The sequence below is a fragment of the Juglans microcarpa x Juglans regia genome, chromosome 3S (genome assembly GCF_004785595.1).
Source record: "Juglans microcarpa x Juglans regia isolate MS1-56 chromosome 3S, Jm3101_v1.0, whole genome shotgun sequence".
Classification (NCBI taxonomy): domain Eukaryota; kingdom Viridiplantae; phylum Streptophyta; class Magnoliopsida; order Fagales; family Juglandaceae; genus Juglans; species Juglans microcarpa x Juglans regia.
In genome coordinates this window covers 23,206,479-23,339,681 of record NC_054599.1, presented here as the reverse complement: position 1 = coordinate 23,339,681, position 133,203 = coordinate 23,206,479, and the positions used below count along the sequence as shown (strand labels likewise).

The window sequence follows — 133,203 nt, the reverse complement described above, 5'->3', positions numbered from 1 at the left end:
GGTATTGACCTCTTGATGCGCCCTTGAACCTTTTGTTTATATAACTTCAACATCAATTAGTTCTACGTTGGGATTATCAAAAGATCAAGCTTTATCTGTACGCATCAAAAGCAAGAATTAACCCTATTTTTATTTTATTTATATATATATATATATATTGTTTGAGGGCTAGTTTAGATATTTTATTAAAATATTTTATTATTTTATTATTACTTTTTATTATTATTTAATATATTATTATTATTATTATTTACAGAATACTTAAAAATACCTCTTTATCCAAACGGATCCTAAGAGGTGTCACGTACACGGACAGCTTGCTTCTAACCAAATCAAGGATACTGAGGGAGGCCCTGAGGTTGAGGTTCAAAAATTAACCTTAGCAAGTTGAAACTGCATAATGTCATGTTGCTTAGATGATAAAACATGCAGATCTGGACAAGTTGTTTGGTCACAGTTGTTAGTCATGAGAGCGACTTTATAAATTTATATATAAATTGATATTATTGATCATCGGCTTAACCCATGCTTAATTGGGAACATACGTATATACGTCGTAGTCACTACGTCTGCATCTGCATCATGTGCTGTCATCCATGCAGTAGTACTAGTTAACCCTCGTGTATGAATTAAGTACCTGCAAGTCTCCTATGTTGTCGTGACATTTTCCATTAATCGTTTGATTTTTTTAAAAAAGAAAAAACACACAAGTTTTTAAAAAATTAATCTAATTAAGCCAATATATATATATATAATAATAGATGGGGGGGGGTTCACGAAAATAAATATGCATCGAATCATGGAGCTTAGGTGAGTGGATACGGACAAGATAGTAACAACTCTGAACAACCATGCACACTCTTTTTCATAAAAGGATTAATTTAGGTAGTACTGGTTCTGTTATTTGAGTGTGATGGCTCCAGAAAACTCTCCACGTACGACATGAAATTATGGGCCATGCATGCATACCAACCGAATGATCAACGTACGTACTGCTCGATCCTTCTTCTATGATCTGCATGCACTTGGCTTATTTTCCTTGTGCATGGCGGCTACCTCCCGATCTGGTAATTTGCTTGCTCTACATGATTATTAATTGGCTTTTCCAATATGAAACCAATTAAGGATGTTTATATATATATATATATACAACACACATATGTATGTATATTTGCTTCCTCAAGAAGGCAAGCCCAACCAATAGTGCTCAAGTTTGCATTCTAGAGTCACTTTGACATCGACAGCCATTCATGTTAAGTCAGTTTATATTATATATATATATATATATATATATATATATATATATTTCATAATTCCAAAAATAACAAATATTTTTCCAGTGAGATTGCATGCAGCTGCCTGCCCATGTGTTGTGTGCTAATTGATGTTCTATAAGCACAAGTTGTTTAGGGAGTTAGGTCAGTGATCGATGTCATTCAATCAATTGATATCTCACCCACTAATTAATTACTCCATGTTCGATCATCTAGTACATTTTTTTTTTCTAAGCAGATTTTCATTAATATGTAATAAAATAAATATCTCGATCGTTTGAAGAAATAAAATTATCATGTTCATGATCTAGTACATAATGAGATTATAAAACATGAAGAGATGATTAGAAAATAAATATTGAATATATAGTTCGAGAGCAATAGTACTACGTACGTACGCACGTTTAGTTTGGGGACTAATTACATATATATATATATATATTAATTATTTGTAAGGATAATTTGATATTATTTAATATATATTATTCAGGATGTATCCAAGAATTTATCTTTATGGGGACGAAGAAGTATTATAACAATTAACTATCTTTTTATTTAATTTTTCCCATAATATGATCGAACTCATGATATGTTAATTTGTTATTAATCGGATAAAAGAGTAGACTAATGTTATGAACTCAAATTAATAGTACTTAAGGAGGCATTTGATTTGTATCTAAATTTCTTTTATAAGCCTTCATATATAAGACATTCAACGTGCATGAATAATATTGAAAGGCAGCCAAGGAATTGATCTCAACCATATTTAGTTTTCACTAATTAAAAGGCTTTAGTTCCCTCGAAGAAACCATATTTGCTACATTTATTAACGTACGAAGGAATGTCATAAAAACTCTCTATGGAGGGAAATTTTCCTCGTGAATTTTATGTATAAGATAACGCTCTATTTATTATTATATAAGATGAGACATACTTGATATAAAAAGAGATCTAAAGAGAGAAAAAACTTACAAACCTGATCATATGGTACCTGGATATAATACATGAATACGTGAGATTGTATATATATATATATATATATATATATATATATATATATATATTGTTAAGTAGATGTGTTATGCCAAGTTATTTTTTATTTTTTTTTCCTTAAGATCTCTTTATAGATCAAGCTAGCATTTCTCTTCTTACTTAATAATGAATTGCAATACAGAAAATTCACAGGTGAATTTTCCCAATTAAGAGCTGCTAATACCACCTCCCTAAAGTTAATTGTTCACAGTAAAAAAAAAAAAAATACACATGATGCTAATTAGATAGATCATTTCGTGACTATTGAGAACAAGTCAAACAGATGATTCTATTTCTCAATCTTTTTGGCTTGCTCCTTTGTCCTAGTTTTCAATATATATGTATGTGTATATATATATATATATATTGTGCTCCTTTCTTAATTACCAATACCTTTTGCATTTTTATGATTAGGACCAAAATACATGAAATATCAACATGCATCTTGTACTTAGGAAAACATGATTTTCCTTTTCCTTTTTATAATGAAGTTATGCTCTAGTTTCCCAATATTAGGTTATTTGCATTTTAAAAGATTCACCTAGTATATATTATTCTTAATTATAGACAATTAATTATATCAGGTAAATTTCTCAAAACTTAACTAATATATAGCAATAGTGCAAGATAACTCCAAGATTAACCCGAAAGGCTAATCTTAAAATACATAAAGTAAAGCTCTTATATAGACCACTTGCCATAAACTAATCCCTTATCTTTGCTTACATGTGAGCACAAAATGATTTTCAAAACCCATAAAATCCAGTACTACTAATTTAAATAACTGAAAGAACCCAAAAGGCTAATCTTTAAATACACGAAAGTAAAGCTTTATAGACCACTTGCCATAACTAATCCTTTGTATTTATTAAAAAATAAAAATAAAATAAAAATCCTTTGTACATGGTTATACATGTGAGCAGAAAATGAACTTCAAAATCCTACAAAATCGATGGATTTTTCACTTTGTTTCTGATCTATCCAAAACAATTTTATTTATTTATTTTTTCCAGTAGAGAGGTGCTTTTATTTTATTTTATTTTTTATTTTTTTTTATCCAAAAAATGGAATGGAAATGGTGACACATGTTGGTGGGGCATGAGTCAGCAAGGTTGAGATTTGGGGCCTGGGATTGGTAATTGAGGTAAAATAAAACATATATGATATAGCTGGCAAGCGTTGGCTCCTTAGTCCTTAGGCCAAGCTTCTTCTGTACTCCTCCTCGTCTCTCTCTCGTCTCTCTCTCTCTCTCTCTCTCTCTCCCCGAGAGTGTGTGTGCCTTGGGTTTGGGGCAACGTAATGTCAATCTGAAACCTGGGTGTTATAGCTGCTGAAGAATAAGAATCAAGAGCAAGAAAAGAAGGGAAAAAAATGAGTGCTTCAAGGTTCATAAAGTGTGTCACAGTTGGTGACGGTGCCGTTGGGAAGACTTGTATGCTCATCTCCTACACAAGCAACACTTTCCCTACGGTCAGTGTCTTTTCTACTTGGTCCCCGCGAAAATATTGATGGGAAAACTTGAAAACATAATGTTTACTTCTTTTCTCTGTTTTGCTCCTTTGAGTTGGTTTTTTCTTGGGTTTTGGTGGGTCAATGTGATTTGGCACTACATTCTTGTCTTAAAATGCTTGCTTCACTTGAGTTTTCATCTTTTTAAACGAGAAAGATTTCAACTTCGATGGTAATTTCTTGCTTTGAATGATGATGGAGGGCTTTGCTGGGTCTGTCAATTTCTTTCTCGTTTATAATTTGGTTTTCTGTAAAGGGCCTTTAACGTTCTTTCTGAACTGAATGGAATGGAAGGCATTTTGTTTTATGGGGTCTAGTTTCTTGATTCTCTATATGATCGCTGAGAGTTGAGAGAAGATAAGTGGAAGAAAGGAATGCGAAACTCTGACGCCTGTGTATTTCATTGAATTGGATTCTCTGATGTTATCTTTTTGTTTTTGTCTTGCAATTAAAGGCTTTCATGGTACACCGTTTTTTAAGTGAGACGCTTCAGTATACGAAAGTCTGAACTTAATACCGAACAAACAGAGTTTAGGACTAGAGCTTTGGTAATCCCTTAATCCCCTTCTTTTGTTCTCTAGAAATTCGAGGACTCATATTTTCGGACAACTTGGAATGATTGATCCCTTTTCTTAATCTTTTCTATTACTGTTCTGATTGCCTAGAACAGGGCTTCATCTCTTATCATATGGCAATTGGGTCATTCTTTCTTGAAGAAAGAGGCTCCGCTTTCATTGGGTGGGTTTTACTTTTACGGAGAATATTTTCTTATGGATCTGTTCTTTTAATCCCTTGATTGGTTTCTCAATCTAGACTAAATGAAAAGGCTCACCTTAACTAAGCCAGGTAGTTGCAGGATTGGTTCTTTTTTCTTTTTTTTTTTTTTTTTTTTTTTTTTTTTTTTTTTTTTTAAGAATTTCTAGATTCATCGCTTGTAGCTTTCCTTAGGAACTTTCTCATTGAATTGACACTTAACGCTCAGCTTTGATCTTGGTGGTATGCTCCTTCCAGATCTAAAGTTTAAATCATCTTGGATGCAAACAATTCCTATGGGCCATCGGATTGTGAAATTTTTTTCTTGAATTACCTGAGGTACACTTGCGGGAAACTTCTTTCTGAGAGCTGGATTAGTCTGGACGCTGTTCTCGGACACCCAGTGTCAATAATTAAAATAAAAAATAAAAAAGTGAATTGACACGCTTATTCAAAATGTGATTAGTACTTAATTTTTATTTTTAAAAAAAGGAAGTTTGAAACGATTTGGTCGTTGTATGATGAATCTCCGGTTATACCCTTTTTATAACCTTATTCTCTTGATAAATGGGAATGCCTCTGGGTGGGACTGATAGTAACTTTCTGTGTTTATATACGATATGTTGGAGAACAGGATTATGTGCCGACTGTCTTTGACAATTTCAGCGCAAATGTAGTTGTGGATGGGAGCACTATAAATTTAGGTCTGTGGGATACTGCCGGTAAGTTCAAGACCTGTAGCTTTTTCGTCTGTAAACTTTGAGGGTTTCTTGTCATGAGTCTGACGTTTTAGGTTTATGGAACAGGCCAGGAGGATTATAATAGGCTGAGGCCTTTGAGCTATCGTGGGGCAGATGCCTTCCTACTTGCATTCTCTCTCATAAGCAAGGCTAGTTATGAAAATGTTGCAAAGAAAGTAAGGGGTTGTTTGGAAATAATTTTCATCTCATTTTCTTTCCAAACATCACTCAAACACAAACAATTTCAAACTAATTATTACATCTTTTCCAAACTTTCAAACAAAACACAAAAAATAATTAAACTTTTTCAAATTCCAAAACAAAAATAATATTAAAATATTATATTCTAACAATATTTTAATTTTATAATTTTTTTTGTTCAACTTTTTCTCTCTAATTTTTTGAAACCCAATAAATACTTAACTCAAAATATCTCACTACTATTCATGAACCATCTTACTTCTATTCACAAAATTCTTATCGTATCTCGTTCACAAGCATCCCCCAAGTGTTGTTTACTGTGTGAATACTTTTTCCCCCTCTATTTCTAAAGACGTCTGATAAATTCTTTGTTCTTTTCTTACTGTTCAGTGGATTCCTGAATTGAGGCATTATGCACCTGGTGTTCCAATTGTACTTGTTGGAACAAAACTTGGTTAGGTTCTTACTCTCACGTTTTTTGTTTGTTTTATTATGATGTGCTTGTTTCTAAATGTTGCTTATAATGTATGAAGATGGTGTCTCTTCTCAATTACCCCTCTCTTTTTGCTATATATGAAAGACTGTTGCTCCAAATGCTTATTTATTTACATCTTTATGTTGGGGATTCAATCCTGTTGCTTCTATCCAAGATTGAGATTCCCTTCTCACATAATATACCAAATTTTAGTTTTAGTCCCAGTTTTTTAGTATCTAACGATTTAAGGAATTTCCAAGTACTGATTATATAAAAACAACCTCTACCTCCCCTCCCTCCTTTTGTATTCATGTTTTTAGTATCTGATGATTTAAGGAATTTCCAACTATTGCTCATGTAAAAATTACTTCTACATCCCCTCCCCTGTAATGCCTCAATGAAAAATCCAAATCACATGGCCTATACTCCAAAAGGACTAATCAATGATACAATTGGAGCTCTATTGAAACCTTATAAAGAACAAAAACTTTTCAGTCTCAATCAATGTGGGATCCCATACACCACCTTCCCTCACTTATCATTTGGGGTATCACAATCTCCCCTCTTAAATTCCCGATATTCGCGTCGGGCCCATCTGTCGTGGGTGGCACAGCTCAAGTTCCACATTTTTGTCTGGGATAGTTTTTTATACCATTTGTAACGTCCCAATGGAAGGCCTAAAACCACATGACCTATATTCCAAAAGGATTAGTCAATGATACAATTGAAGCTTCATTGGAACCTTATATTGAATAAGAACTTCTCATTTTCAAACAATGTAGGATTACATACACCACCTTCACTTATCATATGGGGTATCACACCCCCCTAGTTTTTTTTGTATTCATGTGTTACAGTTGATCTGCATTTTTTGCATGCCATGTATGTCTCTATGCCACCATATTGGTGATTGCTAGTTGTGCTTTAGAATGTATTTACCAAAGTTCAAATATCTGCTGCCTCATTCTTCATATCTTGCTGCCATTAAGTAAGTTTAAATGAGCCTGATAAGTATGACTGGAGGAAAAACAAAACAACACAAAAAACTTGGAAAAAGTTGCGACAAAGAAACTTCAGCATATTTATCCAAGCTTAGCTCAACCAAAAATGCTTCTAGAACATTTATGTTTAAAGTTTTCCCCCATTGAACACCAATTCGATGCATATCTAAATTTCATCGTAAATTTTGATAAGAAACTCATGTCTATGTTATAATTACCTTGGAAACTATCATCATGCAATTAGAATACATGTTTTGTAAGTTTTTCTTAGTTCATCTTTTAGTATTTTGGTGAAGCTGTGGCATGACCAGTTGATTACATGATATGAACACTTTACTCTCTAGTCTCCAGAGAAGGAAAAAGAATACCAAAAGAATGTGAATTTGGGCACAAAATTTTTCGTAACTAAACTTGCTTTTTGTAGATCTTCGTGATAATAAGCAGTTCCTTATAGAACACCCTGGTGCAGTACCCATAACCACGGCCCAGGTATATGCTTCTATTTTCTGTTTGTTTCTCCTACTTTTGAGCAACCATTTACCATATATCTATCTCAGTTGTTGTTTGTATTTGGTGTTATGACCATAGCCAATGTGGTATAAAGGTCTCATTTTCTTTTCTTTTCTTTGCTTTTTAAACTTTTGAAGGGGGAGGAACTGCGAAAGCTGATTGGGGCTCCACTTTATGTTGAATGCAGTTCAAAAACACAGCAGGCAAGTAATTTTATTTTTGTCATTTCAAATATATTTGGGGAAGCATGGTGTGGCCTCATTTTTTACAGGATTTGTGTTATGGTAAAAATAGAATGTCAAAGCTGTTTTTGATGCGGCCATAAAGGTGGTTCTCCAGCCACCGAAGCAGAAGAAGAAAAAGAAGAGAAGTGGACATAAGGCATGCTCCATATTGTGATTGAGAAATTCGGTCAAAAAATATTGTGATTGGGAAATAAATCGTTCCCTTGGAAGATGTTATCACTAATCAGCCATGCATGCCTTCAGTCTCTCAAAGTCTCTGTGTCCCTAACAATTCGAAACCTGGAGGAAGAAACAATCTGCGCTGTAGTATCAACTGATAGAAGTAGGACCTTTTTTCGAAGCATCAAGTTGCCTTTGTCATTTTATTGGCTGTGTGCTGATTTGTATATTAATGATTCACACTGCTTGGTATATCGCACAGCTTTACTGTTTCAGGCTAGATTTAGCTTATGCATTAACTCTAAAACTCAGCTGTTTCCTCGTGTAGACATGCTAATGTTAATGTTTTGATTCAGTAAGCTCTACGTGTATTGATTTGCATCGAAATATATATTAAATAACCATCCTTGGATTTAAGTTCTTGGATCAAGTAATGTATTTTGGTTCTAAGTTTCTTGGTCCGAGTTTAGCATATTAAAAAAAATATATGAATAAGTTAGCAAGCACTGTTCAGTTTCTTCTTCCTCGGCCTTTCTCCTTCATTTGCTTAGAGATTTTGCTGAAGCATGACAGTACAAAACGCACTTGCTTGTCAAAAAGTTACCCCGGAAAGGAACAATACAAAATTTTCATTGTGGACAGAATATTGCTTCCGTTTTCCTTTTGAAATTATTTTTGGCGTACAGCCCCAGATTCTCAACATGCCAACTCTTTGAGCTAAGCACGAATATATTTACTTTTGGGACGCGGATTGCATCCACAGCCTACCAATAGTAGTAATTCTCGAGAAATCTGTTGGGATGCGAGTACCCAAGGACCTTTCACCAAAACCCTAGTCATCCAATAAAAAGTCTTGCCTTTACCATTAGAATCCACGATTTGCTTATTTGTGAAAAAAGGTTTTCTTCTTTCCAACACGATCACTTTCAGCGCTTGTTTTGGCATCAGTTTCTGACAACTGATTCCATCTCATGAACAGTTGGGGAGAAAGTAAGATCTCTTTATGCTTGACAGCAGCAGTTAAAAGAGAGAAGGATCTTTGATAGCCTCCTGGCTGATCTCTTATTACGTGAAAAAAATTCAAAGTATGATAGGAAAAGAAAAATCAACATAGCAAGTATCTCTCATAGTTCTTTCCTTGCAACTTTATTATGGAATTTATACCGTGCCCACTTTCAGCCGTCCAAAAGGAGTTCTGGACCTCTTCATTTCCAGCTCTCCTCCAATACCTCTATTAAATACACCACCACGTGGCACCTTCCCTTCAGCAGTGTGCCCATAGTTTGTTTTCATTCTTTTGCAGACCCAATTTCTTTCTTCAATTCCTCAATACCCAGCTTGAGAAATTAAAATTCTGAACTTTCTTAAATGGCATCAAAGAGAATATTGAAGGAGCTCAAGGATTTGCAGAGAGACCCACCAACTTCATGCAGTGCAGGTTAGAGGAAATAGAGAAAATGGAGACGAGCTTTTAAAAAGGACTAGTTTTATCCTGAATAAAATAAAATAAAAACTACATGATTGCTGATGGTGAATTTTCAGGTCCTGTGGCTGAGGATATGTTCCACTGGCAAGCAACCATAATTGGTCCAAATGACAGTCCCTATGCTGGCGGTGTTTTCCTTGTGACAATCCATTTCCCACCTGATTATCCTTTCAAACCCCCAAAGGTATAGTGTTTAGTTCATTGCTCTCTACCATTGCTTACAGTCCTTCAAATCTTAAACCTGACTTAAAAAAGAAAACGAACAAGGAAAAACGTTTGATGTTCTGCTGCATAAAATTGCTTGCAGGTCGCCTTCAGGACCAAGGTCTTCCATCCAAACATAAACAGTAATGGAAATATATGCTTGGACATACTCAAGGAACAATGGAGCCCTGCACTCACAATATCCAAGGTGATATATTTGAAGGCTCACATCATAGCAATTACTCTCTTTAATTGTCTATAGATGCTTGATCTAGTACTAATTAACACTGGCGCTTTCAATCACAACCTTGTCTCTTTTTTTTTCCAATTTTGATAGGATTGCTATCAATTTATTTCTTTTACTGTATCCAAATGCTCAATTTTTGATCCCTCACTCTTCCCTTTTTTATTGGAGTGATTCTTTCAGGTTTTGCTCTCCATATGTTCACTGCTTACCGACCCAAACCCAGATGATCCACTTGTTCCTGAGATTGCTCACATATGCAAGGCTGATAAAGTGAAATATGAGTCATCTGCTCGGAGCTGGACACAAAAGTATGCCATGGGATAGACCCTGATGTCTATTACAACTTATAAAACCTTCTATCCATTCTTGCAGCTCTTTAAACTTCCCTTCTATCTGTCATATTGCCTTGGTGAGGTATAGGAATGACCCAAGTCAGGATTTGATTTTGTAATTTGAGCATCTTTTTGCTTTGAATAAATGGGTAGGCAACCTACCCTTGAGCTTATCTCCCAATCTGCATGATGTTTGTAATTTTGCTTGAGAATGTAGAAAATAGACTTCAAATTTAGCATGGAAACTACAAAGTTGGACAACCCATTCATAAGTTGTGCACTGTTTCTATCAAATACAGAGGAAAAATTATTCTAAACAGAGTAGTTTTCAACAAGAGTAATACAAGTCCTAACACTATGCGCATAACATTCGCGTAACACCATTGACGTGACAAACAAGCTGTATTAATCAGAAAAATATTTAAAAGTCGAAAAATCCAATCACAACTTTGACATAATGATTGTCATATTAATGGTATTCATCCTCGTTTGGATATAATAAATATTTCATCTCATTATTATAAATTTTTTAAATTTTTACACAAAATATAATAAATAATTCAACTTTTTCAAATCTCAAAATAATAATAATATTGAAAAATAATATTCTAACAATATTTCATTCGAATTTCAACTTTCATCTCAACTCACTATCCAAACAGTACCGAAATGTATTCTAGCTCTTTGGCCCCTGATCTCTCTCTCTCTATATATATATATATAAGTTTCGTTATATACAATCATTTTTGTATACTTCTTGTGCATTTAATTGATGTGATTGGTTAAAATAATTATTTTATATTAAAAAAAGTGATGCAACCAATCATATTAATAAAATACACAAAGAGTATACAAAAATTATTGCACATAGTGCGTGCGTGCCTCACAGATCTACCAAATAGAAAAATAATATTTTCACTCATGTGATGTGAATTCCATTCCAAGTTAAGCCAAGCCACAGAGAATAGTTCATTGGTACTGCCAGTACCGTTTAATTTGTACACATAATTTTTGAACGTTTATACACGCAACAACGCACTCTGCCGCAATGAAGAACAAAACTAATTACTGCTGTTAATTATGATTAATACATGCAGCATTGAAAATTTGATATATTAAGTACGAAATTTAAAGATCCTTTCATTATTTTTTCTTTCAAAATAATTCCATTATATGTTTTTCTTTAATTCTAGACCTTGAAATTTATTTTAAAATATATATATTTAAACGTCATATTTCACATATTTTTAAGCTAAGTTATGAAAATTTAAGTCTTTGAAAACAGATCTGTAAAAGATCGAGAGAAAGATGACTTGAAGAGGGTGGTCTAGGAGCCGGATAATCTCCGATATCAAAATTAATAAATATTTTTAAAAGTTTATAAATAAGTAAAAAAATTTAAAAATAAGAGATATTTTCAACACCTGAAATCTGTTATTTATTTTGTATGTATGAGGAGCAAATCGTGCATGATGAAGATCGCGTTTTCCTAACTGTGTCAAAACCTCTAAATGTGACGTGATTCTGTGACCAAACCATTAATGTTACGTGTTTACCGGGTGGTGGAGTTATAAATGAAGCGTAGTTGGCCGACCTCCTTTCTTAGTTTGTCTCATGTCTGATCTGTTCCTGTCTCTGTGTCTCACTTCAGGCTTGGAATTTATACACGTTGAAGTTGTTCCTCAATCGGCAATCCTATGGTTTCCAATGCCGCACTCAGATGGGATTTATTTAAGTTTAAAAGGCAAGCAAAAGTTAATAAATTTGTTTCAACTCTCTCTTAATGCTAGGCTATATATGATTTATCTCTCTAGCCTTCATTTTTGTCGGTGGCATTAATGTTGGCGTGGAAACACTCGTTAAGAGAGACGTACCACCTACGCCAATGCCAATGGCTGAGGGACTTTCATTCCTCAATCTCGAGGTTTCACTTTTAGAAAAAAATAGAATTTATTATTAAAAAATGATTTTTTTTTTTATCTAAATTTTGTATTTATTCTTTTTTTTTATATATATAAAAAAATCGTAAAATTTACCCACTTTAAAACTATAAAAACGTCCACGGAAAGATGACTTGGAATAAAGCAAACAAATGCAGTTAAATCGGTGAGGATGAAGTGGGTGTTCCTATCTCTAACTACTGACGCGTGGTGGTCTAACAGGTTTTAGATAAGATTCATGCATGTTTGTGGCCGTCACGGGAAGAAGAAGGGAACTGAAATTCCTTAGCTATAGGTTTGGCATAGCTTTTTGTGAATATTGTCTTTGCGATCAACTCTTTTACAATCATACCATCTTCAAATTCAAAATATATAATCATCTCTTTTACCTTTTTTATTTTTTTACTGAAACCCCATACCTCAAACGTGCATATAAAATAATATATAATGGAGAAGCTAGCACAATATGCATGCATGCATCATGACTTATAATATCAACCCTAACGTATAGCTGATCATATATATGAAAGCATCACCTGATTTTCATTTTCTTTAAGCAAAGGCCATCTTTCATCATGTATACATACATACATGATGCATATCATTCATCTAGCTAGCTAGTGGTGGACACGTCTATACTGTTTTTACCTCAATTCCCCTATATATATATATATATAATCACAATAAAGACAAGACGAAGAAGAAAAAGAGATGTCTATGTCCTTTAATCTTTATGCATGGGACCAAATCCAGACAAAATGATTGAATAAATAAGACAGTCAATGAAGTTCTACAACTTTTTAGGTTGTGATCAAACATGTAGTACTGTAGTAGTAGTACACGTGTAGTACTGTGTTTCATGATCATGAATTTGCAATTATGATAACTTCATACAAAACATTAGACCATCGACTTTAGTCTTTAAAGTTAAATGCATATACAGTAATTGTTTTTATCCTATTTTAGCTTTCTTAGGTGAATTATATATACTTTCATTTACCATAACATCAAAATCTATCTATCATGACCTTGTAATTATTGTGTAGCTTTAAAACTCATCTTCGATGTTTTTAACTGGCACCGGGTTTGTCGATCCGCAACAGCCGGTCCACAGTTCTAATCCTGACTTATGGAACATCAAACATGGAATATGACCGGATATCCTGGGTTTCCCGCGAAAACTGCCGGTTTTTTTCCACGGGCAGAAATAAAAAAATTACCCCCTATTTTCACTCTTTCTGTGTACACCAAAAGACTTTTGCCCACTCTTCATGGGGATTCACTTGGTTGCCGACACTATCTTCTCCATGATTCCAAGCTTCGTCATCTTTTTTATTTTCTGATTTTTAAAAATCATCCCCATTTGCTTAAGACATTGTTTAAAAAAATCCAGAATCTTTCTTTTTTATTTTAATACAATTTCGGGGTCTGGAAATTTGTTGCAGTAGGTAGCTAGGGTGATGCTATTCGGGCGGTATTTTAATATTTAAAACATGGTTGGCTCCAACAACGTGTGGTTACAAGACATGCAACTTTTGGGTACAATTTAATTGTCGATCGGGTCTTGTTTATCTTTTGCTAAGAATATTCGGACTTTTGGGAAAGTTTCATTCTTTGTGATGCGAAGAAGGAAATGATCCGTTTCAGAAGTGGCAAGGTTAGAGACCAGAAGAGTTCAAGAAGCAACAGAATTTATACATGTTTTGAAAGCGCGAAAGAGATTGATTAGAGGGAAGGAAAAAGATGACAGTTGAAGTGGAAGTTAATACTAATGAGAAGAAGAATGTATTGGTTGGTATTCGAATGGACAGCCAAAGCAGAGAGCTACTCATCTGGGCTCTTGTGAAAGTAGCCAAGCCTGGAGATTGCGTGGTTGCGGTTCATGTTTGTCGAAGTCCTGGTAATAAATAGCCTTTGAAAAATTGTATCTTTATAGCGACATGATCTTGTTCTACACATGCTTTCTTAATTCAATCTCTCGTGCCTTCTTCGGTAAAACAACATGATTTATCAATGCAGATCAGGCTTCGGAAAACAAGAACTTGTTGGATGATTATCTTGAAGTATATGAAGGACTATGCACTGTAAAGAAGGTTAGTTTTTAGTAATGCTTCAAGGTTCACTTTTTTATCTCATTCATTGGAATGTTAATGGTTGCTTATCCTTTGACATACATGGTTTCAGGTAAGCCTCTCCGGTCAGATCTTCGTTGGAAGTTCAATGCGAAAGGTTCTAGTGAGAGAGGCAAAGAGCCATGCTGCTGGGGCCGTAGTTGTAGGGATAAGCAAGCAAATTGCTCTCGGGTAGGAGTGGAAGGGCCAGAACCTCTACTTTTGCATTTATTGTAGATTGTGCGATTCTTTTCTTATTAATCTGAAGAGATATCATTTTCAGGACTTGGGCTTCCATGGCCAAATATTGCACCAAGAGATTGCCTGCAACGACCGATGTTTTGGCCATCCACAATGGGAAAATTGTCTTCAGAAGGTTCGCCAATAATCAGTTATCAGGTTTGCCAATCCTATCCAGTGTCCTGGTTAAAGAGGTTGTAGATCATTCACAAATATCATTTGATAATGTTGCTTTCGATTATTTCAGGTCTCAAAGGGGTTCCTAAACCAAACTTCAATCTAAGAGAAGTTCCTGCTTCGAAAGAATGCCGATCTGAATTTGGTGACTCCGAGGCAGAGTCTGAGAGATCTGTTTCTGAAGTAATTCAAGACTCCAGAGACGGTTTAAGACATATTGGTGAAGGCTTAAAGAATGAAGTTTTCAACCTTGTTCGTGAAAGGAACAAACTTCCATTGATATCGACTTCCTTATACATAGGAGACCCTTCAGAGCAGAGGCTTGGTTGGCCATTACTCCCTAGAACTAGTTCATCGATTCCAAAAGCCCTACCTAGAAGAAAAATGTCAGTGGTGCAATGGGTAATGAGCTTACCAGATCGTTCCCCACAGCTAAGTCCTCATTGTTCAACCATTAAAGAATGCCCATCAGAAAGAGATCTTGGCGAGATTTTGGATGATAATACTCAAAATGGTGCATCTGCATTGCGTGAGCTACCAAGAGGCTTTGAGGATTTCCTCAAAACAGACTCATCAGGTTGCAAACGCTTCGGTCGTGAGGTTCTGAAGACTTCAACTTCTCAATTCTCCTCAGGTAAGTACCATTTTATCCTGAATTACTCATCAAATCTCTTTTCCCTTCAGGCTTATGCAATCCATGAATATCCGCTTCTGTGACAGAAAGAATGATTGGTAAAGGAGGTTGTAACCATGTATATAAGGGAGTTCTTCCAGACGGCAAGCCAGTGGCAGTAAAGATTCTGAAGTCAACCAAAGAAGCATGGAAGGATTTTTCCCTTGAAGTTGATATCATCTCCTCGTTGAAGCACAAAAACATCATGTCCTTGCTCGGGGTCTGCATTGAAGATAATGCTTTAATCTCGGTTTATGACTTCCTGTCTAAAGGAAGCTTAGAGGAAAACCTACATGGTAAAGTTTAAAAGGAGGTTTATGCAGTAATTTTCACCTGCTAAAAATAATCAGACAACATACTTATATGAGTTAAACATGCTGTGCAGGTAAAAACAAGGATAAATCTGTATTATCATGGGAAGTGAGATTTAATATATCTGTAGGGACAGCTGAAGCTCTAAATTATCTACATAATGAATGTTCTCGGCCTGTTATTCATAGAGATGTCAAGTCTTCAAACATTCTTCTCTCCGATGATTTTGAGCCGCAGGTACTCCACCAGACAAATAGGGATGAAAATTAAAAGAAACGAACTGTCCCAGATATGTGATATGACTAATTGTTGTTGTCGTGTGACAGTTATCTGATTTTGGGCTTGCAATATGGGGACCAACAAATTCATCATTTGTTACTCAAGGCGATGTGGTTGGAACATTTGGTTACCTTGCACCTGAATATTTCATGTATGGGAAAGTAAGTGACAAGATTGATGTGTATGCCTTTGGTGTAGTGCTTCTTGAGTTGTTATCAGGAAGAAAATCAATTGGTCCTGAGACTCCCAAAGGACAAGAGAGCTTGGTCATGTGGGTAAGAACCTCCTCCATAAATAGAATTTCGGCTTGCATTATTTATGTAAATGAATGAGTTTTAACACAATTAGTGCAGGCAAAGCCAATAATAGAGAGTGGAAATGTGAAAGGCATATTGGATCCAAATTTGGATGGAAAATATGATGAGGTTCAGTTGCAGAGAATGGTTCTAGCAGCAACCCTCTGTATCACACGGTCAGCTAGGCTTCGCCCTAAAATGAGTCAGGTATTAAATTTTCAATATTGTAGACGTTTAGATGTTATTAAGCAATATTCTAAATGAAGTTTTCTTCAATATTAGAATGAAAGCCGCTTGAATTTTTAAATTCCTTCCTTTTCCAGATTCTGAAGCTTCTGAAAGGGCATAAGTATGATGAAGATTTGGTTGACTCCCGAAATGGTAATATAAAGGATTCAGAAAACCAGGACAATAATGACGATGAGGTTTATCCAAAATCTAGCACAGAGTCACATTTGAGTCTCGCATTGCTTGATGTTGACGATGATACCATATCATATAGTAGTAGTGTGGATCAGAGCAACAGTCTTTCTTTAGAGGAATATTTTAAAGGAAGATGGAGCAGATCATCCAGCTCTGATTAGCTTTTGTTGTACTTGAACAGAAGAAGAAAAATTAACTCTAGTTTTACTTTTTGCAAAAATGTAAGGACTTTGTCAGATCGGTAGTTTGTACTTGTACAGTTGAGGGGAAAAATGTTGGCACCCGACAGTGAGGTGGTTTGCAGATGTAAAACGTATAAATCCCATGTAATGTAATACACGAAAAAGAATATGCTGGAGCTTGGGATGCTTAATAGCCTACTAGTTCTTGCTGAAAAAAGGTGTAAATACTTCTGTGCAAATTTGAATAGATGCATCTGCTTACATACTTCCAGAGTGTATGTTCTAGTGGGGTGGTACAGAGATGCACAGCATCCATATATGTAGGCATAGCCAGGAAGTTTTTGCTATATTATGTGGCAGTCACTAAACTCTCTTGAAAAAATATATAACAGCAAATAAACCTAACTAGTTCTAATGTTAATAAGTTCTACTAACATGAAACTGTAGGGAATTCTTTTCTGATTCTATGAACTCATGTTGAGGTATGAAATTAGACCTAATAAAGAATCTCCTGAAGAAACGGCAGCTAATCCCTGTTGGAACTCTTGGCGAGTGACCCGAGGTCTATATAAACAATGGAAGCATTTAGCCAGTCTGCCCAAGCATTTTCTTCTCTGATGGTATGATGAGAGCTCCACCATGTCAATGAGGTTGGAATCTGTTTCAGCATCTGTATCCACAATCAAGTTCCTTATCCCCTATTGCAAGCCATAAGCAACAAACCCAAATGTCGTTATCTGCCATTAAGCATTTGACCTACCAATGCTCCAAGCTACGAGCACACCTAAGGTTCATATAGTCACTTCAAGCAAATGCAACTATATAACATCACATCCAAGAGCAGAAATGCAGGTAAACCTGTTCTTAGTTTGATAACTGCCTAGTGAGACAAAAAGAATACAAACCTAACCACAGGAAAAAAATATCTTACACACTCATGGTCAGATACTTCCATTTACAGTTTCAGAAATGTGTTAAATGAGGCAAAGCTACACGCCATACGAGGGCAAACTATGAGATTAAGGGTATAGGACGTAGCTTCCATGACAGAAGTCATTGCTAGCTAGCATTATTTTCTCGAGTCATGTCACTTCTAGGCTGCGTTCTCTGAAAGAGCCACTCTTGATCATCAAACTTATGGTGGTCAGTCTGTAAGGGAGGGGGAACCCAATTCACAATCAATGCTCTATATTGTGATTCTACCTGCAGTGCACTTTCAGCCTTCTCATGATCAGTAACAACCTCCATTTGAGGAGGCGGTTGGCACCTCTTTCTGATAGAACTAGAAGCCATTTTCTGGGCAAATGTTGTGGACATACGAGAAGTAGAACAAAGTTGATCTTTTCTGGTTCTAAAATCCATTTCGAACTCCTCTTGTACAAGTATATCCATCCACGTAGGATCAGCACAAAATGGTTTGACGGATTGTGCTGCTCGATCTTTATGCTTTTGCCATTGAAAATCGAAATGAACGATGAATCCTGCAATTTTATTTTTTGATAAAAAATAAAAAGACAATATGCAAGTAACTGAGCAAAGATGGTAAACCAGAGTAGCGAATTAACTTCCAAGGAGGACAAATGCAAACACGCATACCATGGTTACGGTAGCCATTGGCAGACCATCTGTTCTTTTCCCTCTCACTGTTTTGGCTATTGTCAGAAGAGTCATATGAGCTGTAAGAAATCATGGGCTGCTCGAGCTCTTCCCTAAAACTGCCGTTCTCCAACGCTTCGGTTTCATGTTTCCTTTTCCTTTGATTGTCACTTTTCTCCCGACTTCTCTTGTTCCTGTCATCCTTGTGCCTACTTTTCTGACTCTGCATTTCTTCTATAATCTCATCATCTTCCCTTCTTTTCTTCCTCTCTTTCTCCCTCCTCCTCTTCTCCTTCTTCCTTTCCTTCTCCGCCTCTACCCTTTCTCTGTTGAGCTTCAGGTAAAAAAAAAAAAAAAGCCATCATTTTGAGATGAGCTACCCAAATAGACAAAAGAAAAAAGCAGTTATGAGAGATAAACAATTGGGAAGTCTCCAAATGAGACAATCTTAGAGATAAACAATTGGGAAGTCTCCAAATGAGACAATCTTGACCTCAGGTGTGAAACCTCTGCAGTCTGCATCATCTTAACCTAAATATTAAGCCTAAATGATTTAAACTAAACAAATCATTCATTTTTTACCACTCCAACACTCTTAACATGGTCTCATCCAAAGGTATACATGCGAAGAGTATGAACCCTATACCTCCCTTCATTGAAGATATTCCCACATAACTACTATTCAACAAATTTCACATACTTTCACGATATTAATGGCCATTAAGCTCATGAGTCTGAAATGAAAAATCAGTAGCGATAGAGCACAAACTTCCCAAACAAACCTTAATTAGTTCTATAAGGGCCTCGCCCTCCACACCGTTCCACAGGTACCCCGGTGGAGGGAATGGCATGCAACGGGACATTGTTCTTTGAAGGCGATCAACAAACACCCTCTATTAGAACTGCTCAAAGTACTTCAGGTTCCAAGTATAAAATACCAAACGCGAATCACTCCACATGTATCATGTATCCCAAAATTATGGTTTACAACAGAAATTTCAACATGACAAACGGAGTCTCTCTGCATCTCTGTGACGCCTCTTTGTTTAAACTTCGAGTCTTTTCTTTCACGTGCAGTTCCCCGCCCTTAGGATCATTGCTTCTTGGGCCCTACCGTTTCTATCTCGGTTTCCAAGCTCATCGTTATTCATTCGGAATCTAAAATAGACACGTCATGTATGTTACAGAGTCACTATATATGTAGATGTATATGACAATGGTTTAGGTCTTCGTATTCAGAAAGTGTAAAGGAACAGCTGGTTTATCTTATCTTATTAGAGTTTAGCAGGATTTTTTTCTACTTTTTTTTTTTTATTATTATTTGAAGAGTTTCGTCGGTTTGACGCTTTCAGATGATTTGGACTTGATAATTGTTCGGCCGTTCGAATTAGCACGGAAAATAATGCTTTGATCGCGGGCGACTTTTAGGTCGGTTTGGCTGTAAGATTTAGTTGAGATAATTTAGTTTAGTTTAATTTTAAATTGAATATAATATTTAAATATTTAATTTTTAAATTATTAAATTAATCTTAATTTAAAACTTTTTTATATATAGTATCCACAATATTTTTCAATTTAACATATCTTTATATGTAGGATCTACAAATTTTTTCAATTTCTCATAACTAGTATTAACCTCATATTAACATTTAAATTCATCTAAATTCATTTTAAATAGGTCCTATATAACTCACGCTACCTATTCAATTTATTACTATTCATAAAGAACTCAATTCAACTCAACTCAACATCCATATTCATTTGAGAATATACTGATTTGAAACGTCAAAACCCATATATAAGGCTTCTTATCCCTTTGGTGCTCGTTTGGTAAGACAGCCAGCATTTGAAAGGTAAATGAGAGCCACCAAGTATGGATGATGTGATATTTGTACAATAAATTATTTCATAGCACACTACCCAAACAGTGTGTGGTGTATTGATCTTAGAATAATAACACACTTATATTATTTTATATCATTATAAATTATCATATTATTATAGTTATTTAAATGAATACTCTTTTTTAATAATAATATATCTTATCAACATTAAATGTGTTAACGTCATGTTTCTTACACATTTGGATCAGATTCCAGCAACTTAAGTCTTTAAAGTTGGACCTGCGAAAACAAAAAAGAAAGCAGTTGGGAGAGGGTGGCCTTGAGGCCGGAGAGTCTCCGATACCAAAGTTAGTAGAGTATTTTAGAAGTTTGTAAATAATAAGAGAGTCTAGAGACCAGAGAGTTTTCTCAGACTTAAAAATTGTTATTTATACTGAGAATTTGGAAGGACAGATCGTACCTACCCTTATGGAGTCCAGTCCTTTTTGTCAGTCCTTTAATGTGGCGTGCTTCTGTGATGACGTCATTAATGTGACATGTAGTTTAGGTAGTGGTGACATTAATGCGGCATGGTTTCCCGATTTGCCTTACCTTGCTAATGTCATCGGTGGTTCTTCGATGTCACATTATCAGAGGATCGAGAGTCTCTCTTACTTTTCGCTTGTTCATGTGAACAGAAACTCAAGGACTAGATGATGTTCGAGGAATCTCCAAGATGGCGAGTCTCATCCCCCTGCAGTATGCTCCCACATGAGAGTTGCGTCTAGGGGAGTCTACCTGCGGCCAGGTTGAGGGGCCTATTTATTCTGGATTTAACTCTCTTTTCTATTATCTTAATTGCTCATTTCAAGCCCACTAAAGAGGGAGAGAAAACCCCTACATAATGGTAAGATGAAATACATATCTAAGTAAACAACCAAAGATTTTAAGTCGTTCTGGCTCTTTTACAACCTCTTTGATCTCCTCAAAGACCTCGATCTTAACCACGATCATCATCTGCGCAATTTCTTCCATACAGATGTTTTCTTCTTTTGTTCAAGAATTGACCAAGCTAGCAACCGAAACAAACATAAAATGTTAATATAATTTTTATATTGCTTTAGGATAGTAGTAGAAATCCATGCAATGATTGCATGCCAACTTAATATGAATCGTCTTGTATTTAGTAGGAAAATGAGAAATGCTATTGATCATTTCCACATCACATACTAACATGTAATTTTTTATTTTTATCATTCTATTTAAACACATATTTGCTAAGGGGGAAAAGATTAAAAGATAAAAAATCATACGTAGTGTATGACGTAAGGATAATGAGTATAATTATTCTCCAATCTTATCCTTTTTTTAAGAGAAATTATATATGGAAACCTTACACCACATACATCTACCTAATCAATATGTGATTTGTCATTTTTTTTTTTTATCATAATACTTAAATATATGTATGTTTAAATAAAAAACAAAAATGATAAATTAGGTTAGAGGAAAGTGTGTGATGTAACACTTCCTTATAACATTTCTTTTTTTTTATTTAATACAAAACCTCTAACTTCCATGTAACTTCTCCCTGTTGACTGTCTTCCTATGTATAAGAACTAATCTTTAAATAAATAAAAGGAAGTCGTCCTGTTTTATAGAAATGATTTGGTTGACAAATTCATGCTTGACACCAAAATGTCAATATCTTAATCCTTACACTGAAGATTAACATGGATTTCCAAGGAATAACCGTACGTGGATGGTTGAAAAGCATGTTGGTCCTTGCCGTTTGGAACACGTTTGACATCATTTTAAGAGCTCCAAAGTCCAAATCCCAAAACTTGGTCTCGTGACCCACTTTCCAACTCTACAACGTTAATGAATATATATTAAATTTACTAAAGTATTCCAAGAAACAAAGAAGTTGAAGGGTGGAAATAACCCAAGAATCATCACAAATAATGAGACCCATATTTTATTAGAAAAATTATATTCACCGTCCCTACATCATATAACATATACGATTTTTTAATTGAAGAGTGCTGCAACTATAAAGAAATTATATAAAAGTATTCTTATAAACTGACATAGTTTCATGTGATTCATCAGATTTGTTTTACAATAAAGTTAACTTTACAATATGATAAATTATATTAAGTCGCATCAATTTATAAGATTACTTTTATATAATTACTTTGTAGTTAGAATATTTCTCTTTTTAATTTTATTGTTTCTTTTGTCTTATCGTGGTTTATATCTTCATTACTTATATATAACAGTAGAAATAAGATAGAAATTACGTAAAGTTTTCTGCCCCAAACACATTCTACAATTCATAAGAAGAATGCTTCTCATACTAATAAACTTGGTATATGATATTATCTCCCATTGAATTAGACTGCATGCTTAGGTAAGAAAAATATAAGAAATCCTAGTATCTTTAAAAACAAGATTCATCTCAGATAATTGGACCCCTCTTTTATTATTCTTATTATTGTTATTTAATTTTTCTTCTCATATGCTATTTCCTTTTTTTTCTCTCTCTCTTGTACACGAGGGCATAACGCTGATTCATATTTTGGAGAACTCTCACGTGGCAATATAAGACCCCAAAAAAAAAACAAAAACAAAAACAAAAACTAGATAAGGCACATCTCTATAGAAGGACTTTTGTCCTAACATTCTAATTAACGGTCAAGATCAAAAGTTGACTGATATATCATACTTCTCCGGAACCACAATAATCACGTTATCGTAGTCCCTCACCCACTGCATAATTTCATTAATTTTTCAATCTTCTGCCCCCAAATACGTATAAATGGGAAAGCAAAGGGCTTAATGAATTTTTCCTTAGCACTGCGAGTCTGCGAAAGCGCCTCTGGGAACTCTGAACCAATCGCTCAAATCGATTCTCTCTCTCTGATATTGTCCATTCTTCGTTTTCTTTTGATGGAGCCAGGTAATGTTGTCGTTAGCAGCCCACCTAGGGTTTCGTATTGAGCCGCCGAGTAGGGTTTCATGTTCTTTTTGTAAAGCCTCGACCTTTCTTCGATTCTTTTCGTCACTTTTTAATTCCCAGAACCTTAATCTCATTTCCAGTCTATCGATTCAAACTGTGATTTGAATCTTCCGTAGTTGTGGTGGTAAGCCTTTTTCCTTACAGCTGGAATTCTGTTATTCTTGGCTTGATTAAGTAATTTTTAGTCTTCGATTTTGGGCCTTTTGAATCTGTTGGGAATGGCGATTTTCCACCTGATTATTGTTTAATTCCCGCCAAGAATGAATTTTGGGCTCAAAACTTCATCTGGGTCAAATCAAAACCATTAATTTGTTACCTGTCCACACAAGACTTAACATTTTGCTTGTTGAAGATTTTGATATTGTAATGGACGACGGGGAGCTCGATTTCTCGAACCAGGAAATGTTTTCAAGTACGAATATGGGGGAGCTTCCGAGTAGTTGCTCAATGGAAAGTTTCTTTGATGAACTTCTCAAGGACACTCATGCTTGCACTCACACCCACACTTGCAACCCACCCGGCCCTGATTCTTCGCATACCCACACCTGTGTTCATGTACACACTAAAATTGTTCCCGCATCAAGCGAGGAAAAGGTTGCGACGGATGATACTGCAGAGTCCACCGAAAAGAAAGGGAAGAAAGTGAAACGACCGTTGGGCAATCGGGAAGCGGTTCGCAAGTACCGTGAGAAGAAGAAGGCTCGAGCTGCATCATTGGAAGACGAGGTTGAGAGATTACGGGGTTTGAATCAGCAGTTGTTGAAGAGGTTGCAGGGTCAAGCTGCATTGGAAGCGGAGATTGCAAGGCTGAAGTGTTTGCTTGTGGACATTCGAGGAAGAATTGAAGGGGAGATTGGATCGTTTCCATATCAAAAACCGGTTAACCCCCCCAACTTTCCTAATCCGAACATGGCTGGCGCATATGTGATGAACCCATGTAACATGCAGAGTGGAGAGCAGGTCTATTGTCTTCATCCAGTGGCGGATGGCAAAAGTGGAGAAGACGTAACATTAAACGGCCAAGGCTTTAGTGGCTGTGAATTTGAGAATCTCCAGTGTTTGGCAAATCAAAATTCGGTATCCAAGGAGCGTGCTGTTGGGAATGAAGCATCCGATGTCAATTCATCCGGCACAAATAAGAGGAAAGGTGATACTTTCATTGTTTTTCCTTTTTGATTAATTATCTCTTAATGTCATATATTTACTTGTGTTCTTTGAATTAGTTTTGTAATGTGGAACTTTTTGCCTGTTTAACTAGCAGCACAAATTGATGACTCTGATAGTAGTATAGCATTTCTTCTCCCTGTGGGGAATACTTTAATAACTTGTTAAGAGCATGGGGCTTATTATTGTGGCAATCAGATGATGGTTATTGGGTCAAGCAATCTAGCTAGTTGTAACGGGTAAAATTTTAGTTTTGCTCTTGTTCTTTGCTTTTGTGAATAGGGACGTTATTTGGTTGTATAAATATATTGCGAAGATCTTAAAATAATGTCGATAATACCCTGATTTGTCGTAAAAAGAATCATTATTATCTCGTTTGCTGTCTAAGATATCGTAAGCTCTGCAGTTATTTGTCTTCTCTATCTCACACAGACGTACTTATCTGGAGAGAGAGAGAGAGAGAGAGAGAGAGAGGGGGGGGGGGGGGGGGGGGAGGGGGTCTACTATGTTTGAAGAAGTTTGTCACTAATCAGATTGAGCGTGTCCTTAGAGAGTGTGAGGATATTATGCTTGAAAGTGAGACTAGACAGCAAGAAGAGAAAGGCCTATTTGGTTATCTTCAACTGAAAATGAGGAAAGATGAGAAACTAGAAGGGAGGGCAGGGTGGTATGTGCGTAATGAACTTGTCTAGCTTGCCTTGTGCATGATCCTTTTTGTCTCTTTTGATTAAGAAATTAATGTACTTGAATATGTAGTTTATGATTTTTGCAACATATTGCTCGGTAGCTTTTTATGATCTGATCATTATGATGTATGTTTTATTAGGAGGAGCTCGGGCAGCAAAAGCAAGTTGAAGAGCTGACTATTTGTCAGTGTGTTTATCCTCAAGGGTACATATGGTCTACCAATAAGTAGTTTTGTTGGACTGCAGCGTCGTCATTTTTGTGATTTTATTTTTTCTGTTTTATGTTTGTATCCACTGTTGGGTTCTTGGGGTTGCCATGGGCTTTCTATATCAAGCATGAGATTTGCTGGGCTTGCTGCTGTTTTAGCTGGTGTTTTGGCAACTTTATGGCGTTTAGATTGCTTCGAAGGCTTTGTAAAGCGGAAAGTTTAGTAGATGTGTAATGTAGTTCGTGGAACTTGTGGTTAAGGCCAACTTTACAGAAATTATTTCAAGTCATCTAATCTCATTATTATAACTTTCTTTAATTCTCACACAAAATATAATAGATGATTCAATTTTTTCAAATTTTAAAATAATAATAATATTAAAAAATAATATTTTATTTAACTCATTTAAAATCATCTCATCTTATTTTACTATTTAAATGAGTCATCTCTGTCACAGCTTTTAGTATTCTTTACGGCCGCACATAAGTCGGTCAATTAAAATGGTATCATTTGATGTTGGGACTTTTCTTTTGATTATGATTTTGGTTTGTAATTAAGAATTTATGTTTTTTACTTGAAAAAAAGAACGTATTTTGTTCCTTTTTATCTTTTCAGTGGATGTATTTGCAATGTTCTTCATATTTAAGTTACTCAAATTCTCGACTGCTGAATTACAGCTTTCATTGTTATAGGCTGTGAGTCTGTGAACAGTAGAGAACAAATCCCACTTTGTGTGATCCGATCCAAACACTGATTTGTGTGAAGGATAAAATAAGCTTTGCTGCTTGCATTGTTTCTAATAATTGTTGTTTTGGTTCAACTCTGTTACCTAAGAAGGTTTACTTCTTCCCTTGGCATTCGTCCTGACAAAAGTATGTCTGATGGTCTTCACAGGAAGGAAGGACTGCCTTCTCAATGAAATTTACCTAAGAGATTGTAGGAATTGTGACAGAAAAATAAACAACTCGATCGGTATGTTGGCTTTAAATGAAGCAACTGGCCTCCCTGATTGCCACCCCATTAGGTAAAAGAGATGGTGGCGGCAAACAGAGAGAGAGATCTATTTTGATGGCTATACCTTTTTCGAAGAATGTGTTTTTGATTGATTGTATTTTTTTAACAGATCCTCTGAATTTTTGGGAAAAATTCCTATACTTGAAAGGAAGAGGGGATTCTGCTCAACGAGAAAACACATGTATATAGATGTTGGGGATCTTCAATGTTATTTTAGCGGGTAATTGATACCCTTACAATTATTTTACTATTACTTTACGAGCTCCATATGAAATGAGATTGAATGATTTTAGATATTTTAAATAAAATATTATTATATTATTATTTTTTTAATATTATTATTATTTTAAAATTTCAAAAAAATTAAATTATTTATTAATTTTATATAAAAATTATAATAATAAAATGAGATGAAATAATTTTTATATCCAAACAGGCTATCAATTTTTTTTTTTTTTCATTTTACTCTTAGGATACGAGTTTCTTGTATAATCTAAAAAAAAAAAAAATTCAACAAACTAATATAATCATATAATTTAATTAAAAATAAAATTATTTAGATAAAAATTGATATTCTTTTAATTTTTGAGTAATTTTTATAAAAATAAATTTATTTTTAATTAAATTACATGATTATATTAATTAATTGGTTGAATTTATTTATTATTTTTAAATTTTTAATACACGTTTAAAGGGCAAAAAAGAAAAAAAAAAATCGAATAATAAAAGAGGTGATATTATATCGACAGCCCGAGGCCGCGAAGGTCTGACTGACAAGCACAAAAGTTGTGGGCCGTACTTAGATTCGAGAATGAACTCGCTATTATATTTCTGGCAGCTACGGTAGATACCTACCACTTTCTTTCTTTTTTGACGTCAGCATGTTCTCTGTCTCTGCGCATCATCATAGCCTGAGAGATGTGGAGGAGGATAGATAGCAGTTGGAGCCATTATGACATTGTACCCTGTCGCATATTTAATCAACCAATAATGAGCAGACACATGCATCATTAATTACACACGGCACTACTGTACTAAGCACTTAATGCATCCCATACAGCTGTCTAGAGACAACGACCAGATTCAATACATGCGCCGTTTCTAACAAATCCCGAGACATCGAAATATCTCGTCCTATTAAAATATAATTTAATTAAAATACTTATAAATAAAAATTTATTAATAACATAATGCACTACGATTTTTGTTTTAGATTTTCTTTTTTTTTTTTTAAATCTTAAACAATTTTACAGGCAAATTCCTGAAATTTAACCAATATATCCGACAAAATAAACAAATCAAAAGTACATAAGGATCTGATCCTTAATACTAATAATAGTATTAATAAAGTTGACAATTTATAAGATCACATTATGGCACATGCGGTGGCGTTCTCGTCGCTGAAAGCGGTGGTGTAGCGAACCTCGGTGGAGCTGGCACGTGCCAGCTGCGAAATCTGCGGATCTTGCGAGTTTCGGACGTAACCCGATGGGGCCTTCCGGTCGTAAACCCCAGGAGCGTATGGGTGTTCGACGACGTCGTATGGGATGTAGGGCCAGAGCTCGGCCCTCTTGCCCGTCCGATGAGCGATTCGGGCCACTACCCTTCCCGGATCCACGTACCCGACGACTGTCACCTTGCTGGCCTTCCTCTCCACGTTCACCTGCTGCACTCCCTTCAATCCCTCCACCGCCTTCTTCACCTTCCGCTCGCATCCCTCGCAGTCCATTTTCACCTTGATCTCCACCGTCTGATTGAATCGATCACCCAAAAAACAACTATTTCAGATCCCAACAACAAGATAAAAGTCCATACGTGGCAAAACTCAAACGGCCTCGTTCAGAATACGAATTTTCTAGCAATCACACTGGAACCGTGCCAGCCAAGTCCGGCAATATTGGTTCGTATTCTAGTTTAGGCGGGACCTACTTTGTAAAAGACTATACTGGGTGTACTTGGAACGGCACACTTAAGTGGAGAAGCTACCGTCACATGAGATTCCATGCCAGTACGAAGATGAGCCGACAAGCAAGAAAACACTAATAATATACTCTTCTCTTGTGGCCCTTTATAAAAGACATGAAATTTGAAGGACATAGAAGGGTGGAATAAGAGAATTTACCTGCAATTGCTTGCGTTTCCTGTACTTGGAGCGACCAGAAGAGCAATCAAATAGGTAAGAAAAATGATCCAAAGCACCCATTTTTTTCACTACTTTTCTGTGCAACCAAACAGTGGTTTATGGGGGAAGGGAATGGAATCTTTTAAGAATGAACGAGAGAAATAAATATCTAGAGTGACGATGATAGTATGCTTGACTTCGGTTGTTTTGAAGGGGACGTCGTCTGCTTTTATAAGCAACCTCACGGAGTGTGATCTCATCCATGCGTTCCCACGTCAAATCTGGATCGTCCGCCATTTAAGAATTGTAATAAAAAAAAAACTGTGACGTGGGTCACTGGTATTTTGCCGCGTGTCATGATTAGCCGCCCACCACGGTAACAGTCGAGCTAAGAAATATCGGTAACTGAGCGGTGTAGGGAAATCCAAGCACCAGCCGACCGGGAGTGGCCCCCAAACGTTACAATTTACAACGTAAGTACTGTTTTGGCGCGAGATGAGACAGGTTTTACTTCCACGCGCTTTCGAAACTGAAATGACGGCTCCCTCGGTTGCTTTTCTTTCTTTAGAGTGGGTGGGACCGGAGCTTTAAAATGGGTCCCACGTGATGGGGTGCGTTACCGGAATGGTGGACCCACTTTTAAATTGATAGTCTTTAGATAAGGGCGTATGGGTTGGTGATGGTCGAGTCAAGTAATTCATCTGTTTATCTGAGTATATCTCTAAAAAGGAAAAGCGGAAAGATATTTATAATTATAAATTGTGATATTATCGTGCTAAGTGTTTTAAAAATAAATAAATAAAATATAAAATTTATATAAAAAATTAATTTTTTAATTATAAATTTTATTTTTTTAAAAAAAGATTACATAATATTTATACACTTTACGATTATATATAAAATTATTTTTAAATAAATATTATATATAATAATTAAAATAAAAATTAATACTAAATATAATCTTAAGGTGTGGAAACTCTAAGTACTACTTTTTAAAAAAAAATGGATCATCACTAAAAAAAATTATTTAACTTCTAGATTTATTATTTTTTTTTAAAAAAAAATGTGTGAGGTTTGAGCATCCTAAAACAATAAATATCATTTATAAATAAAATATGAATCCAATAGTATTAAATGTTATCAGTGACTTGTGATCTTAGCATTAAGTACCATAAGGTAAACAATATCTATATTAGGACCCGAATTTTAGAGAGTATTTGCAACAACAATTTATAGTGAATAATAACAACAATCTATGGATGAAGTTCATACTCTTGACATGCTTCTTTTTTTTTTTGTTTTTTTGAAATGGGACATGCTTCTTAATGATCATGATGTCAACTGCGTGATGAAATTCGGAGCTTAATTGATCAAGCTTTTTTGTGTACTAATATAATGCTGTTAATTAAATCTTGAAATCTCACAAGACAATCAGTGCAAATTAATATATATATATATATATAGATATTAGGGCTGCACAGAGATCCGATCCGACCAAATGTAAAACTGTAAAACTATTGATTTCTTGGTGGGTCTGATTAGCAGTGGGGAATCCATCGAAGATTGACGAGTTTTTGCGAGTAGCTCGTTCAAAATCTGCCGAAGATTGACGCAAGATCAAATCCATGGGTGATCAGTTTCAACCGACATGAGAATTATCAAACCCGTTAGATGATCTGGACCAGATGAACCTGACTATTGTCAGGTGAATCCAATCGGGTCATGCTGGTTGATCGGCCCATCGTGCTTTTTGCACAGGCCTAATAGATAACAAAAAATATCTTATTAATGCGGTGAGAAACACAAGTCACTATTGTTAATGGCTATTGGTGTTTTCTTTAATTATATTAATTATATTTTGAATTTGTTTAGATTTTTTTTTAAGAAGAGGACGGTACCCCAATTTTATTAATAACCCTCACTTTTAGCAGAGAAAAATCGTAGTTACAACCAGACATTTGAGGGTTATAAATAAACATAAAGACCAAAATCCAGGAATCAAAAATCAAAAGAACTTGCCACAAACTAAGAAAGTCAAAAAATTACAAACCATATAGAAAGAGCAACCCTAAGAAACCAACATGCAAGAAAAGGAACATATCACACATATAAGAAAATAATAAAGAAACAAGAAGCAAAAATCAAGTACCTCACTTTGATAATCTCAAATAAGGAAAACCAAATATGTCCATGCAAATAAGACCTCTTAACTGACTAGATAAAAATATCCCCTATCATCAATCTAGTCCGTATTTTGAATTTGTTTATATACTCAAGTGTAGGTTCAATTAGAAAACCTAGGATTACATACTCGAGTTCGGTTCTCACTTTCCCTTTCCCATATCGTACTTTTAAGTCCATGATATTGCATATTATTACTTGTAATCCATATGAAGGGTGTGCTCTCCGTACTGCTAATATGGTATAATTTGATCTGCGAGATGCTAGAGATATAGAAGATATAATCTCTACATAATCGACTTAAAAATATAATTTTTATAATTTAATTATGAGGTGGTATTAGATCATTGTGGATTTGATTTGGGAGGGATGGGCCGATGGGGGACAGTTCTTGTTTGAGAAGATCTAGGCATGCATGCACGTTCAGTTCTGAATTTAACCCAAGTTCTTGACATGGGCCTACTCTTTGTAGCCTTAGTGCTTCCCGTCCGATTCAAGAAGATGATGGGCTCAATAATTCCAGCCCACTCAATTCAACACTCTCCGAGTCATGCGGTAGTTAACGTGTCACAGAGCAGTCCGCTGTTCTATATTTATCCTAAATATTGCACTGTGGTGAGACAAATTAAAGAGAATTTTTTAATTACGTATTATATAGTCAAAACCAAGAATATGTAATTAGCATATTAATTTGGCTGTACAAAATTTGCATGCGCATGCACGTCACGTATTATATATAATATTTATATTGAATATATAAGCTGCTTGTAGTCGTTGGTCTGTAACCTCATGTTCATATATTTTAGTTTCTAGGTACGTACGTAGATCAGCGTTTTGTCCTAGGATCGATCCATATGCCTGTCTCCATGGTGTTTGATTCTATAAATAAAACTTAAATATTCAGTTGGCCGACACATACATATATATATATATATAATACATGACTACGTACAGATCATCACATGGATCGATATTACACACCAGATTTTGTTTTATGTTCCCCCTTTGATCATGGCAAAATGGCCAAGTTTCCTTTTGGAAGTTTCGAAAAATACGGTTTAATTTTGACTCTCTCTCTCTCTCTCTCTCTCTCTCTCTCTCTCTATATATATATATATATATATATATATATATATAAAAGGGTCTGTTAACTTATTGTTTGGTGATTATATATATTCACATGAACATGCATGGACCTTCTAGTTTATTTTATGACTACATTGATCATAGTACTAGCTAGAGATCACATAATGTTGCCTTGTCCTTGCCTGGTTTCATTTATTTTTTTCGCGCCAATGTTCAACAAATTAATTAAATACATGAATGTGTATGTGTATGTATATATATATATATATACAAAGGGCCAAATCATATACCAAAATGCATATAACTCTTCTTCTTGTCTTTTTCCCTTCAACGGCTATAAAACATCAATTAATATTGCCATATGGAAGTGCATGCATAACGCAACGTAGTACGTACTATTCATGATCTGGATGGTGTATTAAATTTTTTAGGTGTTTTTTTGTCTGAAGTTTGCAGTTTATATAAATAGGTTTGAGATGCCAATTTTTTGTCCCTATTTTTTATTTTTATTTTTTTATATAAATTTCTTTATCCTTAATTAATTGATGATCAGAATCAAGAAGCTGGCCTGGTGCATGCATCTGATGAGGCATCCGACGTGTTTAGGGCATCTTAAATATTCCGAATGCCCAGTATTGAGTAGTCATGTATCGATAAATCAATCTCAAATATAGGTCAGATTTCACTTATGAGATTTTTTATGATATCCATGCATGGTAATGTTATTTGAGCGACCAATCAAAAAGCGAGATCTAGCTAGCTAGCTAGCTAGGTAATTCTATCCATGCTGACGTACGAGTGCAAAATATTATAAATTTCACGATCAACATCATGTTAATTGGGAAATAATTAAATTAATATGTAAATTTGTCAATCACACCAAAGGAGATTTTCATTGATGCGTGCGACGTTTATATGAAAAGTGTTATATTTATATATCATCCCCGAAACTTATAATGAAATTATATATAACGTCAAATGATTGGTAAACATGTGAAACAAATCATTTTCAATAGCTTTTAATTAAATATATGAGATGGAGAGAGAATCGATCTGCATGTAGTAAAAAAAAATGATCGATGAATATATATATATATATATATATATATATATATAGTATATATTAACCTTCTGTAATACTCATGTTTAATTTGTTTTAGGATTTTTCTCTTATTTTAAAAGACGTCTATATATATATATATATATTACTTCATTTGATCATGGTCTTATTTAATTACAAGCTGCTTGTTGGTAGATTTTCTTTTTATTTCTCGGTATTTATTTATTTATTATGTCTAGTAATTTACATAGAACCATCATCACATGATGATATATATATATATGTTCTGATCCGTTCAGTCCATGAGAATTAGTAGCAGCTACAATATTTAAATGGGAAAAAAGAAAATAGAAGTGGCCTGTACAATTATCAGAAGATCCTCATGACCGGCATGCAACACGTACATGAGACGTTACACATTCAAAGACCAGAAACCTGCAGAGGCTACTCATGCATGAATGTTAAGTAAGAGGCTGTTTGAATTCAAATTCACCTCAATTCATTTCATTTTTATTATTATAATTTTTCTAAATTTTCACACAAATATAATAAATAATTTAACTTTTTCAAATCTCAAAATAATTTTTCTAAATTCACATACAAAATATATTAAATAATTCAACTTTTTCAAATTTCAAAATAACTTTTCTAAATTTCCACACAAAGTATAATAAACAATTCAACTTTTTCAAATCTCAAAACAATAATAATATTAAAAAATAATATTATAAAAATATTTTATTTTACTATTTACAAATCATCTCAACTCATCTTTGAATCCAAACCACTCCTAAATGTTTTACACCACCAACTATACGAATAACTTGCAACAAAGGAGATGGCGGCACGGTGTGCTCGGTAGGACTTTGATGCCTAAGTTAAAGTGAAGTGGTCTCAATATATATAAGTATATGATCAATGAATATCAAATACGTTACCTTTAGGTGTTATTTATAAAAATATGAAAGTGATGATAATGACTAACTTCAGAGTCTATCATGGATAACCCTCGAATAAATTAGTAGGATAACCTTCGAATAAATTGATAGGATAACCTTCCTGATGAAACAGAGGCGTTATCTATTCACTACATTATCCTCCACACGTTCATAGGTTGAATCTTTGGGCTTGCAGATTAATCCCGATTCTTGGAGCCTCAGATTGACTTATGCCTCCGAGACCCTGAATATCCCTTTCAATGAAGATCTTGATGTCTCTCCCCCTGTAAAATGAAGATAATATTGAAGATATGTATGTACAATTTGCCAGAAAGTAAATCACGGTGTTAGATCATGCGCGCATAGATGTCATGAGCTTCTTGGAAACAAGCTGAACAAGTCAAGATTTGAAATTAAAAGGCAGAATTATGAATAGTACGCTTTAGAAAAAGCGAATATGTACGACGTTAAATGATGCACATGCATGATACGAACGGTCGTATAGATCATAATTCAATACCCCACATGAGAGTCATCCACATCCCACCGCGTACTGACCCAGAATAACAAAATTAAACAATGAACAAGCAGTCAAAGTTGCACGAGAAGCACTCCAAAGCGTCCTTTTTCTTTAATTTGCTACCTTTCTTCTGAGGTTTCAATCCTAGAAAAAGAAAAACCAGATATCTGGGCCTCACCCCCAAAGACACAATTCACATGACTGCCGTGTCGATCGGTCTCCAATAATGTAGAAAAATATCGTGAAATCAACCTGCTGACCGATCGCATGCATTAACCACTAATTACTCTGATCTCTTCTTTAATTATGAGGGACCTATATATATATATATATATATATACATACATATATATAAACGAGCTCCAACGTGGAAGAAAATGGCCGGGGAGCCTTGTAGTTTATTTATATTTTACTAGTACTTGCATGCATGTGCTCGTGAGATCAGACGCATCTGCACTGCTCAAAAAGGTACGTAGTTAATAAAGATAGAGGATCGAGTAAAAAAGAAATGCAATAAAGTGATAGATGAAATCATGACAACTTCAAGAGGTTTTCATTTCCTTCTTAGAATCAAATAAGCTTTTGAGAAGTCTATGAAAAAAAATATTATATATAATATTAAAAAAATAGACGAACCTAATTATTAGCCTTAATTTTACCCGACACGATATATATAACTAAAGAATGCTGCTAGGGTGCCGCCCAACAGTGATCCCTAGGCAAAATTTATTTTTTTAATTTATTTTTATTTTTCTTATTCATATTTTTTTAACATTTTTTAAAAATATAAAAAATATACACTAATAATCACTTCATTAATCAGTAAGTAAAAAAAAATTAAATGTATGAGCGGCCAAAATAAAGAGCAAAATGAAGAGATATAGTAGCATTATTCATAACTAAAAGTACTTGCCCTTGCATGTACTCGGCCTAATGCGTGGGCGGGGGGGGGGGGGGGGGGGGGGGGGGGGGGGGGTTTAATCTATTCATCTAAAACCAACCTTTCAATTTTCATGAAGTCCCTCAAAACTAATAAATACAAATTAAGAATAAAAATATTTATGTCCCCCCCCCCCCCCCCTTGATTTTTCCTCTTTGTATATTGTTTTCTCAAACCATTAATATTCTATAACATATACAAGTACATTAGTACTAAATTAATTAGATGATAATACTTGAATATCATGGGCATCCAATATTACATTATTGATCTAGATTTATAGATCCAATCTCAGTACGTACCATGCATATATTGCGCGTTTGGCATATCTCCAAATTGACTAATTATATGAATATTTAATATTAAAACTAACCCGAAACAAATATTTATATTATACTCTTATATGTGCATGGCTAGCTGCTGCATTAACAGAGACAAACTGGGGAACAGAAAATAAAAGAAAAGCAGAAATTCCGATTAATGTTGTGAACTGAAGATCATTCAACCCTTAACAATTCATTAAAACCATTCAAGATACATGCACGCGCGCGCGCGCACACACAAAAGTCTCATTCTATCACAGGGTCATGAGGTGGTACGAGCTTTCCTTTTTATTTTGTTTATTTCTTGTGGTGGTCCTGGTGGATCACAACCGATCGAGTATATTTTTCCTACTTTATTTATATATATTACAAGACCACACGTAGCTTTGGTACCTCTGTAACCTCAGTACGACATCAACATACATTAAACGCAGTGAAAAAGGCTTAGGCTTAATGGATTAAGTACTATGTTATGAGAAGAAGGTATGGTTCTGAATAAAGTGTGATTATAATCAGCAATCTTTGGATTGTCATGTCCCCAAGATGGCAGTTTTTTTTTTTAAAGGCCTAATTAAGCTGGTAGTTGGTTGAGTTTGAACGGCAGGTGGTGCTGAAGTGAATGATCTTCATGATTTTTGCTTTTTCTTTTCCCTTTGGGGCTGTCAATATATAGGAGAATGGTTTCAACTTTCAATGAATGGGATTTTGAAAGAACTCGAAAGAAACTTCAACGAAAAAAGCATGAGTTTCCAAATTGCACAAGAGTTCTTTCCTTCAATGTTATGATCTCTCTCCAAAGACTTTCAGCATAAACCAGCAGCACCCTTTTGTCAGAGTACGTACGTCCTAATTCCCATACATGCAAGTTCACGGAAATTGTACCAAGGTGGGTAATTTAATTAATTAATGTCTGATGCATGTAATTAGCTTAAGCTAGCATGTGCTGATCTGTTCACATTTATATATACTCCATTAGCCCTAAATGGTGGCGCATAGTATGTCCAAATTACTGTTCCTTCAGGCAAAATAGTCCATAAGTACACCAGATTCAGGCAATTATTATGTCTTTAAAAAAACTGTAAATCTTCAATATTATTGAAATTTTCACCCCGAATCTTCGGAAGTTATCCTCCAAACCCGGTACAAATTCAAAACAGTTTGGTGGGGTTGGCCTGTTCAGGGAAGTGAGACTCACGGAGTGCATCATATCACTTTGCCAAAAGCAAGAAAGTAGTTGGGGAGTTACAGAAAAGACTTTTCATCAAATACGAGACATGGGTTTTGGCTTTTTTTCTCACCTCGGTAGGCATCTTTAACAATAGTAATAAAACCCTGGTCTTTCATTACAAAAAAACACCTATTCAAGGAAGTGGGAGAGAGAAAGGGACAGATAGAGAGAGAGAGAGAGAGAGAGAGGTGGGTTCACATGGATTGCACACTTGGTGGCAGAGAGCAGCGCAGTGAAAGGGGTTCGCTTGGTCAGGGTTGGTGGGCTGCACGTGGGTCCACCACCATCATATGCGCTCGCTCGATCTCTCTCTCGCATGCAAACGGAAGAAATGACCATGCATGCATATGCTTTCAAGAAACATTCATGATGGCCGTTTTCAAAAGACTTGGGGAAATGTAGCATGAGGGGAGTTTTCCCAATGACTTCTTTTCTGGTTTGTGGACCTTGAAATCCTAATGACATGCATGCATGGTTCCGTCCTACGTGGCCTGGGCCCTGGGTATATACCCAGGGGAGGCGTCGTGTGTTGCCCGTTGAGCAACGTCTACCATCTATAATTATAGAAAAATCTACTTGAACTGATTGATTGACTTCTTTATTTAATAATTAAGAAAATGAATATTAATAAATTAATTTTTTTAATTTTCTAAAAATACTTAATGATATATACAAATGATTAAAGAACAAGGAAAAAAAATTAAAAAAATACATTCATACTTATGGTCGAATTCTTCGATTGAATTCTCAATCCTTGTAGCACGGTCCTTAATTAAATGCCTAGCTCTTCAGTACCAAATGGAAAGAGTGATCATCAAAGAGCTCAAAATTTAAGAGATTAAAAAAAAGATATCAGGCTAGCGGACCGCTCAACATTTACCGCTGACGTACCGTTAGTTATAAATTTTATGTTCATTTTCTTTTATTTTTTTAAGCATTTTTTTAATATTATTAATTATTATGAAAAAAGACACAATTTCACTAATAATCACTTATTTAACCATTAAATAAAAAAATTAAAATTAAAATGTATGAGCGGTAAGTTTGAGAGGTTCCATGAGTACTAGCATTTTCCTAAAAAAAAAGGTGTTAGTACTTAGTACTTTCCCTGAAGAGAATGAGAGTATTGCCATTTACCAAAGGATTATATACCATTCAATTATATATTTATATTCAATTTTCTATTTTGATCTTCTCCCATATGGCTTTGTGGATTAATTTATAAGATGTCTATTTTATTTTAATATCTCATCACTCTTGAGCGAGGGATGTTCCTTTTCATTTTAAATTTGAATAATGATCCTTAATTGCACATGTTTTAAGTAATTATCATTTAGGTTATGTCTTCCATCAATAAATCTGATTGGGGATGATTTAATTTTGATTACTAACCATATATTTTTCAATTATTGACTAATACATATATCAGAAGATAATTAAAAGATTGTGGTTAAAAGAATTACAATGAATACCATTCCTCAATATATACGTATATATATATATATAAACACGATATTATAATTATTTTTTGAGAAGTGCTAGTACAGTCACAAAGGGATTCTACAAAAAAAAAAAAAAAAAAAATTCATAAATTTACACATAGTTTCATATTCATATGATATGTTAGATCTAATTTACAATAAAAATATATTTACAATCAAACGTAGAAATCATGTCAGTTTGTGAATTAATTTTTATGAAATCTCTTTGTGGTTAAAGCATTTCTCCTTATTAAGAGTTAATTAATTGGACCTCCAAGTGTACTTACAAGAAAATGAATAATTTTATTTGAAGGCCTTTACACCACATACTATCCATGTGACATATTTTGATTTGAACGATAAATTTTAAAATTTGAATCTTATAAACTAAATTATATAAAGTGGATAGTGTATAATGTAAAGACCTTCAAATAACAATACATATCCCCATTTGACCAAAATTTTACCGACTGAATTAGCTGACATGCACCCACACATTCTGAAATCATGAGTTAAGTATCACAAATTAAAAAATAATAATAATAATGCATATGACCAAATATATATATATATATATATATATATATATATATCTGTGTGCGCGTGTGTGTACGTAGTAGGCTGGAAATCAGAAATCTGGCTTCTATCCACAAGAAATAAGAAGTCTTGAGAGGATCGATCGATCTTCCGGCGGCCAGATTCTTAAGTCATAGGAAAAGAATATAGGCTCCCCGATGTTCTTGATGGGGTTTTCATGAAAACCCGATGGAGATCAATAAATAAATTAAAGCATGCATGCAGTAATTGGTTAGATTACTGGTAATTAATTAATTAATTAAGTTGACGGAAATTAAGCTGTTTACATATTGAGCGGTGGAAATCAATTTCTGTACGTGAAAAGTGAATGATTGAATATAACACGTAACACTCTTTTGTCAAAAGAATGATCATCAGCTGATATTATATCGATGATCATTGATTTCATGTTTCAACCACCTAAAGTAAATAGCAAATTAGTCACGCACGAATTAATCATGTACCTACCTACCTGCAAAAGTTTATATATATATATATATATATATATATATATATATATATATAAAGAGTAATCACAACTTCAAAACAAAGCCAATGATCATAATGTTAATAGATACTTCCTTTGACAGAAAGGATAACCAATTAAGTTTAATTCCTGCAGAGAGATCGTTTCCCATTTGTGGATAAAGACTCAAAATATATATAAGGTTCGATATATGGCGATATTCAAAGAAAAAAGATCAAGTTGATGCATGTGGCCGTGTGTATATATATGGCCATGATATACATACATACATATATATATATATGGCTCATAATTTTCCTAGAGGCATGCATATTGCATGCAGGCCGACAATGAACGTCCTTAATTATAATTAATATTTCGTGATTTTTCTTATCCTTCTAAGTTTATATATATAGTAATTTCGTGTGGAAAAAAAAAAAAAATCAAAGAATATCAATTAATGGAACCGACGAGAAGTTGTCCATATATTCATTCATGATAAGTACCGATCATGAAGATATCATGGATTGCAGTGGGCCTCATTAATTTGCTTGTGATCATGCATGTCGTAACCGATCGTGCCATGCATTATTAATGTTGATTTCTCATATGTTCACACTCTCCTTTTGAAAAACATAGCTAGCTAGGTCATTTAAATTTTCAAAAATAAAGATCTCAGCTATTGTGTTTTATGATCAGCTCACTTTTTTTATGGAGACGAATATAAATTATTATATTGGTTACAGGCCTCCATCGATTTCATCCAGTTTGGATCTCAACTCATCTTATCTAATTATTAAAATTTTTTAAAATTTCAATACAAAATATAATAAATAACTCAACTTTTTCAAATCTCAAAATAATAATATTCTTAAAAAATAATATTCTAACAATATTTTATTCAACTTTCAACTTTTATCTCAACTCAAATCAACTCAGTTTAACATCCAAACGCAACCAATGTAAAATCTTGTCACGTAAGCATTTTACGTGACAAGATTTTACTAAATGTGTAATCCAAAATTGCTTGTAAATATAATTTTTTTAGAAATATTTTAGTCATAAAAAATTATATAAAAATAAATTTATAAATTGACGTGGCTTAAAGTAGTACATCAGATTGTAAAGTTATTTTTATTGTATAATAAATTTAATAAATTATATAAAATTATGTCAATTTATGAATTTATTTTTATATAATTTTTTTGTGTTTATAATAATTTTCAAATTTTTTTTATTAAAATTATTAATGTGACATCAACTTATCACATCACATGCAAACAAGTGTCGCAAATGTACAGTCAGCTTAAAAAAATGTCCAATCAACTTTTTGCGTCAATAATAGATTAATATTAATAAAAAAAGGGTAAATTAAAAATAGAACGAAAATACAATAGAATGGCACCCAAAAGTGGTGACCCTTCTAAAGACTGATTCGTTACAATTAAGATTAGATGAGGTAAGATATTTTATTAAAAGTTGAATAAAATATTATTATAATATAAATTTTTAATATTATTTTTATTTTAAATTTTAAAAAAATTAAATTATATATTATATTTTATATAATAATTTGAGAAATTTGTAATGATTATATGAGATGATATAGTTTGATTTTATGTAACCAACCAGCCCTTAAGTGGCCACCACGTATGGTACTACTACGGGGTTGGTCATGACTTACCAAGTGAATGATCTGTCTTGCCACATCAGTAATATTTCACCAATAATTAAATTAACATAAGAAAAACTATACTCAGCAATCTTATAAATAGCATACGCATATTAAGAAAAAAAAAATTCTACTTAGTGCAAGAGTAGTACTAGTGCTGATCGAGTAGAATCACTCTAAACATAACTTAGATGAGAAATGATAGTTGTAGTTGTGAATGTGCAAGTGTCGTACAATCACTTAGTGAATAAATATGGGATCTATAGAAAAAAATTAATTTTTAATAATAGATCTCACTATTTTTCAAAATAACTGCAGGACGCTTATCCACTTCACGAGTGCATATATATATATATATATATATATATATATATATATATATATAACATTACTCAATTTAGATAGAGCAGACATCCATTTTAATACATAAGTATTACATTGCAGAACGTCATAGATTCTTTTTTCCATGCCTCAATGACCCGTTTGAAAAATTATTAAACCAACATTTAGCATTTAAATCAATGATCCGAAGATTAATACAGGCAATAAAGCCAATATTTAAATTTAAATATGACTATTATTTTCTCTTGGATTTTATACATGATATCTCAAATTCAAATAAAACTATTTAAATTTTAAAAGAAATTTCGTCACTCAACGTTTATCTATAGAGATTGAGTCATTTCTTTTTATGAAAAGTGGAGTTGAGTTTCTATTTAGGCAGATAGTGTTGTCTTTTAGACGTTTGTCTCTATAGAGTATTAGCAATAGTGAAGATCAGACCAGTCACAAAAGGAAATATTGTACTAGTGGAGTTTAAAATACATTATTTTGATTTATGATGTCATATTTGATATGAGGACATTCTATAATATATCCGATCGTAGATGTAAGTTTTTTTTATGAATAAATGATGATAGTTTTCCTTAAAAAATATATTAAAAGAAATTTTATCATAAATTTCATAATGAGAAATGACATGTACAAATCTTAAATAAATAAATTCTGCACAATTTCTTTATAAAAAAGTGAACATCACAATAAAAAAAACTATAAAAAAACTTCTTTTTTCTTTTTTAATAGAACAAAAGTATGCATATAATTTATATATTTGAGATTTATATATAATATTTCTCACTCGGATTTCCTTAGAAAAAGAAAGAAGGATAGGACCTGATCCATTGAGAAACAATTTCGAGAAGGTTTTGACAAGGGAAGTAGTGCATGGGGTTAGTCGTTATTGCAATCAAATACCGAAGCCGCTAGCAATTATTATAGTGATCAGAATAAATCCTTAATTAATACTGAATATCATCTTCTAATTCCTAAAAAATTCTTGCAATTCTAGGAGTGCACCTCATATTTAGCACTTGCATTATAATTATTAATGCGACAAATTGACACGTGTATTTCCCTGTCCTGACAAATAAATATTTGTTCTTTCTTCCCAAAATAGAGCAGAGAAACGTTCTCATCTTCGTTTTGCATGTTTTTAAAACGAACATGTTATGACCTAAAAATACCTTTTCATCTTGATAAAATAATTTCGTCAAAATCTTAAAAAAAAAAAAAAAGGAAATTTTAAACGAACCTTCCATTTTCGTAAACACAAAAGGCACAAATCTCAATCTTTTCTAACAAAATTTCGATATACTTGAATGCTCTCGTTTGAATATAAAAATAATTTTATCTTATTATTATAAATTTTATAAATTTATACATAAAATATCATAAATAATTTAATTTTTTAAATTTTAAAATAATATTAATATTAAAAAATAATATTTTATTCAACTTCTATATAAAATAATCTAAAAATTCTTAAATGTTAGATATGTGAACACTGAGATAGAAATTAATATATTAAAAAAACAGAAAAGAAAGAGATCAAATTAATCCTACCAGTTGGCCTAATTTCCAGAAGACCAAACCGACAAATTTATTGAATTTCTGGTTTTCTTTCTCTCACATATACAATTTTAATAAATGAAAAGCAATAATATTATTTATTCAAAGGGCTGATCTGGAGGGTCTATCAACCAAACGGCAACCTGGTATTTTGAATTGAATTTCTCTTTATTGAAAAGAAAAACAATCCCTCTGAAATCTCTGACCCGACTGTTTAGTCACAAAATCTGCATGTGTACGTCGTTGCTTACCGCGTCCCATACATCTCTCTCTTTAATGCTTAGAGTCTTGGTCGAACGAGAAAAAAGAGGAAGAAAAGTTAAAAGATAGAGTGAGAGAGAGAGAGAGAGAGAGAGAGAGAGAGAAGCATCCGAGGCCTTCTCTCTTTTCCTTTCAAAGCTTTCAGTTACTTGAGTAAGAATTATCTACTACTATAAATTAACCACATCTTCAATATCCACGCTCTCACCGTCACCACCTTTTGTTTTTTATATGTTTCGTGAAACCATTGCTTTATACCAAAGAATCACCACGCAGACACAGAGAAAGAGAGAGAGAGAGAGAACCCTTTTGAGCTCTTTTGATTTAAGAACAAGTCAAGCACAAGGCTTCAGGCAAACCCATTTGGTCCTTTGTTAGAGAGAAAGGCTTTAAGATCGGAGGAAAGAGGGTTTTGTTTTCATTTGGTTTTGGTTTGGTGTGGTTCGATAGTTGGTGCTTTCTTGTTCTTGTTCTGGAATTTGTGGGTCTTGGAGGGTTGGTTTTCTTTTCACAAATATGGCCATTCAAGCGCAGATGTATTCGGAGAATCTTGGGTTTCCATTGTGTGGCTCGCAGGATTGGATCATTGACAATGGTTGCGGTGGTGTCGGTGGGCCCAGTCACTTCGGTTATAATCCCCAACAGAAACAGCAATTACAGCAACAACACTTGCAGCAACTACAAAATCAGCAGGAGAGGAATCAAAATCTGTTTTTTGAGAACGGTTCTCTTGTTCCTGCTATGAAAAACAATACCAATGCCGTCACTTTCAATAGTCATCTACCAATTATGCAGCATTCTCAAAGCATAGCTTCTCAGTTTGAGAGTCAGAGGCAAGAGATCGATCAGTATATTAGAATACAGGTAAGATATCATACGAGCATTTTCACATATATAGGCTTTTTCCGAACATCAAAATTGGAATTCTATTGTTTTGCCCATGTGATTATCGAATTATATATGGGGAATTGAGTCATTGGGTTTCGTCTCATTTGATCAAATATTGAACAGTTCTTACTTACGTTCTGATTTATTTTTCTTCTTTTGGAAGCAGAATGAGAGATTGAGATTAGTATTGCAAGAGCAGAGAAAGCAACAGCTTACAGGACTGTTGAAGAAAATCGAATCAAAAACATCAGTTTTGCTGAGACAGAAGGATGAGGAAATTGCAAAAGGGGTTAACAGAACAATGGAGCTCGAAGTTTTCTTGAGAAGATTGGAGGCAGAGAACCAAGCATGGCAGAGAGTGGCTCAAGAAAATGAAGCCATGGTTGCATCTCTGAACAACACTTTAGAACAGATTTTAGAAAGGTCCCCTTGTGGCATCAACAATGGAGCCGAAGATGCAGAGTCTTGCTGTGATGTAGATAGAAACCTGGAACAACGTGAAGAAGAAGAAGAAGAAGAAGAAAAGCAAAAAAGAGAAGGGTTGTATATGTTGTGTAAAAGCTGTAACATTCGGGGTTCGTGTGTGCTGTTCCTTCCTTGTAGGCACCTTTGTTCATGCAAAGCTTGTGAGGCTCTTCTCGATTCTTGCCCCGTCTGTAGAATGGCAAAGAAGGCTAGCATAGAGGCTTTAATTTCCTAGGCAAACTTTTCGGGAAAAGTAAAGAAAGGCAAACTCGAAAAATATGGTTGGTTTTGATGATGATGAATGAACAGAACCAGTTTAGATACATGCACAGATGCACTGTTCTCAGTTCTTTAGATTTTTATTTTTACTTTTGAGGGTATCTGTTTTTAGAATTTTTTTTTTCCTTTTTCAATATGAGGAAACCGTGCACCCGAATTTTAGATTTAATTTCAACCTTAAACAACCAAAAATCTGCACAAAAAGTACAGAGCATCTTTTTTCCATTCCTAAATGCAAATTTACTCCTTTCCCCTTTATAGATTTTTTTCTATTTTTGTCGTGGTAGGTTGATTTGATTTGATTATTCATACCAGATTTTAGCAATTATAGCTGCATTTGGCAGTGCTCAATTTGCAGTGACAGTAGGGATTGAAAGCAATGTCAGACGAACCTGTCAGTATCCACACTTGCAGGTGTTTTAATGGGCAAAAATAATTCTGATTTCTGAAAAGGATATATGTAATCAAAAGTATGCTGCCAAGCTAGGATTAGCTGAAGAACATTGAAACAGCTAGGAAAAAGATGCTCTCTTTTGTCATGTAAGCTTTGGAAGAAAGACAAATTATCTTGCTCCTTTTTCTTTTTTATTTCTGTTTAAATGTTTGCTTCGCTGGGAAATGTCAAACACAAGCGTTCAATGAAAGAAAAGAGGTTTGTGCAGAAAATCTTGTTGAATTATGAGGAAAATCAAGTATCAGTCACGTATGTCTCCCATCTGATACGAAGCTTAGCTTGGTCTGCTATTGCTTGCTCTGAAATTTCCTAGTTTTGGTTACATGAGCTGCACCCACGCGCATGCATGCTGTATTGCAGTCTCTAATTAGAAGGAGATGATGAATAATATTTCGTGCATTTTCAAACTCAATCCTTACAAGTCATTTTTGCCATCATCAGGACTGTAGAAGTTCATTTACATGACTTGAAAATTGAAAGTAGTTTCAACTACTAATGCATTGGCATGGCACCCATGAGTGGGTTTCAATCACAAGTAAAATATGTGAGACAAGCCAATTCCTTTAGACATATATGAATGCAAATCATGACAATGAACAGACCGACTTGACAGGTAAGATGAAAACAAAGAAAAAATGGGAAAGATGAGCAGAGAAAAAAAAAAAAAGGTAGTGGGGGTGAAGTAATTTCTGTAGGGGGCATGGATGGGGACTGATATCTATATATATACATATATATATTATATATATGTATATAATACATTAAAAAAAACAACAAAGTTGAGAGGGGATTTTTTGCTTTTTCCAGTGCAGGGTTGTCCTGATCATTCAGCGCCTGCATTGCTTTCCACTACAAGCACAGCTTTTAGACTGTGGGGGGGGATTGATTCTGGTGGTGGGTCTTCAATTAATTTGGTCGCTCTCCGATTCTAACGTGCGCTCTGCGCTCTGCACTCTGCCCTGCGTGTATATGTTTGAATTGAATGATATTTCCTCGATGTTTCTTTGACATGCAAACGTGTGGGGTCCCCTCTCCCCTTCTGGCCCTCAAGATTTTGAGTGAGAAAAAGAAAGGAAGAAAAGCTAGCTAGCGGGGACGACTGACTAACTTTGTTTTGCGTTTTCTTGCTGTCATGTTTATGCTCCTACTCCTAGAGAGAGAGAGAGAGAGAGAGAGAGAGAGAGAATCTTGGAGTTTGAGGATTTACTGCTTACTGCCAGAGAGAGACGAAAGAATCTAACAAGGACATGAAAAAAGAAAGAAAAAACAAACGATTCGGTTTTTCTCAATTTGGGAGTAAAAGACTTCAAACAAAATTATGATATTTTTCGACTGCTTTTATTAAAGATAATCTCCACCGAAAATCTGATTCCGATGATCCGGATCTCTCTAAAATTAGAAAAAACAATTCGTCGGTCACTATTTATCACTTCTCACCTTATAAAAAACCATACTCATAACTCATATTATATAAAAAATACTTCCATATTTTATAAAAAATTATAAATATAAAATATAATAATAAATAGTAACTGATGCATAATATATCTTATTGATACCGACAAAAATGTTAACATCATCTGATCATAAGTCCAGTTCAAGATGGATTTGGTTTGATTTGATGCATACGAGATATGTCATGTTTTTTTTTTTAAATAAAAAAAATTATATTATGGAACACATATACACACATATATATATATACACTAGGGAACGACTCCAGATACGTTAGCCCCTGGGTACACCTGACACAATAATTTAAATAAAAAAAATTAGTAACTTATTTGTCTGGAAAAAAAAAATACAAGATTAAAGAAAGATAAAAAATAAGATTAAAAAAAAATCTAAACTTCAACAAAGTATGAGCATTGGTCTGCACTCATATTAGATTATCTATTTACTCTCTATATAATAATAAAATATTATTAATTTAATAATTTTTTTAATTTTTATTTTTATCACATTTTATAGTTCTACTAATTAAAATATTTCTATTCTAAAGAGTAAAGTCATTTTAATTTTTTTATTTAAAAAAATTGAAACAAAAAGAAAAGAAAATGAGTACATTGTCAGAACAAAAAGGATATAAAAAATAGACGTCAATTCATGTGCTGCGTGGAGCTATTAAGAGCCTTTTGGTAAAACATGATTATTCATTAAATTCTACAAGAGAGCTACATGTCAAATGGTCAAAGATTTTAAGGACCTTTTGGTAAAACATGATCATTCATTAAATTCTACAAGGGAGCTACACGTCAAATGATCAAGAATTTTAAGGGTCTTTTTGTAAAATATGACTTAACGGAAAAACAAGAAAAATTAACGAAAAAATGACAAAAATTACTATTCACAATTAGATAGTCAGTAGATATATAACTCGTACTAAAAAGATCTAATAAACCGAACCCAGAACTTGCTCGTCTAGGACTAGGACATACTTGGCTAGTTAGCTTTGCTGTTAACATCACTAACCTCTCATTTTAAGTAGGAAGAGCCACTAAAATGGTTGTATGGGTGGCAGTATTCCTGAAGATGACACCAAAATGCAAACAAAGAAAGTAATAAAACTTGTGCTCATCTTCTTTCGTTACCAATGATGTCTTTTTTTTTTTTTTTTGGTCTAAAAATGACCTGATCCAATAGGAGAAGTAACACAATCCATCTTCTAGATGTATGATATTTTTATCTCGAAATGACCATAATCCAACTTGCGGAATTAATTAATTTATTGAGCCTTGCGAAACAAATGCAGTCCAATAAAAAAGCCCAAGATGCCATATTCTGGGGTCCAACCAAACTGGCTCAAAGACATTATTATCATTTTTTTTTTTTTTTTTTTTTGCTTTTTCCCATTAATTTCTATGCTAGCAGCTATTTCAAAAAACGTAACTGTTGGTATGAGTTTAATTGCAAAGCACTGGGATATTAGTTTTTGATATGGCAGTCAATGCATTTTGATGCAATTGTAAGTTGGAAGAGGGAAGCTTTCAATGGCCAAAAAGACCATTGCTGGTGTGTTCGCAAATTCAATCAAGGTAATGCAATGTTTATGGTTAGCTACTATGTTTTGGTTCGGTATCCAATGTCAAGAACTTGTGCAAAATGGAGCTGATATATGCCATTTGTGCATATGATGGGCATAAATTCAGAAACCATAACCACGTTGCTAAACAATCTGAAATCTGATACAAAAGAATCATACAAAAAGTAAAATTCACTAGGTTCGTTTGTACTTAAAAATTACAACCTTCACAAGCCAAAGGAGATAGATAGACTAAAGAGGGTGATGATTCTTACCAAGACAAGATGCTTTAACTTTTGCGGTAAATAAATTGGATGATCCTTCTGAACTCTTTTTCTAAGACTAACAAGGACGCCTGCAAAATGTTGATCTCGAAAGTTTGGTAGGAGGTATTAATATAGGCTATACCCGAAAAACTGGCTAATGATGATGGCAAATCCAAGAGCAATTGCTACAAAGGAAGAAGCCCATGTAAGTTTCTCAGTTATTCTTGGCACCCTATCCTTTAATGCCTGGCTACATGAGCCTATAAACACCGTATAGCTTCCCATTGCAACCACAGTCCCAAACAAGAACATAATAAGAAATGCAGCTCCAGCTATGCGAGAAGGCAAGGCAAGTGCTGGCAAGACCATCATCAATGCATCTGGTTGAAGCCCATGGACTATCCCAGTGGCAAAAGTGGCAAAACCAATTTTCTTCTTCCCAACTGCTGGGTTTTCGAGTGATTCGTAAATGCTAACATCACACTCACCATTTTCCAAGGCAACACATGGGGTGGGGACTTCTGAAGCTTCCCTTATGCCCATAGCACCAATAGCAAGAAGAGTAACTCCCACTACTCTGGTGCCCCATGTTCGGATTACTTCAATGTGGAGCCGGTCTTTTAACAGCAGAAACAGTAAGCCAAAAATAACCTGACCAGCATCATGGCCACACCCCCAAAGTGCTCCAACAGCAGCACTTTCCATGCGGCTACGACCGATTGAGAGTGGAGCTAAAGCAGCAAGGTGGTCAGGTCCTGATAGTGTGTGTAAGCAACCAGCAAAGAAACCAGTCCAAGCGCTACTAAGTAATTCAGTCTGAATAAGTCTTCCCCCAACTGCAGCAGCAGCAGGACCCCCTGCCTTAGCTGCACTTTGAAATGTTGCAAAAGCCGCCGGTGCAAAAACTGGTTGAAGAAAGATCATAATGAGAGCAGAGAGTACCATACATTTCCCCACATTGATTACCTGTAAAGTATATAGGGTGATCGAACATTTGAAGTTAAAACCATAGTATTAGTATTAGGACTCCGCAAACCATCTTTAAAATGTATCATTATTTTAGGTAAGTTTTAGCTACCAATTTCAAGTTGATTGCAAGAAAATAATTGTAACAACAATAGACGTTATAATATAAAAATCCTAGTTCTACAATAACTTAAAACAGTTCAAACGCAACAGAACTCACCAATTAGCACCCAGTGCAGATCCTCAAAATATGATGCATGAATCCTTGTGCAGTACAGATACTAATGGTTACAGTACAGGCACTGATTACAAAGTTGACATGTTCAGTTTGTGTAAACTATAACCAAATCATGGATTTTATGAGAACTTTTAAAACAAAACGGCACCTCAACACAGATAAGAACACACAAACTTAAATTTTAATCCAATTTCAAACGGTAAGGATCCAATGGGTGCTTCCAAACATAAATTTTACTAAACATATCAGTTTTTTTTTTTTTGGATAAGGACTAAACAGATTAATTGGCATCGATTAAAAGTTACCAATTAGGTAGGTTCTGAAATAATGGGGTCGCCATGTAGATAAGGATGAGGATGAGGTGCAAAACGAAATAAAAATGATAGAGAGGATTATATAAGAAAATGAGGTGGAAGCCATGCAGTGGTAATAGGTAAGTGAAAATCATATTCATATACATATTAATTGAAAACATCATTTCTGGCATAACCCTCTTTATGTCTACTAAAAGAATACTAAAGGATATAAACCAAACTGCTAAGCTCAATGTTTTGAAACATTAAGAGACTGGTCTATGGCACTGGGCACCATGTTTGTAAACTCCACTTCTTTCCTGCTAGTGAACAAATAACCCACTGTTCTCCAAATTCAACCAATAATACATAGCAAAAGGTAAACACAAAAACAAAACAAAAAAATCTTTTTGATACTAGCATCTGGATGCATGTTTCAAATTAAACAACATCACGAGGTTTTCATGATATTCAAAAGAAAGAACCTGACCTCATTCAGCAAGTGGCATAAAATGTCTAATGTTTAGATTTACAGTTCCTCATCTTATTATAAAAAATATCGCCCTTCTGCACCCTTTTCACTAACCTCTCCTCCACAGGGTGCACACAGATACAAGCATGCTTATTACTTTTTTACGTATCAATTTAAGTATCTAGTAGGTCATGTAAAACTACCAGAATATTCTTCACCTTATAGACATCCAATGGCTAAAATTTATCTATACACGCTTACCCATCCCCACTTATGGATATTAATTTATACCCTTTTGGTTATGACTATATTTTCAGTGGAAAAGGGTAATTAAATAACCATTTTTATTAGTAATTATATAACCTTTTAAAACTTCTTGAAACGAATTTGGAAAATTAAAAAGAGAACGGTTTCCATTATTTCATTGGGTTTGTATTCCAGAAAAAGAAAAGCAACAAGAAAAATGGAACCAAGATAACTGTAATAGAAAGACAATAGAGATAGCCGTTTGGTTTTCTTTCTTTCTTTCTTTTTTAATTTATTTTTTTGGTGATGGCTACACAATTTCACATTTAGCTGCCTGAACATGTGCCCTAATCCTTCATGAATTGCAACCAAGTTCTCGATTTAGCTGGGACATATAAAAACCCTCCTAGAACGGGAAAAAAGATGGATAGCAGAACATAATGCCTAAAAATGCTCGAGTAAGTAAGTGAATTTTGGGATTTTGGCTTCCCTTTCCTCATTCAGAGAACCGAACAATCATTGTAGTAAATGAGCATTTGCAATCATAATAGAAGACCCCACAAAGGAAAAATAAACAAGACAGTTTTTACAAAATAATTTCACAGAGATCATACCTTTTGTTGATCAGAAGTCCCGAGTGAGACCCGTTTGAGAAAATGGGATTTGGGCACCGACCCAGCTGGCGAGCCGACCAGGGAAGAAGGTAGAGCTGGTGAACTACTCGATACAGAAGACGACCAAGAAGAGGAGGAGGAAGATGGGTTTTTCCTTTTGCAAGAGAATGAGCTGACCCGTTTGGAGTCGGGGCGAGTTGGGTGGAGAAAACGGAGTCTGGCCCAATCAAATCCGCAGAGCCGATGATGGAAAAAGGGAGAGTGTTTCGGGTGAAGCTTAAAAGGGGTCGGAGAGGATGAGTATAGAAGCCTTTCCATGGCCTCTTTGGTATCTCTCTCCGTCCGTCTGGGGAGGGAATTAGCTGAGAACAGCGAGCGAGAGAGCGAGGGAGAATGCGATGAGGGTAGTTGCGGATAAAGTGGCTCAAGAGTTCAACTGAAAATTGAACACAAAGGGTTATGAGAGTGTTTTATGGTAATCTTTTGGTTTATTAATCTAGAGATGTGCTACGCATAAATTCCACACACCATTTATAAAATATGTGATTTTATTTTTTTATTCTTATATTTTATATTTTATACTTTATGAAATATGAGAGAAAAAAATAAATTCACATTTTTTTAAATAATATGCAAGAATGTAAGACTTATGTATAAAATTTTTCATTAATCTAACCCTATCCCTATCTTTATATGGAAACAACAAAAAAAAAAAAAAAAAATCTCATAACCCATACAAAAGTTCTCATTTCTTAAAAAATTTACTATTATTTATTATTATTTTTATCTATTTTTTACTATTATTTTTAACTAATTATTATTATTCAATATTCTATTATTATTTTTTCATTAATATTTACAGAATATACCGCCCAAACGCAAAATCAAAATAAAAAAAATTGACTGTCGAACCTACGACATTATTATTTTCTAAATCATTAACCTCGGATAATTGTGTTAATTTGTACTGGTTTCCAAGAAAATTAATCCAAATAATTGAATAATGTTAAGTTACAATAAACCAACTTATTGACTTGGACAAATTACAAAGTTGTTACTTTGAAAATAGCCCATAATGCCATGTCAGCTCTTTTTAGAATTTTTCTTTAAAATTCCTATGCTTATGCACAGAATTACTCTTTTACCATTATCCATGTCGATTGATCAACAACTTCGTGTCGGCCATCATCATATCATTATTTGACCAGTAAAAGGAACTAGAGGCCTCCTTGTGTCCACATTTGCCATTGAATTAGCCCACTGAAAACAAAACAAAATAATGCCTTAAAAAGTCTGAAATCTTATTTATTTCATCAATCTTATTTATAATTTATTTATTTTTCAAGGGCCAATGAGCTGAATTGGATGTCAAACACCACCAGATCTCCTCCTCATTCCATTCACGAGGCTGTCCGGCTAAGAGCTAACTCGGGAGTTTGGCTTCATTGCTCTCTGCCTCAGAACACGTCAGACCCAAAACACGTACACGGCCCGCGCTTTCCGTCGCACAGCGCAGACAGTCCTCGCGCTTGGGTGTGCGCACCACACGCACATAAGGACGAAAGTAATGATAATACACCAAAACTGGCCTCTGAGGTTGCTATTGTGTGGTTACAAATGGAATCCCCATACAGTTGGGCCCGAGTAAACCAATTTGGGCCACACCGCCATCTTTTGTTGGGCTTATTTTGGATGAAAACGATGATGTAGACATTTCGGTCATTGTCTGATGGATTGGGTTGGGCCACCAGAGTCGCCTTACCCACTTTTTGTCATTTTTGAGAGAGAAGGATAAAAAGTGTCCTTACGTGTCGACTTGTCAGTGGGCCAGGTCATTTTACGACAATAATTTCACTTACTATTGAGATAATTAATTTTTTAATTAAAAAATAATTTATCCAATCTAAATTTCGTATATTCTTTTAAAAAAAATAAATAAATATAAGACTCGTGTAAAAAATCTAACATTTTAATATTGAGTTTCACTATTTTTTAATGGAATACACAAAATTTAGAAAATTAGATAGTGAATTGAAATGAGATAAAAATTAAATAAAATATTATTATAAAATTATTTTTTAATATTATTATTATTTTAAGATTTGAAAAACGTTAAATTGTTTATTATATTTTTTTATAAAAATTTAAAAAAATTATATATAATGATAAAATAAAATAAGATAAAATGAGATAATTTTATTGTGCAAACGGTGCTTAGCTTTTTTTTTGTCAAGTGGTAGTATAATTTATCTTTTGTAAAAGATTTGTGAAGTGGTAATATTTTTACAGGCAATCAAGCTGATCTAACTGGTGAAGATAACATGTTACGCTGCACTGCATTTGCACCATAACATTCCAAGTTTATTCAGAAACAGAGTCGGTGCAATTTGAGAGCTTTGTGTTTCACTTGGCATATTTGGCAGCGTCTCCGGCAATTAGCTTTCATGGCCAAACCGATTTCGATTGAGGTTTGGAACCCAAATGGAAAATACAGAGTTGTTATCACAAAGCCCATGCCCGGAACTCGCTGGATCAATCTCTTATGAACAAGATTGTCGGGTCGAAGTAGTTTCATTTTCTTATTCTTCTCTCCAGTGAGTCTCTCTTCTTTTCATAGTTACTCGTCTTTATCGATGGAGTTTTGGTCATGTTTTTTCAGATATGTACAAGAAAACTGTACTGTCTGTGGAAGATATCATTGCTTTAATCGGCGACAAGTGCGACGGAGTGATTGGACAGGTGATTTACTTTTGACCGAATAAATCATTTTTGAACTGCTCAGAAATGATTCTTTTTCTTTGGTTTTGGGTTGTTGAGGGGTGCTAGGGTATGTGTTTCAGTTGACAGAAAATTGGGGAGAGGCACTATTTTCGACAATGAGAAGATCAGCAGGAGGGACCGCTTTCAGTAACATGGCTTTCTTTTCAATGCGGCTTGCTTTTTGTAAGAATGCTTTACATGTATACTTTGTGCATGTGTTCATAGCCATGGAGATTCGTGATATTACATTATGCATCATGCATGTTTGGTCAATGCGGCTAACAAGTACGGTGTTCTGTTGGAAACACTCCAGGGCCTGTAAGTTCTTTTCTTGTTTGCTTTATGTTTTGTGTCTGTGTCATGACATGCTTGCTTTTTGTAAGGATGCTCTACATGTATACTTTGTGCATGTGTTCATAGCCATGGAGATTCGTGCTATTGCATGATGCATAATGCATGTTTGGTCATATCTATTAGCAGTGCAGTTTGATGTTAACTAATATTCGATCATGCTATTGCTAGTATTACGATTCATAACATGTTTAATTCATTATATAGAGGCACCTCAATAATATGTACAGGTACTTGATTTGCTCTGTTCACAAAAGGTCGAAATTTTCGATTTAGTGTGCTGGGAGAAAAGAAGATTAATTCATGACTCATGTGGTTAGGGAGTACTTACAGAGACTACGGCAGAGCTGGCAGCTTCACTTTCTTTAGCAGCTGCTAGAAGAATAGTTGAAGCAGATGAGTTCGTGAGGGCTGGCCTATATGATGGGTGGCTTCCTAATCTGTATGTTCCCTATTATACACTACACCTTCCAGGTGAATGAGTGAATGAGTGACTGAGATTCAGATGATGAAGAAGAATGCACAATTTGGCTTTCTTTTTCCGATAGGTTTGTGAGAAACTTGCTTAAAGGACAGACTGTTGGGGTGATTGGAGCATGTCGTATTGGATCTGCTTATGCTAGAGCTGGCAGCTTCACTTTTTTTTTTTTTGCAGGTTTGCCTGTTTCAAAGCTATAAGTATGGATGCTGATCCCATAAGGGTCTTCTGGTGCAAATGGTCTAATTCTTGAATGTTGGAGGATGGGCTATTGATAATGTATATCTACTTTACAATCTTATATTACTAGCTTTAAAATTATGCCAATGCAAATTAAGCCTTCACATCTGTTTGCCCTTATGAATTGGGATTAGTTGGTTAAATTTTGAGGCCCTTACTCCTGAGGCTTTGCTGATAGTCTGTTTTGTGGATTGCACTCTTTTTTATGCAATCTCATGTTCAATCTTTTATGTACCAATTTAACAAAGCAAATCCAAAGACCATATCCCACTTATAAAGCCTGGAGATGGGGCGGGCTTCTTTTCTCCCTGCAGATGGTTGAGGTAGTCACCAATGAAACTTTTATCATGACATGCCATTGATTTTTCTGATGGATGCAGTATGTGGTATTATTTTGGAGAGAAAAGAAGAAGCAGCCCAATATAAGTTATCAATGTTCGTTTCATGATTATTTTACTTTCAATTAACCACATCAAATCTCAGTACAATACCACAAGAAATTCTGCTCCAACTTCTACTTCAAGTTCTTTCTAGGGACGTATTCCCATGGGATTTAAGTAAATATTTCTTGAACGATTGAGAAACTTTACCAAACAACTTATCATTTTCTTTGCCGTAAATATAGAATTTAAGAAGCTTGGTTTTTTATTTTTTGAAAAATCATAAAGACAATTATTTTGCAACTTTTACATAACTCTTTATTAAAATATTTTTTACTACTCTTGAGTTCAAAGTTTAAATTCCATAAATGTAAAAAAAAATCCAAATAGATTTAAAAAAAAAAATAATAAGATTTTATTAAAAGATAATGTAAAAGTTATAAATAGTTGTATATATATATATATATATATATATTATTTTTTGTTTATCTTAGGTGGTGACAGTCACCTATCACGTGTCTCGAACTTGCATGTACAGAACATATATTTGGATTTATACCTCTGTACAGTACACACCTTATTTGGACCAAGGTATATGCTCTCTCTTTCTCTCTCTCTTAATCTCCCGCAATGGGTCCTTCCCACTGTGAAAATTCATTAGACATTTTGTGGTTTTTTTGTTCTAGGTATATTTCCAAACATTGAGTTTGAGGATGCCTATTGTGCAATAGAATGCGCACATCGATTTTGAGCTCGATGAATTTTAACTGCTTTCCAACTTTCAAAGTTACTAAGCAGTGCTCTTGAATCTCTTATCAAACATTCTATGATCCAGTCTGAGTTTTGGCAAGGATTTTTCAGGACTGAAATCATCACCTGGGAGTCACCTTCAATAACAATGTTTTTCCATTCTTTCCTTGCTACCAAACGGATTCCTATGAAGGCTACTAGTGCCTTTTCACAATTTGAGTTGTAATTTCTTGTAAATTCAATTACACATCCAATAATTTTTCCTAAATGATCCCTACACACTAAAGTTGCCGTACTACCTGACTGTCGAACTGCTACATCAAAAGAAACTGAGACCTGACCTTTGGGAGGAGGATTCCACATGAGACTTTCAATATTTTTCTTAATTTCCCAAGCCCTGCTAAGTTCTTAGTAAAGCCTAAGGGCCTTTCCCACAAACTGATTTATAGGAATTGATTGAGATCCACGTGTAATCTGATTTCTATAGAACCAAAGACCATCCATTGCTAGAATAGCAAAAATTTGAAAATTTTGGGATTCATGAGGAGGAATATGCAACTTGATGACTGTTTCCAAAATAGCCAAGATCCAATTCGAGATATCCTGCCCTACAATGGTTTCAATGTCTAAGGGTCACAACGATTGCTTCTAGAGTATTCTCGAGCATGGACAAGTTAGAAAGAGATTGGACACTGTTCTTCTTCTAGTACGCATAAGGGAATCAAATGTGAGCACGGCACAAGCAAGAGCTTCCACAGAAAAAACCTTTCTTTAGCAAAGGCAAGGGGAAGATGTGAGCCCATCAGTTTATCACCAAATTCTCAAAAACATTGACTTCCTCGGAGGCCCAACTTTCAATGTTCAACTAGTCCCAACTCAAGGGGCCAGTGATGAGTTATTGGTAATAAACCAATGGCCAATCCTAACTAAAATACCGAGCCCAAAAAGGCTCACAGACTCTTTCCCTAAGACCCATCCCATAGACCCCCTTCTTTAGGCCCACTCCGTCGACCAAATCCTTCAGACTCCTCCCACAGACCCACTGATTCAGACCAATTATACTAACCCAATCCTCCATACACAACCCACGGACCCACTCCCACAAACTCATACCACTGGCTCACTCCCTCAAAGCATCTCACCACCTCTAACCTCGATCCTGATAGCAGCAAATCTGGCCAAATCAAACCCCTTCTGAGAATATACTCAACCCAAATGCCCTGAAAAACCTAGTGGAAATCAAGCTAGAGCTACTAAAAGAGGCCTATAACACTCTGATGTGGAGATCCCCCCGAAGAAAAGACTAGTGGTGTCATTTCTTGCCTTAATCCCTAATTGGAGATTGGAGACATTGAAGATGTAGACCAAACCTTGGTAGCAAAGCGGAAGGGACTTAGAAGGTCAGTCAAAGTGGAGAAGCTTATACAGAGCTTGCCAATGGATGGTAGCGAAGTAGTGGTGGGTAATGAAGTAGTAGCTGGTAACAAATTTCTCTACCCTATTCAGAAAGAAGTTTATGTTACTGAAGTGGCTTAGGTGGCGGGCCCTAATCTGCCACTACCATAGAGACTATTATCTTGGAATTGTAGAGGTATAGTCCGACCTCTAGCAATTGTGGTGTGAGGACACAAATCAGGAATCATCACCCTGATTTACTTTTCCTTTTAGAAACTTTGATATGTGATGATAATACTGATGGTATTGTAAATAAATTAGGGTTCTCTATGTATTTGCATGTCCCTCCCTGAAGAAATGGGTAGGTTTGTTATGTATGTGGCGTCCAGGTATGGATGTTGAACTTGCTCATGTTGGGAGTAATGTGATGGCTTTATTAGTGTACTCGGATCCCATGTGCCATGGCTACTGTTGTTGGTTTATTTTCCTGCACAACCACATGAGAAACAAGCTTCTTGGACACTGGTCAACTCAATTGCAGCAGCCTTTCTAGGTCCAATCTTAGGTCTAGGGGACTTTAATACCATGTTTAGTCAAACAGAGAAGATAGGAGGAAAACCCTTTGCATCTTCCTTTATCCCAACTAATCTTAGCCTTTTTATGAAGAGAAAAACGCAGAGCCAGTCGGGTGTTTAGCTCTCTTTTACACTAACCAATAAGATCTCAACAAATATGAGACTTAAGTGATTTATGATGTATACTAGTGCACTAAATCAACACTCTTTCATTTCTCTCCCCTCTCCCCCGTCTCCTCTCCCTTCTCTTTTCTTCTCTTTTCCCTTTTCCCTTTCTCTCGTCTCTACCCACGCCCTCTCCTGGAAAGAACCCATCTAGTAAGTTTATTTTAGACTTTTAGGGTTCGATTTCTGCAATTCTTTATGAAATTTTTAAGTGTTCGGTTTTATTCACGGTGATGCAGGTTATCTTTCTTGAATTTACTAGTCTCATGATACTTTTCCTAGAAAGTTTACCTCTTTCTTGAATGCATATTTGTCGCCTTAAAAAAAGAATTTTTTCAAAGAGAATGTCGGGGAGTAATTTTTTTATTTGGTTGTTTCTTTTGCAATGACAGACTCTCTTTTGCAATGGCATTTTGATCAAGGGTAGACTCTTTTTTGCAATGGCATATTGATCAAGGGACGATTCCTTAGAGATGTGATTGTTTGTTTAATGGATAAGCCATTATGCAAGTCAAGGATAGAGAACAGTCTGAAGATTTTGAAACTATTGAGGGGGCAACAATCAGAGGAGAGGGAGGGGGTTTCGAATGAGAGATTTTTTGCTTTAGAGAGAGAGAGAGAGTATGTCTTTTAGAGAGAGAGGGGAGTAGGCGACGGGGGTGGAGAGAGAGACAGAGAGAAAGAGGGGGGAGATCACAGGGAAAACAATTTCGAGTATCACCTGCATGCAGATGTAAACTTGATTTTGCTGAAATGCCTATGTGACAGCTACTCATTGGCGGGTGTAAAAAGGGATTACATATTTGACCGGCTGTGAGCTTCTCCCTTTTATGAATCAACATGGGTTAGGAGATTTAGAGTATGATGGTTCGAAATTCACATGGATTAATAACAGATTTGGAAAAAGTCATATCCGTGAGAGATTTGATAGATGAATAGCTAACTCTAACTAGACTTTACTCTTTCTTGATACAAAGATTCTACATTTGCCTATTCATACAACGGATCATGCACCACTCCTTCTGAATACTTCAACTTCAAAAAAGGCCCATAACTTTTTCAAATTTGAGGAGTTTTGGGCTCATGACCCTGGTTGTCACTCAGTCATTAAAAACAATTGGGAGTGATTGTTTATAGGATCACCTTCTTATATTCTTTCCCAAAAATTAAAAGTTGTAAGTAAAGCCCTTAGAATCTGGAACAGAGAAAGTTTTGGTCACATTCAAACCTCTATCAAGGCCCTAAAGTTTTGACTATTTCAAATCCAATCTGAGGATCACTCAGATTCTTCTATTTTTTTATAGGAGAACTTCAAATTGTGTCTCTTTGAACAATTGAAAAGGGAGGAAATCTTTTAGAGGCAAAAATCAATATTGTAGTGGCTAACCACCACCGATCTTAACACTAAATTTTTCTATATGACTACCATTATGAGAAAAAAGAGGAATGATGATTCATATTTGGAAAATCATATGGTTACTATCATCCTACTATCCATTTACTACTTTTTTATATTTAATTTTTTTTTAATTTTTTAATTTTACTTAATGGTTAAGGAAGTGACTATTAGTAAAATTATATAAATATATATATTAATTTTTTCTTAATGATTAAGGATGTTAAAAAAATACTTAAAAGTAAATGATAAAAAAATTTCAAATACATGTAAGTAGTAAATGGGTAATAATAGGGTAGTAACCCTATCACTACCCTTCATATCTCAAGAACTCCTCTAACCAGTGGGTCAATGACCCATCCATCATCAAGACCATGGTTATTGATCATTTCAGTCAAATTTTTCATTCTTCCTGTCCTGATTTCCCTACAAGTCTAGAGCGATTGTTTCTTCAAAAATATCTTCCTCTAACAACGAAAACCTTTGCAGAATCCCCTCAGAAGAAGAAATGATTGCTACCATTAAGCAAACTCCTTATTCAAAATCTCTTGGCCTAATGGTTTTATTGGCTTTTTCTACAAACATTATTGGGAGGTAATCAGAAAGGACCTCATTCATGCTATTAAGCATTTTTTTTTCTAATTGGTCATTTTTTGCAAGAACTTAATCGTACGCACATTGCTTTAATTCCTAAGATTGATTCTCCTAATACTGTTTATCAATTTAGGCCAATTAGCCTTTCTAATGTGTGTTATAAGATTATTGCAAAAATGCTAGCCAACAAGCTTAAACTGGTCTCAATAGATTTATTTCCCCTTATCAATCTGCCTTTATTCCTGGTAAAGTCATTTAGGACAACACCATTGTGCTCAAGAAATATTTCACTTTATGAAAAAAACTAAGAACAAGAAAGGTTTAATGGCGATTAAAATTGACATGGAGAAAGTTTTTTATTTCAAGGAATGAGAATTTCTTCTTAGTGTCCTAAACTGTCTAGGCTTTCATCCTACTTGGGTAAACTGGATCAAAAATTGCATCACAACTGTCTCTTTTTTTGTGCTAATAAATGGTGAACCCTATGGGCATCTTCAGCCTTCTAGAATTAAGGCAGGGTGATCCTGTTTCTCATTTCCTTTTCATTATTGAAAATGGGGTTCTTTCAAAACTGATCACTAGGGAAGAAAGTTTAGGAAACATAAGGGGCATAAAGATAGGGAGGCAAGACCCTCATCTAACTCATCTTCTATTTGCTGATGACCTCATCATCTTCGGCAATGCCTTAGCTAGAAATGCAAACTTCTTCTTGAAATGCCTTGATAAATATTTTGCTTGGTCGGGTCAAAGGATTAACAGAGGCAAATCCTCCATTCAGTTCAGTAAGCTAACCCTCCATTTAGTTTAGCCTTGAAAAATCCTTGCCAAAACTCAAATTGGATCATAGAAGGTTTGATAAGAGATTCAAGAACACTGTTTAGCGACTTTGAAAATTGGACAGTAGTTAATATTTATTGGGTTTAGAACCGAAGTGCGCATCCTATTGCACAATGAGCATCCTCAAACTTAGTATTTAGAGATGAGTAATGCTACGGATTAGCCCATGTTCACGACTGATCCGTAGCACACCTTACGTGTCACGATTTCACTACTTTTTTTTTTTTTCCTGAAAACCCGCTCACCCATTTCCCCCATCTCCTTCCCGTTTCTCTCTTCTCAGCCATGTCCCCGTCGCAGCCCAGATCTGCCGTCACCGCCATTCAGCCTCCCACCGCAGCCACATACCACCACCACCGAGCCCATCCTCCTCCCCCAGCCCGATGCCCTTTTCTCTCTCCCTCACGGCCAAATCTGCACCGTCGGCTGCCATCTCGACAGTCGGCAATCGCCACCACCTCGACAGTCGACTCCCGAGGATGGGCGAGGGGTTGGAGGCCTTGGGCGACATGGGTTTGGGGAGAGAAGTGGGTTTGAATGAGAGGAAAGTGGGTTTTGTTGGGAGTGTTTTTAGTTATTTTACTATGATATATTTTGGATGATCCCAAATAGTAGCCTGATGGCAATATTTTTTCTTTGGAGATATACCTAGAATCAAAATACCACAATGTCTATTAAATTTCTACTGTGAGAAGGACCCACCCAATTACTCTGTATATTAATTAGATTACTGCTTTTAATTAAATTTCAGTTTGTATCTTTCTTATTGTACCATGGATTCCTTGAGTAATGAAAAAAAAAAACACTTTTTAATTAATTATTTTATTTGATGTCCTTCATTCGCGCAAAGACAAAAAAACGTAAATGCAGAGGTGTCCTCATCGAATGAATATTCGAATACGACGTTATTGGTGGGCACCTGGAAAGTAGGTCGATGAGCACCAGCCAGTAAACTACTGCCACCTTGCCAAATAGCCTCCCTCCGAGATAGCATTAGTTTCGGCGTCCCCGACCGAGTGTCTGAATTGTGTCATCTTCTTTCTGCGGAACAAGAAATCAATTCGATACTAGTAACTACCTTTCTCACGGGTCGGTCAGAGCAACCAAACTTTCGGCGATCCATCCCGGTAAATGGGCGATTACGAGCCTGTACCGGACTTCGAACAGCAACCCCATACCGACAGGAGAACCACACGTATCGCCTCCCTCGATGTCTTTCGCGGCCTCTGTGTCTTCGTGAGCTCGCCGCTTCAAATTTTTGCTAACTTTTTTTGTTTGAAAAAAGCTCTGATTTTCTCACTCGCTTCGTTATTTTTGAAGTTTACGTTCGAGTACAATTGTTTCTTTCTCTGTTTTGCTTCAGTTGACGTGTTTTTCTTTAGTAGTCAACGCCATTTTGGCTGAATATGCAAGCCTCTGTTTGCTTCTTGAGAAAATGCTGGGGAAGGGATTAATCAGTTATTTATTTATTTTTATACATTTAAAACTATAGATGCTTCACAAGGATCTCGGGAGTCAGAAACGAAATATACTCGGGCTCAGCTAAAGCCTTTTGAGTAATTTAAGCAACTAGACATATGAACAAAATGGAATTTCCTTTAATTTAAGTTATAAAGTTCTTAATTTATTGGATCAGAACGTGAAATAGAGCCATGGCAATAATGGATTTTTTGGAGTGGATAGCATAAGCAATCATGTTTAAATTTGTGATTAGTGAATGCTACATCGCTTGCTTTTTTTCCAGCTCATGATGCTAGTTGATTATGCCGGGTCGATTTTTCCAATAATTTCTCATTCCCCGTGGGATGGGATTCATTTGGCTGATTTTGTGATGCCTTTCTTTCTATTCGTTGCTGGGGTTTCTCCTGCCCTTGTGTACAAGGTATTGATAGAATTTCCTACCAATAAAGTGAAATTTTTTTTCTATTCATTCTGTGTAATCATAGTTTGTTTTCCATTTGCAATTTCAGAAAGTACCCAACCGAGTAGAGGCTACAGGGAAGGCAGTGGGTAGGGCAGTGAAGCTTTTTCTTCTGGGTGTTGTTCTTCAAGGTAAAGTTTCTTGGTAATTTCCAGAGTAAACAATTTCGCTCACATATTGTGCATACGTAAACTTGCATTATTAATGGGGTGCCCTGAGTCCTAAAGACGACCTTTTTGGAGGGGAGGAGGGTTGAACTAGTAGGTTTTTTTATCGGTAAATTGTGGTTCTTTTTTTTTTACACCTAGTGTCTGAAAACAAAGTCCTGACTATGGAGTGCACAGGCCCTTTATAAGGAGTTTTCCACAAACTTCGGATAATTCAAGGGAAAGTTCTCCCAGTTTGATGGCCTCTCAATTATTTGCACTCAAGAAAATTCTAACCTTCAACTTGGAAGGAGCATTCCACCAAGATCAAATCCTGTACGACTTGAGCCAAGTGGTGTAATTTAAGCCCTTTTGGGCACCAAGACCCTTTAGAGCATACTAGTTCTGGAAAGCGAAGGCTAAAGAACCTACTACAGGGGTTTAAACATCGTTAGTGAATTGAATTGCAATGACGGGTTTAAATCCTTCTCTATCTCAACGATCCTTTGGCTGGTGTGCATATGGTAGGAATTGGGTCATGCTTTTGTGCTTGTTCTATTGATTATATGAAAATGCTATGTTGACTTCCTAAATGTACTGCTCAAAGTTAATACTAGTACATTTGTGTGTTTTTCTTTTTTAAAAGAAAACACACACACACACAAATGCACTAACAATAACTTTGAGCAGTACGTTTGGGAGAGCAGAGTAGCAACCCCTTGATTATATGATATCATTATAGATGTAAACTACTTTTGTCATTTCCTTATTTTTGGGTGTAAGAGTCACTTCATTTCAGGTGGTTATCTGCATGGAGTAAATTCCTTGACATTTGGCGTTGACGTCGAAAAAATAAGGTGGATGGGCATTTTGCAGGTGTGGTATAGTATGATTCAATCTTTTTATCCTCTTTTCGTGCCAGAATGTTTGGAAGAGGACCATTGCCATGTGTAGCATTTGATCATTCCAAATTAAAGAAAGTGGTTAATTCTCAAAAGTTTTTACTAGCAAATTAACAACTAATGTTTACTTTTGACATTTTACAAGGACAAGGGACCCATCACTTGGGTAGGCCACATAAGCCCCTAGCTTAGCGGCTGCTGCTTAGGCAGAGTGATTGGGCAGTAGAATTAGTTTCATGAAAGCATCTCTTTATTTCATTCCCTTGTTCTAAACTCGCCACCATTTACACCAGAGGATATCTATTGGATATATTGTTGCGGCTTTATGTGAGATCTGGCTTACATTTAGAACATGGAGGGAAGAAGGTTTTTTCAAGGGTTACTACTGGCACTGGTAAGGTCTTAATTTCAGGGAATTTTGTTATATATTACAAGTTTCAAGGGTTACTAACACATTCTATTCGATAATCCCCAGTTTTCAGTGTTCAACAATCGGTTCTATTTCTTGATACCGGCCTAGATTATGTTTTTTCCGCCCTTCCTTTTATACATTGATGGAGGGACCATTGTATGGTGCAAATTTTAGAAGTATCGGGCTACCTACCAAGCACAAGTCTTGGGTATTTTGAGTCTTGAGAATGATTCCTTCATGCAAAAATAAGGGTAGGATCATATCCAAGTTACCCTTTGGCCTTCACAGGATCCACTTGAAGTACCTGGACAATGATTCTTTTATTGGTTGATAAGCTCACTGGATCATGCTCCCAAAATTTATAGGAAAAACAAATGATGAATATACATGTAGGAGATAGCTGCTTCATTAGTTTAAACAAAGAAAACTTTATCAGTCATTAACATGATATTAAATCCAAGTTTCCATTTACAGCATGGCTTTACATTACTTGTACAAAGGGAGAAGTATTCCAACTGTAACCCTTACTCCAAAAAACTGAATTACCCAATTCGGTAATCCAGTGTTAAAATATCTAGATTTATCACATATTTAACTCCTTTGATTTTTATCTGGTTACTGAAATATTATTTCCTCATTTCGTCTGATATCTATGGGCACAGAATTATATTTCTTAAATGTAGGTGTATTGCGTTTTCACTGTCAGCAGTATACTTGCTGCTATCATATGGTCTATATGTTCCAAACTGGCAATTCACAGTACCTTCCTCAGCCTCTTCTTTGCCACCATCAAATGATAGCAATGTTTACATGGTGAGGGCACACTCAGTAGTTGGCACATTTCCTTTCATTCTTCTACATTCTTCCTGTACACGGTTCAATTTCCTTATCCTGCTTTATGATATTGCTACACCTGTATAAAGGTGTGGTTTAGTGCTTAGGGATTCAATTCATGTCAGGAATCTGTGCACGCGTGCATGCACTTGTTTTCTTATATTTAGTTCAGCCAATAGGCCAAGTAGTTAATATGTAGTAGTTCAATTCCTGCCTAGTTATTATATAAGTACAAGTTCTTGTTAAAAGTTCGTTACTTGATTTACCCAATTCATGGACACATTCTGGTTTATTTGTTGTAGGTAAAATGTGCTGTGAGAGGTGATCTCGGACCTGCCTGTAATTCTGCTGGAATGATCGACCGTTATATTCTAGGGATTGACCATCTATATAAGAAACCTGTTTACAGAAACTTGAAGGTATTTGTAAGATGAAGTTACTTACTTATCATTTTGGTGCTTGTCTATACCATGCAGCACATCAATGAGTAACAGTTCCAATTTACAGGAGTGCAAAATATCTGCCAATGGTCAAGTTTCAGAGAGTTCACCTCCATGGTGTCATGCTCCTTTTGATCCTGAAGGTATCTTAAGGTGGCCTACTAATTCTTCTTCATTGCCATACTTCATTCACAAGGTTCCTTCTATGTCTTGTTTGGCTCACTTCAAGTTCATACAAAACCATCTCGATTCATCTTGGTTCCTGTTAAGCAGATTATTCTTCTTTCCATCGTTAGTCTGTGCTGTCTCACATCGTAACTAACAAAAGTTCAGTTTTTTATTGGTACAAAAGGTAGTTGGAATGAAATGAAGGAAGAGTTGGACATTTTAGTGGAGAATTCAATGGGCTTATTTCAAAAACTTAAAGAATACTCCACTCAGAATATATGATGAAATAAATGGACCCAGATGAAGGCTTAGTTTAAAGAACAAATTGTTTGAGTGATCCATTGGCTCAAGATAGTCTAGTGGATAAAATCAGTTGAAAGGGAGCTGTGGAAGAAGAGGTCTTCTTATCATTCTTAGATTACATGATATAAATATCATCCGTGGTCATTACTTCCACATTCATGCTTTGGCCCAGCCATCCCAGATGACTCCTGAGTTTTCCCCCTAAAAAAACAGAAGTAAATTAGCAGCATTCCTTGCTTGATGTAACTTACCCTCATTCTATGACCAACACATTTTTAATTTCTCACTCTTGATTGAACATAGGTAATTAATATGATTCCTCTATATTTTCTTATTCTTACTAATATTAACCACACTTTCTTCAACTAGCAATCCAATTCACAAACATAAATCTGAATCAGTGAAAAGTGAAAACAGATTTGGTTCACGGCACAAAATTAGTTGCATGCCTTTTATAATGGCAAGCTTCTATTTTGCATTTATAATTGCTCTTCTCTTCATCCAGCTTTCGTTAGATATTAATTCATGAATGTTACATGTTGGCAGCTCCTTAACAGCAGCTGTGACTTGCATTTTTGGACTTCAATATGGACATGTTCTTGCTAACTTACAGGTGATATATTGTGCACGCTTGACAGCCATTTAATAGTGGGACCTTGAACTCATATTTAGTGGTGGAACTCATTATAACCTAAAAGATCATGAAACTGTTGAGGTTAAATATTACAACATTATCCTATACATCTCAACCTTGGAATACAATGCACTCATCTCTTCTTTATTTTCTCACGTTTTGGATATCACAAAAGAGTATTGTTAACCAGCTTTTCGCTTTCTTGTTTGCATGTTGATCAAATCTAAGTAAAACGAGTTTTTTTGGTCTATGGCTGTTGACTAAATATGATAATATACAATTATTTTTCAGGACCACGAGGGGCGCCTAAAGAACTGGTCCTTGTTTTCAACTTCTATGTTTGTCATTGGACTTCTCCTTGCCTTCACTGGTAGGCACTTCAATGTGTAATAATCTTAGCTTTAATTCCGGCCAGTATCCCATGCAGTTACTAGGCTGAGATCAATTCATGCAACCTAATCATTGTGACAACGAATATGATTCTTTTAGCAATTCTATATGTAGGGTTTTAATTTTAGGTATTCTTGGATATACCATGATACTGAAAATCCTTTTCTTTTTCTTTTTGTGTCAGGCATCCCTCTAAATAAATCTCTGTATACAGTCAGTTATATGCTGATTACTTCTGCATCTGCGGGGATCACATTTTGTGCTTTATATTTATTGGTAAGTTTTGGGGTCAATCCTTGCTCTTTGAAGGGTGACCATATGTGGACATAATTTTGATGTTGAATTTCCTTCTGAATTTTCCTTCCTTGGGAGAGAAACTTGACGGTATTGGCTGTAAAGTTCACTGACTTCCACATCTAAGGTTTGGAACTAACTTCCTGTCTTCACCGACCATCCCACTTCCTGGATATTTCGCCCAAATCAAGGTTTTAAACTTCTGTGAAGAAGGCTTAAGCCAAGAGATCAGAGGTTAATGAGTCTGTCATTTACTTTCACAGCTTCTGATTTTATCTCGAACAATACTCTTTTGAATATGCAAAATCTGAATTATTCCATCATTCCTGCAACATAAATTTGGTTCTTGTCAGTATAGATTTAACCAGTCCATGAGTTACCTTCCTAAGCTATTAAGGATTCATTAGAAGAACCTAAGAAACCGAACATTACAAACTGTTCTGCAGGTAGATGTTTATGGTTACAGACGGTTGACATCTGTGTTGGAGTGGATGGGAAGGCATTCTTTGAGTATCTTTGTCGTCATAGCTTCTAACTTAGCTATCATTGCAATTCAAGGATTCTACTGGACTGTTCCTGATAATAATATTGTGAGTATTTAAACTAGGCAGCAACTTCTTACTTGAAATCCCATTGTACTCATTAAAGTCCAAAAACCAGTAATACCATGCTTTTGTTGCTGCATTTTTCTTCGTTTACAGGTTCACTGGATCATATCGCGTTTTGTGCACACAGGCATCCAGTTCCCCTCTTTTGGCTAAACCTTGGGATCTCCATCCTTGATCAGATATTGTGATGTCCATCTTAATTTCCATTCCTGGTGTTACTATTCTTGATGGTTAAAATCCTTTTGATGGTTTCCAGTGTGACCTTTATAACCATAGAGGTATAAAGAGGTTGGAAAGAAGAGAGCTTTCGTTGTTGTAGCTAACCTAACCTTGCTGTAGACTGCTGTAATCATCATATGAATCAAATCTCCTTGTATCCAATCGTTTTGCTTTCCTCGTCAAGATAGTAATCTGTTTAGTCTAATTATATTTAGAGCTGAACCTGTAAGATGAAATAGGCTTTCCAATCTCTTTAGAAATGGTATCCATGGAAATAGTTGTTGCAGACCTGAATCAGTATGTTCATGAACATAATGACATATATATATATATATATATATATATATAAAAGTGATAGCCTGTTTAGTATGTTGTGGTACCAAGACAGATACTAAACTCTAAGAACTAATACATGCAAATGCAGCAAGAACATGTTGGTGCACAATGATGCTGCGTTTTTATATGCACAAACCTTCTCATATGAGCTGTCAACTTAAGTTCCATAATTGTGAAAAACTAGGAACTCACTCATATGTGAACTGGTCTATTCCATTTAGAGATAAACAAGATTGCAATTAACAAACTCAACACACTCTTTTTAATCATTATCTTTATTGTGAATTTATCCCTTTCTTATTATAAGAGCTTCTTTTTTAATAAAAATATCATAAATCTATTCTTTTATTGCGTAATTAATAATTTTATTGAAATTTTTTCCCCTTTCTTGTTTCCAAACAAAGTTTGCAACGAAGGAGATAAAAATATGGGTAATGTTAGGTACAAGTCGAAGTTGTACAACTTTTGCACAGATTCTTTGTAAAAAAAAAAGAGGACACCACTAAAAAAAGTAATTTTTGTTTATACTTTTTTATGGTATGATCTATTGTTTTAAATGAACTGTACAAGACTTTGTATATTTAATACTTATACAAATAATTTCTTTAAAAATATATACCAAAAAAAGTATGGGCCCAAGAGGGCCCAAACGGACTGGTAGGTAATGCTTACGCATGGGTGATAAAAGCATCATTAAATTAGAAAACAAAGGGTTCCTTTTATGAAATGCGCAAAGCCCGTTTGGGCCCAGTAGTGAAGCGTGCCCGCAAGGGGACCACATTCACTCCCAGCCACAGGAACATATTACCGTTGGACGTTCAAAACTTAAAAGCTCACCGGTCCTTTCTCTCCCATCCCATTTCACTCAACGGTTGAAAGATCTTTGCCGTTTTGAGGGACATGTGAATTTATGTGGATGTGGACAGATGTTAAACACAAATACAAAATCATGGGTTAACACTGACTTGTATCTTGTAAAAGTACACGTCCATAACACTCGTATACTTTTTTTTGGAACACTCATATACTTTTAATGATGATATGTTAAGTAGAAAAATTCTATTCTTGCATAGATCTTACATAGTAAAGTGCTATAACACAATTTATTTAGAAGATAAACTTTAAAATATAAAATTTTACAAAAAAAATCTTATTGATAAACTTTAAAATATTGAATTTTACAAAAAAAATCTTACATTTTAAGTGATGTGGATGATATATTCTACACACCAGCTTGAGAATAGAATGACAAGTAAATATCATCTCGTTTTTTAAGCCAATATTTCAAATATCATTCTACGAGGAGTAATGATATATACAGTCTTAGAGTGTGTAGTTACCGTATACTTATTATGAAAAAAAGTGGGGGCCCATTATAAAAAATATTTTTTATGCAAGTCCTAAATTTATTCACTTTTTTCAGAATAAGTATACACGGACTACACACTTTAAAACTGCAAATATCATTTCTCTTCTATAGGAGTGTTTCAATATTGCCACTCTTCAACATCATGATCAATCCATTTTATCAGTTGAAGTATACTCTTGAAAACTTAGATATTCTCTCAAGAAATATATTCCTTTAAGTTTATCAAGTATAGCGTTATTGGGTCTCTTAAACAAACCAATAATGTATATATTTAATCAAGTGTTTTGGCTAGATGTTTTGGATCAGATGTCATGAGTGTTTTGATCAAAACTAACACGTTACGAAGTGCTTCCAACTAAAAACATGATCACTTAATATATATATATAAAGACACTATTTAATAACATCATGTATAAATCATATTATTTTTAAAAATGAATTTACTATGCATCAGTTACTATTCATTCTCACACTCACACCTATAGCTTTTCCATAAGGTATGAAGGTGTTTTTCATAAGATGTGGGGTGTGGAGTTGTAACACCCAAACCCAGTACCAAGCCCAAGCCAAGCACGAGTGCTATAACATTTTTCTTTTAGGTTAATATGTATGAAAAATCCATTTAAGTTTTAATGAGTAGTTTTAGAGTAGATTACAGACTCAAATTTTATTTTTGGCAAAGTATGGATTTTATTGGACTTAATAATTAGGTTAAAATCTTCTAATAGGCCAGGCGGAATTTGACCCTAGAAATTTGTGGGACAAGTTGGATTATTTTGAGAGGCTGAGTCGAAGCCCATAACTCAGGGAAAAAGCCCAAACCTTACACGTCCAAAACTCAAGCCGGTGAGAACCAAGATCAGTTTCCACACGATGCACGTCCCCACTCCATGCACGTCTCCCTCCCACTTCATTCACAACATCTGTAATATTCATGTATAAGCAAGATGTTCATTTATTTCCAAACTAGGGTTGCCCTTCACCACGTTCACCATGTATGCACATTTCTCCCTCTCATTTTCTCTAGGGTTTCCAGTCATCTATATATACATATAGAGATCCTCATCACAACACATAGAAAACTACCCATAGCACCCCGCCACTGCACCTGTCCGAGAGAAAATAAAGCCACGACATTCCGTGTGTGTTCTGCCACTGCACCACCTTTCCACCTCTCATATGCCCTCAACAGCCAACCACGAGCACATAGCCCCTCCATGTCGTGTGTCGCCAACCACCACCCCCGAAAGCAACCCCACTGTCGTGCTTGTCCACGTCGTAACCTCCCACGAAGTTGTCCTCACGGCCCATAGACTCTGTTACGTTCAGCAGCCTCGCCACCCTGAAGCCAAGCCAACCACGTCGTTGCTTTTCCCTCAGATCACCACGATACCCAGCCACTGAAAAGCTTTGGACAAGGTGCTCTGTTTTGCACCACCTAAAACAGGGGAATTTTCCCCCCACCGTAAGTCACAACCCAGCCACCTCACAGCGCCAAGCCCCCTCCACTTTGTCACCACCTGCACAGAAAACACTACCAAACACTTTATGCCTCCCTGAGCCACTGCTCTCTCTCGGTAAGCCCATTCAAATCCTCCCCATGGTCTCCTCTCTGTCTCTCCCTATTTCTCTCAGATTCTTTCTCTCTCTCAGTGCGCAGCCACCCAGCTCCGTAGTGACTCCTTCTCTCCCGATGAGCTTAGTGCTTTCATGGGTTATGTTTTGTATTTTCATAAGTTTATTTTCATAACATACTCACCAAAGAACCCATGCATTATATGAATATTTTCCAAAATACCCGTGGTTATAAGTGATGATATTTTAAGATTATGAGAATTTTAGATTTTGAGGAATTAAAATAGGCTAATTTGGGATTTTAGGTTTAAATATCAAAATATGTATTTGTTTGAAAATTTATAGAAATTGTGTGATTATTTTATAGGTAACAAGTAATTTTGTTCAGCATTATTGAGGAAAGTTTCTGAAAAACTAAGAAGTCCAGGCAAGCAGGGTTCCTATACTAGACTTTGCATAAAAAGAAAATAAAACGAGGTTGATTTTGAAAATATGCATGTATGTTTTGAAAAGAAGTCTGAAAACAACCTCAGATATGTGTTCTGCATATGCATGAAAGTTGTATAAGAGAAAATATTTTCTGTCATGATTGGTGTAGAGATGAGTTAATTTTGTGTATTATATTTCTGAATTATATAAAAAGAGCGAATACGAAATTTATGAAATTTGTACATATGATGCGAAATTGTTCTAAAACTGTTTTTGAATATGTGAAAAGATCTGAATTTGTTCAGTATTCTATTTGGATATGTTGTAACATCTGAATACATTGGCATGAGATTCTGAATCTGTATTCTGATTAAGTCTGATTCTGATGTTCTATTCGGTTTTCGTTACGACCCAGCCACAGGTGATAATACTGGCATACGACCCAGTCACGGGTGATAATACTGGCATATGGCCCAACCACCGGTTATAATAGTGGATATGACCCAATCACGAGTGATAATGGTGGATAGAGCCCAACGAAAGGTGATAATAGTGGATACGGCCCAACCACGAGTTATAATAGTAGATATGACCCTTCCACGGGTTATAATTGTAGTTTATAACCCTACTACGAGGGTTAAACATGGTATACAGCCCAACCACATGTTATAATAGTGGATACGACCATTCCACGGGTTATAATTGTGGTTTATAACCCTACCACGAGATTAAATATGGTATCTGTCCCAATATGATATTCTGATATGATGAAGATGAGGTCTCAAATTTTGATATGCCAAAAGATTTTTGAATAAGAATATTTTCTGAAAGTTTTGTTATAATATTTTTGGTAACATGCTTTGATTTTGCATTCTGAAAGCAAATGTTTCCGATTCTGCTTTCTGAAAGTAAATATTTTGTTATGCATTTTAAATTCTGAAAATGCTCATGTTTACATACTAGTATATATTTTCTGCTTACTGAGTTGTTGATAACTCATCCTTTATCTTCATTATATTTTTCAGATAATTTTAATACTTTAGCTTGAAGTCAAGAGTAGAAAGTGTTAGTAATGTTTGATAATTATAGATAAATAAGTATAAGAGAGTACACGTTTTTATTGGAGAGCCTTATTTAGTAGGTTATGATTTTATATTATTCGATATTTGGAGTTATGGATTTTTCTGAATCTTTATGGAGTTTTTAAATTATTTTATTGAAGTATTTATTTGGTGTCCTGGTAGAAGAATATATATATATTTGTTTTGAATAAATAAATTTGTATTTTTATAAAATTATTAGAATATATAAATATATTATGAGAGATGATTTTAAATTATAAAAAATAACTCCATGAATCTGTAGAGACGGAACGTTATAAAAATAGTGAATAGTAATTGAGGGTAAGAATTTTTCTTTTAAAAATAAGTGTACAGGGGAGTGAGGGAGCCGGAGGAAAGGACATAAATTCTCAAGGATTCTCAAACTGCCACGTTTGGGTCATTAATTGAGGCTCAGGCATTTAGATCCAGAGCTTAAAACATCGGGACAAAAATAGGAAGGGATTTAAAAAAAGAAAGCCCACATGCAGCTCTACTTCCTAAAAGTTAACCTAAACAAAGGCTCGAGTCAGGAACCTAGAGTCCCAAAAGTAAAGAAAGGTCGCCCTGGTGTCTAAAATAAAACACGCACAAGACAGGCACACATGTATCAGGATAAGGACAACAGATAACCGTTGTAGGCGTGGCTTTGGTTGGATGCCAGGCTGACGCGACCCTGAGCCCTACCCATGAGCCACTCACACCTCCTCAAACAAACATATATGATTAGCCCTTCACATGGCCTCGCTGTACACCCTGGTCCCATCTGTAAACCCTAATCTTAGTTCCCCGGTTATGCTCCTCTCTCTGTCTGTCTCTCAAAAGTCTTTCCCATTTCCAGCAATTTTTAAGACCTGATCATTTTATTCCACAAATGCCCTTTTGCTTATCCATAAAATGCAGTTTAAATTAACCATTTAACTATCCTTTAGCTCAGTCTGTTCTCTACACTCTCATCATCTCTTCCTTCTCTCTCACTAAAAAAGTTTTGAGAAACAGCGACCGACTAGCTCACGTCCTTCACAGAGCAAGAGAGGAAAAGACTACTGGTGCTCCTTGTTTAGGCCGTGAAAGATGTCGAAGGAAGTGAGCGAAGAGGGACACAGGCACCAACATGGCAAGGACTACGTAGATCCTCCACCCGCACCACTCATTGACTTGGCCGAGCTAAAGCTCTGGTCTTTCTACCGCGCTCTCATCGCCGAGTTTATCGCTACTCTTCTCTTCCTCTATATCACCGTTGCCACCGTCATCGGGTACAAGAAGTCCGGACCCTGTGACGGCGTCGGTCTTCTGGGTATCGCTTGGGCCTTTGGCGGCATGATCTTCGTCCTCGTCTACTGCACCGCCGGTATCTCTGGTAATACTCTCTCACAACCCTTGACAGATCCCTCATTTTCGTCACCACCCTTTTGGTTTCTTCGAAGTAATTTGTTGATGGGTGTTGTGTTTTCTTGGTATATGTTCATGCAGGTGGGCATATCAACCCGGCTGTGACATTCGGGCTGTTCTTGGCCAGGAAGGTGTCGCTGATCAGGGCTGTGGCGTACATGGTGGCACAGTGCTTGGGAGCTATCTGTGGTGTTGGGTTGGTTAAGGCTTTCATGAAGCATGACTACAACACACTTGGCGGTGGAACCAACTCTGTGGCTCAAGGGTACAGCAAGGGCACAGCTTTGGGTGCTGAGATCATTGGTACCTTTGTGCTGGTCTACACCGTTTTCTCAGCCACTGACCCAAAGAGAAGCGCACGTGACTCACACGTACCTGTATGTAACCCCTTCGTCTTCATGTCATTTTTGTTACCTTTTTAAGACTATATATATGGTGGGTATGAAGATTAATATTGTTTGGCTTGTACGTGTACGAGTTTACGATGATGTTTTTCTATGTCGTGTGCAGGTGTTGGCTCCACTCCCTATAGGGTTCGCTGTGTTCATTGTGCACTTGGCTACCATTCCCATCACTGGTACTGGTATTAACCCAGCTAGGAGCTTTGGTGCTGCTGTTATCTACGATAACGATAAAGTCTGGGATGAGCACGTATGAACTTCTCCATGAATTTGCTTTTAGTTCATGCATACGTCAATGTTGTGCTTTATAGCCTTTTCTTTTTCTGTTTTTTTTTTTTTGTCTGAATTATTAACAAGATAGTGGGTATGTGATGGTTTGGGCGTGCAGTGGATTTTCTGGGTTGGTCCGTTTGTGGGAGCACTGGCCGCAGCAGCATACCACCAGTACATCTTGAGAGCAGCGGCTATCAAAGCTTTGGGGTCTTTCCGCAGCAACCTCACCAACTAAGCAACCAAAACCACCTCCGAAAAGGAACTTTATTTTTTAATGTCCCATTTCTCTTTCTCCCCTATTTGTTTGTTTGCGTGTATGTTTGCGTGTATGCGAGGATGTTCATGATGATGACTTTTCTTCTTTTTCTTGTTTTATTTATAAGTAAATCTCTGTTGTTAGCATTAATGTACGTTGATTGTTTAAAACAGTGGTACTGCTCTGCTTTTTTAATCCCTTTAATCAGTACTGTCTAATCCTCTTCTCAAGTGATTATTTGAGTCTTTAATTTCCGAGAAAAACAAACATATCGGAGCTGAAAAAAAATTAACAAGAAGTTTTGTTACTTCGGCCATCATTTTAATGAAATACAAAGTACGGTGATGTCCAGTCTGCCAAGAAATTCGGTGAGATCGACGTTGAGTTGAAGCGAGACCTTGAAGAAGGCGGCTAGGTGAATTAGATCAGTTTGTTAATGTACGGTGAGGATTGAGTTTTGATGGCCATAGATTCCCTATATTCATGCCACGTGTTAGAACCAAGAGCTCCTAATCTAAGGTATTTAAAAGATGATGCTTGCTTGTAGTTTATGGGGTTGGGTACCATCTTTCTCACCACCCTCTCTGGAAAGGTCCCTTTGACATTCTGGCATGCATCACAAGGTTTGTCCGCCCAATAGAAGTTGGAGAACAGCTCTGATGTAGCCACGTGTCAAGGGACCATAGGATCGCATGCATGGCATCACATGGGTGGGGTGGAGGGTACGTACGTACGTAGGTCCTCAAAGGCAGTAACAAATTAAAGCTAAAAGAAAATAAAAAGAGAATGGAAGAGACTTTTCATAATGTATTTTCTACTTTTTTTTTTTTTTAGCACATAGATGGATTAAGATAGAACCGAATCAAAGAGTCAAATGGTCAAAAATCCAACGGTTCATTTCTTTGAACTCTGGTCTCAAAGAGTCAAATGGTCAAAATTCAGGCTGACAGTGGCCCCCCTACGTGGCTCTTTTCACGAGGCCGGGATGCGTGTTAATTAGCTATGTGGTTCAAAATTGTTACTGATCAGGGTGCTTCTTATTTCTTAATTTGCACTTCAATTCCCTTTTCTCATGTCTGCCAAAACAATCAAAGGCTACCCTACCCATCATTCAACTTTGTCTTTGGGCTTTAACGCCACTATTGCTTGTCGCCTTTGGTAGTGTAGCTTCGCGAGGGGGTAAAGAGATAGTGGACTACTCAGCCGCCCCTTTTTTAGTTGTATTTAAATGTTATGTTGAATTGAATTGAATTGAATTGAATTGAATTGAATTGAATTGAGATGAGACGAGATGATAAAATTATTGTTAGAATATTATTTTTTAATATTATTATTATTTTGATATTTGAAAAAATTGAATTGTTTATTATATTTTGTATTAGAATTTGAAAAAGTTATAATGATGAGTTGAGATGGGTTGAGTAACCAAATGAAGCCTTACAATATCACCTAGCGTTTGTTTTTTGTTTTTTTTTTCATATATTTTTAATACATTTAAATATTTAAAAAAAAATATCAATACATTTAAAATCATTTCCTTAATTACTAAGTAAAATAAAATTTATTTTTGACTAGCAGTCAAGTGGAACCGTCAAAATTGGAAGGCAAAGTAATTTTTTTCAAAGAGAAATACTTTTATTATACAATAAAACTTGATTTGATATGATTTATTAATTTTTAAATTAATTTTTATTATTTTTAATATCATATCATATTATTTTATAAATTTATTTTTATAAAATTTGATAATAATTATTATAAAATAGATTTAATATATCAATTACGTCAATTTGATATGTTTGCTTTTATAAGATTTTTGACTGCTACAACACTTATCAAACATGAGTCACCGTTAATACAAGCTTACTTTCATTAGAATCTAGCATTTGATTTAACTGTCGGAAATTAAACGACCAGACCTCAGCTTGTTATTTCATTGAGAGAATTCAGAAGGATTTATTGCATAGTCCCCACCAATTCTTATCATTCTGACCTAGCAGTAGATTAGCAAAAAGAACGTCAAAGCTAGATCTCTCAATTAACCGACAGGATTATTTGAAGGGTAATATTTAAGATTATTAATTATTAGTTGAGTTTCGAGGAGATAGAAATATCATTCATGTCTAGTAGTTGCACCATGATTAGTCAATTTATATAGTCGTACTTATTAAATAGTTTTACAATATTATGTTGGAAAAGATATTTTGTAATATGATTATGATCTTATAATAGCGATTATATATTCTTTTTTAAATAGTTGTTGCAACTCATTTGCCAATAATTTCAATAAAAATATTTTAACCTTATAATCAAATCTTATAATTTAAATAATATGAATCATGTATTCTTAACATGATTTACGAGTAAAATTTTTTGAAAAGAATATTCACTACAAAAAAACAGTTTTTTGCGGCATAAAAAATCGTCGTAAAAAATACTAACTGCCCGGCAAAATATTTTTTAGCGTCCACCAAAATCGCCGCTAGAGGGACGGTAATACTGCGTCTCAAAGATATTTATTATGTTGAAGGTTAAGGGCAGGGGTTTGGGTGAAAAATAGGAGAGGGAAAAATGTAAAAGGATTTTCCACCATTTTGGTTTTAACATTTTCTTTTTACAGCGGTATAATATCGATGTAAATAATTAAATAATTGCCACAAATATTAAATCTTTACAGTTAGGAAAACTGAAATCAAAGAAAATGTGGTTATAAAACCACATGGTCCTAAGCACAAGCCGGCTGCTAACATAACGTACGTGCAAAAACAAAACAAACAAACCAACCCTAACTAGTTTATATATACAGCATGCAGAATATTATGTACCAATCCTTAGCTGTTCTATTGCTAATTCCCTCGTACAACATGAGAAAATGAAACCTTTTAAATTCTTCAAGGTTGCATCACAAGAGTTCATCTAACAAGGATGATCTGCCGTGAGAATTTTCCACCTTGGTCCTGATAGACAATATGTTCTCATTCAACTGGGAAATTTTAAGCTCAAGCTTACTCAAGCGAGCTCTGGTTTTAGCTACTTGTTTCTTGGCAATGTCAACCTCTTTTTCTTTAAGAGACAGATCTTCCATTCGAGATGCTAGTTCTTTCCTCGTCAGTTCCAAATCGCGATCGAAGTTGGCCTTTGCTGCCTCGATGGATCGATGCTGACTAATGAGTTCAATGTCTGCTGTGATCTCATCGATTCTGTGTCGTAGCCAACTGATATCAATTTGAGAAGACTCCACATCCTTGAGAATAGCTAAGAGTTCTTTCAGTTTGGCTTTGGTCAGGTGAATAATTGAACTGGATTGTAATTCCTTAACCACAAAGCACAAACACTCCAAATAATAAGAGCGCAAGGACATTGATTCTAATTGACAGCTTGCAGCTATGTCTCCATACTTGTTAAAGATTGACTGCAGAATGGAAGCCAAGCTTTCTTTTAAATGATATCTTCCAACCGACACACGGGAATCAGAAATTTCAGACTGGACATCTCCCTCCTGGTTGCCTTCTAAAGCATCAGAAATATCAAAGAAACTAAAGCTCATGGATTCAGCAGCTGAACCATTACCATGTTCTTCCATGTCATCAACAACTGGATTAGGGACAGCATAAGATGAAGCATAGAGCTTTTCATCCTCTTCCTGATTGTTTGGTCTTTCCCCATAAATGTGGGTACTATTTTTCTCTGGATAATCAATGGGACTATCAGGCTGTCAATGAAAGAAAGAGGAGTCAAATAGATAGAAAAACAGAGGATTCATAATAGCATGTGTAGTGCTGATCATCAAAAAGGGAAAAAGGAAAGAAGTTAAGAAAGAACATTTGTGTACGTGGGTGTGGGTTAGAGAAAGTGTATGCACCGATATCAGAATTCCAGATTTAGGCACCAAGTGAGAGGATGAGACTAGGCTCTTGTTGAGAGAAGGATTCTGGGTACGAGTTTCCTTAGCATGAGCCCGAGGATGAGGAAAATCTTCAGTGATTTCTGATTCCACCTCTCTCTTAGAAGCAAAATCAGAAGGGTAAACTGTGTTCTGAAAAGTTATATTGTCATGTGCTTGTGGGGACTTTGGCTCGGAACCTTCCTTCTTTCTCCTACCAAAACTTCTGGAAACATTAAGGAGAATGGAACCTACAATTCCAATAAAAAGAAAAAGAAAAAATCGACACGGCGAATTAATAAAATTATGTATTGTCATCGACAAGTGGTGATTTAACGAAAATATTTAACATGTTGAGTCACGTAATTTAAACATGATATCAAAGCAGATATTTTTCATGAATTAGCAATTCAAAAACTAGATAAGACCACTAAATTAAAATCTAATCAATCCTCCGAAGGATAACTAAAACACAAGGCATGAGTATCATCAGGAAAGCTAGCCAAAGCAGCAGTTGCCAAACTACAGGAGTGCATCTACAAAACTAACAGCAAATCTGGTATAAACAGTTACCTGATTTCTTCTTATTCTTGAAGGCTTGGCCTTGAGCAATCTTTTTGCGACAAGATTCGGTGCATTCATGGAAGGGATTTGATGCGTTAACGCAATCTGGGAGTACATTTCCTTTGACAGCCATCTCTTTGTTTAGCCCTCGGAGGCCCTGCAAACCAAGAATAAGATAAAAACCAGGTTAATTTGAAGAAATTTTCCCAGCCAATGGAACATTAAAATGAAATTCCCATTTTTTTTTTTTTCCTTCCAATTTTCAAATGAAAAAACATATTGAAAGCTGCTCCTCATATCCTCGTATAAAATGGAAGACAATCATACGAAATAATATTTTATCAAATAAAAAGGAATAATATTTTATCACTGGTTATAAAATAATTATATTCGAATATTATTATACAAAAAACTACGTCGCGTTGGAAGGAAACCGTACGGAATATCTATTAAAAAAAGCTCAAACAAAACCCCAACTCAAACCAAGGTACTTCGAATTACTGTACAAGGACTCATAAGCATTGATCAGCATAAAAATCACTGATAATGTTAATAACTTGACAGAAAAAATGTTATGAAGATTAAAGTTTTGGGATCCGTACATACCCAGAATTTTCTTAAAGCTCTGTACGGTTGTTGGGAACTTGTTTGGAAAGAAAATCAATCACTGTAGTTGTTGAATCCACCTTTTCTCGGCAAACAAACAAAGTATGACTGTTGGAGAATCTACAAAATAGTAAAATACAGACCCACTTGTCAATTACCAGACGGCAGAGACTATTTCCTTCACAAACAAAATACACCCAAGAAAAAAAGTTGATGGAGCTCCAACGCCAAAAGAGCAAAGGATTAGAGACCGAAGCTAAAAAGTTATTTTATATATATATATATATATATATAAAAGAATTAAAAAAGCAACGGAACAGAAGGTTCAGTTTGCTAGAGAGAGAGAGAGAGAGAGAAGCAGAGGACATAATGCAAGAGGCAAACCTTTAAATCGAATTAGAATAGCAGAAGTGAATTATTGACGTATTTGACGTCGCAGTTTTGCTTGACAAAGTTACCGTCTGTTCTGATCAAAGATTGACGATGTTTTATGGACAGACGCAAAGCTGAAAGCTGGATGGACAAGTTTCATGAACGATATTTCTTAGAGGTTTGACTTCGAAAACCTGTGATAATTACAGGGTGGGGTTAAAGACAGCAAGCTTTATAATTCCTGACGTGTAGCAAGTGGAAGAGAATCCATACCATTATGGACCAGATTTCGTGCATTAAATTTCTGTGTGGACATTGGTCTCCCATTTATTGGATCGGGCCAGCAACATTAACGGTGCTCTGTTTCCGGACATTCAAGCGGACTGCAATTACAGTTGGGAAAAGAAAACGAAAACGAAAACGAAATAAATTAATTTAGACATCATCCCTTAGGTCATATATATTTTTCTATGAAATTAAATAAGAAGTTGAGGAGACATGATCGGGATGGGATGGGATGGGACGGGATGGGAGTGTCTCTGGGTGTGATGTAATGCACGGTAAAGAAGAAATCAGCTCAGGAGATGGCAGATGTGTAATAAGCTGCAATTAATAGAACCTTCTTGCATGCACTTTGAAAGATAGATCCTATCAAATATTAATTAATTACATAATTTGATCGAAGCGACGAAGACATGCACAACAACCTGGTCATGTAATATAGTAGGAGTGAGACAAATATCTGCATCCACGCATCCACAATAAAGGGTAGGTGATAACGAAAATTAATGATGAAAATTAATCATGTCCCTCTTCTTATACAAATTAAGATCGTCCACAATGAAAGGCTGCTAGCTGTGTAGTTGATAATTAAGAATTAAACGATGAAAGAGTCTCCTTTTTAGTCTTGTACTAGGAAAATATGTCGGATTTTCATCAGAATATATATATGCATTGGACAACCTAATTACATGAATTACTTTCCTTGTCTTTATGGAATTCATGCTGATCAATGCTGATGTATGGCTTTCTTCTTCTTCTATTTTTTTTTTTTTTTTTTTTATTGGCAAAGTTGTAGAGTAGTTAATGAAGCATGAAAGGGTAAACCAACCAAAACGGATGAAAAATCATTAAGGTAATTAGGGTTTTTTACACAATCTTTTAGGTCATACAATATGCTCCTCCAATCATTACCAACTCACGTATTATCTTTCTATATATACTCGGATACTCCTCTCTCTCTCTCTCTCTCTCTCTCTCTCATGCATGGGCTGCTCTTCACGTCCTACCAATGTAACAGCTTAATATAATATAGATCCAAATACAAAAAAATTGTATTTTTTTTCCTGATTCTCAATTGTTTCTGATAATTAGAGCATTGGCATTGAATTAACTATCATAATCTTCAAAATTTGATTAATATATAATTTTTTTACTTTTAACTAATAACTCAAAACTTGAAATCTATATTGAATTAGCCATCACACTTTATATCAAACTTGAAGTCTACATTGATAGGGAGGGAATAATCTGGAATTTCTGTCGCGTGTAGGAACCACCATGCAGTGAGATACACTAGCAGAAAAGAAAAGGAAAATACAAAAAATAATAAAATATTAAAATGAAGATGTTACAGTTCCCAACATATATGACTCGATGAATTTAGTGTAACTAATCTTCCAGAGGAATTGTGTTTAGATTTTTCCTTAAAATATGACTGCTTTTAGTAAACTGAAGTTTGTAACTTTGTAAGGATCGATGTATGATTTTGCCTTTTCTGCTTCTCTTTTGTTGCTTCTTCCATTCTTCTTTTGCTTTTCTTTCTTTGTTCAGACAGGAGGCCATGGAAGGAAGAGTACGTAGGTACTGTTTTTGCCAGGTCCCTAGCCTCTCTCTCCAAGGGGTGGGGTTAATTCAGTCATATACTTCAAACGCAGACAAGCCCGCACGCCCACATACATTATTACATACATATATAAATATATATATATATTTATTTATATATGCAACAAAAAGCGATATATATTTTAGAGTAATGCTACGTATTAGTCCTTGTTTACGGTTGATTCGTAGCACATCTTACGTGTGCATTTTTTTTTTAAAAAAAAAAAAAAAAGCAAAATCTCATTTTCCCCTCCCCACCCGATTCCCTCTTCCCCACTCGATTCCCTCTCTCAGCTCACTGCCTCACCCAATCCCGTTGTGCGCTACCTGCAGTGCCACCGTCCACCACCATCGGCTCCTCCTAACGCCAGCAACCTCCAACCACCTTCAAACCTCCACGGAAGCCTCACGCGTAGCGCCCCCACGCGAAACCCGAAATGGGTTCTCCTATACGGTTTGCTGCTGCTATCGCCGCCATCGTCAGCCTCCAGCCCCACCATCAAGTACCACCGAACCCCTTGACTTCCCCCTAACCCTGTCAAGCACGGCAACCCTCTCTCTCTCTTTCCCGAAATGGGTTTCACCCATAAGGGTTCTGCCCCTTACTGAGCCGTACGCCACCACCCACGATTCCAGACGCCAGGTGGGGATGGGGGAGAAGATACCGATGCCGGGTGGGGGTAAGGATGCCGCGGGCGAGGGGTGGGAGTGGGGGGAGAGGATGGGCGAGGGGCAGGGACGAGGGGCTCGAGCGAGACGGGGTAGAGAGAGAGAAATAAAATGTGTGAAATGAGAGGGAAATGAGTTTTGTTGTGGGGTGTTTTTAGTCATTTTACTTAGTGACACATAGGGTGTGATCCGGATGATTCAAAACAGGGGCTGCTCCCAATATTATTTCTATATTTTATGTTACCTTCTTTGGTTGCTGACACATTGTACGTACTAGATAATGGAATTCTATTGGCACATATTGAATTCGAATTTTCCACTTGCTTTGTTAAATTTTTTTTTTCAGGAAACATGAACAACATCTTGCACAACCAAATGGAGAGGCTAAGATCCCTTATCGGTTTGAAAGGTTGGGATTATTGTGTTATGTGGAAATTGAGTGAAGATCACAGGTACCTTCTCTGTGATGTCCATGGTTTATTTCAGGTTTATTGAATGGATGGGTTGCTGGACTGACAACACCACCCAAAATGCCGAGGAACTTCTCTTTCCTGTTTCTCCTATCCTTCCATGCAGGGATACACGTTTCAGCATTCAAGAACGTCGAAGTATTGTGACCTTCTAGGTAAACTGTCTTCTTCCCTGCCTCTCGACTCTGGGTGATCTGTATAAGTCATTTATGTATTTATTCAGCCATACATGCATGAGTTGTTCTTCATGAGGCATTTTCTTTCATATTTTCAAAATTTATAATCTCATTAAGATTTAAGGGTGTGACGGCCTGGAGCAGAATTTATGCACAGACCTTAATATCAAACGATCCCAATTGGCTAAACTTCTCAAATAACACAGAATCAAGTGTTGATCTAGAGGTGAGTACTCAACACCCACATCCACTCATCTTTTCTTTCTAAAAAAATTAGGCCCCAGATCAAGGTGAGTTGATAATGGTCCTATTCACATGATTTGCACGAAAGTATTGGTACTAGGGTTTTGATTCCATTGGCAGGAGGAGTTATTGAGCTGTTGGCTAATAAACAAGTATGATGCTTCGTATTCAATGTACCTAATTTCTTATTTTTCTTCAGCATGAACTTAACAAACGCAAGAATACTTGTCGCCCGGCCATGTTTTGCATGAGCGATATGGAGTAGCCTTTCCTTTGTTTATCTATGGCAAATGATCTTTTCATGATGACTGTTATATTGAGAAAGTTCATCTAAACTAATTCCTATTACAGGTTGCTGAAGATCAGCATGCCATTGATCCTATCACTGCCCAATGCAACATTTCACTGGAGCAGGAAGTCCTCATCACTTCAAGCAGCATGGACACAAGCTTCACCGTTGATGTAAATGCGATGTGTGAATTCCAATCAAAGCTGCCATTTTCAAGAGATGAAAATGATCACAAGGATCCCAACAATCATTTCCGGCCACCAGTTTTATCTGCAACTCCATAACAATATCTAAATATGACTTCCAACATCTCTGTTGACCAAATTTGCCTATGTGATTCTCCAACGAACTTCCTTCAGCAATGCAATTACACTTCAGAAGACAACCAAAAATGACACGTACCATGAAGGATAACACAATTCCTTCATTTCTGACAAACCCATCAACCCATTTAAGTCTTCCATTGAGAATGGGCACCAATTCGAGCTGGATACATTACAACAGTCCATGATGTCAAATTCATCTAACATGCATATCCAGTTTATGGAGCCATTCTCACAAAAGGAACAGCAGGGAAATGATATGGATTCCACCAAGCATGAGACAGGGCGAACAGATTCAATATCGGATTGCAGTGAGAAGCTTAATGATAGGCTCTTTGCTCTTCGGACTCTGGTCCCTAAGATTTCTAACGTATCCATCTTTAATCCTTTGCTTGGCTCACAAGAATGATAGGACTGAAAAGTCATTGTATCTTGAAGTTTCTTTATACCCCATTTTTGTTTATAAAAACTTCTTCGAGCTGGAGATATTGAAAAGTTTGGCATGCTCAGCTGGATAAGGCTTCTATCTTGGGGGATGCAATTGAATTTGTCAAGGAGTTGCAAAAGCAAGTGAGAGATCTCCAAGATGAACTTGAAGAGCATTCGGATGATGGAGGTAGATACACAGGCACATATGGCAACCACCAAAATGTCCAACCAGAAATTCTAAACCAAAATTGAATCGATCTTGGGCCTAAAACGGAACGTGATAGAGCTCAAAATGTCATTCGCCTGGCAGAATCAGGCAATGACAGTTCATCAAGACTGGGAAATTTCTAATGATAAGGCACAAACAGATGGAGGTACCTAATGTTCTTATATTATTTTCATCTTGGAAATCTATTTTCTTTGATATCTTCATGAGAAAAAGGTCTGCGGCAACTATAGGTGCAAGTGGATCGATCGTGGCTCAGATAGATGGGAACGAGTTCTTTGTGAAGGTATTCTGCGAGCACAAGCCTAGGGGGTTCATGACATAAATGGAGGCATTAAACTCTCTAGGACTGGAAGTAACAAATGCAAATGTAACTAGCTTCAGGGGCCCTTGTGTCCAATATTTTCAAAGTTGAGGTAAGTTTCGTTCACTTATAAAAAAAAAATTTGAGGTAAGTTTGTTCTAACACTTGTTTTCTTGTTATTATTATTTCTTTTTCAGAAAACGCCAGCTTCAATATACAAGAAGCCAAAAAGAGAATTTATGATATCTTATTTATGCGTTTTATGGACTGTAGAAAAGGGACAGTGAAATAGTTCAGGTTCATCATGTGAGGGACTCCTTGCTTGAGCTAACGCGATACCCATCCAGAGGGTGTCCCGAGATGGTTAAAGCATCAGAGAATGGTGTCGGCATGGATTATCAGCATAACCAGTACCAGTACCAGAACCATCTGTACAACTTTGGACAGGGACGGTTTCGAGGACTGGTTCGTACAGATAGATGGTGCTTGCCTTATGTTCGAAGTAGATAATAATTTTGTTCCGCTAAGTTTGGATTTATAATATGGTTCATAATTTTATAATTTGAAGTAGATAGGACTGCTTCATAATATGGTTTGGATTTATTTTGATATCTAAGTTTGGATGTTTTGTTTATATATAACTCCCACGTATCCGGTTTGTTTACACGGTTTTCCTTTATCATAAATAAGAGTTTCGATAAAATTGAAGTCTCGCCCCATTAAATAAAAAACCATCTGTACAACCATCATGTAGTTCCTTCCTCCACCACCTACACCATCTTCATAACTAACATATAATTAATTCCAGATTATCAAATACTTTGAACAAGTATAATTTTCTTTCAAACTTTGTATCACCTTATTGGAACATCTTTTACAAGCTCTGTATTAGATATATACACATACACTAGTCGTGCAACCACGTGATGTGTAGTATTTTGAACGTGAACTTTCTTAATTATTAAAAACGTACCATAATGGTGGACTGCCGATGAATCTACAAACCAAACAAAGTAGTAGGACTGTAGAAGAATATACAAAATGCAGACCCACATATCAATTAACAGACTGCAGACGCTATTTCCTTTACAAACAAAATGCGCCGGCCAAGAAAAAAACGCAAAAGAGCATAGGATTAGGTTCGGAGCATTAAATAAACCCAACCAATTTACTCAGAGTATACTTGCAACGCATGAAACCCAAAAGAGAAATAGAGAGATTCATACCCATAAATACATAGCAGGACCAAAGCTAAAAAATACAGAAAAGAATCAAAGAGCAACAGCACAGAAGGTTCAGTTTTCTTGAGAGAGACGAACCCTTAAACCGAATTGGTACAGCAGAAGTGAATTACTGACGTGGTTGACGTAGCAGTTTTGCTTGACAAAGTTAATGACTGTTCTCAAAGTTGATTAATCTTGACAGACGAAGAGCACAAGGAGCGAGAAACTTCATGAACGATATTTTTAAAGAGTATGCCACTCCATTTGCTCGTTTGGTGCGCTCCTGATTGGTTTTATTTTTATTTTTTTAACATATTTAAATATTTTTGTTTTTAAAAAAATATCAATATACTAATAGTCATTTTTTTAATCAGTAAGTAAAATAATTTTTTTTTTCAAAAAAAATTAAATACATGATTTTTCTAAATGAGAGAATAAAATAAAAAGACATACTAACATTATTCATTTTTAAAAGTTGGTTTAAGAGAAGTGTTACTCTACACAAATAAATTTATAAATTGATATTTGATATGGTATATTAAATTTATTTTATAATAAAAATAATTTCTCAATCTAATATATTACAAGCGGAAGAGGATCATTGTGGAACCAAATTTCGTGCAATAAACTGCAGCTGTGTGGATATTGCGTTTATTGGGTCGGGCCAACAACACTTAGGCCTTATTTGGAGATGTGATACGATGAAAAAATTGTGAATAGTATTACAATGATTTAAATTCAGACGTTTTATTAGATTTTAAGAAATAAAAAAAAAATTAGATAAAAATATTATAAAGTTAAAATATTTTTAGAATATAATTTTTATTTTAAAATTTAAAAAGGTGAATTATTTTTGTATTTTATTTGAAAGTTTAGAAAAATTATAATAATTATATAATTATTAGATAAAAAAAATTTAAGATTTAAAATTAAAAGGTATTTATGTTTAAATGATGTTTAGACTTGGTACAACTTTTTGCCCGAAAGTACTTTTTGCGATTGAAAAGATGTATATACAAGGTAAGATATAAACTCTACAATATTTAATAGAATAATATTAGTTTTCTTGCTGGGATATATATATATATATTTTTTTTTGACTTTGTGATTAAAAAATTATTTTTTTAATAATATTTTGAATTTTTATTTTTATTTTTTAAAAATATGTATGTAAAAAAACAAAAAAAAAACACATAAAATACACTAGCAGGGGCTCCAATAGTGACTCTAGTGTTACTCTATTTAATATAATTGTTTGTATGATGGTAGCAAATATTAAAGTAAGCATAGAGGATTTTTATAATTTTTAAAACATCAATCACTTTGAAAGTTGTTAATCTTTACATCATCTCTTAAATCTATCAAAAAGTTGTAACATTCTGATCCATTTTATTTCAAGAAAATAAAATTATCCTTCAAAGTCTCAAAAAGACAAAATACCATATCAAAAATAAAACTATTTTTTTAAAAATTAAATAAAATTGAAACTCTCTTTGAACTTTTTCTTAAAAAAGAATAATTTTGCAAAATTATAATTTTTTGGATATTTCTAAAGTTTTTTTATTTCATTCTTTTTACCATATGTAAAAAATGGAGAGGGGCCAAATTAGGATTTAGGTGAAAATATATTAGAACTTAATATTAAATTAAATATATTAAAAATAAAATTATATCTGTTTAGAATTAACAATGTATAAATGGCACTAGTGTATAGAGAAATGATAGTTGCAGTCATGAGTGCACAAGCGCACGCCATGCAATCGCTTTGAAAAAATGAATAAATACAGGATCTACATGAAAAGAAACTAATTTTTTAATAGTAGATTCTCTCTTTTTCAAAATAACTGCATAACGCTTGTGCACTCCACGACTATATCTAATATACCTTTCTAATTTCTTGGCTCAAAGTTGTACGTTTGGGCAGTTTTGATTTTCTCGGCAAAGTTGTAGAGTAGTTGAAGCATGAAAGGGGATACTAATTAATTACCAAAACGGATGATGATGATCAAAAACTTCGTAAGGTAGTTAGGGTTTTGTACACAATCTTAGGTCATGCAATATGCCCCTCTCCCCATCATTACCAACTCACGTATTATCTTTTCCTTCTTTTCCTCTCATCAGCTCCATCGCTACTTATAATATTCTTCAGTTTCCATACCAAAAAATAAAAAACAAAAATCTCTTTCTCATGCATGGGCTGCTGTTCACCTACCATTGTAACAGCTTCGATCCAAATATAAAAAGAAACAACTCATGTAGAATCAAAGTGAATATTATTAATATTGTTGTATTAATGTCTTCTTCTAAAAGCTTCAAAAGAAGATGAGGGTTTTTGTTTCTTCTGATCAGTTTTCTCATGAGATGGCTGTTTTGGAATGAATGAGGTAACGATGCTGGGTACATAAAATGAGAAGAAAAGACGTGAAGGCAACTGCATGCATATGCTGTAGCTCTATATATATATATATAGAAAAAATAAGCTCAACGTCCGTTATCAGAAATGATAAATGGCCGTCATGAGTTGATATTTTTTGTCTGATTTCTCAATTTTTTTTTCATATATAATCTAGGCAGGCTATATAGTTGATCATCATCTTCGATAACTCGGTTTCAGGTGGTTGTTATATAAGCTTGGATGGTGCCGCAGTTAATCATTGCTATCAACTGAAGTTAATTTGTATGGATATCTGGTTTTGCTTTTTCTGTTTCTCTTTCGCTGGTTCTTCCCTTCTTCTTTTGCTTTTCTTTCTTTGTTCAGTCAAAAGGGAAGTTGGAAGTAACAGGAGGTACTGTTTTCTGCCAGGTCTCTCTCTCTCTCTCTCTCTCTCTCAAAATGGTTCATTCAGTTACATACCTCACACGCAAACAAACGTACACATGCCCCAAAAAGCTTTATGATGAATTTTTATGTTACCTTCTTTATTTGCTGACATGATCTTGTATTAGATAATGGGATTCTAATAGCATCTCGAATTTCCAACTTGCTTTGTTCAAAAAAAAAAAATTCTTTCAGGAAACATGAACATCGTCTTGCACAACCTAATGGAGAGGCTAAGATCCCTTGTTGGTTTGAAAGGTTGGGATTATTGTGTTCTGTGGAAATTGAGTGAAGACCAAAGGTAAAGAAAAAGTACTTCCTAATCTCTCTCTCTCTCTCTCTCTCTCTCTGATTTTTGTGGTTTGTTTCAGGTTTATTGAATGGCTGGATTGTTGCTGTGCGGGGACTAACAACACCCCAAATGCCGGAGAACTTCTTTTTCCTGTTTCTCCCGTCCTTCCATGTAGGGATACCATTTATCCGCATCCAAGAACGAAATCTTGTGACCTTTTAGCTCAATTGCCTTCTTCCATGCCCCTCGACCCTGGGTACGTACGTATATATGTTTTAAGTACATGCATATCATGTATTCATTCAGCCTCACACTAATTATTCTTCAAACCCATTTCTTTCATATTGTCAAAATTTTAATCTCATTATGGGTGCGGCCTGGAGCAGAGTTTATGCACAAACCTTGATATCAAGCCAGCCCAGTTGGCTAAACTTCACAAATAATACAGAATCAAGTGTCCTAAAGGTGAGTACTCAACACCCTCATCCTCTCCTCTTTTTCTAATTTTTCTTCCTAAAAAATTAGACCCCAGATCATGACGAGTTGATAATGGTCCTATTCACATTTGCAGGAAAGCATTGGTACTAAGGTTTTGATTCCATTGGCAGGAGGAGTTATTGAACTGTTTGCTAATAAACAAGTATGATATTGTTGCCCCACGTTTTGCATGAGCAATATGGCATGGTGTAGCCTTTCCTTTGTTTGTTTTTTCATGATAATTAATTGTTTACATTGAGAAATTGTATCTAAACTATTTTCTATTATAGGTTGCTGAAGATCAGCATGTCATTGATCTTATCACTGCACAATGCAACATTTCACTGGAGGAGGAGGCCCTCATCAATTCGAGCAACATGGACACAAGCTTCACTCATGTTGATGTAAATGCAATGAGTGAGTTCCAATCAAAGCTGCCATTTCCGGGAGATGAAAATGATCACAAGGATCCCAACAATCATTTCCGGCCACCAGTTTCATCCGCAACACCATTACAAAATCTAAGTATGCCTTTCGACATCTCTGTTGACCGAATTCGCCTATCTGATTCTCCAACGAACTTCCTTCAGCAATGCAATTACACTACAGAAGACGGAACCAAAAATGAGACGTACCATGAAGGATCACACAATTCCTTCATTTCTGACAAACCCATCAACCCATTTAAGTCTTCCTCTGAAAATGGGCACCAATTCGAGATGGATGTATTACAACAGTCCATGATGACCAATTCATCTGACATGCATATCCAGTTTATGGAGCCATTCTCACAAAAGGAGCAGCAGGGGAATGACAAGGATTCCTTAAAGCACGAAACAGGACGAACAGATTCGATATCGGATTGCAGTGATCAGTTTGACGATGAGGACGATGCAAAGCATAGGCGAACGACTGGAAAGGGGCCTCAGTCGAAAAACCTTGTTGCTGAAAGGAGAAGAAGAAAGAAGCTTAATGATAGGCTCTATGCTCTTCGAGCGTTGGTCCCTAAGATTTCTAAGGTATATATATTCATCTTTAATCTTTTGCTTGGCTGACAAGAATGATATGTAGGACTGAAAAGGTCAATGTATGATCTTGAAGTTTCTTTAGATATACCGCATTCTTGTTTATGATCAAAACTTCTTCTAGCTATCGATGTTGTTGAAAAGTCGTGGCATGTTCAGTTGGATAGGGCTTCTATCCTGGGGGATGCAATTGAATTTGTCGAGGAGTTGCAAAAGCAAGTGAAAGATCTCCAAGATGAGCTTGAAGAGAATTCAGATGATGGATGTAGAAACACAGGCACGAATGGCAACCACCACAACGTCCAGCCAGAAATTCTAAATCAAAATGCAATCACTCTTGGCCCTAAAGATGAACATGATAAAGCTCCAAATGCCATTCATCTGGGAGAATCAGGCATTAATGGCAATTTGACGAAACAAAAACAGTACTCAGATATCTCTAATGACACGACACAACATGAGATGGAGGTATACGTACGTAGCTTAATGTTCTTTTGATCTTTCTTTGATCATGTCTTCATTCATGAGAAAAAAAGGAACTAATGGGGCAACTATAGGTGCAAGTGGAGGTGGCTCAAATAGATGGGAATAAGTTCTTTGTGAAGGTATTCTGTGAGCACAAGACTGGGGGGTTTGTGAGATTAATGGAGGCATTGAACTCACTGGGACTGGAAGTAACAAGTGCAAATGTAACTAGCTTCAGAAACTTAGTGTGCAATGTTTTCCAAGTTGAGGTAATTTATTAAGTTAATTGTTTTCAAATATACAATTAATTAGCAGCGTTAACAAGAATTTAGGAATATTGCTGCTTATTTATGCCATTTTATATTGTAGAAAAGGGACAGTGAAATAGTCGAGGCTGATCATGTGAGGGACTCCCTGCTTGAGCTAACGCGAACCCCATCCAGATCAGGGTGGCCCGAGATGGCTAAAGCATCAGAGAATGGTGGCGGCATGCAGGATTATCATCAAAACCAGAACCACCTGCACGATCACCATGCTGCTTCCTTCCACCACCACGGCCTACACCATCTTAATTCATAATTAAAATATAATTCCACATAAATGCGAAGCACTCCATACTTTTTTTTTAAAAAATTTTCTTTCAAGCTTTGTATGGTCTAATTATGTGAACATTTTCTACAATTAAGCTATATTTGTATTAATTATACATACATTATACATACATATATATATATACACTAGCAATACAGCAGTACTAGTCCTGCGTCATGTGCAGTTGATCGTGAAAAAATCTTAACGTTATCTGTAATACGTAAAAGTGACTGCACATAATTTTTGATTAATTATATATATAAGAAAGAAGATGATAGTACTTTATCCGAAAGACCAAAAAACAAAAAAACAAAAAGCGACAGCGTCTCGTGCTTTCATATACAAAAGCAAAGTTCCTTCTTAAAAAATTATGTGTTACTAGTCTTCAACTTGTGCAATCCGCGAGAATAATTACTTAACTATCATGCATATTTGTCTAAGATTTTTGTCACAAAAAGTCTAAGATGCAAAAGTACTATTCTTATAATCTTAGAGAAAGGGTATTTTATTTTATTTTTTTAATGTATCAAACAACATTGAAATTAAGTGGTTGAAATACAAAAATATAGATAGGTTTGGATAGTGAATTGAGATGAAAGTTAAAAGTTAAATAAAATATTATTAAAATATTATTTTTTAATATTATTATTTTTTTGAAATTTAAAAAAATTGAATTGTTTATTATATTTTATGAAGAAATTTAAAAAAATTGTAATAATTAGATAAAATGAAATGAGTTAAAAGATTTTCACCATCCAAACCTTCTCAATCTCATGTATTAACGTGAATTCATATGATCTGACAAACCATATCAATTTGTAAAAATATTTTTATAATGTTTTCGTGGGTAGAGTATTTATAAAATAGGTATGACGTGTATTAGAAACGATGTATTCACAGTAAAAGTCAATGTTCTGTTTTTTTTTTTCTTTGTTGAATATACAAGGCAATGTACAATGGCCTGAATGGCAAGTCCGCAACGGAAAAAGCTCGGCCCAGAAGTTCAAAAACCCTAGAAACACCCTAGCCTCCTTTTTCCTTCATACAACAATGGCGGGTGGGCGATTCCGCGAGCTCCTAAAAAAGTATGGAAAGGTTGCCTTGGGCGTTCATTTCTCGGTCTCCGCGGCCTCCATCACCGGCCTCTATGTCGCCATCAAGAACAACGTCGACGTCGAGTCCCTCCTCGAGAAATTGCACATGGGCGGCGTCGGATCCTCCACCAAGGACCACTCTCCCCCTGAAACTTCTTCTTCATCTTCGGATGGGTTTGTGATCGAGGAGGACAGACCGGTTTCTGAGACCCAATCGACAGTGGTGTTGGAGGAGAAGAAGCGGAATCGGACGGCCGAGCTGGCCGCGTCGACTGGTGGAGCCCTGGCTCTGGCTGTACTCTGTAACAAGGCTTTGTTTCCCATTCGGGTTCCGATTACCATCGCGCTTACGCCTCCAGTGGCGAGGTTCTTAGCTAGGAGGGGGATCGGCAAGAACGGTGCATAATTTTTTTTTTTTTTTATCTTTTACGAAAAATTTGTGGTTTTTCCTGGTCTGAAATAATTTTCCTTTGTGCTCATTTGGCAATTTCAGTTGGGGGAAACAGAGAAATGGAGAAAAGATATAAATGGTTTTTCTAGTTTTTGTAATGGGATTATTGGGTATTAATTGAAATTGGAATATGTGCCTGGAAATTCTTCATCCTCCTGCATTTTGATGAATCAAACTCTGGTCCCATTTGATTTTCTTTTCTTCCTGACCCAGAATGGGATTAATTGTTAGTGTTATTTTGTTGCTTATCTCTGCAATAATTTTTTTAGGATAAGATGGAGAATCCAACTAGCCCAAGGCTCAGTTGCTTGCAATCAAATAAACTAAAATACCATATACTTGAGAGACAATTGGTTCGATTTTACAGTCCAATAAAACAATTGAAGATCGCTACATCGAATAAGGGTTTAACCCTTCATATGAATGCTATTTTTTTTTCTATTAAAGAATTGAAACAGAAATTTGCAGAAGATTTTTCTTCAATTGAATGTGAATCGTCGTCTGTCATCAACAGGAGCAAAAACGATTGTTAATGTGAAACCCAACTGCCTTTCCAAACCCAGAGAAAAACCCCTTGAAAGTGTCAAAACAATGAGTTTGGAGCAAAATCCAAGAGAATTCTATATGAATGGAAATCATATAGGAGAATCCAGAGATTTTGCTCCAAAAAAATAGAATAGGCTTTCACACCATAAATGAATCGTTCACAATGCAGGAAAGCCTGTACACTGATGGATAGCTGGAAATTTGAAGCAACCGCAATGAATCGAAGACTGACCTTGTTGAACTAATATTTTGGGTCCTCCAAATACACTAAGACTGTAGCAGATGCTTGAATTCATGACAATCAGCTCCAACTTCACTGAGTAGCAAGAAAAGCTTCGGCAATATCTTCGCTAGCATCAGTTTGAAACCAACTGAAGTTGAATTGGCATTGTTCTTATCACTCACAGAGGCGTCCTCAGTGAGAGAGCCTACTAAACAACCTTTCATATAAGTGTCACAGGCCTTGAGTACGTAATAACCACGCTTACTGAAATGGTCTTTAACAAGCTCTTCGAAGTCCTGCACAAACCATTAAGATGGTTACAAACTGTAAGTAGTCAAGATATAAAAATGTATTTATAACTAGGTCATATATTTGATTTTACAAAGATTATAAAAGATACTAAGGATGTATATTCTCCACTTGCTTATCTTTATCTTATGTTGAGTATCTTCCAAAAAATCTATATCTTATGTTGAGTATCTAGTCGAATTTGATTCTATTCGAATACCAAGCTATTAATACATTCTATAATGTTTCAATATGACAATAATCACATAATCATACTGCTCTAATCTAATTTGGATTGGAAAAAAAAAAAAAGAAAAGTTAAATTAAAGTCAAATAGTCTTCTTCACAATATACATATGCGGTATAAGGAATTACCAAAGTTTTACGCTTACTGATAAAATAAAGGTTGGGTTTTTACTCTATGCACAATGCCTCCACACAATTAAAGAAGAAACCAAATCAAATCTTCCAAAGTTCATTCGAACATAATACCACTATCTTTTGTGATTCAAGAATTAACAATTCCTCTACTGTTGACTGTATAATACCTCGTGACTTCATAAAATGCCTTTGTTTATACAGCTGATTGCTAATAATAATATTGCAGTTTTCACAAACTCGGCAATGGATTCTAGCTTGAAAATAAAGCACAGACAATGATCAAGCTTTTTTGCCAAGATTTTGGGCAAATTATGTATATCTATGATAATTAACAGGAAAGGGATTCAAACAGGGGAAAACTAATATTTGAATACTGGTATATAATATAATACCTTTGGAGGCTTCCTCATAAGATACATCATTGTCTTGCAGTTCAGCAAGAAAGTATTCTCATTGCAAGACAATGATTTTTTCTCTCCCTCAGCTGTCCCAATCTGCTTGTCATAGCCAGCTTCATTAAAATATGGCTTAGAATTTAGCACTAACCCCTGAAGTGAAACTAGAACTTGTAGGATGCTAGAAGACTTTGGATCCCAAACTTCATTTCCTTTTCCAATCCAAGTATTCAAAAGGCTAAGGCACACCTTGCCATCCTCGTATAAATTTGGATTTATCCGCCAGCCACCTGAATGATAGGATACCAACTGCACACAATAAACTTAGTCAGAGAACAGATAAGAGACACCCTTTCTGCATCGAAGCCCACGAAAATATTTAGGATTGGCTCAAATAATCAGGAAGTACAGCTTCTAAACCAAAGATAGAACTAGAAATTAAAATCAGTATATCTTACTGGTGGAGCATCAGGGTATTCTGGCGGGAGGTGAAAATCGAAGAAGAAGAGCCCATCTTGGTAAGGCGTCCCGTATGCCCCAACTATAACTGCCCTTAAGAGATCCATTCTATCTTCATAAACTCGTACATAGATTGTATCTATTGAAAATATCCGTCATTAAAGCCAAGAGTCGCTAAGAAAGGACATAATTGTCAAAATCTCATAATCCATTATACAATTAATGTACTAAAGTGTTGCTTACCAGGAAGGTTATTCTGAAGGATGCTCCAATCTTGTTGAACCTTCTTAAACCAACTCCTTCCATTGGTATTCTGAGAGTGACATTCATTTGAAAAGAGGTCAAATACAAAAAAGAGATCCTTCTGTGTATGAGAGTCAACTGAACTCCTATGCAGAAGCATTAAGAAACATGCAAAGTATACACTACAGATATCACGCAACAAAAATGCTCAAGTCAACTGCTCAGTCAGAATTCAATGACACTCCAAATGACTTTATTGTTCTTTTTTTTTTTTAAACGTCAAAGGAAAAACATTGTGACATTAAGCAAAATAATAAAAACTGGAGAGAGGAAAATTCTGACATATTAAATAAGCATAAATTCTTTTTCAAGCTCAAATAGCACTTCCTCCCCCTATAAGAATGGGATGGGCGGTGCGGTCGTTTGCTTAAAACTTAGCAAGTGCCCATGTAACTTAAGTATCCTATAATAGATCTACATACATTTAAAGAGTATTCCTGTAAGATCTGACTAAAAAATGCAAGGATGTAAAGTATTTGTGATGTCCAAGGATGATACTCAAAAGGATAAAAGGCATTTACCTGTCCATATGCACCAAGAAAATAATGGTCCACAGGATTTTTAGCTATATCAAAGTGTTTGAAACCACAAATGTCATCCCCTAAATATGCTGGAGCATTTGACTCTTCAGCCCTCAAATCACATGAAGCTTCTGCTACTTCAAACAATTCATGTGCCTCAGAAACGTCCTGCTCTTCTTTAATTTCAGTACCACAGCTATCAATGATATTTGGTTTCTGAGAACTATACTCATCACTAGAGTCTTTTCCCTCAGAAATCTGTATTGTCCGGAGGGATTCAAGCTCACCTTCAACTTTGGAATCCAAACTGCATGGATCTAAATTCTTTTGTCCCAGTGAGAATATTCCAGTGGCCAGTCTTGACACAAACCGAAATGCAGCAAAGGGAACTGACAGTGCCGTAGTTTTGCTAGAACTCTCTCCACTTTCTTCTGGTTCAGAATCTACGTAGTTGGCATTATGCAGCACATCTTCCTGAACATCATTGACTACAAATCATTCACTCATCCAACAGATAAAACGATATACAATACTGAGTATATTGGTCTTCTTAAAGCAAATTACATGTGGTCAGAAGAATAGAATATGAATTATGGCAATCATATAAGGTTCCACCTCTAGAATGAGAACATCAAATTTGTTCCCTGGCATCTACTCAACCCTACTTTTTTTCCTTTGCATGTACTCAACCATCCAATTTATTAGTTCAAGAATTAATTTAAAATGAATGTCAATACGTTAAGATCTTGAAAATCATCGTGTGGCATTATAAAAGTTAGGATATGAGTAGCCATAGTACAATTTTGCCAAACCTCATTTTCTAAATCCTGACCTAGGTATCCTTTTTAGGACATTCAATTACAAGCCCTATCCAGCAAGAGCACCACACATACTGCTTTCTATGGCGGGTATTTGTTTAACAGACTGTAAACAAATTTGAATGACACACGTAAAAATGTGCTGAACAGAAACAAACCTCTTGAACATTCTCGAGGGTATCCATCTCGTTGTCATTCACAGTTTCCCAACTAGCAGCATCATCACTAACTTCACTCCCAGCCGCAACTGAATCATCATCTCGATCAACAACATAGATTGATTGAGGTCCAACCTAAAGGCATTCAAATAATCAAAGCAAACACCATGAGAACTCTTTCACGAGAATGGAAAAAAATTCAAATAAATGTATGACTCTTCTTTCTTTTTTAAGTAATTGTATGACTGAATATATGATTTCAAATTCCATTCCCTCTCTCCATCTCATGAGCATCAAACCAAACCATTTTACGTCTCTAGTTGACATAAATAAGGTCATTCATATCTGGAATAAAACAGCCTTTATCCCTTGCCTTAATCCTTTTTCTGTCCATTCCCGAGGAATATCAACATTCACAACAATTATATCATATATTTACAAATTCCAGTTACAGATTAAGCATTGTTTTAGATACAATACTCAAGAAAAAAACAAACAATGGAAGTTTTCCCCATTCATAAACAGAAAAAAAGGATATAATGTTATGAGGCAAGAATCATACCGTTGAAACCATCTCATCAGCCCATGTAACTTCAATATCACCATTCCTTAGACCAGTTATATTCCCGACCCAAGAGAGATCGGAGAAGCCACTCCAAACTTTATTTCCAGATGCATCGTCTACACTTCTACATCCCGAGTGTTTTGTGACATCCCTTCTAATCTCATTTGGCCTATTTTGCAGCTTTGATTGCGGAATGGAGTCCATGCCAGTAGCTGTTTCTGAAGAAACAGAAACTGGAGACAATCGAACAACTACATCCCCATAGCAGTAATAATAATCTGGATGTCCCTCCAACTCATACACACTTACAATTTCCTCTTTATCAAACTCTCGAGGATCTTCTGCCTGGGCAACTGGCTTTAACCACCTTACACAAGCTGTTCGTTCCTTTCCATTCACACTTTTCACAACCCCAACACGCCCGACTTCTTCAACACCATCCCCATCATCAGAGACCTTCTCCACCACATACTGCTCGGCAACAAATTCATGATCACCAGGACTACCAATCGGAATCAAACTTGTCGAATCCAGCCCACAACCTGTTGTTCCATCCTGCCATGCCACATCAACCTTTGTCCTGGTATTGGCAATCAAAAGGGATTTTTCAAAACTTTCCTCTTTCTTTCGAGCTTTCTTGTCCCTCCTAACAACTACTTTACAGATCTTCTTGCGATGAAGAGACCAAGATTCATGGACAGGCTCCTTTGAAACAGACAATGAACTACAGCAAGAGCTGGACTCAGGCTCGTTGATTCGAAAGTTTCTATCAATTCCATCCATTGCATCAACCGGATTAAGATCCATGGATTCATTATTTTCATCTGATTCCTCCAATGAAACCTCTTCCGAATCGCACCCACTTCCCATTTGAGTAGTAGAATCTAACTCGCAGTTGATGTAATGTTGAAGTTCTAATTTTGATAAACCACTGTCTAAGGGAATGGAGGATGAAAGAGCCAACGTGGGGAGAATACACAGGTCACCCCATTTCCAATTTGTATGGGAAAAACAAGACAATAGTTTTAAATTTTTTGGACTCTGCTCTTCAGCAGGGGGAGTTGAAGAATTTGGTCCATAGCTGGCAGATGTTATCCAATCAATAAAAACTGAACCCACTGTAACCTTTGTAACAGTACCTTCCAACCGATTAGGTTTCCACAAGCCAGACAGCCACCTGGAATTCTTGAAAACTGATGAAGAACTGGCCCTAACACGCTGGCCAGGATAGTAAGGAAAATGTCCATCTTCAAGGATATTCTTGGAAATTGGTTTTAGCTTCAGTGGCTCAACTTTTGGGACCTTACACACAGAACCATCATCAAACAACACAGTCACATTATCTAAAACATCTTCAATTTTACCTAGCCAGGGACCCAGGATTGCATAGTCACCAACAGTGAAATCCCTTATGCGTTTCAAGTATTTGGATGAAATATCTTTCATAATAGATCCATCAGAAGATAACAAATCAACAGAGGTATTCACATTTACCACAACACCCACTTGCCCAGTTGGGTCCAAAGCAGTGGCAACAAAATCCCCATGTAAGAATCCACGATCAACAACTGCTACGTCATTAAGACTTATGGTTGACTCAGTTTCATCCATCCAAAGTACTCGCACCTGGTCTGCTGGAAGAGGACCACTCTCACCACCACCTCCTTCCCCATCAGTATTGCCATTGGCATTTCTATTTCCATCACCATCTTCTTCCTCATTCTCGCCGTTGTCGTCTTCATCACCACCATCCTCATCCTCATCCTCATCCTCATCATTGTTAATGCTGCTATCTGAATCTGTGTCACCAGCAACTTCAGTCACTATCCCAATCATGCCACTGCTATTGCTTTTTACAACATCTTGCCTATACATATGTGGAATATTTTGGTTGTTACTGGCTGCATTATTAGGTTTGCTAAGTTCATTAGTTTCACTATCTACACTTGAATCACAAACAAGCCCACTTGTGGCAGAACAACTTTGGTGCGAAGAATTATCATCATGAGCACGTGTGCCAGGCTCATTAACTTTACCAACAGAGTCATATGGTTCGTTTTCCATCTGAAGAAAAATCAAAAGAATATGGTAAGACTATTTTTCCAACTTTTACTGTTGTTCAATCGAAAATCATGATGTAACAAAAAATTCATCCACAGGCAATATGACCATCTCTACCCTTAAATGAGTTCTACCAGAACCAGGTTATTCGCAGCGATACATCTATAGCAAATAAATAAACTACAATTTTTCAGTCTTCTTCCCTAAGAAAATGAAACATCCAGCTAAGAGGCATTTAATGTCAGAAATCATTATGGCATTTTGGGAATCTTGATATCAATCCGCTTCCATTTGCCTGCAGAGTGCAGACTCTAAGCACGGGTATAATTTTCAGGATTACTTAATGGGAAAATCTTAAACAAGAAAAAAGAACTTATCTTTCAATCATCAACTCAAAGGCTGACCACAGAAAAGAATTTTAATTGTATGTACACCTGTCCATTGCTTATCTCCAGTCACCTTAAATGTAATTATCGCTAAATAATCTCCATATTCAAACTAACCACAGAGCGAGAGCTAGAGATGCCAAAGCCACTACAGCGAAACAATATAGCCATTCATCCAACGTATGATGAAAGCAACAATCTTATCAGACTCATAAAACACGACTACGCAACTTCACCAACAAAAATTAGCCGAAAATGCCACGCTTCACATATTTCTTCAATATCCTAAACCCATTGATCATGCACCAAATATTTGTAAAAGATACGATACGATACATTCACGACTAAAAAAATAAGAAAAATCATTAAGATTATTTAAACGAAATACTAGAAGAACCATTGGGTAGCTCAAACTCCACCAAGCCAATCGATCATCAAACCTAAAAGGTACCGGTAAAAACTCAAAATCCATTTTAGAAAAACGAATAATTTGATCGCAAAATTGATCTAAATAACATGTATAAGTCCACAAAATTCAAAAATTTAAAAGAAAAACGAAAAAGGCCGGCAATAAATTTGAGCTTTAAGCGAAAGGTGGTAGCTGGATTTAAGATCTTCTACATAAATTACCTATTCGAACCGAAGGAAATTGAGCACCGATAGATTGAAGAAGAGAAGAAGAAGACGACGACGAAGTGTTGCGTTTTTGAACGAGGAGCTCCTGTTGGAGAATTATAAAGCGTGCGAAGAAGGGAGGGAAGAAGGGATTACAGCCGGAGTTGCATTGCGAAAGAGGATGTAGGGGCAAGATAGTAATTAAACTATTGTACAATTGGCATTTCCTAAGTTCTCATTGGCTTGGCTAAATTTATCTTTAAAATTTAACCAATATCATACTTTTTTACATTTACTTATTCTATTTAAATTCAATCTCATATTAAATTATTCATTCACTCTTTATATAATTATAAAATATTATTAATTTAATAATTTTTTTATTTAATTTATTTTTATCACATTTTGTATCTTTACCAATTAAATATTAATAATAATTATATTGTAATTAAATTAATATTAAAAAAATCATATTTTCAAAAATCATTTAATACTAATAACAAAAAATATTTGATTAAACTCATTTAAAATTCTATCTAAATTTCTTGATTATAAATCAAATAATATTTTTACTTAGAGTGAGAAATTAATATTTTAATATTTATTTAGAATAAAAAATTAATATTTTAATATTTAATAAATCAATTGTGGTTCTCCATATTTAACTAACCATTATAACAAAAATTTAAATTATTTTACATTTACTCAATTCAATATAAAATATTTTTCACATCAATTATACAAATTTTAGCCACCTCACCCTTGTATACGGACGTTTGGGATTCGAAATGACGAAGTATTCCCCTGGCTTTGGATGATATGGCAGGCCAACGTAGGGGGACCCAACCGTAATGGTGATCCAGCACCACCGTTGGATGTGGGGACTTGACGAATGGGAAATGTCGTGATCGTTTTGGGTTTTCTTAAATTTGTTTGCGTAGAATAATGGGGTTGGAAGCTAAAATTGGTTTTTTTTTTTTTCTTTTTTGAAAATTAATACTATATAAAATTTTAGGCTGTGTAAATTATGTGTATTTCTTTAAAAAGAAAAAGTAAAATTTAAGTGCTATTTAAATAGTGAAATGAGTTGAGATGGTTTTAGATAAAAGTTAAATAAAATATTATTAGAATATTATTTTTTAATATTCTCATTATTTTTAGATTTGAAAAAGTTGAATTATTTATTATATTTAGTGTAAAAATTTAAAAAAATTATAATGATGAGATGAGATAATATAAATACTTTCACTACTCAAATAAGGTCTCCGTTGATTTTTACATAAAGATTCTAGACAAGAGTGTTCTCGCACACTTTCTTTCTTAAAAAAAAAAGTCTATTATTAAAAAAAATAATTTTTTTATATAAATTTCAGATTTATCTATTTAAAAATATATATGTATATGTATGTGGTACAAATTCTACGAATATCATTTTTCTTATGTTACAAGGGTTATGCACAAATTCTAAAAAATATCATTTTTCTTATGTTACAAGGGTTATGTTTACTAATGTTTAGTTTTGAGCAAGAATAGGGATGCCTTTCTTTTCTTGAGTCGTGGGAGACTGACTGCTGGAGGTTTAGAGGGAAAAGGAAAGGTAGCTTTTTTCTTTTTCGTAAGGGAAGAATTCAAGATTGTTGCTGCTACTTTCGGTAACCTTTTTTTTATTTTTATTATTTTTTTTATTGATATAATCATATAAGCATAATTCAAATAAACATAAAGTATATATGTGATTACACTTATTTAAAAACTAAAAATTATTAAAAAGAAATCATGAAAGTTTCCATTTAAATTGGTCCGCATAAATAAAATCTTCCATAAAAAATTCTTAAACACTTTCAATGAACCTTCATCCTCAAAATGTCTATCATTTTAAGGATTAGATTAGATCGTTAATTTCTTCTAGAAAGTAACCAAAAAATCCACGAAATTTGTTGGGTATGCAGGTGACAGGCCCATAACAAGAAGGAAGGTCTAGCACAATAGATCGAGTGAGACGGTACTGCACTTTGCTCCACTTGGAAAACACTTCTGCTCTGTACGGAAGTCGGAGAAGATGATCGTGTGCGTCGCCGTCGTCGGCCACCAGGTACCTGCGCCTCCTAATAAATCTCATTCTTTTCACTTTTTTTTTTTTTTTTTTTTTGATTTGATCTTTCTTTTGCTGGTTGTTACAGAACAACCCGCTGTACATACAGAGCTTCACCGAGGCCGACGATGCCCTCAAGCTCCACCACATCGTCCACTGCTCCCTCGATGTCGTCGACGAGCGAGGTAAACTTTACTCTTAACGATCTCGGATCCAAGTCCATTATCCATACCGTACAGCTCCTAGGTACTTTAAGATTTGAATTTCTTAGCCAAAGCGTGTTTTATTATACGAATACTCTTACCGATCGATCGATTTGAATCATTTTGTTTACCTAATGTTTCAGTGAACAATCCGAAAAAATCTGGGCCGACGCTAAACGAGACATTTCTGGGTCTGCTTTATCCGACCGAAAATTACAAAGTGTAAGTGCAATTCCCAATGCAACGGATTCATAAAAAAGAGTTGCACACAAGTTTGTGCAATTTTAATTTTGTAAGAAAATTGGTTTTGCTTGCGACAGTATCGTGTCGTGCTTGTGAATGATTTTATAGATTATGTTGTGGTGTAGGTACGGGTATCTGACTAATACAAAGGTGAAGTTTATCGTGGTGACAACGGATCTAGATGTCAGAGACGCCGATGTTCGAAACGTGAGTGGAAATGTTTCTTAGGAAAATCGGAGTGATGAGACTTTGATTTTGAAAGCTTGTGCAATCTTGGTGATTATAAATCATTTGATCCTGTATACATGAATACATATATGTATATTTACGTATGCAAATGATGTATGTATTGTTATGTGCACATATGACCTCAACTCCAAAAGAAAAGCTAGAGAACTTTTCTGTTAGTTTTGTAATAGCCTGGTGAAACATAATTCTTTTTGCTGAAGTGACTTTTGTGTTGGTGTGGGCACTGAGGGCTGAAGTGACTTTGCAGGCGTTCTTGGTTCCTCGAGCAAGATAAATCAATTGTGATCTTTGAGTTATGAAATAGATGATATTGGTTAAATGCAACTGGTATTGGCATCTTGTCTGGTAAAGTTCTTGTCTGGAGAAGATTGCGAATATAATATTATAAAGATCAGTTCTTGCAATTTCCATATGATTAAGCATCTCTTGAATAGAAATGAACATGCTTTAATCGTGTTGTCTAGGAGATAATACATATCTGGACGTATTTATGTTATAATTACATGTAAACATTATCCTTTACGGTTCATTTTATTACATGTTTGTGTACATTTATGAACCGTTGGTTTCCTGCCTCATCATACACTTCCTTCATAGTGTAGTGGTTGCTACTTTTCTAATTGCTTTTAGTAATTTGGTGCTTCTACATCTGATTACTGTAGTCTTCATCTGTGGCATACATTGAATAATAACTTTCTTTCTTTCCTGAGTTTATGTCTCTGTGGAATATGCTGTACAGTTTTTCAGGAGGTTCCATGCTGCATATGTCGATGCGGTTTCAAACCCGTTTCATGTGCCGGGGAAGAAAATAACCTCCAGAGCTTTTGCAGAAAGGGTCAGCACCATAGTCAAATCATTTGGGTTGAGTTCAGCTGGGTGAATAACTGCTGCCAGTCTAGAAGCTAAACCTTCATGAATTTTCCTTTATGAATGAATCTTGTTGAATATGTATGCGGATGCGGACCACCACCACCCCCCCCCCCCCCCCCGCGCCGGTTGCACTGCTTTTGTTTCACATAGGATTTGGGTCTAGGTGAGCTCATCCATATATCTCAGAGATTGTAACGCTAACCATCCAACAGAGAACTTCAATTTAAGTGATAGCGGAGCTACACACAAGTGATCTTGTTATTTCTTGTTACCTGGAAAGTCTTATAATATTTGGCTTAATCTGTTTTCACAGAAAGTTAATTATATAGAGAGGGAGTTATCTTGCCTTGTGGAAAGCGAAACCATTGGATGGCAATTAATGCAGTAAATCCAGGTAAGAATTGATTTTCAGGTTTCTGATACCAATAGAATAAGAAGTTCCGATCAATGTCCATCTGCCATAAATGTAGGCCGTAGTTCAAAATTTCCAATGATGTATTTTTCCTGGAGGGATGCCACAAGGTCAGCGGAGGATTTCATGATATCTGGCTGCGTTGCTAGTCACAATCACTCGTATAGCGTAATGTTATTGGAAGATGACATCTTTATTGAATGAGTTCATTTCCCAGGACAAACATGACTCTTAAAAAGAGTCCAACTTACTATACCAATCGCTGCTCTCACAAATTCCTCAATGTGCACCGGAACTATACCACTTATGTTACAGCAATACGCCAACTACCATTTTACAAACCACATAAAACACAGAAAAGAATAAGGATTGAACAACCAAACTACTAAACATTCATCACCTGCTCGGAGAGAATATAGAGAGAGCATTCACTTTGTCACTTCCATTAACAACAAAATGTTCAAGAGAAACAGATAGAACTTCAGAGTATATTCAATATCGTCAAAAAGCAGTCGCTGATTTGAAGCAATAAACCTATCACATAACATAGAGTGAAAGGAAAGGCCGATGATAGTAAAAAAAAAACACAGTAAAAGAGAGCATCCTGCTAGACTGCCAGGGGATGTTCAGGATATGGAGAACTTGATGGAAATCATTGCGTAAAGCATGGAAGTGCTAGGTAATCAAAACTCATCATCATCCTCCTCGGCAATGTGCTTTGCAAGCTCTTGCTCCTGCTGTTGTCTCTCCCTCCTCTTCTCTGCACTTTCTTTCTCTTTATGAGAATTTGGAGGAAATCGAAGAGCACGCACTGCCTCATTATGCATATTGAGGCAGAAAGCAATCCTAGAGTTAAATGCAATTTGAGGTTCGTTTGTAGAGTAGATGTCCCCCGTCTCCTTCGAAACCATCCATCCATTTGCATGATCTATTGTGGCATCAATTGCACCATCTCGGATAGCCTTTGATACAATACTCTCAGCATCAGCAACAGGGTTTGCAGAATCCAATCTCAACTTCTTTGCAACATCAGCCAGAGAGATCCGGGAGTAAGATATACTGATGTTGCGCAGCCCAGTCCTTATGACATTGTGCCGCAGCCTAACAATCAAATTATGGGTCCGATCTAAATTGAAAGTACTTGAGAACTTCTCAGCAACATTTCTGAAAAGCTCCAGATCACCAATTCGTACAGCCTGAAAAAACACATTGTCTTTCTCAATGCTAATAGCAAAAGCGAACCAAATATTTTTTTTTTTAAATTCTCGCTTTTATAGCTAAGAAAAGACAAATATCAAATTGTTCTATGAACTTGGATGTCTTTAAAGCCAGATTGTAATTTGATGTATCCCTATTCGATATGGAAAAACTGAAACAAAAGACTCAAGTCGGAGAAAACCTAGACTTACATTTGTCAATTCAAAGTATGGCCTTAAAGCCTTCTCCATGCCTTTCTGCATAAACACAGTCCTCTCTGGGATTTCCCCAAGCAGTAAGCGAACAATGACCGCCCATTTGTTGCATTGAACACGAAAACCAAGTGCTGCAACAGGGGCTTTTCGAGCTGCTTGCAGGAGGGATTCTTTTGCGTCTGTATACTCCAACTGAATTGTCCTGATCTTTCCTAGATAAAAGAGGTAGCGGCAGAACTGGAAGAGAAAATTGATCAATGTCAGAATCTGCAGCTTATAAGTGGAAAGCTTTAAAACAGAAGCCAGGCCTCTGGTCAATGGGTATAATCACAGCATCAGTGAGATTGGAAACTAAACAATCCTTCCAATCCCAACCAGAGAGAGAACAAAAATAGCACCTTCTACCGCAATTGAATCCCTATCATCTCTGTATTTTTCTTTTAAAAAAAACCCAGTCTTTACACACTTCTTCCATCTTTTTTGTTTTTTTTTTTTATAAGTCATCTTTTTTGTTTTTAATAGGTAAAAAATTCCAACTTTTTATAATTTTATGAACCATAATTAGCTTTGATGCCAACATAGGTTATAAAAGTATTCAGTAAAGACTAGTGAAGGGAGAACCAAGAAGTAAGCATGACGAGGAGAACACAATATCAACATGCATTCCATTAGAGGATCTCATATTAGCTTTGTCGCATTTATGAAAAGGCGTCAGCTATGTAATCTCGTGTTTTTTTTTTTTTTTTTATCAGTAAAAAGAGAGATATTATATATACGAATGAAATAAACATAGTCCTTGTACACAGGACGTATACAAAGGAACTCCTAAAAACATTCTAAAAGCGATAAATTAAAGACAAGAAATCCTGGACATTGTCCCCATGTAATATAATAGTGGAAAACCAACACATTAGAGTGTGGAGAAAAAAAATCTTCAACTCAGTACTTGTGCGTTCCTTATCTTCAAAACAACGTGCGTTCCTTTCCGTCCAAATACACCACATAATACACAACGGAATCATCTTCCACACTGCTGCCACTTGTTTGCAACCTTGCAACTTTGACCAACATCCCAACAAATCCACCACACTCATAGGCATAACCCAGGCAATATCAACCCTCAGAAAGATCTCATCCCACAACACTCTTGTTACCTCACAGTGTAGTAATAGATGGTCCATAGATTTTCCATTCTTCTTACACAAGTAGCACCAGTCCAATACTACACATCCTCTCTTCCTCAAGTTGTCTGTGGTCAATATCTTCCCAAGAGCTGCACTCCAAACAAAGAAAGCTACTCTAAGGGGCACACAAGACCTCCAAATATTTTTCCAAGGGAACGGAGTAGTCTCAAGTTGTGTTGTCAAGATGCTATAATACGCCTTGACTGTACATAACTTATGGTTATTAGACCTCCACTTCAAACTATCTCGCTGTGTCAATGAGTTCTCCGTGGAATATAATAAGCTGAAAAATTCCGAAACAATAGATAATTCCCAATCATGGAAATCCCTATTAAAAAGAATATTCCACATGCACACCATGAGAGAATATACGCACGTCAGCCACTGAAACTTTCCTATCAGCTGCAATACGGTATAAGGTTGGAAAAACCCTTTCCAAAGCCTGGACTCCACACCACACATCCCTCCAAAATCTGATGCGACTGCCCTCACCAACTGCAAAGCGAACTTGATTTACAAAACATGGCCACCCCTTCCTTATATACTTCCATAAACCCACCCCATAGCCCCCACTTACTTCCTTAGAGCACCAACCACCCCAAGCGACACCATGTCTAGCATCAATAGTCCCTCCACAATGACCCCCCCTCCAAATGATATCTCCATAGCCATTTTCCCAACAAAGCTTTATTGAAAGTTCTCAAATTATAAACACCCAACCCCCCATTCACAACTGAGGCGCATACAGTCTCTCATCTAACCAAATGGAATTTCTTCTCCTCTCCCATTCCACCCTATAGGAACGCCCTAAAGAGTTTCTCCACCCTGTTCACCACCCCTACAGGCATAGGAAACAAAGATAAAAAATAAGTGGGAAGATTAGTAAGAGTACTCTTGATAAGAGTGAGACGGCCCCCCTTCGATAAGTACACCCATTTCCAGCCAGCCAGTCTTTTCTCTATCTTCTCCACTATCCCATCCCATATAGCTTTATTCTTGAAAGTTGCTCCCAATGGGAGACCCAAGTATTTCATTGGAAAAGAGGACACCTTACAATCCAGGAGACTAGCTAACCTGAGAATATTAGAAACCACACCCACAAGAACCATCTCAGACTTGACCAAATTCACCTTTAGTCTCGACACTGCCTCAAAGCAAAGAAGCAATGCTCTTAACGTTTGGATCTGGCTACTCTCTGCTTTACAAAAAACTAATGTATCATTTGCAAAAAGAAGATGTGATATGACAATAGTGCCACCATCACCATTGCCCACTTGAAAACCTGATAAGAAACCTCCCCCAACAGCAGCCTACACCATCCTACTCAAAGCCTCCATAACTATGACAAATAAAAGATGAGACAAAGGATCTCTCTGCCGTAGACCCCTTGAACTAGCAAAAAAACCAGCAAGTGTACCATTAACCAGAACTGAGAATCAGGCAGTTGAAATACAATGACGCATCCATGTAATCCACCTAACCCCAAAACCACATCTCTCAAGCACATATAAAAGGAATTCCCAATTCACATGGTCATAGGCCTTTTCCATATCAAGCTTGCACAGAACACCTGAACCTCCCTCCCGTAACTTGTAATCCAAGCACTCATTTGCAACAAGTACTGAGTCAAGAATTTGTCTCCCACAAATAAATGCATTCTGGGACTTGGAGATAATATGTTCTAACACCGGACTAAGCCGGTTAGCAAGAACCTTCGAGATTATCTTATAAACGCTACTAATCAGGCTTATAGGCCGAAAATCTTCAATAGTTGAAGCCCCATGTTTCTTAGGAATAAGAGCATTAAAGGTCGTATTAATGGACTTTTCAAACTTCTGAAAGGAGTGAAATTCGTTAAAAACCTGCATAACATCACCTTTTACAATATCCCAACAAGTTTGAAAGAACCCCATTGAAAAGCCATCCGACCCCGGCGCTTTATCCTTTGCCATGCCAGATATGACCTTGTGGATGTCTTCTTCAACAAAAGGTCTCTCCAAAATACTCACGCTCTGCGAATCAATTTCCTCAAAATGCAAAGCATCAAGCTTCGGCTTCCAAGTAACCGATTCTGAGAGAAAGGACTCATAATACTGTACTATGTGATTTTCTAGCTCGGAAGGAGAAGATATCACCTGAGAGCCTGATTAAAGTGACTCTATGACAACGCCGGTGTGAATTAGCCACTTTGTGAAAGAACTTCGTACACCTATCGCCTTCTTTCAACCAAAGTGCCCTGAATTTTTGACGCCATGAAATCTCCTCCGATTGAAAGACCCTCTCTAAGTTTGCCATAACCAATCCCTTCCTCAATAACACCTCCTCCGAATTATCTCCCAAAAACTCTTTATTCTCAAGTTCCTGTAGTTCCTCTAACAGTGAAATCTTCTGGTTGTCAATATGTCCAAACACCTCCAAATTCCACTTCTTCAAGTCTTGTTTCAATGCCTTTAACTTGCTTGCAAGAATGTAACTTGGGGTACCAAAAAACTAATATGAAGACCACCAACTACTAACCCTCTCTACAAACCCATCTGTTGTTAGCCACATATTTTCAAACTTGAAATACCGTCGCCCCCTATGAATACCCCCACAATCCAAAAGGATAGGATAATGATCTGAACTGACTCGAGCTAATCTTCTCTAACTTACTTCCGGATATTTAGCTTCCCACGAAGGAGAAACTAAGAATCTATCCGATCTCGACCAAACCCGCCCATTTGACCAAGTAAATTCACCCCTACCAGAGGGAGATCCATGAAATCCAGATCAAATATGAACTCGTTGAATTCCTCCATGGCCAAAGAATGACGACAGTGCCCTAACCGCTCACTAGGAAACCGGATAGTGTTAAAATCACCCCTCATGCACCACAGCACATCCCATAAGGAATATACACCCGCCAACTCCTCCCACAACCTTCTCCTGTCCCGATCCACGTTAGGACCGTAGGAACCTGCAAATGCCCATTCCCATCCATCATCCACATTTTTAAATAAAGTCACAACCAAAAACTCTCCGACACATTCCTCAATTGACTCAACCACTCTTTTATCCCACATAAGCAATACTCCACCTGAGGCTCCCGAAGAGGCCAAATAGGTCCAACCTACATAGGAACACCCCCATAAACCTCGCACAAATTTCCTGTCAATAAAACGTCTCTTTGTTTCTTGAAAACACACCACATCACCCTTCCACAACCGCAATAATGCTTTGATACGAAGACGCTTATTGCGATCATTAAGCCCCTGTACATTCCATGATAAAATCTTAGGCTTCATAAAAAACTATGTTACCCCTCCCCCTCGATCTATCCCTTCCGCCACTCCCTTCTTTCACATCATAGTTAATGGAGCAAGTTAGCTTTTTAAGCTCCATATCCCGTTTAGAGGCTGATTTTGAATGACTAGCCTCAAAGGCTACAAGGAGAGCCTTAAATTGTTCTTCATACCCTCCAAACGAAATCCCAATGACCTTTTGAATTTCCTCTACTTTTTTGAAAACCCATTTTGACGAAGAACTCACATAATTAGATCTAGGCAGGAGTGTGCACAAGGGTGTTAGAATGGCCCCCTCCTCAACATTAGTGGCAGAAGCAAATAATGCCAATTCCGAGCCACATACAACTTCTGATTCAACCCTGGGAACCACCACATTTTCAGGAACTCTGAAACCTTCCATATCAACACTGGGTTCCACTACATACCCCTCAGAAGCACCCAACTCCAAATATATCCCCTGTTCCAACGAACTAGACTGCCCAGGAGACACTGATGTACCTCCATCCACCACACACAACTGTTTCTGAGCATCCTCCAACACCAACCCACAATCCAACAACGGACAACACTGTTTCAGAGGCTCCTCGTTAACTGTCGGAGCCCTCAGTAAGGAGAACCCATGCTCCAACGAGTGGGACTGCACATGTAATGCTCCTGTGCCTCCGCAACCACACACGGCAGCTTCTGTGCCTCCTCCACCGGCAACCCACAAAACGACGACATAGAAATAGTGATTAAAGACCCTTGCTGAATCGGCAACTCACCCTCCTCGCTAACCTCCCGACGAGGTGCCTGAACCGGCACACCCTGATATTCGTCGATGACGAGCGAAGGTTTCTGTGCCGGTAAGGAAGCCGTTACGGCACTTACCGGCGTCGCGGAAGGATGCGCCAGGCACTGACCCGAAATATCGGGTGGTGCCCGAAACACCTTCCAGGCCTTCTTTGGGCCTGCGACCTGACCCGGCCCCTTTGCTGGCCCAGCCTGCATCCCGGCCCTTACTCCCTTCGCCAGCCCAGCCTACATCCCAGCCCAGCCCATATTCCCTTCCCTTAAACCCAGCTCCCCTGCTCCGAAACCTGATCCAGTTCCTTCACTTCCTTTCCCTTAACGCACCGTTTAAGACCAACTAATTCTTCCAATAACAGCCCTACTTTTATCTCCATATTACTCAGAACCCTTAACAAATATTCTTCATCTATCTCACTGCCTCTGCACAACCTCTGGCACTATAGGCACCGCTCCACTCACCTCTTGTTGCCGTACTTTCTGCACTTGAAGGACCTCGCTATACGACCTTGAGGCATCAACCATCAACGAAGGAGCACCACCTTCTCCCCTAAGCACCTTCGGCTTGGCTGCCTGCGATGGCCATGGGAGTGCCATCACTCTGTTTCTCACCCCCGAAACAGAGGTATAAGCCATGAACTCCTTCAAAATATCTCCAAATTTCCTCCACCCCTCACCCTTTCTACCATCTGGAACCACTAACATACCTCTCCTCTTTTCATGCCCAAAATCCGAAATGGAGAAGTACCTTCCATTGCGGTTGCAACCCCTCTGTATCATTAATACTGCATTTCCAGTTCTACAAGTTCTAAGAAACTCTGAGGAGCCCAAAGATGCAGCACACTCCCTCACCATCAAGCCCAACCACCCCAAAGCTTCATGCTCTAATGAAATGAATTTCACCACACGCCAACTACTCTCAGTAATTCTCCACCACCTAACATTCTCCCTACTAAACACAAATAACTTCTGTTCAATGAAGACCTCTGTGCACATACCCATCATCACCATCCAAAACACTAACACGATAATCACCAATCTGAAACTTAACACCCAACTGGACTACATGCTAATCACCACCAGGAATTACCACCATTGACGACCCAAACTCCAGAAACAAGAACAGAAAAAACCAAGAAAAGCACAAAGTGTACAGAGAGAAAATATTTGGAGAGAGAAAATCTATTCAAAGGTTATTATCTCGTGTTTATCATATCCAGACTAATTGTTTCAACCCTCTGAAATAATTATAATGGTCAAATGAACTAAATCTTGAAAACTCAGTATTAGGGTTGCAGATATGCATCTTAGCCTCCCACAGAAAAATGAACCACATTCTAAAATTTTAGGGAATCTAAAAGATAATGGGTACATATAGCTATGTAGGAAAAAAAAATTTGAGATTTACCTGCTGATTTGAATGGGCTTCAAATCGAGGTGCCTTTGACCTAAGCTTCTCTGCTTGATCATATAAGTTGTAATGCAGGTAGTTGCGAAGAAGCAGGTTAAGAAGTGTTTCCTGAGTCACGCCACATTCCACATATAATAAACAAGCTTTTTTTAATAAGTTACTAGTTTCCTGATCCATGCCTCTTCAATTGAATATTTACCTGACCCAACTCGTCATGGCGCAGGGTTGCAATTCGGTGAAGAGCAAGGAGATTACTGCCAATACATGTGTGTCTAAGTTAGTCATACAATGGATGCTATAAGTGAGGCAGGAGATCATTCAATCCATTACATCTTTGTCCACTGCTACAGATAGAACAGTAGTCAATGAAAATCATTTAGTCATGACGAGAAAACTCACCCTCTAATTTCAGCAAGATCTCCAGTGAGCTCATAGCAAAAAGAATAATAGAAGTAGAGCCTGGATGCTAGAACATCTAGAGTTCTCCTATTCAGATTCTTCAGTCGAGCAATACTTGCTGAGGCACAAGCTTTAGCCTGAGAGACAACAATGTCATGCTAAACCATGAATTCCCAGGGGCTTTTTTTTTTTTTTTTTTTTGGGGGGGGAGAGGGGGGGGGGGGGGGGGGGAGGTGGGGGGGAGGTTTTTTTTTTGGCTTGATCTATTTCTATTACCTCATTGTATCTCTTCTGATCAATCAGAAATATCAGGACAAGTAGATAGCAGTAAATCTCCAGCTCTGGCAGCGAGTGTTTCCCAGAAATTTGAGTTGTGGATGTTGCAGAGTCAACATCCATCTCATGTTCATCCTCCTGTAACCAATCTTTGACGTTGAAGCTTGAAAGCATGGTGAATATTCGATATATATACGATGTGTATAATTTTTCTAATAAGTAAATTGTGTAACTTTGTTTATCAGTAAATTAAACTTTATTAATCTACTGACTTTGGTGCAACCCAAGTGACAGGGACTATATAAAACTAGAAAAGGAAAAAAGAGTGAGGAATCTTGATAGCTAGAAATAGAAAAGTGGTAACGAGCTACTGTCAAAGGATCAAGGTGAGGATTGTCACCTCAGTGTACGAAGCAAGAGCTTCCTCAGATCCTCCACCTAAAAATACATATTTCTTAGGCTTTGGGTAGCAAAGGAGGCAATCCCCAATGCGATCAGTGCTTTGAGGTATCTGGTCTAACACCTAATAGGAGCATAGCCCTATCTACAATTATTCTAACAAAGTAACCAATTGGCCATTATGACACGGTAGAGAAGCTCAAAATGTGAGCTAATTACCAAGATTACGCATTATGAAATATTGTGCATATACCTTCGTACTCGTCCTTTACACTAAAAAAAGATAGATGTCATTCCATGAACAAACATACAGTTTAGAGCGAACATGGGAAGAGGACCCAAACTCACAACGCCTCTTACATTACCTTAGGAAGATAAGAGGACAACCGACCATGCAACTCAGATCCAGGGGCGACAGCGAAACTGAGGAACGCAGAGAGCACCGGCGCATTCAGTCTCCGCCTCAGCGCCATGGTGAGCCGGACCGCTCGCACAATGCGTCGAACCTCCCGGGCATACGCACCGGTCTCAATGAGAGACGCAATCTCCTTCAAATCTAAAACATACCCATGACACACGGATTTCACAAAATAAAACCAGGCATCCAAACATTAACACGTAATTACCAACATATGAGCAACGTAATCAAAATCCGGATAACCAATAATTGAAGTTTAACAACACCGATCGAAAAATTTTGAAAAACAAATTAGGGCTACATATATTTATATATATATATATATATATGTAGATAAATATATACTGGTATGTAAAGAACAGTCTTACGGTGTAGAGTCGAGGGAGGAGACGAAGAGGCGGAATTAGAGGGAGCTGGGAGCTCCTTCATCTCTACGTCTAGGGTCATGTCGAAGGAACTGTGACTAAATCGTAAACACAAAAATCAAATTAGGGATTGAAAAATCGAAAAAGAGCCTGGAACAGAATGAGTATTCGGAGGAATCAACCTTGAACCGGGCTTGATCTAGGGTTTTCGCCTGCTTGTTTTACACTGCAAGTCACAGGAGGGGGAGTAGCCGGGCGGTAGACTAAACAAGGAAAAAGAAGAGAAAAATTAACAGGACGGCGCTTTAAAAAGGCTGCCACTACCAAAAATTGAAGAAAAAAAAAAAAAACTGCCTCTAAAGAAATGTTAGATAGATAGTGTACAAGACTTTATTTTGAAATTAAATAAAATCTATTATTTATGAAAAATTGAGATTTTCTATTTAAATTCCCTCTAAGTTCCATTCTTTTTTAAATATAAGTGCAAAATTTACGCAGATTAAAACTATATAAACCGTTCAAAAAAAAAAAAAAGACAGTTGTAGAAGTGCGTGGTTAAATTAATTATTAAAATAATTTATATTCTTTGATTTTGGTAAGATTTCTTACATTAATTCCTACCATTTTATCATACTACCTATTTTAAAGTTTGATAATTTTAATTATCCCCTCATAAAATATATTCCAAGCTTTTTAGAAAATAAAAAAAGGTGGTTCCCTCTCTTTTTTAGAAGATAAATAATATTTATAGTTATAGGATATGCAAGCCTCACGCACTCCTTTTGAAAAAGTGAATAAATTTAAAAGGAAAATAATTTATACAATCTCGTGATATGCAAGCATTGTGCTCTCCTTTTGAAAAAAATGACTAAACTAAAAATCAGGAACAGGGTAATACAAATTAGGGCATAAGACAATATTTAAAACGTGGCTTTATAATATAATAAAATATAAAATATTATTTAAATTTTTTAAATAGAATAAGGTTTTACTTAAAATTTAAAATTTTATATTTGATATAATAATTTAAAATGAAGTCTCATTGTAAATGTTCTTAAGTTTCAATTTAGAAACATTATTTAAAAATATAAATATTTATTGATGTAGATATAAAATTTTGTATTGGGCCTTGCCCACATTAAAAACTTCTCAAAAACACAAAATACAAAAAAAAGTTGAGTTTTATTTAAGGGGGTTCCCATCACCTTCCTTAGGCTACGTTCTAAGCCTTACCTTTGAGCCGGTTCATTCATTTTTTTTTTTAAAAGAAAATGTGAGACTTGCACGTACCATATCTAACACCACTCAATTTGAAATTTACATGAAAAAATTACTTAATCACATCTGAAATTGCAATATACTACCTTTTTGTTTTTTTTTTTTTTCTAATAACAAAATATCCCCATCCCCTGAATATTGAAACATTTATAGTCAAAGTTGGCATTTGTCACCATTTGAAAATCCCCCAATAACTACTAGAGTAAACAGAAAATAAGTATTAAACCTTAATAAAGCACTCAATACATAAATTACAAAGATGGGTTGGTTTGGTCTGACGCAGGTAACTTGTTTATGGTCTTCATTATTCACTCCTGCTATTAATCAGAAGGTCTGAGTACAAAGTATTGTAAACCAAAACGAAATTTGTATGTGAAAACACAACACCACAATCACATAAAACCTTAATAAAGCAAGAGAATCATTGCAAGCCAAAGCACGGGAGCCAAAACCAAGCACACCACAGGAAACTCCTCATGTATTAGATAAAAGAAAGTATAAGTTGGCCTACAAATAGTAACTCCTCATGTATTGATAGTAAACGGCAGTAACAATTACATTCCCATGTAACTGCGACTACTTTTCACAATCTTCTGCTAGTGGAATTTCACATTCGATGCCTGAGGATTCCTACTTACTGTACACAAAGCTTCTCTCTCCCCCCAAACTGAAGACAACAAAACGCCATCTTATCTAAACCTTGGATCCATCTTATCAGGACTCATCCATATAATCCTATCTGCTGTCGGGGAACTTAGCCTCGTATGCTTGCAGCACCTGTATGCATATGTAGAATTTCAATCTTTAGTTTTACCATTAAGAAATATGTATCAGAAAGCATAATAAAATATAATTACCATAAATGTTGCAGTAATCAACTTTCCAGTAAACCATCTTCCATGGAGAGCATGCTGCGCGTCAACTGCAGCTTGTACATTCTCAAATCGCAAGTATACAAAACCGGCACTGTTCCTGTTCATAAAAAAAATGGACATATATCAATATATAGGCCCCAAGTATCAAGGAGAAATGAAAGACCAAATAAAAACTGCAGACTAAACTTACTTTTCTACATATATGTGTTCCAAAGTTCTGAACTTTGAACATTCTTCTTGAACATCTTCTTTGATATCCAGATAGAAATCTGGTTCCGGCTGCAAAAGCATAAGGTCATTCGAAAAATTACCAGCAACAGGAGCATAAAAAGAAAGTTACTTCAAATAATCTACCCAACAACCTCAATTTTTGGATCAAACATATCCTTCAACAATAAGCGCTTGGAACACCAATTGTATCAGCTATTGGCACAGAAGCAGTGGGAACTTGAAGACCTATACCAAGTCCAGCAAAAGCAGGCATTGAAGCAAGGGGAGCAACAACTGGAGATACCACAGGAGCAGCTCCTAGGATAGGAGCTGTTGGTAAAGTAAGGCCAGTGCTATTGACAGCAGGATTGCCAACTGAACTAGCAATACTGCACAACAAACGAAGAAAATTCCAGGTCAAGCATGACAATTTCAAATACAAAAACAATCCAGACAGAGACAAACCTAGTTGCATCGCCACTACGGTCCAACTTCTGCATGAGAAGTGCTCGAGAACGCGCATTCAGAGACTGAGAATTAAAAGAACATTAGTTCAGGTGGCCAATGATCTATTTAAGAAAACTTAACAAACAAAAGTTTGAATAATAGACTAACCAGAATATTCAAGAGAAATAGAAATGGATTAGAAATGTATAACTTGTATAAGAGATATGCACAACAAAAATTGACATGTATAATAGTGTGCAAAAATACACAGCATGTATTCAAGAATCACATACAAAGAAAACATAGCATCTAAAGGATAGTAAAATACAATTCCAACATGCAAATAAAAGATTTAAGAGAATAGATGCAAAAACTAAAATTGTCAGATACTAAAAACCAAAATTTATTTTGTCACCACCGACTGTGAAGCAATGGGTGATGATGCTCCGAATGGTGGAGGTAATGGCGGCATGGGTGGTAAATTGAGTGGAAACATAGACATAGACGTTGGGAGGATGACTACTTTGTGCCTAATGTGGAGAATTTGGAAGGAGCATTATGCACAAGACTATGAAGACCGTGAGAGAATGCTAACATAGTTAAACTTTCATGCTTAATTCTGTACTAGTGGACTACGGGTCATAAAATACCCACTTTGCATCAAGCGTCACTCCTCCAATCAACTTTGAGGGAGAGAGAGAGATTAAAAATAATAATATAAAATAATACATAAGATAATGGTGGTCTAACTAACCAAGCCACCTCCTTCATCGTCATCAAAATCACCAGAATTGGCTCCAATATCTTGCAGTCCAGTTTGGTCAGTAATGGCTGAAACCTGAATGAAAAAAAAAAATCATATTCCAAGTAGAAGGACCTATGATAAGGATTTTTGGCACAACATAAACCATTCAATCGTGCAGAAACAAAGGAAATTAATTAGAGACCAGAGCCAGTGAAAAAAAAAAATCGAGGTTTGAATATATCAATCATAGTTTTTTTTTTTTTTTTTTTTTTTTTATCAGAAAGTTTGAATATATCAATCCTAGTTATGACTCTGGATCACCAAGTAAAGTTCTTTAAGTTATGGAAGTTTTCTCTTTTACTTTAAACAAAAAAGAGATGGCATTGACTGAAATGACAAGAAGCAGATATTAAAATAATGGAAATACCTCACCATACCATAGTAAATAATATGGATCAACACCTCTATGTATGCATTCAGTCCATACCTAAAAGATACAATGAGTATTTCCAGAGTTTAAAGGAAAAAACAGAGGAGAGGAGGGAAGGCAGCAAATATGTGGCTAGAAAATACACATGCTCTAGTCAACAAAAGTTCACAATAATTTAACCACACAATTTTGCACTAACATTCAACAGTATACAACTAGCCTCAATCCCGCCTAATTGGGGTCAGATACATATTTGTATTAGCATTTAACTAAATGAAAAAACCAGTCATAGATGCTTGTAAACAAATGTAGACCAATGCGGATTCTCCAGTCCAAATAGTGGAAATCCCTCTTACCCCTGTGCAGGCCCCCCTGTCTTGTAAGTATGGACAAAGAATGGAGTGGCAATACCTTGATAAGCCGGCCTGCAATCTCCAATTGTTGATTCAGGCTCAATGCATTCCTAGAGTCCTCAAGGCGTGCAAACTGCAACAAACAATTGATTCCATTAGCCTATTAACTCAGGAGGAAACTTAATATCCAATATGACCATATGAGCATCAGTGGAGGCAGCTGAGAACACGATATTCAGGTATCATACCATTTGATTGAGAAACAACAAGCTGCACGTAATATTGAAAGCTAATATCAATCTTTCATAGGACTAATTATATCATCTAACACCATTGCTTCCACTTAAGCATGGAAATGAATAGTTGCTTGGCAATTACAGGGAGGGGTGCATTTTCAGGCAGCTTCAATAATCATTAGGTGTTTTAATAGTAGAACTCACCTGGACAAAGCCAAAACCCTTGCAATGTCCAGTTTCATCAAGAGGCAACTGCACCAGCTCTACTTGACCAAATGCTTCAAAAACCTGAACATTCAGAGCAAAAGCAACAGATCAACAGAATAAAGACCATATAAAGAAAATGTAAAAATAAACAACAAAAGCATACTAAATATAATAATAAAAAATACACACGTCCGATATCTACCAGTGTCCTCCCATTAAGACTAGTCCAATCTATCAACTTTGATAACTTCTGTTAATAACCCCCAGCGGATCCTACAGAATGACTGCCAACAAAATATGCTAACCTGACAAAGATCAGCTTCGGTCATGTTGAAATGCAGATTGCCAACATAAAGCCTTCTAGCACCTCCTGAATAGGGGCCTATATGCCCCCCTGATGCATTGGCTACTGATGTAGTTGACTGGACCAGATTCTTTTCAGCTTCCGATGGCTTCACCATAACTGGTTGACCAAGAAGAGGCTGACCAGAGAGTGCTATTGCCATAGGGACAGACATTGCATCATAGAACTCAATATACCTGCCGAGAGAGAGATAGAGAGAGGATCAAAAGGGCTCAATATAAATAATTATAAAAATAATATGCATTTCTTTTAATATTAATTGAGAAACATACAAATAACATATCTTTCCTGTCATATTATCTACATTTGGTATGGCAAAATATCACGTTACTTGCAGTAAAACCTTTTTTCCCTTCTTCATATCTGACAAATAGTTACTTCACCATTTGCATTTGATGCAGGGAAAAAACAAACTCTTAATTTTAAATGGGCATATTGGAAAAACAACAGCAACAAAAATTAACAAAACTAAGCAAAGTCAGGCCAAAAGCCAAACTACAAATGTATTTAGTTAATTTTCACCTTAAAAATTACTTGACGCGTTAAGGCATAATTTTCCCCAAACTAGTCCATTATTATAATGGTATACAGCACCAACATTTCCCCAGATCACTTCTTTTCCAAAACGTTTTCATCAAAAGTGAAAATAATTTCATAGCACTGTTCTCTCCAGATTTTGGGCTGCCTCCTCTAACATTTCATCATAATTATAGTAAAAACAAAAGGTTCAATATACTTTTCACCCTTATACTGCCGGGCCCTTTTTGCACCTTAAACTATCATACTAACACATTGCCCCCTCAAAATACTGGTAACCAAAAAATAGCATCCATCTCAATTTGACCACTATGATGACAAAAAGAAAGGGAGATATGACATAATATTAGCCATTGGGTTTTAATGGAGGGTGTTATTTGATAGTTGGCTGTAGTTGGCGGATACAATGTGTCAATTTTAGTATTTTGGAACAAAGGGAGTAATACACCTGGAAGTTTAGGGGTGAAAAGTATATTAACCAAAAAAATTCATTTATCTCTGTAGGCTATTTTCCTGTTCATTCCTCTTATAGCTTGAATTATTTAACTGATAATCAAAATGCAGTTTTAAGGGGTTTTAGGTAGGGGTGTGCAAAATTCCGAAAATTCCGACTCCGTCCGACTTCCGCTCCGACTCCGACTCCGACTTCGTCGAAGTCATCGGAATTCGGAGTCGGAATTCGGAGTAGCTCCGAATATGTATTCGGAGTCGGAGTCGGAGTCGGAGCTCCAAGAAGCTCTGATTCCGACTCAGAATTTTTTTTACTGTACACTTGCGCTCGAGTGAGGTGTCGAGCGCAAGTCGAGCACACGTTGTATTGAACATTGGCTCGAGCGACATGTCGAGCGGAAGTCGAGCGAACATCTCTGGAAGAGTTCTGCTCGAGCAACATGTCGAGCGGAAGTCGAGCAAACCTCTTCCAGAGAGGTTCGCTCGAGCGACATGTCGAGCAGAAGTCGAGCGAACCTCTCTGAAAGAGTTTCGCTCGAGCGCCACGTCGAGCGCACGTTGAGCTCCGATCTTATGTCGGAGCTCCTATAGGAGGTCGGAGCTCCGATAGGATGTTGGAGCTCCGACCTCTGATCGGAGTCGGACTCCAACTCCAATTTGGAGTCGGAGTCGGAGCTCCAATTTGGCTCCGACTCTTGTCGGAGTCGGAGGTCGGAAACGAGCACTCCGACTCCGTCGGAGTCGGAGCCCAGCCCTAGTTTTAGGTTTACAAATTTAAAAAATCTATCGGCTACAATGTATGTAAATGCAAAGCAATTTATTCATGGCTCGGTCATATAGGTAGATGTAACATACCCAACTCCCTTGGAACGCCTTGTATTACGATCCATTATAAGGCGTACATCTCGCACCTAAGATAAGAGACAAACATGGAAACACTTAATTAAATGGTTTCTGCTGCATTTAGAGACATCAATTTGCTTTATGTTCGATCCATCCAGAATAAATCTTTCTCGAAACGCAAAGTCACTTGTTTCAAATTTGTTCAGTGCATTCCGGTGAGGTAAATACAAACATTGAAATCAAATTAGAGAGTTGAGGCCAATTTGAATGAAGAGAGACAAGGTATACAGAAGCAGATAATAATAGAGAGACCTGCAACAACCTTGAAGTATATTCTTTGAATGCCCAACTAAAAAATCTTGCATCATACAGTCAGCACCTTCTTTTTCTAATATGCTAAACTTTATTAATGATCAAATAAGGTGTTGTCCAAGTACAAAAGCATACCATGAAAAACAGCAATGATAAAGTCTATGGTTGGTTTCATCTCTTTTTTAAAATGTTTTAAAAAAAAATCAACTTCAATCCAAACATCTTATAAATCCGAATATGTGTGTGTGTATATATATATATATATATATATATTTCTCCAAAATACATTGCATCCAAACATTTGCGTAGGTTTCCGTGAAAACAAAAAACTGAAAACTTTAACAAAAACTCAAAAAATATCTCACAAAAGTTTTATACAAAAGAATTTTCAAATCTACTATCCATTTTCGCAAATCCCAATAAAACACATCTCAAAAAATTGTTTATTTTTTTATAGGTTTAGAGATTAAGGTACGCATCTCAAAAAGTTGTTATCCAAACAATTTCTCATTTTCCCTACCTACTTTCACAAAACACGTCTTAATTTTTTTTTTCAAAACTTATCAGACATAATAAAAAATTCTACAAAATAAACATGGCCAAAATGTTTTGAAAAAATTCTTAAGGTTGTCCACCTTCTTTTCCTTATCATCAAAGCTCAAGTCATCTCTCTCCATATAAACCACCACGAACAACCAGGATCATCTTTCACAATGCTTCACTCCGTGGATAACAAAACCCTCCTTTCAAACAAACCAAAAGGTCAACCACACTGAGGGATAACGCAATCGACGCCGACAGGTTTGGGGCCTTAGATGAGACACAAAATTCTTATCTGATCTCATTTCATCTCATCCCATCTTATTCCCAAACATAATTCAAATACAAAATTTTCAAACTAATCATTACAACTTTTTCAAACTTTCAAATAAAAACTAAAAAGCAACTCCAACTTTTTCAAATCCTCAAACAAAAATAATATTATAAAACTATATCGTTACAATATTTTAACTTTATAATATTTTTTATTCAACTTTTTTCTCTCTCCTTTCCCAAAACCCAAAAAATACTCAACTCAAGTATCTCACTACTATTCACAAACTATCTTACTATTATTCACAAAATTCTTATCTCATCTCACTCCCCAAACAAGCCCTAAGAATATCATTCCAAACTAGCCACCTCAACATGCAATGATCAATGACATATCGATTCCCCACTCCTCTCATACATGCCACACCAATCCATCACAACAATGCTCTTCTTAAACTATCCACAATAGGGATCTTCCAGCAGCTCTGTACAAAAATAGTAACTATAAAGCATGTCTTGTTCTGTCCAATACTCTAAAAGACAACTCCCTTATCTACTATAAAATAAAAAGTTGCTTTTGTTTCTTCTTTTTAATCAGTTACCCATGCACTTGTAGGTCTTAAACCCATGGCCTCACCCTCCATCCCATTTTCAAGAGGAGTGTCATATGAGCTCGATATTTGCCTCCAAACAGAATGTCAAAGTATACAATGATATCAATGATATGAAGATCAATTTCTTCAGGATCAATACTTCTAGAACTCTCTATCATCTTAAATAACTTTTGATGTCCTATGTAAAACAGGAGATAAAGTTTCAATACAAACCAAAAAAGCCTTAACAAATACCTTGCCAGCTCTTGAGAAGAACTCATACACATCTCTTTCATTAGCCTTCAAACAAATCTACAAAGTATAATTCCAAGAAAAAAAGTTAGATGTCATGGAAATTATAGCTAACAAAAAGTTTTGTCATGAGAACAAGTATAATGCCAATGCATATGTATTGGATTACCTGGTAAGCAAATACAGTCCTCTGACCCCGTTCGGGATCTGCCTCTGGTTCAGTCAATTCCTCCTTTTTTTCTTTATATCTTCTGTGAGAGAATGAAAATGTGCAATATAGACCCAAATTTTTTAACAACTGGTAAAACTGTTAACAAGGAACTCTAATGGAAAAACAGGCTGAGGGAGTGAAATGACATATATATGCTATTTTACTTCTTAGAACAAATAAATGTATTTCATACGGCAAAAATTGCCCTGTATTGTAAATGGAAGGGAAGAAAAAAAAAGAACCAAGATGGCAGCAAATTATTCTCCACTATGTGTAAAAAGGCCGAATCCAAGTAATAGTCCTGCACGGAACTATACAATGTTAACAAGAAATTACCGATGCAGGCAGATGGTGAAATCTAAAGACTGTTTCATCTTAAAATTCAATAATGACCAACCTGGAGAAAGATGAGGCAATTAAAGGTAATGAAAACATTGTGACCAACATAATGATAAATGGAAACAGCATCACCATGTTGTATTGATGGCAGTACCCAAGGACCTAATTGCATTAGTTTGGAACCTGTTAAAAGCGCATATTCCACACAGCAGATAGAACAAAACTGAGGCCTTAAATTAGGTCCACAGTCCCATATTCATTTTTAAACTTTAGACTAGTGATAATATTAAATTATACTCGACACAAAAAAGGGGGCTTGCAAAATATGCAAGCCAGTCAAATCTCATCAATACTAAAAGAGAATGATTGGGCTCTAGTATCTCTCAATTGGAAAAGTTCGTAATAAGACACTACATTCCAGCTGTATAAAGTTTCTTGTAAGAAAATGCAAGTGCTTGCAAGTCTAAAAGAGAAAAAAAAAATGCAAAAATACAAAACAATTCGTTGTAAAATTAATCTCAACAAATCTATAATTTCAAAAGAGACCCTTCAGAGGCAATTACTAGTGAGAACAACCATCAATCAATTGGACAGTACAGTCAAAACTCAACTCAAAGAATCAATAAAGTTGAATGAACCTTTGAGGATATGAATAAGGAAACTTTTTGATAAGTAATTAAGATTTTATTAAAAGAAAGCATGAATAGGAAAACTTCGGTCATCTAAAACCTAAAAGTTAAGGACACGCAATCAAACATATAAAAAATAAATTGATCTATGCAAAAGAATAATGCAGAACATTAAATTCCCAGGGGCATCAGAAGATGACGTGCTTCTCTTAAGCAAAGCCCATCACTTCCTCACCAGCATTTCTGCAACAGAATAAATACAATTAATCTACTGAGTTCAAAGATGGAGGATAATAAAAATTATAACATCACATCACCACCACGGTCAAAACCTCCAAAACCAAAACCCCCAATCTTGCATATGCAAGCTTTTAGAGAGATTCCAGAAAGTTTAACAGAAACATTAAAACCCCATGACCTGAGTTCCTGTGCCTGGCGCAATTGCCAGAAAGACCATCTGAAGATTGCTCTAGCATATCTGCGAGTTCCCAGAATCTAATGTTCAATATACAAAATTTTTCATACTGTCAAATAGCATAAGTAACTATATTACACTTAAGTACTACCAGTGAGAAATTCATCTAGATAATAGTATAAAACTTGTTAAACAAGCGAGAATTATACTTGGAGGGAAGAATGGAGCCACAATATACAAAACGACAGTCAAGCTGAGCGTGCATCCACATCAAATGCAGAACCTGCTTCCACGTCCTGGTATTATCATAACTAAGAACCAAATATAACTTGAGGATGTGGACTAGATTGCATTCTAACCTCTCATAACATTCACCCTTAACAAATAATGAAGTAGCCGAAATAAACTTGCAAGTGCACTTTGTTTCCAACTTTGGAGTTGCACATGAACTCCTTCAGCCCCTCTGCCTCGAGAAGAGCCTCCCTAGTAACCACAACCAACCAATACTAATTATGCCCAAATATACCACTTGAGCAACCCTTCCCCAGCTCCTTTAAGATATCCATTTAACAATGACTTGTTCTGCTGGCACTAGTCAAATCATTTATTCTCAACATGAAAGTAGTGGAAACCAACTCTCAAGGAACACATTTTGTACTATTCACCTAGACTCCACTACCTTAGGAAATGCCATGCAGAAGTAAAAAACATAGAGAAGGCAAAGAAAATGTATGGAAACCACCACCAGAGCAATCAATTTTCTGTGCAGGTGTAAAGAGAGTTAATGAAGGAAGCAGGTCAATCACTGTATTTAGAGCTCAAATCCAGAAGGAAAACCTACCGCAATGCCAAAAACTATGACCAATGTCCTCATATGCTTAGTTCATTGTTTTAAGCTCTCACAAGGTTAACCTACCCCCTACCTATATAAAAAAGGACTAAACCTACCGCCCAAAATTACCTATACAATTGTTTATTTTCTTTTTTTTTTTTATAAGTGTAAGTATATTATATATAAAAGAATAGGCAAAAGCCACGTTCAGTACAAAGAATGTCCTAATTAAGTAGGAGCATTAGAAACAAGGAAAGCATGGAAATCTTAGCCATTATAGTTAACGGCACTGGCCCAAGTACAAAGAGTTCTAAAAAAGAAAGCATTAAGTTCCTCCATTGATCTTTCTTTGTCCTCAAACGTTCGTTCATTGCGTTCCTGCCATAAACACCACATAACGCAAATAGGCAAACATCTTCCATACAACCTTAATCTGTTGGTTCCCTCTTAAGATCTGTCCAACTAGCCAACATCTCCACTACAGACTCGGGCATAACCCACCCCAATCCTAGTCTTCTGAATACTTCATTCCAAATCTCTCGAGCTATATCACAATGTAGTAGAAGGTGATCGACAGATTCACCCTCGTTCCTGCACATGCAGCACCAATCTGCGATGATCACCCCTCGTCTTCTCAAATTATCCGTAGTGAGGATCGTACCCAAAGAAGCTATCCACACAAAAAACGCTGCTTTGAGAGGCGCCTTGTGTCTCCAAATCCTTTTCCAAGGGTACTGAGTTGGAGGTTCTTGAGACAGCGATTTATAATACGAGCGAACCGAGAATAAGCCTTTTCCCGTATGTTTCCACCACAACCTATCAGCTTGATGGTTACTGCATTTGAGTGAATACAAGTGGCTGAAAAGAGCTGCAAAACTGTCAACTTCCCAATCATGTGCCGCCGAGATAAAATTAATGTTCCATTGTATTTGTTTCCCCACTAACACCATAACTTCCGCCACAGAGACGTCATTGTCACTTGCCACCCTAAAAAGAACAGGAAATAGATCCTTTAAAGCACCATTACCACTCCAAATATCATACCAAGATTTGATCATAGTCCCATCTCCAAGACAAAATCTTGTGTGCCTGACAAAGACCCCCCATCCTTTTCTTATATGTTTCCACAAACCCACACCATATGCCCCACTCACTTCATTGGTACACCATCCCCCCCACAATTCTCCATATTTACTCTCAATCACCAGTTTCCATAATGCCTCAGGTTCTTTATGGTATCTCCACAACCATTTCCCAAGTAGCGCCCGATTAAAGATTCTCAAATTTCTAATGCCCAAACCACCAGAAGATATAGGTCTGCATACTTTTTCCCATCTGACTAGGTGGAATTTAAACTCTTCACCCAATCCTCCCCACATGAAATCTTGTTGAAGTTTCTCAATGCGAACCGCCACACTTGCTGGGATAGGGAATAAGGACAAAAAATAGGTCGGTAAGTTAGATAACGTACTCTTTATCAAGGTAATCCTACCACCTTTTGACAAAATTTATCGCTATTTTGTATGTTTATTTTCTTATTAACATAGTATGACAAAATTTATCGCTATTTTATTGTGCAACTCTAAATAAATTTTGTTTGTAATTAGTGTTAACTTGAATTTACTTATTAACATACCTATACAACTTGTATAAGAGGGGGCTAATCTTAATGACTTGTATGCTTCTTTCTTTGCTAGTACGTTGTAATTAGGTATATTTCTCTTGTGTACTTGTAACATACAGGTCCAAAATTAGGGTTTATAATTATTACTTTTATAATCACTATTATTATGATTAGTATTTTTATCATTTTTAAGATATGTTTTGAGATAGTAATTTGATTTGGATAGGATTGATCCACTCGGTAGACCGTACGCCCTTTTATCTCTATTGCCTAGTTTGAATAGTTTCCTAATTGGAAACCTAACTCTCATGTCAAAAATCCTACCATAAATCCTCTCATTTTCCTCACAATATTCCCTTTTAGCAAACCCACAATACCCCTTACGGCCAGAGCCTTCCCACAGAAAATCAATCATTCTCTTCCTCACAGCACCACCGTAGCCTCCCTCTCAACAACTAAACAGCCACCTCGCCGAAACCCACCACAGAGCACGCCGACGGTAAGTCCTCTTCTTTTTCCCCGTTGTTTTCCCTCTCCCTCTTTATCGGCAGTGACTCATTGGCTTGTGCCTTTGTGATGCTGTCGCTGGCCACCTTAAAGGATGTCGGACCACCACTGAGTAACCCAGAAACTGCCGACCAACCAAGTTCCATCGAATCCCCACCATTCTGGTAAGCCCACGACTGTCCGCCACCCTCCTCTCTCTCTGCTGTTTTCGGGTTTGATAGTTTCTCTCTCTCTAAACTCCCTCTCTCTCTCTATGACTCTAAACTCCCCTTTTCACGAACCTCTATGAATTATGATGATATGCTTGTAAAGTAGCCTATGTATGTTATATTGATAAGGATTGTTGTTAGATGGATAAGATGTTATGAAAATCACATGTATGCCATGTAATGTTCATGAAATATTTAGATGATGTTATGCCATGTAATGTTCATGTGATGTTGAGCAAGACTCGTATTAATATGTCATGTTTAATGCTATGCCATGCATAAGAGTATGTCATGCCATGTAATTTCATGAAGTCTGACATGTTCACATGTATTATGAAAGTTAATAAGAAAAAACATGAATGACAAGCAAGCTTTAAGATTGGCCTTAAGTTATAGGTAGATGTGCAAGCCACGGACTCAAGCGTGGTTCACTATTATGATATGAGGTGACACGGACTCAAGCGTGTTTCACCACAAGTTATGACATGTTAAGCAGTGTCATGGATTCAAGCGTGGTTCACCATATGATATGAGGTGACACGGACTCAAGCGTGTTTTACCACAGGTTATGACATGTTTAGCGGTGTCATGGACTCAAGCGTAGTTCACCATATGATATGGGGTGACACAGACTCAAGCGTGTTTCACCACAGGTTATGATATGTTAGGCGGTGCCACGAACTCGAGCGTGATTCACCATATGTTAAGTGATAACACGGACCCAAGCATGTTTCACTACATGTTATGATAAGTTAAACGGTGCCACGAACCCAAGCGTGGTTTACCCTATGTTATGATATGTTATGTACGGTCAACGACGATTGGACTAATACACACATGTAATGATTGCCACTAAATAAGTGAAGGACAAGATGAACAAGTCATGTATGATTGTTAGGAAATGCATGGAGTAAATCATTCATGCATCCACGTTACATGTATTGCCATGATTATGTATGGTTTCGCTTATGTTACTAATGAATGATATATATGTTATGTGAATGTGTGACGATATATGTAAGTTTTCAAAATTAAGCCTAACGTTAAACTAAGTTAAGTTTACAGTATGACGTGCTATTACTCAGTCTTCGACTCATTTGTTTGTTTCTCTGTTTTTATATTTTATTATCTCACATGATGATTTCGTGATACAAAGCAGAAGTGCCAGGAGTAGAATAAATTTCCAAAGACTTAGTGTATGATTTGGGTATTTAAGTAGTGTTGGTTTCCCATAGAACTAGCTTATGTCATTTCTATTATTTATATTTTATAAGTAAAGAAACAAGTTAAAGCTTATGTCATTTCTATTATGTTTTCAGCTTTACGTTATTAAAGACTGTTTTGTTAGGCAAGTTTTATGATCCAATAGATGAGGTATTTTATGAGATTGAATCTCTTTACCGGGCATTATGCTATGAATGTACATAACATTCCAAACCTGCAGAAAGGGGTGTTACAATACTAGTCGTGTACTTGGGCTTTGCCTAATTATAAGGATTAATAAATTTTTCATACTTAAAAAAAAATACAAGTGAGCAATGCATTAGCAAGAAATAACTAAATGATTAGTTTTTTTACTTGGATTAACAATGGTTTCTAAGAACCCTTAACCAACAAAAAATGGCCTCTAAGAACCTTTATCCCTAGAGAGTAAATATTCAAACGAGATTCTTTTCCTAAGAAGTGACCCAGAGATCATTCCAGCTTTACAAATCATCAAGATAACATAGGTCTTAAAGAATAGTATCAACTTAAGAAGGCCAAGAATTACTTATTTGTTGGTCCTTGGAAATTTAGAATAATTAATAAATCAACCTTGACTTTCCATTCAAGCTATTCTACATTTGGTGTAGATCATTATATCATCATGAAGCTCACGCAACCAACTTCTTGTTCATCATAAAATTGTAACAAATGAAAATTTATCATTTACAAAATAGAGTTCAATCATTTTCTCACTAGGATGATTACAATAGCACCAGGTCTATGTCAAGTCCCCTTATTTTTGGAACTTGCACAATGTCCCCACCAACAGTAATTATGCAGTTTAACGCAATAGTTCCATAAATAACTAGTTCAAAGAATGATAAGAATATAAAACATAACATACCTACTCTCTCTGTCGTGTTCCCTTGAATCTTTCCCTTTCCCTTTCCTTGTACTCCTTGTCACGACTCCTCTCTCTTTCATCACTTTCATCACGCTCACTCGGATGCCTATCTGATCGACTCTTGCATCGATGGGACCGCTCTTTCTCCCACTCACTCTCATGGCCATGTTCTCCCCTGTCTCTATCTCGATCACGATCCCGCTCTCTATCTCTATCCTTGTTTCTCTCCTTTCCATTCCTCTCCTCCCTATCCCTATCTCTATCCATGTCTCTCTCTTTATCCTTATGTTCCCAACTACTCCTGTGCCGATCTCTTTCCACATCTCTTTTCTCATCTCTAGACCGCAATCTCTGATGAGATGAGCCCCTCTCTCTATGTTGATCAAGATCATGCGACTCATCTTCAGATCTTGAGTGCCTGGAGCGTCGTTCCACATAATCATCCCTTTCCTCATTCCTATGTTTCGAACTTCGACTAAGATCTTTGTCTACATACTTCTCAGTTTCACCGCCACCGTTGACAGCACCTTCTTTGTCTTTTTGGGGCTCAAGATTTTCAACAGTTTTCTCCAAATAATCATAGGCATCGAAATCCATCAGGACTCTTTTCTTCAAACCACACAGATAAAGCTTATCAAGGTTATACCTGCATCCAATAAAAAAAATATATAAACACAAAAACCGTAGATGCCAAAAAAAAACATCGATACCAAAAAGGTAAATACAGAAAGCTCAATACTCCCTTTGGTTGCTGACGATAACTAAAAACAAAAAAGAATACTTGTTCTGAGTGTTGATACAAAAAACGTTCGCATTCTGCGGAACCCGAGAAAACTGAAATGATCATCCAAGTACATATTTCACGGGCACCATTTCTCGCCATTACTTGACAATCAAAAACATCATTTAAGGCTAGTACTTCAAAAGTCCCCTCGTCCCCCGGCAAAGAAAAATCCCTGGTTCCTTCCCAACTAAACGTGAAATCTTATCTACCGGAAAAGAATTTCAGCAAATATTTTCTATCCAAATTACAAGCCTTAACGTAATAAAATATAAGCCTTAATTTATTGATCAAACGTCAGTTTTAATCCACTTTCAATTTCTACAAACAAAAGCCCTAATTACAACTATTTGACGCCACTTTTGGTCGCAGAAACGTCACAGGAATTACGAGGAAATT

General features: G+C 36.0%; 14 protein-coding genes and 3 pseudogenes across 25 annotated transcripts; 10 read left to right on the top strand and 7 right to left on the bottom strand.

Annotated features, from left to right (window-relative positions):
* Positions 1 to 3,474: 3,474 nt before the first annotated feature.
* LOC121257543 (rac-like GTP-binding protein RAC1) lies at positions 3,475 to 8,257 on the top strand. Its single transcript, XM_041158575.1, has 7 exons — positions 3,475 to 3,776; positions 5,203 to 5,290; positions 5,375 to 5,484; positions 5,900 to 5,963; positions 7,410 to 7,474; positions 7,633 to 7,698; positions 7,790 to 8,257. The coding sequence occupies exons 1-7, from the start codon at positions 3,678 to 3,680 to the stop codon at positions 7,892 to 7,894; spliced, it is 597 nt and encodes a 198-aa protein (XP_041014509.1). The 5' UTR covers positions 3,475 to 3,677; the 3' UTR covers positions 7,895 to 8,257.
* Positions 8,258 to 9,094: 837 nt separating this feature from the next.
* Positions 9,095 to 10,404, top strand: LOC121257544 (ubiquitin-conjugating enzyme E2 28-like). Its single transcript, XM_041158576.1, has 4 exons — positions 9,095 to 9,337; positions 9,442 to 9,569; positions 9,693 to 9,797; positions 10,017 to 10,404. Exons 1-4 carry the CDS (start codon positions 9,268 to 9,270, stop codon positions 10,158 to 10,160), a joined length of 447 nt encoding a protein of 148 aa, XP_041014510.1. The 5' UTR covers positions 9,095 to 9,267; the 3' UTR covers positions 10,161 to 10,404.
* Positions 10,405 to 13,505: 3,101 nt separating this feature from the next.
* LOC121257542 (probable serine/threonine-protein kinase PBL12) lies at positions 13,506 to 16,999 on the top strand. Its single transcript, XM_041158574.1, has 10 exons — positions 13,506 to 14,008; positions 14,128 to 14,207; positions 14,299 to 14,411; positions 14,503 to 14,618; positions 14,707 to 15,270; positions 15,357 to 15,605; positions 15,695 to 15,858; positions 15,948 to 16,175; positions 16,254 to 16,403; positions 16,520 to 16,999. The coding sequence occupies exons 1-10, from the start codon at positions 13,852 to 13,854 to the stop codon at positions 16,778 to 16,780; spliced, it is 2,082 nt and encodes a 693-aa protein (XP_041014508.1). The 5' UTR covers positions 13,506 to 13,851; the 3' UTR covers positions 16,781 to 16,999.
* A 754-nt stretch (positions 17,000 to 17,753) lies between these two features.
* LOC121258809 (pre-rRNA-processing protein ESF1-like) lies at positions 17,754 to 19,260 on the bottom strand. Its single transcript, XM_041160341.1, has 3 exons — positions 19,180 to 19,260; positions 18,398 to 18,731; positions 17,754 to 18,282 (listed from the first exon to the last, which is right to left on the bottom strand). The coding sequence occupies exons 1-3, from the start codon at positions 19,258 to 19,260 to the stop codon at positions 17,861 to 17,863; spliced, it is 837 nt and encodes a 278-aa protein (XP_041016275.1). The 3' UTR covers positions 17,754 to 17,860.
* Positions 19,261 to 23,052: 3,792 nt separating this feature from the next.
* Positions 23,053 to 25,458, top strand: LOC121257541 (basic leucine zipper 19-like). The gene is made up of 3 exons (XM_041158572.1): positions 23,053 to 23,366; positions 23,595 to 24,389; positions 25,233 to 25,458. The coding sequence occupies exons 2-3, from the start codon at positions 23,609 to 23,611 to the stop codon at positions 25,259 to 25,261; spliced, it is 810 nt and encodes a 269-aa protein (XP_041014506.1). The 5' UTR covers positions 23,053 to 23,366; positions 23,595 to 23,608; the 3' UTR covers positions 25,262 to 25,458.
* A 2,214-nt stretch (positions 25,459 to 27,672) lies between these two features.
* Positions 27,673 to 28,684, bottom strand: LOC121257540 (heavy metal-associated isoprenylated plant protein 26-like). Its single transcript, XM_041158571.1, has 2 exons — positions 28,438 to 28,684; positions 27,673 to 28,065 (listed from the first exon to the last, which is right to left on the bottom strand). The coding sequence occupies exons 1-2, from the start codon at positions 28,516 to 28,518 to the stop codon at positions 27,682 to 27,684; spliced, it is 465 nt and encodes a 154-aa protein (XP_041014505.1). The 5' UTR covers positions 28,519 to 28,684; the 3' UTR covers positions 27,673 to 27,681.
* A 14,439-nt stretch (positions 28,685 to 43,123) lies between these two features.
* On the top strand, positions 43,124 to 44,753 carry LOC121257539 (probable BOI-related E3 ubiquitin-protein ligase 3). The gene is made up of 2 exons (XM_041158570.1): positions 43,124 to 43,941; positions 44,132 to 44,753. Exons 1-2 carry the CDS (start codon positions 43,594 to 43,596, stop codon positions 44,663 to 44,665), a joined length of 882 nt encoding a protein of 293 aa, XP_041014504.1. The 5' UTR covers positions 43,124 to 43,593; the 3' UTR covers positions 44,666 to 44,753.
* A 3,609-nt stretch (positions 44,754 to 48,362) lies between these two features.
* On the bottom strand, positions 48,363 to 51,736 carry LOC121257538. Its single transcript, XM_041158569.1, has 2 exons — positions 51,281 to 51,736; positions 48,363 to 49,417 (listed from the first exon to the last, which is right to left on the bottom strand). Exons 1-2 carry the CDS (start codon positions 51,596 to 51,598, stop codon positions 48,578 to 48,580), a joined length of 1,158 nt encoding a protein of 385 aa, XP_041014503.1. The 5' UTR covers positions 51,599 to 51,736; the 3' UTR covers positions 48,363 to 48,577.
* A 10,468-nt stretch (positions 51,737 to 62,204) lies between these two features.
* LOC121257537 lies at positions 62,205 to 75,807 on the top strand (annotated as a pseudogene). Its single transcript, XR_005939227.1, has 16 exons — positions 62,205 to 62,437; positions 62,946 to 63,083; positions 63,172 to 63,253; positions 64,068 to 64,144; positions 64,464 to 64,564; positions 65,266 to 65,395; positions 65,719 to 65,835; positions 65,924 to 66,009; positions 66,874 to 66,940; positions 67,253 to 67,331; positions 67,536 to 67,627; positions 68,092 to 68,239; positions 74,324 to 74,641; positions 74,755 to 75,050; positions 75,184 to 75,324; positions 75,463 to 75,807. The product of XR_005939227.1 is annotated as an uncharacterized LOC121257537 (transcript).
* A 2,490-nt stretch (positions 75,808 to 78,297) lies between these two features.
* LOC121257536 lies at positions 78,298 to 81,224 on the bottom strand. Of its 2 annotated transcripts, XM_041158567.1 has the most exons (5): positions 81,041 to 81,224; positions 80,657 to 80,776; positions 80,060 to 80,207; positions 79,466 to 79,737; positions 78,298 to 79,315 (listed from the first exon to the last, which is right to left on the bottom strand). In XM_041158567.1, the coding sequence occupies exons 3-5, from the start codon at positions 80,181 to 80,183 to the stop codon at positions 78,506 to 78,508; spliced, it is 1,206 nt and encodes a 401-aa protein (XP_041014501.1). In that variant the 5' UTR covers positions 80,184 to 80,207; positions 80,657 to 80,776; positions 81,041 to 81,224; the 3' UTR covers positions 78,298 to 78,505. The 2 variants fall into 2 exon arrangements, with proteins under 2 accessions (XP_041014501.1, XP_041014502.1); XM_041158568.1 differs by lacking the exon at positions 81,041 to 81,224 and having other exon boundaries at positions 80,657 to 81,013.
* Positions 81,225 to 83,956: 2,732 nt separating this feature from the next.
* Positions 83,957 to 86,551, top strand: LOC121258808 (annotated as a pseudogene).
* A 2,877-nt stretch (positions 86,552 to 89,428) lies between these two features.
* On the top strand, positions 89,429 to 93,033 carry LOC121257535 (transcription factor ABORTED MICROSPORES-like). 2 transcript variants are annotated; one of them, XM_041158564.1, is made up of 10 exons: positions 89,429 to 89,648; positions 89,879 to 90,067; positions 90,278 to 90,383; positions 90,454 to 90,630; positions 90,761 to 90,839; positions 90,946 to 91,014; positions 91,142 to 91,870; positions 92,036 to 92,344; positions 92,434 to 92,610; positions 92,711 to 93,033. In XM_041158564.1, the coding sequence occupies exons 2-10, from the start codon at positions 89,944 to 89,946 to the stop codon at positions 92,918 to 92,920; spliced, it is 1,980 nt and encodes a 659-aa protein (XP_041014498.1). In that variant the 5' UTR covers positions 89,429 to 89,648; positions 89,879 to 89,943; the 3' UTR covers positions 92,921 to 93,033. The 2 variants fall into 2 exon arrangements, with proteins under 2 accessions (XP_041014498.1, XP_041014499.1); XM_041158565.1 differs by having other exon boundaries at positions 89,466 to 89,648; positions 89,879 to 89,941; positions 92,711 to 92,997.
* An 828-nt stretch (positions 93,034 to 93,861) lies between these two features.
* On the top strand, positions 93,862 to 94,627 carry LOC121257534. Its single transcript, XM_041158563.1, has one exon. The coding sequence runs from the start codon at positions 93,983 to 93,985 to the stop codon at positions 94,430 to 94,432; it is 450 nt and encodes a 149-aa protein (XP_041014497.1). The 5' UTR covers positions 93,862 to 93,982; the 3' UTR covers positions 94,433 to 94,627.
* A 154-nt stretch (positions 94,628 to 94,781) lies between these two features.
* Positions 94,782 to 102,413, bottom strand: LOC121257532 (probable ubiquitin-conjugating enzyme E2 23). 2 transcript variants are annotated; one of them, XM_041158562.1, is made up of 8 exons: positions 102,212 to 102,413; positions 99,132 to 100,933; positions 98,570 to 98,704; positions 97,594 to 98,067; positions 97,013 to 97,082; positions 96,769 to 96,908; positions 96,308 to 96,619; positions 94,782 to 95,542 (listed from the first exon to the last, which is right to left on the bottom strand). In XM_041158562.1, the coding sequence occupies exons 2-8, from the start codon at positions 100,743 to 100,745 to the stop codon at positions 95,291 to 95,293; spliced, it is 2,997 nt and encodes a 998-aa protein (XP_041014496.1). In that variant the 5' UTR covers positions 100,746 to 100,933; positions 102,212 to 102,413; the 3' UTR covers positions 94,782 to 95,290. The 2 variants fall into 2 exon arrangements, with proteins under 2 accessions (XP_041014496.1, XP_041014495.1); XM_041158561.1 differs by having other exon boundaries at positions 99,132 to 101,198; positions 102,212 to 102,393.
* A 1,324-nt stretch (positions 102,414 to 103,737) lies between these two features.
* On the top strand, positions 103,738 to 106,124 carry LOC121257531 (trafficking protein particle complex subunit 2-like protein). Of its 5 annotated transcripts, XM_041158557.1 has the most exons (7): positions 103,738 to 103,848; positions 104,146 to 104,288; positions 104,377 to 104,473; positions 104,635 to 104,713; positions 104,860 to 104,941; positions 105,723 to 105,936; positions 105,968 to 106,124. In XM_041158557.1, exons 2-6 carry the CDS (start codon positions 104,256 to 104,258, stop codon positions 105,861 to 105,863), a joined length of 432 nt encoding a protein of 143 aa, XP_041014491.1. In that variant the 5' UTR covers positions 103,738 to 103,848; positions 104,146 to 104,255; the 3' UTR covers positions 105,864 to 105,936; positions 105,968 to 106,124. The 5 variants fall into 5 exon arrangements, with proteins under 5 accessions (XP_041014491.1, XP_041014493.1, XP_041014492.1 ...); XM_041158559.1 differs by lacking the exon at positions 103,738 to 103,848 and having other exon boundaries at positions 104,021 to 104,288; positions 104,398 to 104,534; XM_041158560.1 differs by lacking the exon at positions 103,738 to 103,848 and having other exon boundaries at positions 104,028 to 104,288; positions 104,398 to 104,473.
* A 557-nt stretch (positions 106,125 to 106,681) lies between these two features.
* On the bottom strand, positions 106,682 to 116,556 carry LOC121257530 (probable 26S proteasome non-ATPase regulatory subunit 3). Of its 4 annotated transcripts, none has more exons than XM_041158553.1 (9): positions 116,385 to 116,556; positions 116,206 to 116,294; positions 115,785 to 115,975; positions 115,021 to 115,158; positions 114,745 to 114,881; positions 114,545 to 114,599; positions 114,343 to 114,453; positions 107,675 to 107,914; positions 106,682 to 107,461 (listed from the first exon to the last, which is right to left on the bottom strand). In XM_041158553.1, exons 2-9 carry the CDS (start codon positions 116,282 to 116,284, stop codon positions 106,949 to 106,951), a joined length of 1,464 nt encoding a protein of 487 aa, XP_041014487.1. In that variant the 5' UTR covers positions 116,285 to 116,294; positions 116,385 to 116,556; the 3' UTR covers positions 106,682 to 106,948. The 4 variants fall into 4 exon arrangements, with proteins under 4 accessions (XP_041014487.1, XP_041014485.1, XP_041014489.1 ...); XM_041158551.1 differs by having other exon boundaries at positions 116,206 to 116,300; positions 116,385 to 116,542; XM_041158555.1 differs by having other exon boundaries at positions 116,415 to 116,542.
* A 1,418-nt stretch (positions 116,557 to 117,974) lies between these two features.
* Positions 117,975 to 132,620, bottom strand: LOC121257529 (annotated as a pseudogene).
* Between the last annotated feature and the right edge of the window lie 583 nt (positions 132,621 to 133,203).

Bases quoted from the DNA above. Each gene is read 5' to 3' on its own strand.
- LOC121257543 (XM_041158575.1), top strand. From the start codon at position 3,678: ATGAGTGCTTCAAGGTTCATAAAGTGTGTCACAGTTGGTGACGGTGCC. The intron at 5,291-5,374 runs GTAAGTTCAAGA...TTTATGGAACAG, and splicing joins AGGTCTGTGGGATACTGCCG to GCCAGGAGGATTATAATAGG. The intron at 7,475-7,632 runs GTATATGCTTCT...AAACTTTTGAAG, and splicing joins TACCCATAACCACGGCCCAG to GGGGAGGAACTGCGAAAGCT.
- LOC121257544 (XM_041158576.1), top strand. From the start codon at position 9,268: ATGGCATCAAAGAGAATATTGAAGGAGCTCAAGGATTTGCAGAGAGAC. The intron at 9,338-9,441 runs GTTAGAGGAAAT...GTGAATTTTCAG, and splicing joins ACCAACTTCATGCAGTGCAG to GTCCTGTGGCTGAGGATATG. The intron at 9,570-9,692 runs GTATAGTGTTTA...AATTGCTTGCAG, and splicing joins ATCCTTTCAAACCCCCAAAG to GTCGCCTTCAGGACCAAGGT.
- LOC121257542 (XM_041158574.1), top strand. From the start codon at position 13,852: ATGACAGTTGAAGTGGAAGTTAATACTAATGAGAAGAAGAATGTATTG. The intron at 14,208-14,298 runs TTTTAGTAATGC...TTTCAGGTAAGC, and splicing joins GCACTGTAAAGAAGGTTAGT to CTCTCCGGTCAGATCTTCGT. The intron at 14,412-14,502 runs GTAGGAGTGGAA...TATCATTTTCAG, and splicing joins AGCAAGCAAATTGCTCTCGG to GACTTGGGCTTCCATGGCCA.
- LOC121258809 (XM_041160341.1), bottom strand. From the start codon at position 19,260: ATGTCCCGTTGCATGCCATTCCCTCCACCGGGGTACCTGTGGAACGGT. The intron at 18,732-19,179 runs GTTTGTTTGGGA...TTTTACCTGAAG, and splicing joins CCCTTATAGAACTAATTAAG to CTCAACAGAGAAAGGGTAGA. The intron at 18,283-18,397 runs GTATGCGTGTTT...ATAAAATTGCAG, and splicing joins CAATGGCTACCGTAACCATG to GATTCATCGTTCATTTCGAT.
- LOC121257541 (XM_041158572.1), top strand. From the start codon at position 23,609: ATGGACGACGGGGAGCTCGATTTCTCGAACCAGGAAATGTTTTCAAGT. The intron at 24,390-25,232 runs GTGATACTTTCA...ATGTTTTATTAG, and splicing joins CGGCACAAATAAGAGGAAAG to GAGGAGCTCGGGCAGCAAAA.
- LOC121257540 (XM_041158571.1), bottom strand. From the start codon at position 28,518: ATGGGTGCTTTGGATCATTTTTCTTACCTATTTGATTGCTCTTCTGGT. The intron at 28,066-28,437 runs GTAAATTCTCTT...CGATTCAATCAG, and splicing joins GGAAACGCAAGCAATTGCAG to ACGGTGGAGATCAAGGTGAA.
- LOC121257539 (XM_041158570.1), top strand. From the start codon at position 43,594: ATGGCCATTCAAGCGCAGATGTATTCGGAGAATCTTGGGTTTCCATTG. The intron at 43,942-44,131 runs GTAAGATATCAT...TTTTGGAAGCAG, and splicing joins ATCAGTATATTAGAATACAG to AATGAGAGATTGAGATTAGT.
- LOC121257538 (XM_041158569.1), bottom strand. From the start codon at position 51,598: ATGGAAAGGCTTCTATACTCATCCTCTCCGACCCCTTTTAAGCTTCAC. The intron at 49,418-51,280 runs GTATGATCTCTG...TATACTTTACAG, and splicing joins GGACTTCTGATCAACAAAAG to GTAATCAATGTGGGGAAATG.
- LOC121257536 (XM_041158567.1), bottom strand. From the start codon at position 80,183: ATGGCTGTCAAAGGAAATGTACTCCCAGATTGCGTTAACGCATCAAAT. The intron at 79,738-80,059 runs GTAACTGTTTAT...TTGGAATTGTAG, and splicing joins CAAGAATAAGAAGAAATCAG to GTTCCATTCTCCTTAATGTT. The intron at 79,316-79,465 runs GTGCATACACTT...TTTCATTGACAG, and splicing joins AATCTGGAATTCTGATATCG to CCTGATAGTCCCATTGATTA.
- LOC121257535 (XM_041158564.1), top strand. From the start codon at position 89,944: ATGGATATCTGGTTTTGCTTTTTCTGTTTCTCTTTCGCTGGTTCTTCC. The intron at 90,384-90,453 runs GTAAAGAAAAAG...GGTTTGTTTCAG, and splicing joins AAATTGAGTGAAGACCAAAG to GTTTATTGAATGGCTGGATT. The intron at 91,015-91,141 runs GTATGATATTGT...TTTCTATTATAG, and splicing joins AACTGTTTGCTAATAAACAA to GTTGCTGAAGATCAGCATGT.
- LOC121257534 (XM_041158563.1), top strand. From the start codon at position 93,983: ATGGCGGGTGGGCGATTCCGCGAGCTCCTAAAAAAGTATGGAAAGGTT.
- LOC121257532 (XM_041158561.1), bottom strand. From the start codon at position 101,198: ATGGAAAACGAACCATATGACTCTGTTGGTAAAGTTAATGAGCCTGGC. The intron at 96,909-97,012 runs GTAAGCAACACT...TATTTTCAATAG, and splicing joins CCTTCAGAATAACCTTCCTG to ATACAATCTATGTACGAGTT. The intron at 95,543-96,307 runs GTATTATATTAT...TGGTTTGTGCAG, and splicing joins TTATGAGGAAGCCTCCAAAG to GACTTCGAAGAGCTTGTTAA.
- LOC121257531 (XM_041158557.1), top strand. From the start codon at position 104,256: ATGATCGTGTGCGTCGCCGTCGTCGGCCACCAG. The intron at 104,289-104,376 runs GTACCTGCGCCT...TGGTTGTTACAG, and splicing joins TCGCCGTCGTCGGCCACCAG to AACAACCCGCTGTACATACA. The intron at 104,474-104,634 runs GTAAACTTTACT...CTAATGTTTCAG, and splicing joins CGATGTCGTCGACGAGCGAG to TGAACAATCCGAAAAAATCT.
- LOC121257530 (XM_041158553.1), bottom strand. From the start codon at position 116,284: ATGACCCTAGACGTAGAGATGAAGGAGCTCCCAGCTCCCTCTAATTCC. The intron at 115,159-115,784 runs GTAATGTAAGAG...GATTGGTTACAG, and splicing joins TGTCCTCTTATCTTCCTAAG to GAGGATGAACATGAGATGGA. The intron at 114,600-114,744 runs GTGAGTTTTCTC...ATGTATTGGCAG, and splicing joins GATCTTGCTGAAATTAGAGG to TAATCTCCTTGCTCTTCACC.